The sequence below is a fragment of the Fundulus heteroclitus genome, chromosome 7 (assembly GCF_011125445.2).
Source record: "Fundulus heteroclitus isolate FHET01 chromosome 7, MU-UCD_Fhet_4.1, whole genome shotgun sequence".
NCBI lineage: Eukaryota > Metazoa > Chordata > Actinopteri > Cyprinodontiformes > Fundulidae > Fundulus > Fundulus heteroclitus.
Window position 1 is genome coordinate 23,035,485 of NC_046367.1, and position 117,847 is coordinate 23,153,331.

General features: G+C 39.4%; 5 protein-coding genes and 2 long non-coding RNA genes across 13 annotated transcripts; 4 read left to right on the plus strand and 3 right to left on the minus strand.

Annotated features, from left to right (window-relative positions):
* Window positions 1-7,095: 7,095 nt before the first annotated feature.
* slc5a3b (solute carrier family 5 member 3b) lies at window positions 7,096-15,853 on the plus strand. Its single transcript, XM_036139206.1, has 2 exons — window positions 7,096-7,332; window positions 11,778-15,853. The coding sequence occupies exon 2, from the start codon at window positions 12,043-12,045 to the stop codon at window positions 14,176-14,178; it is 2,136 nt and encodes a 711-aa protein (XP_035995099.1). The 5' UTR covers window positions 7,096-7,332; window positions 11,778-12,042; the 3' UTR covers window positions 14,179-15,853.
* A 6,791-nt stretch (window positions 15,854-22,644) lies between these two features.
* LOC105938259 (calsequestrin-2) lies at window positions 22,645-48,370 on the plus strand. Of its 4 annotated transcripts, none has more exons than XM_036139210.1 (12): window positions 22,645-22,746; window positions 33,726-34,182; window positions 37,631-37,715; window positions 37,835-37,935; window positions 38,036-38,147; window positions 46,311-46,384; window positions 46,460-46,590; window positions 46,690-46,735; window positions 46,814-46,868; window positions 47,496-47,596; window positions 47,695-47,769; window positions 47,848-48,370. In XM_036139210.1, exons 2-12 carry the CDS (start codon window positions 33,946-33,948, stop codon window positions 48,103-48,105), a joined length of 1,275 nt encoding a protein of 424 aa, XP_035995103.1. In that variant the 5' UTR covers window positions 22,645-22,746; window positions 33,726-33,945; the 3' UTR covers window positions 48,106-48,370. The 4 variants fall into 4 exon arrangements, with proteins under 4 accessions (XP_035995103.1, XP_035995104.1, XP_035995105.1 ...); XM_036139211.1 differs by lacking the exon at window positions 22,645-22,746 and having other exon boundaries at window positions 33,696-34,182; window positions 47,848-48,051; window positions 48,088-48,370; XM_036139212.1 differs by lacking the exon at window positions 22,645-22,746 and having other exon boundaries at window positions 33,696-34,182; window positions 47,848-48,048; window positions 48,088-48,370.
* Window positions 41,251-44,382, minus strand: LOC118563721. Of its 2 annotated transcripts, XR_004931388.1 has the most exons (4): window positions 44,013-44,382; window positions 43,192-43,229; window positions 42,910-43,049; window positions 41,251-41,551 (listed from the first exon to the last, which is right to left on the minus strand). It is a non-coding gene; the product is annotated as an uncharacterized LOC118563721 (long non-coding RNA). The 2 variants fall into 2 exon arrangements; XR_004931387.1 differs by lacking the exon at window positions 44,013-44,382 and having other exon boundaries at window positions 43,192-43,548.
* Window positions 48,371-50,531: 2,161 nt separating the features above from the next.
* Window positions 50,532-85,872, minus strand: LOC105938264 (vang-like protein 1). 2 transcript variants are annotated; one of them, XM_036139208.1, is made up of 10 exons: window positions 85,676-85,872; window positions 78,846-78,911; window positions 78,656-78,738; window positions 75,237-75,408; window positions 64,304-64,732; window positions 61,392-61,567; window positions 59,173-59,306; window positions 56,349-56,499; window positions 54,827-55,061; window positions 50,532-54,691 (listed from the first exon to the last, which is right to left on the minus strand). In XM_036139208.1, the coding sequence occupies exons 3-10, from the start codon at window positions 78,715-78,717 to the stop codon at window positions 54,431-54,433; spliced, it is 1,620 nt and encodes a 539-aa protein (XP_035995101.1). In that variant the 5' UTR covers window positions 78,718-78,738; window positions 78,846-78,911; window positions 85,676-85,872; the 3' UTR covers window positions 50,532-54,430. The 2 variants fall into 2 exon arrangements, with proteins under 2 accessions (XP_035995101.1, XP_012735399.1); XM_012879945.3 differs by having other exon boundaries at window positions 78,656-78,911; window positions 85,676-85,871.
* Window positions 85,873-97,213: 11,341 nt separating this feature from the next.
* Window positions 97,214-97,697, minus strand: LOC118563611. The gene is made up of 2 exons (XR_004931302.1): window positions 97,515-97,697; window positions 97,214-97,308 (listed from the first exon to the last, which is right to left on the minus strand). It is a non-coding gene; the product is annotated as an uncharacterized LOC118563611 (long non-coding RNA).
* A 5,345-nt stretch (window positions 97,698-103,042) lies between these two features.
* On the plus strand, window positions 103,043-104,326 carry LOC105938272 (ribosyldihydronicotinamide dehydrogenase [quinone]). 2 transcript variants are annotated; one of them, XM_036139214.1, is made up of 6 exons: window positions 103,043-103,092; window positions 103,190-103,354; window positions 103,421-103,551; window positions 103,621-103,734; window positions 103,802-103,903; window positions 103,981-104,326. In XM_036139214.1, the coding sequence occupies exons 1-6, from the start codon at window positions 103,089-103,091 to the stop codon at window positions 104,275-104,277; spliced, it is 813 nt and encodes a 270-aa protein (XP_035995107.1). In that variant the 5' UTR covers window positions 103,043-103,088; the 3' UTR covers window positions 104,278-104,326. The 2 variants fall into 2 exon arrangements, with proteins under 2 accessions (XP_035995107.1, XP_035995106.1); XM_036139213.1 differs by having other exon boundaries at window positions 103,421-103,734.
* A 4,601-nt stretch (window positions 104,327-108,927) lies between these two features.
* On the plus strand, window positions 108,928-110,058 carry LOC105938273 (ribosyldihydronicotinamide dehydrogenase [quinone]-like; the record flags this gene model as incomplete). The annotated part of the gene is given in 5 exon segments (NM_001309960.2): window positions 108,928-109,092; window positions 109,157-109,287; window positions 109,357-109,470; window positions 109,539-109,640; window positions 109,718-110,058. Coding segments are annotated over 5 exon segments (830 nt in total), but the record flags the coding sequence as incomplete, so codon positions are not given.
* Between the last annotated feature and the right edge of the window lie 7,789 nt (window positions 110,059-117,847).

A 117,847-nucleotide genomic window follows, 5' to 3' on the forward strand; every position in this document is an offset into this window, starting at 1 on the left:
AAAACAGCTTTTTGCATGTAATCGGATCATATTTTTATTTTTATATTTTTCACTTCACTTTACAGCTAGCCTAAATAAGGGTCAACAACGTTTATGCCAGAGACCTCATGATGCTTTGAGATGCAATGGAATAACTATACTCGTGTGTGTTTACAGTACACACAAGGAGTACTCTTGTCCTTCTAATAAACCACAACAAAATACAACAGGAAGGAGTCAGTGGAAACAATAGGTTTATTGTTATACGAGCAGTTTTCTTCCTTTGTGTCTGAGTTGGTGATGGAAACGCATCAGAATCGTCTGAACAGACCTTCTGCTGAAACATGGCAGCACAATCGGTCTCCTTTTCTCTTTTCATCTGGTTGCTGTGTTTTTTTTGTTTTTTTTTTGCATGTGGCTTACGTGACATAAACTGCAATGATGCTTGAGGGTGCTGTGCAGTGTCAACCAGATTTAGATGATAACTTCTTCTTTGTTTTGACAGTGGTTCCAAGAGTCTCTCCAGCAGCATGACGAATATCGTATTTTAAAGATTATGACATCCAGATGCCGTCAGCAACGCTACAATGTCATCCGAAAAAAATGTAGACAAACTCTTCAAATCAAAACGAAAATAAAGAAATTAGCTTTAGAAAATGATGTAAACAGTAAACTGTCGCATACAACCTGTTCACATAAACTCAACACTGGCGTGAATTTCACATTAATTTAATTATTTTGTTGAATCCTCTCAACGTACAACTTTGAAACCTTTTAAAAACAAGAATTTGTGCACAATGTTGCATTTATTGTGCTGTTTATCTAGTTCACACCATATCAAATTTATATCCAGCATGTGTATAAAATGCGCTTTAACAAGTTTTCTAAGAAACAATACACTTCTTGTGCCCATCAATAGGCTTCTGATATAATTCTGCCTGGATAACGTACCATTGGAAGGTAAAGTCCAAATGGTTTTCTGTCAATGATTTAGCTTTTTAGTGTATCCATATTTCAGGCGATTGAGGTAAGGGGTTGTTCCTTTAACTTAGTGTCTGCTCACTTAATTATCCAATTCAAAGCCATCAACAATGTTTGAAATCAAAGACCTGTTGGAACAACCAACCATCAACAAGAAGAATTTGGTGCTACATTTTTTTTTAAACCATTGTGAAACAAACCCTCAGTATGACGCTGCTACCAGTATGCGTTGCAGCCTCACCATGAGTCATTCTCCAGGTGGCCAGATCTATGTCTCTCCAACAGGCATGCAGTTTGTCCACGTAAAGGACTACAAATTGCAAACTTCTATTGGTGCTTGAAGATGTCCATTTTCGAGCAGGGGTTTTGGCTGTTTTCCTATTAGGTCCCCACCCTTCCAGTCCATGTTGATGCAAAAGCAGCTTTACTGTGGCCAGTGACACTGCTGTCTCACCAGTATCCGGTTTTTGATGCACGTTATCTTCGGAGAGTTCTGGGTTTTACCTGAACCCGTGAACCAGTTTTGTTTCGTCTTGGGGTGGCAGTTTGCGCCACATTGTCAAAACCTGAATGCAGATGGATGCTCCATCAGAAAAAATATGTCATTCGCTGATACTAGTAACAATCTCTGATGACATATATCACAGAAGACAGCAATATTCTAACATGTACACTTCTAAGGCTGGGTGATATAGAAAAAAAAGCACATTGATAAAACAGAAATCATATGGCCGATATCGATAATTATCAACAAATTCAAAACGTACATTTTAAGTGCAGCCGTGGCCATTTTATGCTGTTGCTTAGCGACCTATTTTTAGATACAGAACACACAAACGCTGAATTCAAACTCTACCCTTTATTCACCCAATTTTTTACCAAAACTGCAAGCTTTTAAAAAAATAAAAAAGAACACTTGCTCTCTGAACTCTTTGAAGGGGGCGGAGCTTGGTGACAGATCGCTCCTGCATCTGCGTTTGTGATTGGTTGAGAGGATGTAATGACTGTAATTTTAACCTACATGGCTAGACTGCAAAAGGAATTAAAAATGTTATTGTATTGAACATATTATTGATTCTTTTTTTTCTATCATCGATATACGTCTATGAATCAATATATAAATTGTTATTGAATTATCATCCTGCCCTATGCACCCCTCAATATTTCAAGCTTTCTCTACAAAAACCTTTAAGATTGATAGTGTTTAGAAATGTGACAATCTTTTTTTAATTTCTCTAAATTACTTTTTACTAAATACTGTCCTTTAACTAAATCTAAATCATTGTTCAGATCAGAAATCTAGAATCTTAAAGATGATCTCTCCTGGTCATATAATGAAAGCAAATAAATGCATAATAGAAGCTGGAAAACTGGAGTAACATTTTAGACTGTCAACATCTTTGGCAGCATGTTTCAGAGGTTCAGACTGACAAGTATCTTTTTTACACTGTTTATTCTATCAGGTGCAGCTTTTAATCCGGATTCATGCGCATGCTGTACTCCTTGTCAACAAGCAGCCGGTCCTTTAAATTTACCCCACAGAACCGGTTTAAAAAGAAGTTGTCCGGCTGGTCTTCAACTATGATGCACTTCCTACATAAGCATTGCTATCTGCTGTGACTCCATCCGTATGACTGCAGGCTAAAAGTTATAAAACCACTCCGAGTTTTCTGCAAATGACAAGGATGCTTTTAGTGGAAAACTGTCAATCTATAACAACTAAGCCACTGGACAGTTCTTGTTTTTGTGCGTGAGTGGATGTGCTGCTAAGTGCAATGAGCCTTTCTTTCTTGTGCTTGACTTTCTTGTAAAAACATTGCACTCATGTGACCAGGACTCAAAACTTTCCATTAACTCTACTCCTCAAACAAAACACACGCTTCCTTTTGATACTTGCACACTCTATATAATCTGCTTCTAATAGAAATAATTAAACTTTTGGAATATGCTCACCAGGCCTTTTAGTTTAATACCAAATGAATGAACGACTCAATCAGCTTGTGGTAGGGATTATAATATATCTGAACATCCATCTGCATTACTGTGATTAATTTTTGCCAAAAATAAAATAATGCCATGTGTGCGCAAGCCTTCTGAAGGCTCATTAAAACAAATTAATTTGTTTTGTTAAAGTCATAGATTGGTTTTGTATTGGATCCAAACACAGGCAAGTGTCAGCCAAGATAATCTTGAGTGTGGCTAAATAAAAATATAAAGAGGGACTTACAACAATCCTGCTGTAGGAGACAAGACAAACAACAACAGAAAATATAAAATAAAATAAAAGCACCTTTGGGTGGCAGCAGAGGGATTAAGAAATAATTGCAATGAACCGGGAGAATAAATAATGAGAGGAAGTTATTACTGGGACATGGTCTTAGACTCATGGGCTAGAAAATATACACCCAAAGTCAGGCTTGCACATATAAAACCTGCAACAAAAGGCAGCGTCAAACCGGGTTTTTCCCTATCATGAGTCTCTTTCACCCCCTGCCCCCCTCCCTCCCATAGGATTAATCACTAACTGGAAAATGTGTGACATTTACTGTAATCACGCAGACTAGCACAACAATAATCTTGCAACATGAGACACAAAGTATAATACACAGAGTTTAACCACTCCCTATAATTTCCGTTTACTGTTTTCATAATCGCTTTCTTGTCATTTGTTTTTTTTTCCAGGACATCGTCAAACGCTAAACCTTTGGAGCTTTATCTCAACCAAATAACCGCTGTCCGGTAAACAACACCTCACTTTCCTCAGCAGCACCGTGTCTACTGTGCGTCACATCTGGCAGCTCAAGACGCACAACCAGGAGCTGCTGGTCATCTTCTGCACGTCTGTCCTGTGTTCTTCCATCGCTGCGTGCTTTGGCTTGTCCATAGAACAAGGCAGGTTCCGACTGCAATGAACAATCAGTTCTGCAGAGCAGATTCTTGGAGCTGACCTCCCCTCCATCTAGGTCTTGTGCAGGTTTAGGGTCAGGGAAAAGGCAGCTAACATTTATGCAGACCCCACACCCTGCACACAAACTGTACCCCTTAGTTCAGCACTACAGATCGCCAAACTAAGCATTACAGTGGTATGTATACCATGTATCTACACATTGTAAGCGCTGCGACCAAAGTTACATTCTTTGATCGTTTTCTCATTACTACCTTTTTTTCCTGGCTACTTTCTCTTCCCTCTCGCTGGGCAAAGTGTATGGATGGTCCTCTATTTCAATCGAAAACAGCAAATAGAATGATCTACGGTCGTCATTGCTTGTTTTCTGCTCCTCCTCCACCGACATCATGTCTTCATATAGAAGACAGATAGGGAAAAAGCGTGCGGCTGACAAGTCTGTCCCCTTACGGCTACTGAAATCAGAAATGGCGACGCAACACGGAGTCTCCAAATGGGTGCTGTGACACCTATGTATTTGCAAACAACTAATTCTAAGCTATGAGAACGCTTTCATTTTTGATGCGATGTTATTAGACTTTGACGGAATATGTATTTATGAAAGCAACACTTGATTTTTTCTAATTAAAAGTGAAATTTGTTACACGGCGAAGAAACCAGTGATTTAGATGTATATATATATATATATATATATATATATATATATATATATATATATATATATATATATATATATATTGTAGCAGATAACTGGAATCCATTTTCATATCCCACCATGACTTATTTACAAATCTTATATGGATAAAGCCACAAATACGCTGCAAAAACGAAACCTAAAATAAGTAAAATGTTCTTAAAATGAGTGTGTTTGTCCTTGATTTGAGCAGGTAAATAACATGACTTGCCAATGGAATAAGATTTTTGCACTTAAAATAGGAACAATTCATCTCTATCATCTTATTTCAAGTGCAGGATGTCTAATTATCTTATTTTAGGGGTCAAAATACTCATTCCATTGGCAGATAATCTTATTTACCTGCTCAAATCAAGGACAAATACACTAACTTTAAGAACATTTTACTTATTGTTAGATCCGTTTTTGCAGTGTAAACACCATTTTCTACACAGCTTAGTTTATTTATACTGCAAAGTAGAGTCAAAAGAGACTTAATAGTTAGAGCTTAAAAAATTAAGTCAGTCACAATAGAATGAAATCCACAGTGAAATAAGCCTAAGGCTTTACGGGTAGGTTTACGTCAACAGAAAACACAATGAATGAAGTAATGAATGAATGAATGAATGAATGAATGAAAGAATCCACTTCCTGCTCATGTCACAGCATGCTTCTGTTTCTCCTCCTCCCGCCCCTTACAGACAGAGCTTAACAAATAACCAACGGCCTCTGTCGCACAAGGCATGCTGGGGGATGAAGTTTCACGCAAAATGGAAATTTACTAGATAGCTGTCCAGAGGAGTGAGTGGAAATTTACCCTGTCCCCTCCCCTTCCCCCCCTCAGTGATATTCAGAGCCATGTCTGCCTTTGCAGACTCTTTAAGTGAAAGTCAACTGTTATTTTATTTATCTGTTGAGACCAAAAGCAGATAATATTATCACAACACAACATATTAAGTGCCAGTGTTTTCTTATGTTTGCATCATGATTTTGCATGTAACGTTCTGTTTTATAATGAGAGTTAGAATGAATTGTAATTGTAGCAGCTGTGGTTGTAGGCCAAGGAGGCCAACAAGGAAGCCCTTAATGTAGATTTTTTTTGCGCAGTTTTGCAGTTTCATTGACAGTCTTCCTGACATGCACTTTAAAAGACACATACGCAGCAAAAAATACCTTGATGGCATTAAAAATAATAGAGACAATAGCAGTGAATAATGCAGAAAAGAGTATTTTACACCATGACACGTGCACACAATAAATAACAGGAACATCTTGTTTGGGGGATGTTACCTATTCAGCTTGTTCACCCAAGAACCAGAATACAAAATCCAACGCTTTTTAATCGTCAACTTGGAAAGCACAGTTTTTTTTTCTTTTTTGCAGAACCATACTCTAACTCACTGTGCTAATTATAAATTATGTACTGAAGGTAGGATGTGAGTGGCATTTTTTTTTTTTTTACGATTACAGCTATTTCCTTCAGATTACAAGCCTGGTAATACAAAGGATGGCAGCTAGCACAGTACAAAGAAACCTTAAAATAAAACAAAAAATAATATTTTCTGATTGGTAAGGGCAGGATTAATGTTACAGGCCAAACACAACTGTTTAACATGTCAAACTGAGACTTCTGTTAAACAACTCACCTATTAATTAAACATGCACCAATTGTGTGATTCTGGGTTTTTCCAGGTTACAAACACCAGCTCCAAATCTGATTAGGTGTCAGACTTCAGCCGCAGAAAGCAGCAGACGTTTCTGGTAGTTTCTCTAACTCGAAGCAGCTCAGAGATAGGCCTATTATTACGGTGTTATTCCAGGATAAGCAGCCACCTTTGTGTCTAAGTGAGTGGCTGTCTCTGTTTTGATAACGATTCAGTAGGTTTATGTGCTCCACAGTTTGTTTGAGGACCATTAAAAAAGTCGGACAGTCATATGCAGTTACAGGTAATTTATTTATATAAATGAATGACAATTATCAGTATCTGAAGCTCTGTATTTTAGAAACAGTTTTTATTTCAAATGAAGCTATTAAAAGTAGACTGACATACATACACACACACACACACACACACATATCTTTGGGTGTTATATATATATATATATATATATATATATATATATATATATATATATATATATATATATATATATATATATATATAAAAAAAATCTTGGTATAGGACATAAACCAAGATTAGGACAATAAAAAGAACATTTTATACAGAATTGGGGGCTTTATAAAAAATATCTTTGACACTTGTTATTATATTATTATATCTATATATATATATATACAGATAGATAGATAGATAGATAGATAGATAGATAGATAGATAGATAGATAGAGATCAGAAGACATGGGATAAGTGCCAATTAAAACGCACCTGCCCTGCTTCTTTAAACTTATATAAGCATGTGGGTTAATGCCGGTAATTAGCCAGAGCAACTTCTAGGCGTTTTTGTCGCTTCCCCATAACACGTCACGGGTTTGCTCCACGTGTGGGGCGTGGATTTGTATTGCTGCCTATAAGGAGTAGGAGGCTGATAGGGCATCATTGTCTGACGGAGCATCACAGAAGAACAAGCGGAAGTCTGCTCAAGGTGTGTGGGGGGGGCAAACCGACTTATCTGGGTCATAATATCTACATCTCCACGGCAAGAAAATCCGTCATAAAACAGAGATCGGTCGTCCTGGGCGGACGTAGTGTCTTCTGCTTCCTGTTCATCTACTTTAAGGGGCGTGGAGTGGCATGTTTCGGCGCGTCTGTTGAGTGTTTTGTCAGTGCAACCGGTGAGTATGTATGTATGTATGTATGTATGTGTAAACCCCTTCTTTAAGTTGTTCCCGTTTAAAATGTACCCGCTGAAACATCACTGGCAACCCGCCGAGGACGTTTAAAAAAGTAAGCTGTCTATCGGCGACTCGTTTTTAGCAGCTAAACCTCTCATCCGGCTATATCCCAGTGCTGACGTCAAACATTCATTTTAAAGAAAACACGCGTCTAACGCCGCACTTCGGCGTTGTCTGCGCAGGTGAGTGTCCCATCCACAACCAATGAATGGGGGGATATCATGTCACCGAGGATGCGCAGCGGGCTTTTCTTTTCCTCCGCGCGGATGAATGAGCGTTCTAGAATCTTCCTGCCACCTGATAGGTGCGTCCGTGTCTGCTCGTGCGCTGCCGCCGCCGCCGCTGTGTGTTCACGCGGCAGTCACTGGCTGTCATTCGCATCTGGACATCAATTAAAGCCCCAATTGTTCCCCGGTGGTCCCCCACTAGACCCGTTTTATGTTTTGCCACGGATGCAGCGTGGGGGGGGGGGGGGAAGCTTCGCCGGCCGGCGGGCAAACTTGGCCACTGCTCCCCTCGCTTTATTTGGGCTGCGGGGCTGATATGAATTAAATTATTATTAGTTACGACGTTGTGCTGATGGGGTTTAGGTTAATCTAAACGGCTGCTGTGTTGTAGCTCTCGTCTTGGCTTTCGACGACAGAAATTCATCCAAGAACTGGAAGTCAGTTGTTTAGTCTGGGGGGTTTAAACTGACAGGAAGAGGAAGAGCAGAGGTTAGACCTGTTGTTTGCTGTTATACCTGTTCTGTAACGCTACCCTGTCGTGCCCTTCTGTGCCAATGCCACTTCCGTTGATATTTAGGGAATACGTTCTTACTTTCGTCACATTCAAACACCAGTGTGATTATTCAAAGTGAGGTTTTTGAAAAAAAAAAAAAATTTTTTTTCAGTGCCTCTGCATCTTTTCGTCGTACAGGAATGCCCTTTTTTTTTTTTTTTTTTTTTTTTTTTTTTTCCCAAGACAACATGGGTCTGAAAGGGCACATATAAAAAAAAAAATTGTTTTGGCACCACCACTGCAGGCAGGATGGCTTGTAAGGACTTGTCTCCTTAACCAAAACAGAAACGATGCGTTTGGGAAGAATGCCCTTAAAGGGACAGTGCATATTTTTTTTTTTTATTGACCATAAGCCTTATCATGTTGATAGTTTATATTTTAGCTACAGTGGATCATTTTCTTGGCATCTTCATCTAAAATAAATCCAGATTATTTGATCCTGAAGGTACTTCCAGTCGCTGAAACATCATGGTAATTTCTTGAACTGCAGTTTGTGGACCATTGCAATATTTAAACAGTGTTGTACACAGGAAGTGGAGGTTGAGAGATTGCACTAGTAATGATCTGTGACACGCCTACTTAGTACTGTACTTGAAAAGGGTTTCTCTACTCAGAGTAAATGCATATATGTTAAAGGTGTGTAAAAAATAAAAGTATTACAACCGTTAAATTAAAACATTTATTCTCATTATTGCTTTTATACTGCCTTACTTGTCAAGTAGATGGGACTTGGACCAGTAGGTCCTTATTCCTTCATGTTGCTCACAGAGAAGTTACCGGTGGTGCGTCCTTTTTCAGCGTAAATAATCATCAGCTTCTTTGAAAAGAACCATCCAATGTAAACATGAGAGCAAAAGATTCATTGGACTTCGCTTCTCTCACTAGTTATCTTCACCTTCCAAGGCCAACTTGTCTGTATTTACACTATACTTAGATACTTAGACTGTTATTTCTGTGGGTAAAATACTTCCTGCTAAAAGACTATTAACAGAACCCCACAATAATAAATCCAGAGGTTTCCCTTTGAATATGCTCTGCAGTCTGTCAATGACATCCATATAGTTATGACCCGCCATGAGGGTAACAGCCAGATCACACACAAGGCGGGCGGGTGTTTGTGTCAGATGAAATACTGATATTGTTTTATCTGAAAATAAATTAACAACTTATTATGGACAACAAAGTTTCTCAATAGGAAAAAATAAACTATCAGGGGCCTGTTTATAAAAAGAAGGCACATTCAATATTCAGTTTAATATTTATTAGAAGAATAATCAAATGAGAACGGTTTCAATTAGATGTGACCTATTTAATGTGAAAAGCGCAGCTTTCAGTATGAACTGTTACTTTGGTTATTGAGGCTGAGTGAGTGGGTCATGGCTACTCTGGGGAAAATAGCGATTATGTTTTAATCCCGTATTGCATAACTTTACAAATATATAAAAAAAAAAAAAAATCAGTTTGTATTTACGGAGAAATGTAGCTGTGTTTCAGAGCCAGAGTCTCCTGGGCAGTTTATTGCAACCACATGGAGGGGCAGGCCTTGATGGTGACTTAGTAAAAAATGAAAACAAAGGCTTCTTTTATAGAGAGGGATGCTTTTGCATAGAGCATGGTTGTGAAGGAGAAGGCGTGGGGGTGATTGTCTGCCATGTTTGGCAGGGTGAGACCTCAGGGGAGCCCAAACATTTAAGAGGTTGTTTGTGCCCCCCTCCCCTTTTTTTTTTTTTTTTTTTTTTTGCTGACTCTGGAATTTACTTTGATCCATCTGATTGTCGGAAGCTGTATTGTTCATCAGATATACACTTGAGAGAAGAAAACCTACATCTGGCAGCTTTATCTATCAGTTTAGGACTGCTAGCTGCAGTCATTTTTGGAAGTCCTCCACCTTTTGGCTCTATTTCTGTCCAGTGTAAAGCACATGAGTGGGAGAGTCCTTTGTCATAACTCTATTTGTGCAACTTTTTAAGCTCTACGTTTAGAACGAAGAGACGAGCACCCGGTGGGGGAAGACACGTCACCTTTAGTGGAATCTGAACAGGATCGGGCTGCGCGTCTTCGAACTCTAAAATAAAACTAAATTATTTGATATTTCATCACAAAGCAAATCTTTTACAACAAATTGAGACAGCTATTCTGTTGGGTCATTCAACACCTTGGTGCAAATATTGATCAGTAGTTTAAACACAAACATTTAAAGAACAGTGGTTTGAAATGTAACAGATTTGTTTTGCTTGATCTTTTTTGTCACTTACATTTTTCAGATAATTAAACAAATGTTAATATCAGACTAAGATAATGCAAGTAAATACAAAACAAAGAGACAATTAAACCTTTTAGTTAAGCAGGTGTTCTGAAACAACTTGGCTCTTTGCATCATGCATTAACCCCATTTCACCATGCATTTTGTGCGGTTGAGTTCTGTTTCAGGACCCATACACTAGCCAGAGCAATGCAAACCTGTAGAATCAAGAAATCACTTAAATAGGACCTGTCTGACGACATGAAGTAGGCTATAAGATCTAAACAAGCATCACATGATGAGAAACAGAATCAACAGAGTCCCTGCTGTCTGTCACAATTACTTCAATAATGCACAATAAAGCAAAAGCCTAGTAGCTGCTCAGCAACCGTTTCAGATGCCCTCACGCCACAGTATTGTAAAAAACAAAACAAAAAAACGGTTACCCAGATAATACTGACCACAGCAGATAGAATGACCACCTCATGGTTATTTTTAATTGTTCGGACCAAAGGGCGACGTTTATCTCTGGAGACTGCCCACAAACCGGCTCATAAAAAGAAATGCAATGTAAATTAAATTCATGAGTTCACTTATACATTTCTGCAACTGATGGATATATAAGCACCGACTACTGAAAGTGAAAAAGTAAGCATTCATGTCAAAAATAATCGTTAGAGCTCTTTTTTTTCCCTTCACGGCGATCGTGTTTATTTTAGTTGCAGTTTAATGGAGTTTATTTTTATTGTTCACAGGATCACTTTGGGGCACTTGCCAATAATGAATACAAACAGGATGTTGTAGTTATATTCAGAATTTTCCTTTTTTTTGTCAAACTTTTATGTGATTTACAGGTTTCTAGAGGTATTTGGTTACCCAAGTGCAGGCATATTGTTTAAACCTAGTTGCATGATCCTTTAGATGCCAACAGCCTGCCTGTATATTGGGCCGTGTGGGAACAGCGAAGCTGTTGCCAACGGAGGTTTGTGCTTTCTCGACTTGTCTTACGTAATGTTTCTTTGAAGCTTCTACACTAGCATGCCTCTAGTTCACTTGTATTTGAACAGACTAGAAGGGAAATCTCAGGAAAGATAAATCCCAAATCCATGTGGCACTGGGAAAAAAAAAATGCAAAAGCAAATACCGGCCCTCTGAAGGTGTATATCTAGTTGTTTATTATATATTCACTGTTTATTTGGCTATTCTTTTTTATTTTTTTACCTGTTTTGTGAGGTGACCTTCATTGTGGTGTCAGTACACATCGCTCAGTGTTTCTGTGAATTCTAACATGTTTGTGTTCAGTGTTTTTTCCATGTAAAAGTCAAAATACTAATGAGATGTTTGTCTTTGCTTTTTTTTCCAGGAGTATTCAACCTTGGCTTTTCTAAACCAGTGGTCTGTGACACCCTCCGCTACCTAAAACCACCTCTGTGGCAGTGGACTACCTCCATTTAGTGTTTTTGACCTGACGGTGGATCATCCCCCAGCTTTTGTTTTGTCTAAAAACCAAAGTTTGTCATTTCTATTGCTGCTATATTTATATATTTTTTTTGAATTCTCACCTATAAGATTGAGGCGTTTGTGTATTTACTTCTTTTGCAAGCTTTAAAGCAGTCCGGCTGTAAAAAATGCAGACTAGGATGGAAGCCGTGGACATAGCAGTGGTGGCGCTGTATTTTGTCCTGGTGCTGGTCATCGGGCTCTTCGCCATGTGGAAAGCCAACCACAGCACTGTAAGCGGCTACTTCCTTGCCGGACGCTCCATGACGTGGGTAGTGATCGGGGCGTCCCTCTTCGTCAGCAACATCGGCAGCGAACATTTCATCGGCCTGGCGGGGTCGGGAGCAGCGAGCGGCTTTGCGGTGGGAGCCTGGGAATTCAACGCGATCCTGCTTCTGCAGCTCCTCGGCTGGGTGTTCATCCCCGTGTACATCCACTCCGGAGTTTACACCATGCCAGACTACCTGTCGAAACGCTACGGCGGGAACAGGCTGAAGGTTTACTTTGCCTGTCTGTCTGTGCTGCTCTACATATTCACCAAGCTCTCTGTGGACCTGTACGCCGGTGCTCTCTTTGTCCAGGAGTCCTTGGGTTGGAACCTCTATCTCTCCATTGGTCTGCTCATCAGCATGACTGCTCTGCTCACCATCACCGGTGGATTGGTTGCGGTGCTCTACACAGATGCTCTCCAGGCCGTGCTGATGATTGGTGGAGCCCTGACCTTGACCATCATGAGCCTAATCAAAGTCGGCGGACTAGAAGGGGTCAGAACTAAGTATATGCAGGCCATTCCCAATGTCACAGCTATAATGGCCGCCGGAAACTACACGTATTCACCGTCTTGTCGCATTGAACCAAAGCCAGACTCGCTACGCATCCTTCGAGGCCCTCTGGATGAGGATATTCCGTGGCCAGGTTTCCTTCTGGGGCAAACCCCGGCCTCCATTTGGTACTGGTGTGCAGACCAGGTCATCGTGCAGAGAGTGCTGGCCGCCAAGAACATTGCTCACGCTAAGGGCTCGACGATCATGGCCGGCTTTCTCAAGATCCTGCCCATGTTCCTGATAGTCATCCCAGGAATGATCTCCCGCATCCTGTTCGCAGACGAGATCGCCTGCATCGGGCCGGAGCACTGCCTGGCCGTGTGCGGTTCCAAGGCCGGCTGCTCGAACATCGCCTACCCGCGCCTGGTCATGGCGGTGATGCCCGTGGGACTCAGGGGTCTTATGATGGCCGTCATGATCGCTGCGTTGATGAGCGATCTCGACTCGATCTTCAACAGCGCAAGCACCATCTTCACCTTGGACATCTACCAGACCGCTCGGAAGGCGGCTTCCCAGCGCGAGCTGCTGATCGTAGGCCGCATGTTTGTTGTGTTCATGGTGCTAATCAGCATCGCGTGGGTCCCGGTGATCATTGAGATGCAGGGTGGACAGACATACCTGTACATCCAGGAAGTCGCTGGCTACCTCACCCCGCCGATCGCTGCCCTTTTCCTGCTCGGCGTTTTCTGGAGGAGGTGTAACGAGACGGGCGCCTTCTGGGGAGGCATGACGGGTTTCACGCTCGGTGCGATACGACTGATCCTGGCCTTCCTTTATCGCCAGCCGCTCTGCGACCAGCCAGACGACAGACCCTTCTTCATCCTTCACATTCACTACATGTACTTCGCAGCCGGACTCTTCTGGATTTCGGGGCTGGTCGCCGTGGTGGTCAGTCTCTGCACCGCCGCACCAGATGACGAGCAAGTTCGCACCACCACAATCTGGGGGCTCCGCAAGCTGGAAAAGGTTCCCCCGAAGGACAGAGACGAAATCTACAGACTCACAGAGAAGAACCAATGCAACGGCAGCGCAGGCTACTACAAAGACATTCCCGCCGACGTCAAAAGGGAGCGGTTCCTAGACGGGGCCGAGATCAAGCTCCTGGTCCCGTACACAGACCACGACCCGGCTACACCCAGCACGGAAACGTCCCCGGCATCCACGCCCGCCGAACAGCCCGCGTTCAAAAAGATGGACATGATCAGAGCAGAGCCGGGCTGTCACGGAAAGGAAGAGCGAGGCCTGTGCATGCGATTTGTTGACTTTTTCTGTGGGTACAAAGAAGAACCACAGGGCGGCCCGCAGAAAGCGGCACCGGCAGACGAGCGTTTGGTCGCAGAGCTGCTGTACGAGTCCCCCAGGGTCAAACTCATCCTCAACGTGGCCCTAATGGCTGTCTGCTCCGTGGGCGTTTTCCTCTTTGTTTATTTCTCACTTTAGTTGAGCCGTGCACTGAGATACCTGGAACTGTTGCTAGAAATGTTTCTTTTGAAGGTATTATATATATGCGAGTCATTTTTTTGGGGCTGTTACAGCTAGTAAAACATTTCCCAGATTTTAAATCTTGTCTGTAATATTTACAGTTTTTTTGTTTTTTGTTTTTTTTTTGTAACTCACTAACAGGGATCTAAGCTTGATTATGATTTTTAAATCAGTAAAGCTTCTCCACCTGAAAAAAGTAAAGCAAACCACATTGTGCTCCTAAATGACTTTGAATCCCGTTGTTTTTAATCTTACATATAAAAAAAAAAAATAGCTTCTGGGATTTTAAGAGTTGTTGTTCTGTAAGTGTATTTAATATTTGCCTTACTATATATGTTTTTTGTTTCTTGTGAGAATGGGTTAAAGTATAATTCAGACCTCTTTGTTCAAAGGGGTGCGAGAGAAGACGTCAAGAAGAATCGCTTGCTACACTTGGTAGTGTTGCGTACGTATGTTTGAAACTTTATTTTTTTACATAGCGATAATATCAATTATTGGTTTGAATTACTTGATGTGTTGCATCTAGAACCACTTAATACAGTTAGCATTTAGTATTAAGAAACGTGTACATGTTTTGCAGCTCATCGTTGTGAGAAAAAGAAGCACAACTTTAGAAATGAATCTTTTTTTCCAGTATTTTCTTTGTTAGAAAATATACGCAACACAGTTAATTGGTTGTTCTAAAAGAGTCGAAAATGACCAAATTCCAGTCATATCCGGAGCTCTATTGCTATTTTTATTGTGTTTTCCACTACTTAGTTTATGTTTGTGATTGTTTTTTTTTTGTGTGGGGATATATTCTGTTATAGTTCATAACTTACAGTTGTTTGAACGCTATTGCATTGTAACAGAAAGCACCAGTTCTTGATGTTCTGTATCGTTTTTTATTTTATTTTATCTCTTTTCATTGGTTTGCATCAGACATTTCAAGTCTTTTACAATATTAACATTGTCTGAAAACCTTTCAGGGCTTGTTTTGTTCAGACGCTGTCTTTTACACTAGGGCGTTTCTTGTGTGTCTAGTGTGTGTCCTTGCATTTTTAAACATTGTTTATTTATCTTTTTAAGTGCATTTTCTATAAACTTCCTACCAAATGTGTCTTACTGTGCAATGCGTAAGTGGGAAAAAAAGAAGAAAATTCATAAAGAACATGGAAATACAATGTTTGTTCAAAGCCATTACATGAACTAGCTTTTTTTTCATGTAGTATGTTGCTTTGGTTGTATAAAACGAAATTGAGAATGCAAAAGTTGAATGGCATCTAAGTGTCAGAATTAGCACTTTGTTGATGCATCGTACTTCTGACATGGTCAGTGGTCATTTGCATTGAAAAACAAAACTGCTGAGCCTCTGGATTGCGGTAACCCATGTCGTCGGCTTACACCCACAAAGGATGCAAACGATTAAAGGACCATTTGTCTCCAGTGTTGCCTGACCTCAGTCCAAAAAAGTCAGCGTGTGAATGTGACAGGCCAAGCCTTTTCTATGTCGACACCTGTTGGGACGGGAAGAGGCGATTGCCGCACGGGAAAGAGCTTTAAAAGTTTTTTCATGCTTTTCAAGAGAATATACATTGTTATATTTATGGACTTTATTTTTAGAGACAAAATAAAGTTTCTGTGGAGACCACAAGAATGGTGTGTTATCATTCTTTAGTTTCTGAAATAAACAATTGAATCCTCTCGAATGATAGTTTGCACAGGTAACCAACAGAGAGCCAGGTTTTGTCTGTTGTATTCATAATGCTAAGCGAACTAAAGTGGTTGAAATTTTAGTAGGAAATTTGTCTACCTTTGAAATTATACTAAGCACCTTTGAGTAGTTTTATTCATCAACTGATTCTGAAACGAACATTTCTTTTTAAATTGGCCTTGACACACACTGAAAAGGTTTAGAGGAAAACTGCACTGTGTTCAGATACGATAACAGTTACATAATAACATGTAGTTGCACTGGTAGGAAAACACCATCACTTCATATTACCTGCGATGTTGTGGCGTGATTAGTTTTGGATTTTATTCAGTGGTTTTCCCTGTAAATTTATTGTTATTTATTATTATGTGCATAGATATAAACTGTAATATGTAAATATTTCTGTTAGTCTTAGCCTTGCAGTGCTTCTGGTCATCTTGAGCAATAATAAAACAACAATGTGGAAAAAAATGATTAAAATGGTGTACCCCCCTGTAGTAATACTGCTGCTCCTACTAATAGTGGTTATCATTATTCATCACATGGGCTTTAATTTTGCCCCCTAATGCAATTTTACAACATAAAAAATAATAAAAATCTTCAAATTCAAATCTGATTACTCATGTAGATCTTCTTGTCTGGCCTTATTTCTGTTCCTTTTAGTTTATTTAACCTCATTTCACAACTACATGAGTTCAATATTAAAAGACTTCAAATGTCCTCTATTAAAGGATGTATGACGTGTTTTGAAAATCAAAGCGAATTCAGGACTAAATCATCAGTCATATCATTAATTTCTAAACTTCCCATGCATGGGCTCTGTGGCGCTATTGACCAGGGTTACATAAACCCCAGCGGAGCTTGATTAATCCCCTCTGAGTCTGATGGCGACTGCGTGATCCCAAGCTTCTTTAGGAGAGATTTAACCAATGAAAAAGCCAACATCAATAGTTATAAGTCCCCGTGTCCTGCCGTTTCACTCTACCAATCAAATCTCACATGTGCATAACTTTCCATATTTAATTAAAGTTACCTCGTGGAAACAGGCAATCTGCCTCCAGCTGTCTCTTTTAATTGGATCACAACTGAGACAACAAATCACCAAATCCTAAGTAAAGCAATGCAATAAGTATTGTTGCAAAATCCGTCGACTAATACGCTATATTTTACAAATAGATGTGATCAACGCTGTCGATCCCCCGTTGACTAAGAGGGTGACATTTGGAGGCCTATTTAGTCTGTGACTCACATCAGTGATATGCTGCAACTCACCATAGCAACGAGTGAGAAGTGGCACCGGGGAGGAGAGTGGAGGACGCAGTCAGGACTACATTACCGCATGCTGGTGGATTTTGTGCAGGTGTGACATTGAGGGTCAGTAAAACGAATCCAAATAAATCTGTTGTTATTGAAAACACAACAACATTAGGGGATCATTTAGAGAACATTATGTGACAGTGGCAATGGATAGCTGAACATGCTTAAAAAAACACCTCGTCTCAACCGGCAGGCATCTCTGCTATGAGAAAAAAAAATATTTCAGGATAAATGACAAACAATAAAGTAGATAATCATCAGCGTTAGTTATTCTGTTTCCACAAGTGTAAAGGCATTTTGCATCCTTCTCATATATTTAGATTTAAAATGTCTTAATTGAATGGTTGTTTGTCCTGTCTTGCCCTGTGATAGACTGGTGACCTTCCAGGGTGTACCCCGCCTCTCGCCCATTGACCAGCACCCCTTTTGACCCCAGCAGGGATAAGCATGTAGGAAAATGGATGGATGGATGTCTTAATTGAGGGCAAAGTGGAACCACTGTCAAATCACTTGTTTGTGTGCACAAATGTGGAGATTAGAGGCAATTCTGCTTCTAGCAGATCTTAAAAGAAACACATAATTTCCAGATCCATAGAAACAAGGGAAAAAATTCAAGAAACAAAGTAATAAACATTTATCATACTGGAGTCAAATTTTATTTTCAGGCTTTTGGAGTTGGGCTGCACAGTGGGTAGCACTGTTGTCTTGCAGCAAGAAGGTCCTGGGTTTGAGTCCTGCCCTTGCCCTGGGTCTTTCTGCCCTGGAGTTTGCATGTTCTCCCTGTGCATGCACGGGTTCTCTCTGGGTACTCCGGCTTCCTCCCACAGTCCAAAAACATGACTGTTAGGTTAATTGGCCTCTCTAAATTGTCCTTAGGTGTGAGTGTGTGTATGAATGGTTGTTTGTCCTGTTTGTCTCTGTGTTGTCCTGCGATAGACTGACAACCTGTCCAGGGTGTATCCAGCCTCTCTCCCATTGACAGCCGGAGATAGGCACCAGCATCCCTCACGACCCCAACAGGGATCGTGAGATTGTGTGTCGGAAAATGGATGGATGGCTTTTGGAGTCCAGTAAACCACAGTGAAAACTAATATGCAAATATTAGGAAAAATGGATCTGTGGTGAACCTTCCCAGGAGTGGTCATCCTACCAAAACTGCTCATCATTGAGGAAACAAAAGAAACCAAAACCACATGTTCTGCGTGTCCTTGCCTCAGTCAAGGTTAGTGTCTATGAGTCGACAGTAAGAAAGAGACCGGGCAAAAATGACATCCATGGAAGTGTTCAAATGGAAAAAACATCATAACATAAAGGCTGTTTCAAATTTGCCAAATCAGATCTTAATGGTTCTCAGGACATTTAGGTAAAATGCCCAATTCTCTTGACTGATGAGACGAATGTGGAACTTTTTGGAGGTTGTTTGCTCAATTAAAACTCGTGTAAAACTTACACAGCCTTTAAGAGCATCAAAATGGCAGCCACGTTTAGTAATGGCAGTATGATGATGTGGGGCTCTTTGCTGTTTCAGGACCAGTGATGACTAATTCATTATCAGTGGGGAAACTGATGCTATATGTATATGGCCTAAATGTTTCATGACTGAGCCTGTGCTATTTTGCAGGATGGGAAACATTTTTAGTTTCTAGATATACAAAGTTGTAAATGTATGTATGAATTTCTTATTCACTATTAAACTATGCACTCCTCTGAGTTGGTCCAATAAACAGATGTTTGCATTGTAAAATGAGAAAATTTGAAAAATGTTCAAAGGTTATCAATACAGTACCAATTCATCGCATATCAGTAATATGTTGCTGCTTGCAGTTTAAAAGATGCAAAAAAGAAATAAATGAATTAAAATACTACCCCGCCTCTCGCCCAGTGTACGCTGGAAATAGGCACCAGCACCCCGCGACCCCATGAGGGATAAAGCGGATCAGAAAATGGATGGATGGATGGAATTAAAATACTTTAACTCTAATAAAGGTTGGTGGCATCACAAACTGGCACCGTCGCTTCATGCATGCTCAGTATGAGGTATTGCTGCAAAGCCATGGACAATGCAGACGACTGTCCCTGTAGCTCTGCGCTCTTTCAGGGGGAGTGAATGCTGCTGGTCAAGACTTGATGCAATCGACTGGGTTTCCTTAGGTATGAAACTTTCTGACCAATCTATGATTTGATTGAATTAACTTTGTAAACTGCCTTGAGATCACATATGTTGTGAACTGGCGCTATACAAATACAATTGTCACAACAGTGTGACACATAGACTGAACATCAAACTTTTGTCCTGTGGCTGTGGACAACTTTTATTGAGTTTTGCCAGAAAAGCTGTTACTTGCAAACTCCGGTTTGGGATATCCAAAGTGTTTCTGGTATTTTATCTGACACAGTTACATTTATTAGACTAATTTAATTTCTCCCTGTTTCACTGATTTCAAACACATTTAGCCTACTCCTCCACAGGCCCCCGCCAGACTCATTCCCAGCCTCTTTCCCAGGAAGAAACTAATGATATTGTCCTTGTGGAAAAGTACTGGCATTTGGACCATGCTCTGCTTTGTTCATTGTCTGTAACGAACAGAGAAAACACGAACAACAGCCTTAGACGAATGCTTGAAAATGGATGGATTAGACTGGAGTAGTCAGGCAAAATGTATTATAATATTATAAGAGGTTTAAATATACAGTTTTTCTCCTGACAAAACACCACATGCTTATCCTGAGCTTTTTAGCCTTTATTCAGTTATCAGTTTCAGCGTTATTTGTGGTCGGGAGAAGATAGGATATTACGCCTTTATTATCCCCGGATCGAAAACTGTCATATAGAGAAGTTTGGAAGAGGGCAAATGGAGAGCAAACGGTCAGGAAGTGTTCAAATATTCACAAAAACAAAAGAAAAACTAAAACACTGCAAAATAAGAAAGTGAAAAAACTAAGAAAAACTGGCATAAATAGCTAACAACTCTTACAGGGAGGCAAAAAAGTCATGCCATTGTCACTACACACACATTGCCTTGCAAATGTGTGAGCTCGAAGCTCTTTCTTTTCACATTTTAAAACATTTCAATTAGTTTTATTGGGATTTATTTGAGACTCCGATACAAAGAAGTCGATCATTGTGAAGTGAAAGAAAAACTGGAAATGGTTTTAAAATCTTTATATGTATAACAATCTTTTTGAGGCAAGTTTTCAAGTCCGGCCACTCCCAGCTGGATCTGTAAATACATAGCAATGTAAAATGTCAGATTTATGAGAATGTTACACTAGCTCCAACCATAAACCCATCTACTCAGGCTATCGCCAGTGTTGCCTGATTGGGCGGGTTTCCACCCAGTTGGGCTTCTTTTAAACACGTTTCGCTGGAAAAAATAGCAATTTTATTTTAAGGCAAGTTGTTCAAATTTAGACTGCTTTTCACAACACTTGGCGGGCTTTTAGGAAGCATTCATAGGGGAAAATCTATCAAAATAATTGTTATTATGTGGCAGAAAAGTAAAAAAACATCTGAATAAATGCTCCCATCCAGAGACAATGAGAGCCCCACAAAGTGTGGAGGTCTTTAAAAAGACCTTAAGACATTCTTGTTTAAAGAAGCCTTTTAGAAACTTTACTATGATTTTATTTGTGTTATTCGGTTAATGGTGATTCTAAAATGCTGTTTTTAATTGTTGTATTATTGTTGTTTTTAGCCCTCTGCTTCTGTAGTACTCTGAGATTTATTTGAAATGTAAAGTGCATTATAAATACAATTTATTATTATTATTTATATTTATCAGGACAAGGCTTGTCTTGTAGATTTCTATCAATTCTTATAATTCTTGACAGGCTCCAGCAGGTACATGAAATGGGCTCTCAAAAAGATTTTTACTCATGGAAAAGGTTATTGCTGCCCAGTCCAATAAAAGCTGTGGTTGAATCCTAACAAAGCTAAAGGCATCAATTAAAACATGCTTGGTTGTAAAAAAAAAAAAAAAAAAAAAAAAAAAAAAACCCGGCCTGCATCAAGTGATCACACACTGTTGAGTCATGGGGTGTATTTAGTTTGTCCTCACACTACATTAGCAGCTTGCCTCAGGCTTTGTTGAGTTAACAGTGACAAGGCGGGAAGGACAGATGACGTTTGCCCCGTTGTCACCTCACAATGACAAGATATCTCGTTTGAATCCTGGCTGAGAGACTTTGCATGCGTGGGGTTTGTGACTTCCTCCCACAGTCCCAAACGGTGAACGCTGTGATAATCGGAGGGTGCATGACTCTTGGTGCGGATGCACCGTGTTCTCCTTGCCAGCGACCTTGTGGCTCTGGAAAAAAAGAGCAAAGTGGACAAGAATAAGGTACAACAATAGATGAAAAATAGATGACCTGGATTATGGTTATGATACATGATTTGTTGCTGTTCACATACTGGTGCACTCAGCTTCACATGGTGCAGACCTGATCGTTAATCCATCAGATTATATTTAATTATATATGCTGATACTCGCTTGTTTATCACGACTGCGACTGAAAGAGCAATAAAAAAGAATAAAATACCGATAAGCAAAAATTAAAAATCCTCCCCACTTCCCCAGGGAGGCTCTCAGGGTCAAAAGAAGGTCATTTATGGCTTTGATCCTCTGATGTGTTTTCAGATTCCTATTCAGCTGGGAGGATATTTAGTTTTGTTTTGGCTCCAATGCTTAGAAAAGCTTTACATTCGATCAGATAGAAGGGGAAAAAAACTTTTCATTGCCTTTGAGAAGGGCTGTTTTTACCCATGATGCAATGAGATTGATGAAAAGCACAGGAAAAGATAAAAAAATGATAGATATTCATAAAAAGCACAATGAATGTTTGCAAAAATGGCAGATGTGTCACTCAGTATGTTTCTGTTCCAACTTTGCAAAGTCTACTGGCTTCACGTTTGTTTTTCATCTTTAAATGTGTGCACGTTTTAATAATTATATCAGTCATAGACTAGGGCATTAATTTCTAACGCCTAATTTTTATGAATTGAAAGAAAGTCAGCAACATTTAGAATAATTTTTAAACAACACTGATGAGATTTTTGCACAAACTGAGGTATTTGCCATGTACGTTTTTCTCAAGTTTTGAATTAAACTTTTCCTTCATAGAATGTGGTACAGTCCTGGAAATCAAACTCTAAAACTGTTTTCAGAAATCTGGAACCCTGGAGTCTGGATGCAGTCATTAAAAGCACTTCCTGGGATTTGATGGGGAATATTATAACTTTGTCGCAGACCTAAACACCACTGTTACACTGACTAACCTAAATTCAGGGAAAACAGTGCCTTGCGAAACTAATCCTGAGCTAATCCTGTAGTTGTTTTGACGTCGCTGAGGACTCGAGTTGCAAATGGGTCGAGGCCGACGCACGATGAGGAAATGTTTTGATGAAGAAACTGAAAACTTACAGGGCACGAGGAAGCACACCGGAGCATCATGCGAGGAGGAAACGGAAACCAGGGACTTAAATACGGCGCAAATGGGATGAGCTACATGAAAACCGGGTAAGTGTGATAAAATAAAAGCCATGCAGCTGGAAGAGCAACATAAGTCCTAATAAATACTAGTAGACTAATAGATAAAGATAGAGGATCATCTTTATCAGAAAACAGAGGATCTAGGAACAAACAAGTGCTAACAATAACACAAACGGTTGTGGATCATGACAGATTCTTTATTAAAACTACCTTTTGTTTCAATCAAACCTCTACCATCCTCACACATGCAGGGAGTAAACTCATTTGGTCATTCTTCTTTCCATCTCATGTCGCGTCACTTTTCATATCTTTTCACAGATCCTCACATGGATTTAGGATTTGACCAGGCCTTTTTAACACATGCTTTTTGCAACACAATATTTTACACATGAAATGCATAAAAAAAAAAGAAAAAAATGCGCACAGATTTTTGTTTTAAACAGAAAGAGCTGAGGCGTTATATCGTTACCAGACGCCATGTTTACCCTGACAAAAAAACACGCCTCCGCCTTTGTTCTGTTATCACAGCTAACCAGACATGTGAAGGTTTAAAAAATGTCCCTGTTGTTCATTCCCATTGAGGTTATGGCGGAAGCAGCCACGTAGGGAATGCAGCCGGGACCTTTCAAACATACGGCAAACACATAGTCAATGCATTCCTGGCGTTCCCCATCCACGGTCCTGACTAGACTATGGCGGCGTGCCTGGGATTTTGGCATTAAATCGGTGAATGGGGCTTCAGCGGCGAAAGGAAATATTTACCTCCTGCAGGGAGAATAGTGTCTGGGGTCGCAACATAACAAGCACGAGTCAACGGAGCAAACATCAACGGGGCCTTTTTTTTTCTTTTCACGGTCAGGCTGACCACGGACAATAACAGTGACACGGTGCGAACCCCGATAAAGATCTGGCTGACGTGTAAACAGCGAGTTACTGATATGATAGAAGGCCAAAAATAGGCGACTTTGTACACGATGAAACCAACCTTATCGATACCTCTCATGCATTATGTCATAATGTGTGAGGTAAACCCCTGCCCTTATCAGGCATCTTCCAACTTACAGTATTATCACGTGACAGTGACCTCATTTTTCCCTTGCTTACACAAAAACAGACGAGGGGTGAATGGAAATCTTTGAGACTGTGTGTGATACTTCAGCCTTTTCGTTTTTTCTCTGGAGCGTCCCCTACAGAGCCGGATCTTAGGTGTCCTCGCATGTTTTACATCTCCTGGGCAGAGGGATTTCACCAGAGGAGTGTTGTAATATAAAAACACAAGAGTTTTCCGATATGGTTAAGCACTTATTCCAACAAAAGTTGTGGAAATTTTCAGTTTAGGCCTACGACACAAAGAGTGGGTTTACACACATGAAATTAGAAACATGCACACTTTTTAAGAGATCATGTCCCCAGATGCTCCAAATGTTGCCAAGGCGAGTTTTAATGAACACAGAATAAGAGTTTGACATTATTTGATTATTTTTAAGGTGTAAATCTTTGTTTTCAAGATTGCTTTGATACATTTTTTAGCACAGTCAAATTAAAAGTTAGCACATAGCAACACCATGGGCCCAGCCAGTGTCCTGATTTGAATCTAATAGAGAATCTGTGGAGGAATCTAAAGATTAGGGTGATGGCAGGGAGGTCTTCCACCCTCAAAGACTTGGAGCTCATCCCTGAAGATAAATCCTGAAAATATTAGAGGAAATGTGCAAAAGGCTGGTCAGTACCTACAAGAAAGATTTCATTGTTGTGATGGCAAAGATTTTTCCATAGTTTATTGAAAATGATTTGAATAATTTCACTGGGTCCAATGTGTCATCAACTTTGTAAAGTGCCTTGCTTTTGAAAAATGGTGCTGCTTTGTTATCTGCTGAGATTGGCTTTTCTCCTTCCCAAACTTTTTGATTGAATGAGAAATATTTAAAATCTAAAAATAAATTTGAGCTTACACCTGTACACCATAAAGTAAAGAAAATGTTTTTACTTTAATTTTATACAGGTACGGTCGTCTGTCCTGCCCTGTGATGGACTGGCGGCCTGTCCAGGGTGAAATAGGCACCAACCAGCCTTGCAGCCCTGCAGGGATAAGCAGGTATAGACAATGGATGGATGTATGGATGAGTTTTATATCGTCTAAGTCACAGGTCACCAACCTTTTTGAAACTGAGCGCTACTTCATCGGTACTTTGTCATGCAAACGGCTACTAGTATTGACCTTTGAACTAGAAGAGTCAGCGCTCACCAATAAACATATTTGTAATAATCTTTTTTTTCTAGATATTGCAATTTTTTAAATTTATATGAATGCAATTGTGATTACAAAAGTATAGTAACAGACTAAAATAACATTTTAGATGCAGCTCACTGGAGGGTTGTGCTAGTTTTAGAACGGGCTTGAGGGCGCCACATGTAGACATCCCACCACAGACATTTGTTCTACAATTCAAATAGAGGGTCGCTTTAGATCATTTCAACTCACTCATGAACATCATTTATTTTGTGCATGCTCCTTCATTCCACAGTAATTTATTTTTACACTACAAAACCTTATTTTGTTATCTGCAATAGCTAAAATATGCTTTGTAAAGATGTCCTAAAATGTCACTGAACTATTGACTCCATCTGCAGTACAGAACAACTGCACTCCAAAAAAATCATATCAAGCATTTTATTCCAACAAAAATGAAAAGACAAAACCACTGTTAGAACATCATAGACAAACATTTTAGGTAAATAAAGTAGGGATGGAAATTTTCAGGTCCCTTGTATATATTTATCTTTTTAGATTTGAGTTATAATTTAATGCTATAACAGTGGTGGAGAGCAAAATGACATCAGCCTTTTGCAAACACAAAGCCTTTGACAAGATGCTTTAGTAATTAATATTCCCTCAAATATGAGCTCCTCCTTAAGACTCCCCAGCCTGTCAAAAGTCAAAAACTTAGGATAAGATAAGACCTTTATTAATCCCGCAGGAAATTGTTGTGCCATGGTTTCAGTACAAAAGAGCATGCACAAGGAATCACAAACAAATATAAAAATAACATAATATATATAAAAAAGAGAGCACAAAGTATACAACATATGTTTAAATTTCTCCTGCTGAGAACTTGAGTCATTCACAAACTACGACCCAGTGCGTTAGACTGGAGCACTGCATGTCTAATTTAGATTTAAAACTATGTTCACTCAATCTGGAAGTTTATTTGTGCTAGAAAATAAGAAACGTTAAGATAATAAAACTAATATTAATATCCAATCAGAAAAAAAGCATTCTCAAGTCTTTCTGGTTGAAAGGCCTCCTTGCTGTCATCCTGACCTGTATTACCCTCCGCGGATTCTCTCTCGGCCTGTTAAGATTACCTCCTGTCAGAAGAAACATGCTGGCAAATTTAAGAAATTACTTTACACTGGAATCTAGGGTAGGACTTTCCCACAAACAGTTCACCATGTTGCCTTTCACTTGCTTGGCCTCCCCTCCACTCCACATGCTTGGGAAACTGGAAACAGGACTTCTTGTGGATTTCTTTCTGCAAAACGTTTGTTTTTCATAGATTCTATAAAGCAATATTCATGCAGTGGATAACGAATAGCAACCCCTGTCAATATTCCTTCACTTGAGCTTCATATTCCTGTAGCTCCTCCAGAGTTACTGTGGACCTAACGGCTGCTTCTCTGATCCTGCAATAGACTATATCTTCTTTAGTACCTTGGATCCAACATAAGAGCGGTCTGAGTAACCACTGACCATAGCCCAGCTGAAAATAACAATAGCTGCTTAAATAATTGCCTTTGGCACTTAATAATGGTCATTCAGTATGGAGGACCAGTAATTCAGAGCCAAAGCATTGCACAACGCCATTGATGCCCCCTTGTGGACGTTCACGTAAACAGCTCACAATGTCAGCAGATGGGAATATGACTCACAGGAGTGCGCATTATCAGGGCACCGTGTGATAACACTAGCGTCTAGTGTCACCTGAAGGAGAACAACATGACTTTTCACACTCCTGTACTCCATGATTTCAGCCTTTTGCCAAAATATACTGACTCCAGTAGTATCTCTCTTGGTAGTGATAATCAAATCCACCACATAGGCATATGTTCAGATGCTTGAATTCTTTCTCATTTGCTTTGGGAAAGCAAAAATCTGAGACTTGATATGACTTGAGGGTAAATCTCACTTTCTGACCCACCCTGGGTCAGAAAATGACTATTTCCTCAAAGAAAGGAGTAGCATTTTTAACACTTGAGGCACATCTGCTGCTACACAAGGTGCAGCAAAGCTATTGTTGCCCAACACTGTACTACGTGAGACGTTCAAAGCTTGGGATGAGTTTGTTGTTTTTTTTTAACCAATTTCTGTTTTAAAGTTTCCACCTGACTTGTCTGCCGTCTTCCTTGGTCTTCGCAATGATGTTTGTTCACTGAAGTTCTTTAACAAACCTCTGAGGCCTTCATAAAAACAGATGGAAAAATACTTTTTAGGCATCGAGTTACATTTTAATCACAAGATTATTTGGATCTAGTTTCTCCGAAGCACTGGCAAAACATTTCCATGACGTCTACCAGATTTGCTGACTGTGAAAACAATAAATAACGGGTCAAAGAGACGGTTAAGCTTAATTTGTTACAGCGCCGGTGTTCAGCTGCAGCTTTCAGGTCAGTGAGATTAAAGGAGCGATTCCGACCTGTGCCAAGGAGAGGGAGTGGTGACTAAAGAGAAATCTCACGAGCACGTATGGAAAAATACTGCTGCACCGCACTCAAGGACAGTCTCTCTCAAGGAGAGTAACTCCGTAATACGAGCAAGTTACAACAGGAGAGTGTTCGATTGAGCAAACAGTTAAACAAATTCCTTTTACGTTGAGGATTAGTCATTCATTTATCTTGTAAATGTGTATTTGAGATCAGTTAAATGCTTCTCCAGCAAAGTCATGCCACTCGTCTTTCACGATGGTTCACATGTATAATTATGTAATCAGGGTGGCTGAACCCTGTGAATCACAGAAAATCAGAACAAAATATGTAAAAAAAAAACAACCAAAAAAACAAAACAAAAACGTGTCAATGAGCGTGTGCAAAATCTGCGTTATGGAGTTTATGTAAGAGGTAAGCGCGGCTCGGGGTTTATGGTTCGCCGGCTCTTGAGGATCTTTTGCATATGTCACGCTCGCTGCGGGGATTCTTTGGCTGACCCCTGGTGTTTAATCCAGCCGAGCTCCGGATGAAGTCAGATGGCTTCTGGTCACAGCGGTCGTCGCTTTGCTCTCCGTGGTTTGTTTATGCCCAGGGTAAGAACGACTTCTCTAGCAGACTTGCCTTACATGCTTAGAAATGCATGAGTGAGCCTATCCAAAGAAAACACGTAGTTTGTCATGCATGGGCCTCTGGTTTTTGGAAATAGCTATATTGATTGTTGCCTATTCTAAAATCTGTTCAAAAACTATGATATAGGAAGATATAAGAACAGCTTTAAAAACATTTATTTATTGTCCTGCATTGAATACCATCGGCAAGTATGAGAAAGCAGTTACTATAAGACAGGGGTTTTACAAATATTGTAGATTAGAGAGGTGAGATTTTTAAATATGTTTATCATCTTAATTTTAGTGATTATTTCTTAGTGGAGCTAGAATGACAAAAATAGAGGTTTCTGTGTTTATATTCTTGAAAATTTTAATTATTTCAAGCCTATGATTCCCAAAAGTCTTCAAACATTTTCAAATGAACCATGTTTCTGACCTTATCTGCTGACACAGTAAAAATAGTTTCCTTCAAGTAAAAATCAAGTAGATTTTTCTCACTCTGCTGAGTTCTCCTACTGTTCTCCAATTTGTATCGTTTGTTGGTATTTCATCTTTTAACTTTTTATTCTCTGTCTGTTTTCTCTTCATAGTAGGTACACCTGGTCTGGCGTTTTGTTAGCTGCGACATTATCCAGGAGAGGCAGATCATCAGCTATTAATATATAACATAGAAAGGATTGTCATAGACTGGAGAAAAAAAATTATTTTTCTGTATTTTTGCCACTAATAGGTTGTCATATTAGTCTATGCTTTTGTGTTCAGATTCCTAGTTTATTCTTGTGTACTGTCATTTTGCGGTATTGGATTTATTTCTCTATATCTTTGTTTATCCCTTTCCCTTGGCTGATAGTTATCTTTTGTCTCAGCTCAGCTCTATTCGTGTTAATTAGTCTCTCTCCTCCAGCATTCTGCCTCAACCGCTCCACATTTCCTCTGATTAGCTCCTCTGGTTCTTCTATCAATCTCCACCCCTGCCTCATTCATTATATGAACTTATTCTCTTTGTTCTTTGTGGGATTCTACCGTTGACTGTCCATTATTCTACCTGCTATTCTGCCTATACTTCACATTCTGTTCTCGTTGTGCTGCTATCGCAAGTTCTCCTTTTTAAAAAAAATATTTTTATTATTATTGTGTGAAAACTGACTTTCACGCCAGTCAGTCTCTACATTTGGTCCTCCATAAGAGAAGCTTAGGCAGAGACAAACTTCCCCTTTGAGGGACTATAAAGGGAAATGTTTATTTATTTAATTTTTTATTAGCCGTAAACAGAAAATCACAATCAACAGAATACAAATTTTAATTGGTGTTTAATTAATCTATATAATGTGTGTTCACTTTGGTGAATTGAGTTACTGAAATAAATGAACATTGCAATAATATTCTAAATGGGTCTGTACGGTCCCTGCAGTAAAATATGGAGGGACTGTACAGACCCATTATCACCCTGCTTGAACCGACAGGCTGGGTGAGAACAGCATTAATCAGAGAAATACCCTCTGGTGACTTGAGATGAGCTGCAGAATTACACAGCTCAGGATAATTGTCAGTCCTGCACTCTATTTCTTTCTTGGAAACTACCAAGATTGTTACGTTGTTGAAAGAAAACCATAAAAAGTCCAGTTTAAATTTTTGCCGCAGATTATATGAGGGAGCCGACTATCACATGTATGACGGTGCTCACTTCAAATGAGACCCCTGTTAATTTTTTGGCCAACAGGCAAAACTAAATTCTGAAAAAATAAAAATAATAATAAAATTGTAAACACATCATCCCCACAGTGAAACAGGGAGGTGGTTGCCTCATACTGTGGAGGTGTTTTTCTTTTATTGGGCAAGGAAAGCTCAAATGAGATAAATCACTGATCAAGGAGACAAGATGGCATTCTAACTCTGGAGGAGATGCAAAGATTCACAGCTCAGGTGGGAAATGTATTGATAAAACAGCTGTTGGTTTTGTACTCCACAAACCTGGCCTTTAAGGAAGAGTGTCAAGAAGAAAGCTGCCATTGATAGAAATTGATTTATACTATTTATAGTTTTTTTAAATCCTGAAAAAAAAGTCTTCAAGCTGCATCTAATCCTTTTCTCCTATGAGCGCGTTTGTTACAGCTATAAGGTAGGAAAAATTATTGTTTTTTTTAGGTGTGACGTAGTATCTGCATCATTTACAGTAATAGGAAAAAAAAAAACAGATGAATCAGTCCCCACTTGGACTTCATTACAACACACGCTGTGTTGCAATGAGCTTTTTGTCCCACAGAGTCGGCTGAAAACTGACCAGGGATGAAAGAGAAACAGAGGAAAAACCCCGGGGTCATTGTGGAGTTTAGTGCACAGTGTGAATATTTTAGCACGGGAGATATTATTTGATCCCGCTGGGACAAGAAAGTTCCCATCCACCGGGAAACAAAATCTTGAAATCAGAAGGAAACACAATAAAGACGAACAGTTTGAACAGTTAATAATCTTGATGGACAATGGATCTTCAGAGCTCCTGGCTGCTGATCTTTAGATAATAATTCTTTCCCCAAAGTTCACCACATCTGCCCCCCCCCCCCCAAAAGAAACCAAAGGACACATTTTAAAACTTTTTTATTTTTTTCAGTAGGACCTGGAATGTCCACTTGATAATGAGGACTCATGTCTCTTCACTGAGGGAAATGTCTCATTTGGCTCATGTCGTACTGCCATCTAGTGGCTCCAGGGGGAAGAAGAGTCAGCTTGTCCCTTTAGTGGCGCTTCCTCATTGTTAACAGATGAACAAAGGTGGATCATTCATTCATACATTCAAAACTAGGCGTGAACCGGACTTCTTCTCAGATACATATTATCGTGAGCTCAAATATCATTTCTCTTAGTTTTAACCTCACCTTTCTTTTCCATCTGGCACAAACATAATTTTTTTTTTGTTGCTTTAACATAAAAAAAATCACAGAAAACCCAGGCAGGGGCTGGCTTTGTTCCTGTTTTAACAACATTAATAAATTCACTTGGAGCAAAGTCCTACTGGGAAAGTTCTGCTCGGCATTTCTCTCACTTAAATTGTTTGTCTTTTTTTTAAAGCAGGATTTTCTCTACAGAGAAGTAGACGAGCTAATCACCATGGATTTGGCAACTGTTGATTTAGTAATAATAGTAATAGTAATATCATCTTTATTGTCATTGAAACATACATTACAACAAAGTTTGTTCTCTGCTTTTAACCCATCACCCTTGGGGAGCAGTGGGCTGCCATGTGCGGCGCCCGGGGAGCAATCTGGGGTTAAGGGTCTTGCTCAGGGACCCAGAGTGCAGGCACTGGGATTGAACCGGGTACTTGCATCCTTCTCTTACTACAAGCTCCCTGCTCTAACCACCATTTATTCTCATATCCGTTATATTAATCATAATCCATCCTAAATAGCCAGGTATTAAAACTGTGCTTGATCTCTGATACTTGGCCCTACCCTCTTAAAACAAAAGTAAGCAAACTAAAACTCAGATAAATGACTTGTGCAATTCTATGAATCTACATTAACAATATGGTTTTACATTTTTGCATATTTGACCTCTACTATCTTTACTTTAGTTTTCTATTTTATTAGTATTGCTTATTTTTATGCGCATCTGTATGCTTCTATTTGCCTTTCATGCTGGTGATACTTTTGAACTACACTAGTAAGGGTAGTGCTGTTTTATAACAGAACATGTCCAGGATTCAAGTGCTGTCCATTAGTATTAAGAAAAGAGATTCTCTATTAGCCTGGTTGCCTTCTAATGGGCCGTAAATGTTCTCTAAGAGACTATAAAGACAAGGTTCCTCACAGATATCCGGTCAAATAGCAACCAGGATTGATCATTGGAACAAATGTTAGAAAATAAGCCAAAACCAGAGAAAACCAGGGACTCCAGTCTATAAAGGTTATTGTGTGCTGAAAACAAGTAATTGTTGTGATGTATATAAACAAATATTCATACAAGAACATTCATTAAGAGTCATATTTAGTATGAAAGGTGTAGATCAATTTTAAAGGTTATCAGGCTTTTGTTTTTTACCTTTTTTTGGAGTTATCAGGCTTGATTTGTTTTTCAGCCTGTTTTAACTGATAATTGTACATGGATGTTTACTGATTTTATTGTTGCTAAATTCATTATGTGATTGTTTCTGTGTGCATAGGGTATTGTCTATGTTTTCTTGTCCCACCTTGCTGTATGGAGAATTTCCCAAAGGGGACACAATAAAGTGATGGTTTGTCTGATAATGTGTAGCTTTAGCAGGCCATGTGTGTTTCATCCTGCAGAGGGCAGCACAAGCTCAAATATCAGCACCTGGAAAAATCTCCCACTTGACAAAACAGCAAATTTGAGAAAGGCTTTATAATATAACAATGGGTAATTTTCCTCTGTTTGGTTCATAATGTAGTCTATAGACAGTAAAGTCAGTCCAGTTTCTTTATGTCTAACAACAAATGCATTCTCAGGTCACCTTACAAGACAGGAGGATCCAGTTTATTGACACGTACACGGATTGCAAATCAGTCCAAATTCAATTCAGATCAATCAATCACTTTCAGATTGTCATTGGACGAGAGGCAAGGGACACCCTGGACAGGTCACAGGTCCATCACAGGGCAACGTAGAGACACACGGGACAAACAACCATGTAGGCACTCTCATTCCTGCCAGCAATTAATTAATTGAGAGAGTGTGAGAGAGAAAGAGAGAGAGAAAGAAAAAGAGAGAAAGAAAGAAAGAAAGAAAGAGAGAGAGAGAGAGAGAGAGAGAGAGAGAGAGAGAGAGAGAGAGAGAGAGAGAGAGAGAGAGAGAGAGAGAGAGAGAGAGAGAGAGAGAGAGAGAGAGAGAGAATCAGTCACCATAAATGTTTTTGCGCTGTGGAAGGAGGTCAGAGACCCAAGTGAACCGAGGACCTTCTTGCTGCCAGGAAACAATACTACTGTGGTGACAGTGGGAAGAAACAACATGGTTTTAACAGGAAAAGAAATCTAACAGGACCTGGATTAAGATGAGTGTCCATCTGCTGCGTTCAGTTAACAACTTGGTTTAAAATAATTTTTTTTATTTGTATGCACTTTTTTTTTTTTTAGTTAGCTGTACTTTTGGTCTAAAAGGGGAATAAATCATATCGGCTTTGAAAGATTCAATTAAGGTTTACCACCTTGACTCCAAAAAAAAAAACGAAAAAAAAAAACATCACTATAAAAAAGGTTAGTTAGGAGTTAGTTTGCATACCACAGATGGTAATAAACCAACCGGAGCACATGGAGACCAAACTCTTTGACCAGATTCCTCAAATTGATACCTGCTGGCAGATTGTCCCGTGAGCCACTTCAGACTCACCAACATTTTCTTCAGCTGCACCACAAACCCCCATAAACCCATAATTCTGACTCTTAAAACATCCCATTTTGGCTGAAACTTTGTCCGTCTTGGGATGAGCCGTTTCCCCTCTCATCACCGAGTCTGTGAAAGAAACATCAGATGGGGCGAGCACTCTTTTAATGAACCCCCGCTGTCATTCTTTGCTGTTTCCCTTTCTCACTTGCGTTTCTATTTTTAGCTGTCAAACAACTGGTCTCCTAAAAATGGGCCTGTCCAGCTCTGGTAGGGGAAGAGAGGCTCGACTATGTATGGTATCCACCCACAGTACATTGTAGGCCTGATTGCACTCCTCTCTGTGCTTTGTGTCTGCAGGGGGAATGACACAGGGGAGGGAGAAGTTGTTGGATTTCTTCTGGCATGCTAAAGACCTCTGCTGAAAGCCTTGTTTTTGCTTCCTAAGTCCTCCTGCGGGGATCATTTACATTCCTCCATCCCTTCCAAGGCGGCTTCTCTAACTTTTTCAGTCGTGCAGTTTCACCCACCGAAGCCAAGTCACGTCTGTGGAGGGTGGGCGGACGGTTAGCGCTGGATCATGCTCTCCTTGTGGTTGTTCCTGCTCCCTTGCCTGAGCCTTGTGAGCGTGACGCCGGCCGAAAAGGGCCTGGAGTTTCCGCGGTACGACGGGAAGGACCGTGTTCTCGACATCAGTGATAAGAATTACAAGAAGGCCTTGAAGAAGCACAGCATGCTCTGCCTGTTCTACCACCAGCCGGTGTCGGACAATAAGGAGCTGCAGAAACAGCACCAGATGACCGAGCTGGTGCTGGAGGTAAGCCATTACCGAGAGAATAATGTGACATAAGGGTCCATGTTTGTGCTCCAGGAGGCTGAAAACCAACAGAGAGGAGACAAACCCCAGAGTTTTTGTTTTAATAACATCTATATGAGGAAGACTCCTGAAGGTCAGCGTGTACTCTATGAAATCCCAGCTATCCAGTAAGATGTGTTGCTGTCACTTGAGGTTATTTCAGCCTCATTCACAGAAACTCCAGCCCGAAGAAGTATAGGAGCTCTGTTCACGCCGCGACAATCCCAGTTGGCAGATACAGGCCAAAAGATCTGCAGTATTTTAGAGCTGAAGGTGCAACATTCTTCCACTTTGCAACAGAGAGCTTAAAAGAAACAAACTGGCTATTTTTGGTCCCATCTGCAAACTAAATGCTAGATTAAACAGTTGTTGGCGCTCAAACACCAAAAATCACACAAAGCTGAAGCTGGACTCCTGGCTGAGCTGTTAGAGGTCATTTGAGATCCTGATAGCTTCCCTGCATAAGTGTGCAGATCTACCATTATCAGGCAATCACAAAATCTCATAAGAAATCTGTAGAAGTCATTAGTGACTCAGATGTGCAAATCGTGAAGGATAAGCAAACAAAAATATATATATTAAAAAAAGGAACAGCAGTTGAATGTCTCACAGTAAAAGGGGCCGATCCTAAGAAAAAAAAAAAGTACAAATAAGCAAACAATAAAACAAAAATGGGATGTCCTGATCCAAATTTATTTGTCCTCTCATAATAAAAAGGTCCCAGTGGACTGCTTTAAAAACAAACAAACAATACTATGCAAATGCTTTATAACTCAGTAGCTTTGAGGAACAGGGCTGTAAGCCCCTGCAAACGTCAGTATTACAAGGTTTACATCAGTATAGTGAATAGGAAATAAAATATGCAGTTCTTGTTTTTCTTCATAACATGAAGAAACGGCTTTACCTATTCATGCATCCGAATCTGTAGCAACTCAATGTGGTCTGACTCTGCAGCCAAGTCGGCCGCAACATTGACACAGCGTGAGCATTGCAGTTCTGAAACATCTTGCAGGCTCCTCACAGGCACCACTGGCAGCGAATCCAATGACCCAATAAATAATATTACTCATTCTCATATTAGGCTGTGTTGATGTTTCGTCTATACCGATGAAGACTCACTCGTCTTGGCATGCCAAGTGATTGGAGCTGCTCCACATGACGGTACAATGACCAAGTTACTGATTGAATCTGCTAATAATTATTTGGGATGGCTCCCTTGGGGTGCTGCTGGCTCAAAATTACAAACAGTGAAAGAACCACAGGAATCCTGTGTGAAAAAGTTTAAATTGATTTTTTTTTTATAAAAAAAGAAATATAACTTAATTTATCAGCTCCACAAATAAATGTAAAAAAGCGTTATTGGAAGTAATGATTGAATACAACTCACCAAAAAAAAGAAGAAAATGCTAAATTTGATATACTCTGATCGAAGGAATTAAGAAAACAACAACATAACATTAACAGACATGGACAGCAATGACAATGTGTTGTACTTAAACTGTGATCACACAGTAAAGTTTTCCCTGTCTCCCCATTAAATGGTCGGCAGCAGCTCTGAGGGTCTTCCTCCATCCAGCTGCAGGGAAGGATGGACCTGTGACAATTTGTACACAATCATTAATGTGTTAGCAGTATAGTACTTTTATTGTTAGGTAATAACATCTACTCAGATGTACAATGGCACGTTATACTTCTATATGGACATCAGGATTTACAAAAAAACTATTTTTTTTTTTTTTGCTTTTCACTCTTTTTGCCTAAAATATGCTCATGCCAGCCAAACATGTATACAAAAAATATAATATAGAATTTGTTTCTCCAGGGAAACATTTTCATCTTCAGTGGAGCTGAGTGACGGCCTTTTGAGTTTCTGATGTCACATTTAAATGTAAACACAAACAGTAATGTGCAAAAGCATGTTCATAGAAAACCAGAAAGACACTCACCTGTCAGCAAAACCAGAGTGTAGAGAAAAATGTGTAGCCAGACACTGTGTTGCGTTTGAAAGGTTTATATGGAAAAGAAACCTGAATGAAGGCAGGGAGCCTCTGTGGTAGCAAGATGAAACCACCCAGCAATGACAGAGCTGGCCGACACACTACTGAGGTGTCAGGGAGCACCGCAGAGGCTTGATCAGAGACCAGGAGACAGGTGGGGGTCATGCACGGGTATTCAGAACAGGGCGGACAAATCCAAAGGGTAGGCAAGACTTGTTGGTCGTGGCACAGAATCGTGGATGTTTCCCACAGATCAGACGCTTGGTAGAAGTCCAACAAGAGCAAAGCAAGGAAAGGCAGGGAAGGAAAATCCAGGAGTTGTGATCAAAAGTGTGATGTAGGACTTCTGGACATGTACAGGAAAAAGCATCCGGTAATCCGACATTGCCTTGGAGTCTGTGGAGAGCTTAAATAGTGCAGGAGAGCAAACTGAGCTTAATTGCAGCAGAGCAGTAGAGAAGATTACAGCGAAGCAAAGGGGCGTGGCGGGGTGCAGACAGCGGACTGGTAAACATCATGACACCTAACCAGGTTTTGTCTAGTCTTTTTGTCTTTATTAACATATGAATTTACATATCCAGTTTTTCTTGCTCTAGTTTTCTGATACCTCTGGCAATGCAATTCAGAAGAAGGAAAGCTAAATTAACTTCAATGGAGGAATGTTACTTTATCGTGTGATTTAGTTTCAAATATTAAATACATTTTGATGTATATATGTATATATATATATATATATATATATATATATATATATATATATATATATATATATATATATATATATATATATATATATATATATATATATATCCATCCATCTTCTGACCCGCTTAATCCCTCATGGGGTCGCGGGGCTGGTGCCTATCTCCAGCGTTCACCGGGCTGGAGGCAGGGTACACCCTGGACAGGTCGCCAGTCTGTATGTTTATATATATATATATATATATATATAAACATACAGACTGGCGACCTGTCCAGGGTGTACCCTGCCTCCCTGCAGCTGGATGGAGGAAGACCCTCAGAGCTGCTGCCGACCATTTAATGGGGAGACAGGGAAAACATTACCCTATTTACTGTGCGATCACAGTTTAAGTACAACACATTGTCAGGACGCCTTAAACTTCTTTAAACTTAACATTGTTCGATTTGTTGTTGCAGGAGAGGTCAAACACCAAAAGAGTCCCTCTACTATAGATAACAAATGCCAGAGTGATTGTATACTGTATGCTCTGACTGTGGTTATGTTTAGAACAAGGCTGACACTGATCACGTTACTATATATCTGAGCACCTGTTATGCTGCAAACCATCTTGTGTCATCTTGGATTTTTGCTCTGAAAAATTGTACCTTTCTAAAACTGTAGCTGTTGTCTTGCAGTTTAAGTCTTTATGACATTTCTTCCTTGGTTTCAGCTTGTAGCTCAAGTCATGGAGGAGAAGGAGATTGGGTTTGGAATGGTTGACTCGCTCAAAGATGCAAAAGTTGCAAAGAAACTGGGTGAGAAAAGACACATGTCTTCAATCATTTATCTTTTTTTTATAGATGGATGAATTAGATGAAAACTACCTAGCTTCCTTTTTTTTCTAAAATTAACAGCCATTTTCCTTTACTTGCAGGCTTGGAGGAAGAGGGAAGTGTATATGTTTTTAAAGATGACAGAATGATCGAGTTCGATGGCTTGCTGTCTGCTAACACTCTGGTGGAGTTCTTGTTGGACGTGAGTAGAGTTGCTGCAGAGCAGATTTCCAGCTTTGAGTCTTAGTTTCTGTGCCACGCCGGTCACTCTTCAATCCTTTTATTTCGGTGTCTCTCTGCAGCTTTTGGAGGAGCCAGTGGAGGTCATTGAAAATGCTCTGGAGCTCAAAGCCTTTGATAGGATGCAAGAGGATATTCGCATAATTGGTTACTTCAAGAGTGAAGACACTGAGCGTGAGTGATTTAGTTTGTAAAATGCACGGTCTTCTGCTGCCTGGACACCTGCCTCTTCTGGACGGCAGCACAGAGGAGTTTCCATGACCTTGATCAGAGCAAAAGTAGGCTTTAACCCCTCATCTCCACGGATTTACAGGTCCAATTTTACCTTTGCTGCCGGCACAGCTCTCACGGGGAGGAGGATTTCTCACAAGCTTTGGAGTTTCCGAAGCCTGTGAGAACAAACACAACAGCACATTACTTAATTGGAAAAACAGGAATATTATAGGAATATCGACATATTAGAATTAAACAATATTAAAATTCTAGCTCTATTTCAAAATTGCAAGAACAATTTAAAAGCAGTCATTTATATATTTTTGCATTACCAAGCTAGAAGACTACCTTTAGTTAAGGCATGACTAAAAAAATATTATTTATAATTTACTTCTCAAAGATATATATATATATATATATATATATATATATATATATATATATATATATATATATATATATATATATATATATATATTAGGGCTGGGCAAGTTAACGCGTTAATTTCGCGTTAATTCATTAGACTATTAACGGCGATATTTATTTTATCGCGCATTAACGCATGTTGCTCACATCATGCTTTCAGTCAGTGTCAGTCAGCACGCGCGCTGACTGCAGCGCGCTGTCACGGCAGCACTCTCCCCCTCCCCTCTCGTACATGGCTCAGCAGCGCCAGCCAATCAGCACGCAGGCTCAGCCTGGCCCGCGCACTCAGCTCTCACACAAACTTAATACACAAACAGCTGAGAGAGAACGCAGCAGCGAAAAAACATGAACAGAGGAAGTAGCACCGTTCGGCTTTATTTTAATACCGTAAATGAAATCAAGCTGTATGTTTTGTAAAAAGCCGGTTCATTTAAGTGGAAACACAACAAATTTATCTAAGCACGTGAAAAAACATGAAAACGTCGAGCCCCAGAAACGGAGAGAGGAGACGAAACTTCTCTCACTGCCCCGACAGACCCACAGACTGACGTCTCTGACTGAGGCGTTTCAGTCCTCCAGAACATCCAGGTAGATCAGTGGATGGATGGATGGATGGATGGATGGATGGATGGATGGATGTTACTGGAGCCCACACATAACATGTAATTAAGACCTTGAAAGAACCCAGTACATATATTAAAAAGTGTTATTTAAGATAAGATAACATTAGCTAATCCTTTTTTTATCCCACGACAGGGAAATTTATAGGATTAAAGCAACAGGCAGGTGCACACAACACAGACAAAATTATATAAGGATTGAAATATATAAGAGGTGGATTAGCGAAAAAACACTGAACATAACATTATTATTATTATTATTATTACACTGAAAAAAACGACTCATAAGATTTACTTAAAAAATATATTGTAAGTATTTGCACTCAAATTATTTAAGTAAAATTTAATGCTGCAATTTTAAGTAACGCTCACTTGCCAGTATCAAGTAAATTTTACTTTCCATTATACATAACAGTTGTGAAGATATTAAGTAACATTTACTTAATTACATCCAAGTTGTAAGTTAGATTTATTTAAAAAAATAAGTAAAGTGAACTTGCATTTTACTCAAAATTTTAAGTAAATTTTATATTCCTGTAGAATTTGCTGTTATGAAGTAATTAAGTAGATTTTATTATTTTCTTGTGCTTGACATTTACTTTGCTTCATTATGTTAATATTACTCACTAATATTAGGTAATCATTGCCAGTTTTATTTTGATAAATGTTACCAAATAAATTGAACCAATAGTCTATACAATAAACAGTTTATTTCTCAATTTTAAACAGTTTAACAAAGATGGCAAATACATTATTGTTTTAAATTGCAATCTGTCATGGGTCAGCAAGAAATTTGACAGTCTAACTGGAATAGTACTATTTAAATATGTAATAAAAGAAAAAAGTACAACCCTCTAAAACTGAGCATCAAGATTCATTACAGAAATATACTCGTATGTCACATCAAGAATGTTTAACTTAAACAAACATGCTTAAAATAACTTCTGGTCGAGGGTCAGAACAGAAACAACCACTTACACTTTGAGCAGTGGAGTATAGATTATGTACATAATTATGTACATGTACATTAAAAGTGCATTTTGTTGTACTGCATTAGAATTTGTGCCGAAAAAAAAAAGATAAGATTGGTACGACTTGTAAACAACAAATACACAGTATTACATATACACCACATCCAACACAGATCTGGTAATAGTCACTACTCAAATGTGCAATAAAAACCTTACAAACCTACACACTAAAAAGGTGCAATTTCAACACTAGTCGTCCAGACTAGTTGACTTTCAAGAATGCAGTTACAACATTAATGAAACAAAATCAACACAAAAAAAATTAACAGCTTCAACTGTCTAACCATTCTCAATGAATAATAAAATCTCCACTAGATATTTGAATAAAGGTATCTGTTATTTGGTTAAAAATATATACATACCTTATTTGGCAAAAAAATAAACATTAATGACAAGGCAATCTTCCACTAACACTAAATGGAACCCACTGCTAATTCTTGGCATTTGATGCCACATTTTCCTCCTCTAAGATGGCAAAGTCATAAATGCATGTAGGAAAGCAACTTAAACTTCAAGGTGTTTACTTTTGGGGACAGTTTAAATCCATCCAAATTTTTGGAAGACTTCAAAAGTGTAGTGCAAAGTGGGTGGGTATCACTAATCTCTATTCACTGGAGTGCTGATTTGCCTGAAAAACTGAAGTCACTGGCCGCCATCTTGCTCCTCCCTACTCTCACAGAATCTCACAGGATTTGGCTGCAACAACAAGCAGTTTTCTGGCTGAGTGAAAACGTTTCACAGGTAATTCTACAGTCAGTGGATGTACTAACATTACTAAGTACTGAGAAAGTCATGTGCTGAAATATATTGCATGTTATATATACGTGTGCGTGTATATAAATAACGTGCAATATATTTCAGCACATGACTTCCGCAGTACTTAATAGTTTTAGTACATAACATAAAAGTATATGGCATTTGACATTTTAAACGTTTTAAGCCTCCCCTGAACATGAGAAAATCCTCGTTATTTAATGCTGTAGAGTACATATTCCCTAGTTACTGGGGGAAAATAAGGAGTACCAATATGGCGGCTGGTGGCTTCACAGAGATGTGTACTAACAACGGCGAATCAGCAATCCAGTGAATAAATAGAGATCAGTGGAGGGTATGCCAAGTTCAGGGCATATTTCAGTCCCAGGAGGAGCGAGCAGGCTTTTGCAGTACTGTTGAATGCTGCCAAAATCTCCAGGCCTTCAAGGATGGAGACATCAACTGGATCCTCATCAGCACCGTGGAGAACATGTATTTTCAGGATATGTTTATTGACGTCACTCCAGCTGTCCTCCTGCATGTAATGCACAACAACAAAAAATAAAATATTCTTTTATTCGAGAAACAAATAAAAAAGCTGCATGAATAAAGTGACTTCTTTATCAGGGAAGAAAGAACACAAGAATACATCTGTTTGACTACTTTCTTCTTAATTTGAACGTTTAATGGGACATTGTGTAAAGGAGATAACATCTCCTGTTATCTATTAAAATCAAACATCCATCCCTCCTCTAACCCACTTAGTCCCTCATGCGGTTACACCCTGGACAGGTCACCAGTCTGTCGCAGGGCAACACAGAGACAAACAACCATTCACGCACAAACTCCCACCTAAGGACAATTTAGAGAAGCCAGTTAACCTAATAGTCATGTTTTTAGGACTGTGGGAGGAAGGGTTGGATTTGAACCCAGAACCTTCTTGCTGCAAGGCACCAGCGCTAACCACTGCACCACTGTGAAGCCCTTTAAAATCAAATAGTTAAAAAGTATTTTTTTATTAATCACTAAGTACACCTATCAACAGACTGAAGTGTTCTAATAAGCTCTGAATAATGATTTATACTGTATATACATGGATATACATGGAAAGCTCTGTGCTGGCTGCCATATCGTGTCGCCATGTTTATACGTTCAGTAATGATGTGTTACACTGATGCTGCATTTATGTGCAGCTGGGCCGATGGCTGTCGGTAACAAACCAGGTGTCATTTTAGTCACAGCAGTCGAAAGAAGGCTGGTAAACCTGAATCAGGAAAACAATACAACATCGCCATGTTTTGCCTTGTGCTGACGAACCACTTCTTTGCATAGAGGCTTGTTTATGCCGCTACATGCAGCGGCTGTTGTCCATCTGCTGTCTGCTAGGCCTGTACAATAATTCAATAACGATATACATCAATCTATAGACACATGTCGATGATGGAAAAAAAGGGTCAATTAAAGTTCAATAGAAAAACAATTTTCCCCCCTTTTGCATTTTAGACATGTGGGTTAATATTAATTCATTACATCCTAACAAATCACAACGCAGACCCAGGAACCGAGCTTTGCCACCTTCAAAGAGTTCAAAGAGAATGCGTACTTTTTTCTTTTTTTAAAACTTGCAGTTTTGGTAAAAAGGTGGTTGAATAAAAGGTTCAGTCTGTGTTTGTGTGTTTTTATCTAAAAATAGGTTGCTATGCAACAAAATTAAATGGCCAGGGCTTCTTTTTAAATATCTGTTTTGAATTTGTTAATAGTTATCGATATCAATCAATATGATTTCTATTATATCAAAATACAACCGCAACGGTAGATGTCAGTAATTCCTACACAATGTCCCTTTAGTCCGCCATAAAAATGTATTTTTAAATGATTAAAATTATGCCATACCAAGCAGTCTTCAATAAGTTCCTCCTCCTTCTCCCCGAGGTACAGTATAAGGCTGTGAATAACGGTTCCTCCTCTACCTCCTCTCCCTAGACCTCAAGTCCAACTGTCCACAAAGTCCACTGGCTCCTCCAAAGGACACCCTAAAAAAGAAAAGACACAATTTGTGGTATTAAAACAATGTTCAAAAATATTCAGTCACAATTTTAATATTACATTTTGATAGATGAATAAGGGCAAATATAAGACAATATTCTATCATGCATACATTATTTTCCCACCTACCTGAATAATGAGGATAATGTTTTTATGTGATTTGCTTCCTGTTGATAAATAGAAAAATATTTTAATAAGACACTGCCATGCAGTGTGCAGTACTGTCAGTCACTTTAATGCATTGGCAGGCATGCATATTGACAGGCATATTTACAGTAATAACAGATATATACAGAAAATATATTCAATTTATTATGAGTATTGATGGGTGGCACGAGGGGGTAGCGGTGGGCTTCGCACAGCACGACGCAGCGATGCTACTATGGAGTTATTTTGTGTCTTTGACTTGAACATGCACAAACCAATCCGAGCACGCAGTGAGAGGGGGGGGGGGAGGAATTGAAGAAAAAAAAGGAAAAAGAAATAAACAGTTGAATATTTTAGCCTAGAAAATTTAGGCTAAAATATTCAACTGTTTATTCTTTTTCTTCAATCCCACCGTTATGTTTAGTCATTTCTGCCAAAAGCTGCAGCATTTTGATTTTAACCATCCGATTGCAGTATTTACAAGCCATACTCTGATTAGATGGAAAGAAAACTGTGATTGGCTTGTCGAGTGGACAGTTTTCTAAGTGGCAAGCGGAGAGACCCCCCCCCCCCCCCCCGCCCCCCCTCCGCGAGTCGGTCCGGGCAAAACTTAACGTCTCGTCTCGCTCCCAGTCCAATTAAGCTAACGCTAGCTACTTCTATGTTGCCGCCAAAAGTTTTACAAAGAACAGAAACATGTTCTACGTCAGTTAATAAACTTATGAACAGTGACATATTTCGCCTGAAACTACACGCAAACTTAGCTATTATCACAAATTTAAAGCAAAGTAATAATAACTTACCTGAAGAATGACTGTCGTCGGGACCACCTCTTGCTCTGTGTGTGATCCTGTAACGTCTGGACTCGGAGCAGAAGCGGTCCTGCTGTGAGCTACAGTGCGCATGCGCTTGCGACCGTTTCGAAACGCAACATTTTTTGAGTAAAGTTTATGCAGTATTTGTAGGTTTATGTTCATACTACTATTAAGCATTTAAATAGTTTAAGGAAATCTAAGTAAAACTTACTCTTTCTCCAAAATTCATGTATTACTTAAAAAAAAGGTTTAATTTTACTTCAGAAATTCTAGTTCTTACAGAAACTTAAAAATACAAAGTAGAAATTAAGACGAATACTGTAATAGAGTTTACTACACCAAAAAGTCAGTTTTTTCAGTGTATTATTATTAAATTGTAATAATAAAATAAAAACCACAAAACCCAAAAGGTCAACAGTTTCATGATACATCAAGCTTAGGGACTGGCTAATATACAGCAGGTCAAAAAAGGCCATATTTTGGCTGCAGTGCTTGTTCTCTTATGAAGAAAAGATCAACTAGTGCACTAAATTCAATAGATGGGTTGAAAATATCCAGTATAAAATAAGTGCTACAAATGTTACAACACTTTTGTTCATATGGCAGCAGAACATTAAAATAAAAGTGCTCTTTACACTACTTTTAAATTCATTCTTGGAGTTTGTAAATACAATGCGATTAATCGCGATTAATCAGGGCGATTAATCGCGATTAAATATTTTAATCGTTGCCCAGCCCTAATATATATATATATATATATATAAATTGTACAAGACATTATAACATTTTAAAAAAAGTTATGTCATTGAAACATAAGGAGACCAGGGCCAAGAAAGAAAGAAAGAAAGAAAGAAGCTTTACACGCATAAAAGAACAATGGAGAATGAGCATGTTGGATTTACAGAAAGAGATAATAGCTTTGCTAACGTGTGAGAGTATTTCAGATGGGGCTTTAATGGTTCTGGTTTTGTGGAATTAACATAAAGGTATTCATGAGCTAGCCCGTCCTTTACCAGAGTGAAGCAGTGGATCAAGGTGGGAAATCAATGGAACTGGAGTGGTTTAAAAACTGTGCATGAGATCTCATTAGTGTAAAATACAGTAAAGAATTTTATTCAAGTACTGAATAAAACCTGCTAAGAGAAGTATATAAAATGAAAACAAGTATGGACCAAGTGTCAAATCAAGGACATTAGTCAGTTAAGTGTAAAGCTAGAAATACCAGCCAGATGTCTGAGCCTATTGAGTAAGATATTGTATTAAATGCTGCACTAAGGTTGAGCAGCACAAGGACCAAACATTTTCTTACATTTGCAGGCATCCAAAGATTGCATTATACCTGTTACAAAGGACAGTCTCAATGAAAGGCCAAAGAAATATTATTCAAAGGAACTACATTAATAAAACGTGAAAAAATGTTCCAACTGTCACAACATTAGAGTTTAATGCTATACAATTTAATCATTTCTTCATACGAAAATTAAGTAAACTCTAAGGTTCCAGTTGTCTAATAGTCGCTTGATAACAACCCACTCAACTGCAGCCCCATCAGAATGTGCAGCCTGAGCCAAATAACCTTTCTTGAGAGGAACAACACAATCCTCTAATTCGTTTTTGATGATGAGAACATGTATTTCACTAACAAACTAAGAAGAGAAGAATCAAATCATGAGCAGCTGTGTAATCTGCAGACATTTGAATTTTACAAAATGTTTTACAGTTAAAACATCCTGCTCAATAATCATAAATGTAGAGTGTAAACAACAAGAGTCCAAGAACAGATCCTTGCGGGACACCTGTAGACAGCTTCACAATGGATAATTCCCGGTTTTGTACTCATACCACTTATGACTGGACAGACAAGCAGAATCCCGCCCATTTAAGTGTTTGCAAAAATAAAATAAAAAATAAACTACTTAACATGCATGCAATAACTCTAGGGCTCACTATACTTTTATCAAGCTTTTCTGAGAGGTAAGAAATATAACCCCAATAACAACATCACTATCTACGTAAAACGTAATTATTTCTATAAAGTGTCATTTGGCTGAAACACTGGAAACTGAATTCGCTGTATACCCAGAGTTCTGCGTAGGAGCTTTATAACATCTGGCCGTCTGTGGGAGAAGTGCACCGAGGTCAAGGCCGAGCTATTTCCGCTCCCCGATGCGCAAAGGACAAACTGATTTGTGATAACAGAAGAAAAGGCTGCAATAAACTTGCTTCCTTTTAATACGACACAACAGCACCAAGCTGCACATAACTCATTTATCCTTTTGTTTTTAGATTATGAAGCGTTTAAAGAGGCTGCAGAGCACTTTCAGCCCTACATTAAATTCTTCGCCACATTTGAAAAATCAGTAAGTTTCAAAGAAAGTTAAAATGGCGTTGTGGGGAAAATGTTTTATGTGACTGACCTGTCTCTGGCGGCTCAGGTGGCCAAGGAACTGACTCTGAAGCTGAATGAGGTGGACTTTTATGAGCCCTTCATGGATGAGCCCGTCACCATCCCAGGAAGGCCTCACTCCGAGAAGCAGCTGGTGAAATTCATTACTGAACACAGACGGTAAACTAAGAACTATATAGTTAGTTCATATTTTAAACAATTTTTACTTTCAGATTGGTCTTAAAATACGAGCCGATCTTCTGTTTTCTGTGCCACCAGACCAACTCTGCGAAAGCTGCGTGCAGAAGACATGTTTGAAACCTGGGTCGGTGGTCAGCAAAGTCAACCGTTTAGTGTTTTTTTTTTTTTTTAGCGGTTTGATACTTTTCTCTCTTCTCTTCAGGAGGATGACATCGAGGGCATCCACATTGTGGCCTTTGCAGAGGAAGAAGACCCCGGTAAGGATATATAACAATGTAGAAGAGGCAGGTTGATTAGCTGCTCAGAAATCAGAGGCATGCACCTTTAAGAAGGTAAATGATTAAAACAGAACCGCCAATAAAACAAAAAACAAAACAAGGAATATTTACAGCAAGTTAGTGTATTCAGGATATCCATGTTGGGGATACTGTCAGCTGAACGTAATCAGGAAGGGTATTAACCAGCCATGTTAAATTTAGGTAGTTTTATCAAATCATAAATTTTTTCTTGCATTTCTCACATTTATTATAAATTTGGAGATTTGTGGTTATGTGATTCATTTAAATAGTTTGCGTGCTTATACCGTTACTAAGAACTCGAGCAATATTATGTGATGTTTGCATCACAAATCTTTAACAGGAGGGTTGTTAAAAATGTATTTCATTATCAAAGCTTAAAAATGGTGGAAAAGTACATTGCAACAAATATCTTTGAACAAACTACCTCTGCCTTCTATTACAACAACAATCACAATGATGTTAGATTTGATACTACTACTACTACTACTACTACTACTACTACTACTACTACTACTACTATTAATAACAACAAATAAGAAAACCAACATATAAAGAAACCCCAACAACAAAATTCCTGTTTTCCAGATGGTTATGAGTTCCTAGAGATCTTGAAGGAGGTAGCCAGAGACAACACTCACCTTCCTGACCTCAGCATCATCTGGATTGACCCTGATGACTTCCCCCTGGTGAGCCTTACCTCTCCTATATCAGAGTGAGAGTCAGAGAAACAGGCGAAATAATAAACAATAAAATGACCATATGCTCTTTTTCTGACGCCTTCCAGCTGATTCCTTACTGGGAGAAGACCTTTAAGGTGGATCTGTTCAGGCCGCAAATTGGAGTCGTCAATGTTACGGATGTAAGTTCCCAAACCTAGTGGCTGCACCTGATGAAACAACATTTTCTAAAACTGGTCAACCTTTTTGTGTGAGAGCAGGCGGACAGCATATGGTTGGAAATGGAGGACGAGGAGGACCTGCCCACGGCTCAGCAGCTGGAGGACTGGATCGAAGATGTTCTTTCAGGCAAAGTAAACACTGAAGATGATGATGATGATGATGATGATGATGAAGACACAGATGATGATGATGATGACGATGATGATGACAACGACATAGATGATGAGGATGATGATGATGATGACGACGATGAGGACGACGAGGAAGAGAACGAAGAGGATGATGATGATGAGTAATTAATTTTGTTGAAGTTGCCACTTCGTCCATCAGTTCTACACCAGAACAACTTTTGACTAAAAAAGGACTCTGTGTATCATCTGTGCCTGCTGATCTTTTTAACTGATTTTAATATTTAACATTCATGAACACAAAGTTTAATCATGTAAATACCTCTTTGGTGGGGTCAAAATGAAATGTGCTAATGTGGAATGTGGCAATATAGAAATGTTTAAACTGTATGAATTTGACTGTTCATAATAAATTATGTTAATGTTAGTTTTATTCTTCTGTTGCACACTACGGTTTTAATTCATGCTAATTCCATCCTTGTAGCAACTATTGCTGTAGTGGTTTAAATGACCAGTGACTTTCCAAGCTTTTAGAAAGATTTTAAACACGTCTATCCACTGGTGAAAAGTGTGGAAAATCTATGGAACTGGAGTGATTAAAAAGATCTATGTCATTACCATAAAATACAGTAAAGATTCAAGTACTGAATAAAATCTGCTAAGAGAAGTATATGAAATGAAAACATGAAAGGACCAAGTGTCAAATCAAAGACGTTTTTTTTACAGAAAATAACGAGTGAAGTGCTCTACTTGAACAGGAGGAAAATCGGTCAAGTGTAAAGCTAGAAATACCAGCCAGATGTCTGAGCCTATAGAGTAAGATATTGTATTAAATGCTGCTCTAAGGTTGATCAACACAAGGATCAAACAGTTTCCTGCATTTTCAGGCAGGAATGATCGCATTATATCTTTAAAAAAAGGCAGTCTTAGTGAAATGCCAAAGAAATATCATTCAAAGGAACTACATTAATAAAACTTAAAAAAGAAGTGGCCGATTCCAATTGTGACATTAGAGTTTAATGCTTTATTTAATAATTTCTTAAATGAGAATTAAGTAAACACTAACTTTCCAGTTGTCTAATACTGGATCCATTGGTGCATACAAGTAAAAAAATTTAATAAAAAACAAATCAACACTTTTTCCTCTTTTGTATGTTAGTCAAGATCAATCGTCACAGAAGGAGATGAATGACTGAAACTACTTTTCTGAAGCAGCTGATTGTTAACAAACAATATCAGAATATCAGTTTAGACGTGTCACCTGTTAAATTACCAAGCAGGTCAAATATTATACCAAGTGGAAACCAGAGATTTAAAAAACACTGTACAAAAAGACATAAACCCTCTTGTTACTGTCTGACAATAAATCAGACTAATCTTTTCATGTTTTAATTAAAATAGGATTAATAAAATCATTTTTTTTGCCAAATGCCAAAAAGAGAGAACATTTTAAATGCTACGACAATTTGTGAAAAAACAGATTGTGTTATGGCTTTGTAAGCGTCTTAAATCACATATGCATTTAATGCAAGTGCAGCTCTAAATAAATATGCATTTATGTGTATTTTAAGACAGAACTCAAAAGCACAGCTTTCTTGCATGACATAATGGACAAATTAAAAGAAATCATCAGGAAGAGAATCATAGCGCTCTATAAGTCTGGTTTCATAACAATAAAATTTTGACAAAAAAAAGACTCTTTTCACTGTGCTTCAGGCGGAAGTCACATCACACAAAAACAAAAAAGGCAAAGATAATGATAGCCTAAGAAATCAGTACAAATATTTCTTTATTATTATTATTATTTTTTTTTTTTACAAACTTTGCCACAGCGACTGTGTTTTTACATGTTTGTTGTATAAAAAAGGAATGACGGAAACTGGAGCTCATGACATGTACGTTGCATAAATATGGGACATCATTCTCTCTTTACTCAGGTTTTACCCTTGTTAACATACACACACTTGTACAGATTATAAAAACATATTATGTTACCGAGGCACGTGTGTAACACTCCTAAACAAATCAACACGGTCTCTGAACACAGCAACACTTCAAGATTTTACAACACCACCAGCCTCATAAATAAAAAAAACACATCCTCACGCATAACCATAACCAGTCATGCAGATACTCAGGATGCTCTTCCAGTCTTGGTAGGTAGGTGGCAGTAGTGCATCAGATGAAACAAAATCAATACTCACACTGTGCTCTGTCAAGTTTAAACTTATTCATTTACAGCAATTCTTTAAACAGTTGGCAGCCTAAGAGTACAATTGACCAATTTTTAGAAATAGATTTCCTAAATGTTTCAAATGTGTTACACTGACTTCCTAAATATTCAAAGTAAAAACAAAACAAAACAATACAAGGTTTTGGGTTAAGAGCATGGCCTGAATGGTTTTAATACTTTCTACTCACTGAAATAAGATAACCATAAGCAGACAGCCTTTAACTAAACTGTGTTCAAGCATTAAATATGAAAAGATTTGGAGCATTACAAAAGGGCAAATGTCATCTTATTTTAGAGCAGAATACTTAAAAATCTTGATACTAAGAAAAGAGACATAAATCCCAACCGGTCTTTCCGTTACTTTTTTTTAAGTGGGAACATTTTTTTAAAACCCTTTTTTTTTCTGACACAAAAGGAGCTTTTGCAGTCACACCTCTCTAAAAAGGAAATGGAGAACTATTAATTGATGGAGACATGTTTCAACACACAAGTTGTTAAAAGCATAAAAAGAACACAACATTTCTTGAATTTATAACAAGGATATGTTAAATGGATTTGTGGCTACTCTTTGGATATAAAAAAACGGAGCAAGCACTCTTACTTTCCTCAATAGTACTACCATGCAGGAAAAGGGAGTGAGATTATTCACCCAAAACAGGATCTCAGTTGGAATCCCCCCCCCCCAACCCAAAAAACAAAAAAACAAAACAAAACAAAATCACATTTTTTGTTTTGACTTGGGGATGTTTGAAATCTATTAGTTAATTTACTATAGTTTTTACGACTTTAGATAGAACACAACATTTGCTGATGTCTGGATAACAGAATTCAACAAATACCTTCTCTCAATACACATTCCTGATCCCTACAAAACTTCCATTTAAAAATTTCAGATGAAAAAAGAATTAATAAAACATTTCAGTTGTTTCCACACTCAGCTTTCTATAAATGTTTTATGAGATTTTATCATATCGCGGATATTTTAGTACAAAACATTCACCTAGTTGGGTTGTATTTGTTTTCTCTCTCCAAAAGATCTGGTAACAACACAGTGATAAAGATTCAGCAATGTGGTAAAAAGTCATTTACCACCTGAATGTTGTAAATTACTTTTTTTTTTTTTTTTTTTTTTTGCACCTGGACAAACTTAGATCAGTTTGAATTTATAGTTCTGAAAAATTACTGGGATTTTATTGATTAAACACAGACCCTATAATTCAGATTCAAGCACAAAAGCAAACAGATCTAGAGGGTAACCCCACCCCCCCTCACCCACCACTCCCATCCTGCAAAATTCAAATTTATTATTATTATTTTTTTATCTGTAAGTAACTTGAAAACCAAACTCACCAATAAGATGGACAAAAACTCAAGTTAAGATGTGACAAGCCAAACAATGATGATCATCTGAACAACTATGTAAAATGCTCTTTATTTTCTAGATTTTAAGGGTTCTATCATTTAGTAAATGGAATATCATCTAAACTCGGGAAATTCAAATTAAATTTTTTAATTCTCAATTTTCATATTATCATGCGTATCTAGTCCTGAAAAAGCAATTGAAGTCATGGGTCACAAGGAAATTCCAACCTTTGCAGACTGAAAGTATCAAGACTGCATAGGAAAACTGGATACTAGTTTTAGAAAACTTGGACATAGAGTGAGTGATGTGACATTTTCTTTGAAATAGTTTCTAAGTTGATATTACTGTAGTGCAGTTAAACAGAGTTATTATGTGTGTGACTTTCAGCTGCTTCCATTCACTGCCACTATGCCACTACAAAACATCTGCACAGCTTGTGAATAGAAAGCCAGCTATGCCTGACACAGCCGTGGAGAGAGAAATGACAGTACTGACACAAATCTAGTGCGTCAGAGTAACAATGCTGGTCAGAACTGGAGCAGAAATACTCTACCTGAATGCTTACCCTTTTTGTCACCAGCTATCTTTCCCCGTTTTGTCGAATTACAGGCAGACTATCTCTTCCTCACTGGACAAATCACTAAATAAATCTTCATCTTGCAAATTTTCATACAAGGTATGACACTTCTCTACCTTCATCTCAAGTGGCCTCTACGTAATGCATCGATACATTGCTCTTTGGCAACTTTCAGCTGTGCTCCTCGGCTGCCTTGTGCTCGCTTTCCTTCACACTTTTTTTTTTTAGCTATTTCTCAATTTCAGTCATGAAGTGCTGAAGAACTATCATGAGCTACAAGTTGAACACAACAAAAACGAGAAGTTGTTAAACTAATGATCTATGTTCTATCAGTCTGCAGGCTTCTTTAAGAGTGTACAGAGCAAGCATTGAGCTGGACAAACTCAACCAGAGTTGCCACGTGTGTTTTCCATAATCTGTGACTGGAGCATTTTCGCTGATATTTGCATGTCTTTAGTTAATTCCAAGTATCTTATCAAATGATGTATAAATGAACAGGGTAGAACAAAATTACAAACGTTAAAAATGTATCAAAACGATGCACAATTTTAGTAACAAAAAGCCAAATAGGACAAAACTGTATTTACATATAAATACTGTACATACATCTGTAATACAGGATGATTATAAATAATAATGGCTACTGTTAAAAAAAGGAGTAAAGTACTGTGCTAAAGTATTAAACTACCACAAATATTTTACATTTTCCTTTTAAGGGGTCAGATTTCCTTGTGCTCGTTTAAAGTCGTCTTGATCAACAGTTCTTTAAGCCTTCAGATGGATCATCTTACGTTCCCTTTGGACTTTAAAAAACAACTAAAATGAAAAGAACGTTGAAAATCACCGTAGAACAAGTGATCAAGACCACTTTAAGATATTACAAACAGTCCGGCTTCTTAGAAGTAAAATATATATAAAAAAACAAGAGACGACTCAAGACTTTCGGACAGTATAAAAATTCTGGTAAAAAGAGTTCATTTTATATTGAATAACCAAAGAAAGATCCCAAAGTACACCTCTATGAAAAAGCTGTAGACATGCTATAATCGGTCCTTTGTCCTAGTTCTGAAAACTTCCTGCAGCACATAGGCACACACTGAGAAATGCAAATATGATGAAGATACAGTGGCTTGAAAATATGTTCACACCCCTTGAACCTTTTCCCGTTTCGTCACTTTGCAACCACAAACTTCAACGTGTTATTTTTGGCGCGTGATTTGACAGACCAACAGAAAGCGGTAAAGAATTGTAAATTCAAAGGAAAATGAAAAATGGTTTTACATTTTTTCACTAGTAAAAATCCGAAAAGTGTGGCACACATTTATATTCAGCCCCTTCATTTAAGTGAAACCACTAAATAAAATCAAAAGAACCCACCAAATTGGTCACAGTAATTCAAGACGAGCTGCAGAGAGCCCCAGCGCAGCTCGGAGACCCAGTCAACAGGACAACTTTTAGTCATGCAATCCACAAATCTGGCCTTTATGGAAAGGTGGTAAAAATAAATCTATTGCTGACAGAAACTCCCATTTGTCAAAGGTAATGTAGGACACACAGTGAACATGTGGTTAGAAGAGAGCAAAATTTAACGTTTTTCCCTTCATGCAAAACACTGTGTGGTGGAAAACTAATAGTCTGCATCACCCTGTGAAACACCCCAAAGGAAGGTTTTGTCTGAGCAGATGGGAGGATGGCTGGAACTAAACGCGGAGTAATTTCTAAAGGCCTAAGACCTAAATCCAAAGTAAAATCTCTGTTAAAACTTTAAAATGCCTGTTCACAGAAGTTCTCCACCCAATCTGGCTGAACTTGAGCTAATTTGGAAAGAAGAGTAAGCATGAATTTCCCTAAATGTGCAAAGCTGGACTTTGCACCCGTAAATGCAGCTGAAGGTAATTTGCTGAAATCAAATGCATTATTCAGATTTTTAGGTAACAAAATGGAAAAGTTTGGCCTCTTACATGACGATTATTCAATATTTTCTCCATCACAAAAACACCCCCATAGAACACACTGAAATTTGTGGTTAAAACTTAAAAAAACATTTAAAAAAGTTCAAAGGGAATGCTTTTCCGAGGCACGGCAGGTGCTTGTGAGGGTCGTCCGTAGTGCATAGAGGAATAACTAAACCGAGCCCTCCAAACGTCTGCAAAAGGAAATGCTTTTCAAAACGTTATCATTGTTCCAGTCCCTCATGACGACAACAAGGTAGTCAATTTTTTAAAAACAACACGCATGAGTACAAAAACAGTACAAAAAGTCATTTTAGAAAAATTCAGTCAGGTAAGAGTTCTGTGTTTTACCGAGCGGCAGCGCCCTGCTAAACGGAGGTTTCTGATTGCAGCAGCAGGATAAACTTATGCGACTTGGGGTCGATGTACTCCTCAGTCAAGCGGATGTAAGGGACACCCTTGACTGTGACTGCTAAACTAAAATCAAGACACTTTAGCAGGAACTCTGTCCCCTCCTTAATGCCGCTGGTGACGGAGGCTTCGCTGATCAAAGTCCACTGATCGGCCATCCAGCGCTCTGGGCCGTACTGCAGGGTCGGACCGGGAGCGAGGTAGGCCTCAAGGAAGGCCTGGACACAGGAGAAGAAGTTTTAGCCAGACTCAACAAAATTAGCTCTATCACAACCAAAAGGTGGTTTATTTCTATATTTTTAATTAGAAGTTACAACAATCCTTTGCAATATGACAACACAAGCCACACTGACCTTAGGACTCATGTTATTGACTAGGCAAAAAGCCAGATGCTTCTGGATGCTCTCCATGCTGTGGCAGTGCTGCCTCCTGGTGGTGCGGAGGTATTTCTGCAGGGCACGAGCCATTGAGGGGAAAATAGCCAGAGCGGCTTCACGGACATCCATGATGTCAGACGGTGCTGCGTTCTCGTCTTCTTTCTTCATGCGCCGGACATGTGTGAAGGCCTCCTCCACGGCGACCACCAGCCTGATGAACCCACAAACATAGGCGTTAGCTTTGAGTTTGGCTCTTTGCATGTCAAAGCACCGATCTGACCTGGTACCAGAGACACAGTAGATGGGCCATAACCCAGTATACTCCAGAGAGAGTTACTAACAATAGCTCATAAAAAAGTAAAAAAATAAAATTAAAATAATGTATTAACATGTAATACATAAATAGGGTATCATATAATTAGCTGTTTACCAGTACTTGTCCACATTTACAGTCAATGCAAAAAAGGAAAAAAACAAAACAACGGGAGGTGTGACAAATGCATGACACCAGAAGCTCTTTCAAATACCAGGAAATGTTGAAAAAAAAAAATCGATTTTTTTTTTTTTTGGGGGTAACACACCTGGCCAAATAAACAAAGAAGTGAAGTGGTTGACCAGACATAAATATTAACTTTTTTCAATGGCAGTCACAGTCCCCTGCAGCTAAATCCTCCACAAAACCTGTGATTCTGCATTATCAAGACAGACTGAACGATCAAATATTCCTTCCTTCGTTTGCTTCGACATCGTGAAATGTTATAGGATGAAACTGTTCTATTTGCAGAGCTGGAACTAATTAATTATAGTACATTTATTTTAAGGCTTTATAACACATTTTTACCAGGGGTGCCAATAAGTGCAAATCTTGTTATTGATTTAATTTAAAACAAGCAAGAGAACATGCTTGACTTTAACCTGAATGACACCCATTACATACTATACTTACTTGAATTTAATTGCAGATATATGTAGCTTAACTGTGGCTTAGTTTAGATGAAAAGAATTTAGTCTCAAGGCTTTGACGATACATAAATCATAATGGTGTGTGTATCTTTTTCAGGAAACCTGCATTCTGATTGTTTCAACCAAATAGTAAAGATCGTCCTTCAACATTTTTTATTTTTATTTTTTTATAAAAGACACTGTCTCTGTTTCTATCTGTGTTTTATTGTGTGACCTCATTAAACAAAGGCTCTGACTTATCCCTTTTCCCCAAACCCTCCAAACATAAATCCTGTTGCTCTGGGGCGAAAAAGCAGCCCGGCTTCGGATGGATCCGTGACACTGGATTTGGAAATGGCTGTTAGAGAATCTGTGCCACCACTGGGACAGTGTCCTACGGCGTTTTAAAAAAAAAATTGGTTTCCGGGACTCTAATTATGTACTTTCCGATGGCAAATACAAACCATAACACCTACGTAATGAGGTCCGCATGTGAATTTAAAATGAATCCCCCCATCCATCATGTGTCCAAGCCTGTGCGGACGTTGAGACCCACCTGGCTCTGCGCTTGCGGACCCTCCTCTCGTAGTCGGCCTCCTCGTAGTACAGCTCGCTGTGCGCGTTGTCTTTGCGTTTGGTGGCAGGTGAAACCATGGACCGTGACTGATTTCCATTACTGGGCTGAGCTGCAGCCGTACTCCCCGGGGCTAAAGCCAGGAGAGAACAGAGGTAAACTGATTATATCAGTGTGACCTAAAGGAAAGCAGCTTCCTGACCCTGCGGCACCCCCCCCGCCAGTGATGAATGGGCATGGAGAAAAGAGCTCACCGCTGAGGACAAATCAGATCTAATCACAGGGGATGCAAAAACTCATGAAAAGGAATCTTTCTGCTCAGGATTGGGCTCATCTAGGTCGTCACTAAGTTTAGGAAAAAAACAAGCTTTCAGGATTAATCTGTGCTATAAATGTGGGACACCCTTCCAGTCCAATTGACAATTTGTTATATTTATAGCACAGGAAAAAAAGTAACCTTTATTTAAAGTGTTGCAGAAATCATCTCATTGGGTGTGGCTTGAAGGGAATAAACATAGTTTTTGCACATCAAAGGTTATAGTCCACGTCTGATGAAGGTCTTTAATGATTTGTGTAAAGGAGCTTGTGCAGCGGCATGTTCCAAGCTCATCAGGTTTTAATTTGGGTGCATTTGGATTTTTTAAGCATGTGGATCAGGAAAGTTAGGGGGAGGTGGTAGAGTTAACGCTGCAGGTAAGGTGAGGACATAAATGATTAATAATCCGATCTGCATTTGCACGTGTTTATGGATCTGCAAGTCAGAAAAAGACTCCAAATGCAGCAACGAGAATGGGTGAATCATCATATCATCGTCAGAAAAGCCAGCAGCCCCTTTACCTCCCGGCCTACATCTATGCGCTATAATAAGAGTTGCAACTGTGGATGAATGGAGCAGGGAAGAATAAGCCGTGAGTGGGGGTTGACAGGAAAGGAAAAAAAAGGGACAGAACAGGCGGAGCTGGAGACAGGCGTAGCGCGAGGAAGGAGAGATGTGGGAGAATGTGAGAAACGAGCATTTCTCTGATGAATTATTTAAGGCATGAAATTCCACGGCCCCCTAGAGGGCTTTCCGTTGCGCTGCGATAGGGATGGGGGAGAGGGTGCGCCGGATGAAGATTACTATGAGGGCACTGTATTTCATAGTATCCCTGCAACAAATCAAGAAAACCACAGTGTTACGCAGCGGGTGGAGGATTAATGGGCAGTGAGCAGAAGATCCTTTCAGATGCAGGAGAGTGCAAAATATGTGACTTTATAGAAAAGGCGCATGTGGTTGTGAGGAGGCAATATGTTAAGTGCACTGCGGTGCCATAGTTAGAGTGAGCCTAGCAGGCAATGAGATATAATATGGAGGTGAAATACAAAGACTGTAACGATGGAACATCTAAACCATCTAGTGAAGGGATTTCGTAAAAATTTTTAGTCGATTTCTATATTTGCTTTCTTGAATATTTTTTAAGTTGCCCTTCATCCATAGGGCTTTTTTAGTTCTTTTGCAAGTCCATCACAGGGCAACATAGAGACATACAGGACAAACAGCCATGCCCACACAGCTTCAGTCAATTTAAAGCAACACACCATGTATATTTTTTGATGTTGGGTGAAAGCTGTAGATTCAAACGCTGCAAGGAAGCAATGCCAACAATTTGACCACCAGGCAGGTGTAAATATGCAAAAGAAAGAATGAAATTTCTTTTATAATTCACCCTAAAACGTCATGGCGGCAGCATCATGCTTGTGGAAAACAGACGGCGCTAAACACAGGACGGTTTTTAAAGTAAATGTAAAACATACAGCTGGAGGCACAGTAGAACGGTTTAGATCAAATCATATTCACATTTATTGCCTGGTCAAAGTCAAACCTAAATCAAACTGAGAATCAGTGGCAAGACTTGAAAATGGCTGTTCAGACCCTCTGCACTGAATCCGTCCATTCTGCAAACGAGAATGAGCAACATTTTCAGTCTCTAGACACGAGACACAACACAAAAATCATGCAGCTGTAGTTGTAATTGTGTTTCTAGAATAATCTATTAAAGTAATTGCTCATCTGCTGTGGGTAAGTTTACTTCTTCTGTCATTTAGCTGTTTCTCCGTGTCCATTTCTTTTCAAGCTGTATGCAAACGAAATTTCGTTCTGTATGCACTTTGTGCATACAAAATGACTATCTATCTATCTATCTATCTATCTATCTATCTATCTATCTATCTATCTATCTATCTATCTATCTATCTATCTATCTATCTATCTATCTATCTATCTATCTATCTATCTATCTATCTATCTATCTATCTATCTATCTATTTTAAAGGATAAGCCACTTAATATGGTGTCATGGTCAGGTACAAGTCCTTGACTGAAAGTGAGTGAAAAGGAGGCAAAGTCCACAGAGAAATGTTGAAAGATCTTCAGAAAACTTGGAGAACTGCTGATCAAGACCCTTTAAGACGTGACAAGAAAGTCTGACAGTCTTTAAGTGATGTAGAAATATTGTTATATTGTTGTTTGGAGTGGGCATGCAATGGTCAGATTAAAATGACCGCATTTAGACAGCACTTTTCAGTGATATTCTGATCATAACAACGATTTAATGCAAAAGCCTGCTGGATCCACACTGCGAAGCTAGATAAGTTAGATTGCAGAGTTATTTGTAGATCTTTTACCGTATTTCATGTAAATATTACCTCGACCCACAAACACAGTAAGTGTGCGTCAACCTGCAGACCATCTATTAAGAGACTATGGATGACACAAGATTTATTGCCATTATTGTAGAAAGTTCCTGTCACACAGGAGGTCACTAACCGTCCACGTTGTAGACCTTTAACCCAGCCAGGTGCTTGGCAGTTCGGTGTTTAGAGGCGGAGAGAAGGGCCGGGTTGTGAAGCGGAAAGTCTCTGTAGTAATACTCCAGAATGGTCAAAGCAGCTCGCTGGACGCTGCGAAACAGAAGAGTGAAGAAATATAAATACAGTTTGCATTTGAGCGGATTAGTTAATATCTGCTGGGAGTACAACAGCACACCTTTCACTCCATTTGTCACGTTGCTTTGTGATGTTACAGTCAGTAAATTAGATAGCAACAATTTATTTTGGTTTTTGACCAGGACCTGAACCTGATATCTGACCAAAGATATTGTTCCATAAAATCTTTGTTTTTGCCATTTGTATCAACTACAGTAACAGCGCTTTGCAAAATTACAAATTTCCCTTGAACTGTGTTGCAAACACAAACTTTTCTGTACTCTAAAACTTTGATACCATCCCAACCCTAAAAATCGAGTAAAACCATTTGTCTTCAGACGATTTAAATTATTTAACACATTCCTCCTGCACTCAAAAAAAAAATAACCAGAGCTGTTTTGTACTTTATGTTAAAAAATGTTTTTTTTAGTAAACACATTAAAAGGTGTCTGTTGGGTTGATTTCTTTATCAAGTAAACGTCACATAATTGTTTTGTTTTATCCAACACACACCTTTTTACGTTTTAATGGAAATCAAATGTTAACATAAAGTGGACAAATGCCCATGATCACTTTTTGAATGTGCAAGTAATTGAACTGTATACTTTGTGAAGGCTGATAATGAGTACATGGAAACCAGGGAAGATAGCAGTCAGATCAGGGATAAAGTTGTAGAGAAGTTTAAATGCAGGGTTAGGTTATAAAACAACATTTAAATCATCATCCACAAAATGAAAGAGTCTGGGTCAACCATCAAAACTACCATGACATGGCTAAACAAGGCGTCTGCAACCTGCAGCTTCAGAGCAACATGTGGCTCCTACTGTAGCTCTAAAAGCAATGCTTTTAAATCGAAATGCCATTGGAAGGGCTGGTTTTAACAGTTTTTAGGAGCTGGGGGTAAAATGGCTCTCTGGATTAAAAAGGTTGCTGACTCTAATTCTATGTAGCTTCTAAAATTAAAGGCCAGGCAAGATGAGCATTAATCAGACTAGCAGCCCAGAGGCCCTTGGTAACTCTGGAAAAGCTTCATAGATCCACAGTTCAGCTGGGACAATCTGTTTATAAGGAAAACTGTTTGAGGTTCACTATTTCACAAGTCTGGCGTTTGTGAACAAGAGTCAAGAGGAAAGGTTCAGACCTAAATCACAATCCAATTTAAATAAACCTGAATTATTTTACAGTAAAGATAAGCACAACTCTTCACCCAAAGTTGGGGGAGATGAGCCAATGTTCTGAGTTTTCATTAAATTAAATTAACATTAATCATTCTCCTACAACTTTAAAGATCCACGCCCTTTCGTTTTGATCCATAACATAAAATCCATACAAAATGCACTTAGGGTGGTGGTTGTAACAAAGTGACGAAGAGAAAACGTTAATGGGGCATAAATAGTCTTGCGGGGCGATCTTAGCCGAGGAACTGGGTGTATTTGTTTAATAGAAAGGTTGGCGTTTCACTGGAAACCTCTGACCATTGTTTCAAGTAGTTAGGAGAGCTCTCAAAACTTTGTTCTAACTTGCAAACCACTTTTATTTGACTGCTGCAGTTTTACTTCCTACAACAATTGAGTGAACTTCGTTCAGTTAATGCCCCATTTCCTGTAAGCTACCACAAGCTTCCAACAAAGCATGGGATGAGGCCGCCAAGCTACTCCATCACTTTATGCCCTTCTTCAAAACCATTTAGAGTCAATTAGGCGCATTATAACCTGTCATGTTTATGAACCTGACGTCAATGGCAATCTCCTCGTCCGAGACAAAAGGCGATCACAAAGTGAGCACCGTGGCCCGCGCTCTCATCCCTCCTCCGAACTCCTTGATTACCTTCCTCTCTAAAGATACGCTTAAGTAACCAGACAGCAGCCTGTGCCAGTGTTCCCTGCAGACACGAGCATCCAATTGGACTCATACTTGAGCAAGAAGGCCGAGGCATGTGTCTCAGTGTGGACTGCACTGAGAGGTTCTATTCACAGAGGAAATCAGGCCGCAGAAATTAGCTTCAGATTCAGAGCAGGTCCTTTTTTTACAACTCTAACCATAGCCGTTCAGCGCGTGTACCTTAGCTGTCCGATGTTGTAGTGGCGCGTCTCTCCGTCCGTGGAGCGGATGACACACACGCTGTAGCAGGGCCGGAGGTGGCGGAGCTCCAGCAGTACGACGGCCAGGTAGTGAACAAACAGCTGGGAGTCCACCAGAGACACGGCAAACTGGACAATACCGTGGTAATCTTCATCCTGATTAAATCAAACAAAAAAGGTCCAATAAACTTAAATTAGGTTCTTGTTTCTGACTTTCTCAGGTTTTGGGGGCATAGATTGGAAAGTAGGCAAAGGTAAGAGTCATACACTTATTCACATGCTGAGTGCTTTCCAGGTGATTTAATCCTTTCCAGTTGTCTCCATGAATTTTACTTACAGTCCTGAGAATAAACAGAGCGTTCCATTTGAAGCTTAAACCAGAAAACAATCCACAGCTCAACCATGTAGCTGAAGACCTCAAAATGCGTTTTTTTTTTTAAGTTCATTATCCCGTCTCTCAGAAAGTGAAACGTAATAGTTGTTCCATATTTAGAAAGTAGGTCGAACTGCTGTCAGGTCGAATCACTTCAGGCCGTCATGCAGAAGTAAGTGAATTTTCATCGGTGCAAACAGAGTGTCTGCATAGCAAAGCCTGAGAATATCACTAAGATATTTGAATTAATTCTATGGCGGTGTGTACATATGGGGTATGTAATGTTTCTGGATTGTTTAAACTCAGAAACGGCATATTATTGCGGAGTACACAGGAAGCATTACATTATTGAAATGACGTTGAGAGCTGCAACTATTTGTCAGTAATACACCAATAATTATGTACTTGTTCCAATTCTGTTTTTATAATTCTTTAAATCAATTAAAGCATTCCTGTGCTGTGAAAAATTGTTTGCCTCAACAGATATCTGTTGTTTTTCCTTTGTTGTCATATTTGAATGTTTATGTTCATCAAATACATTCTAAAATCAGGCTTATTCAGCCTTTAGTAAATTAGTTCATAAATTTTAAGGAAAAAGACTCTTTAAACCAACCTGGCCAAATGTAAAAAAACAAAACAAAAACATTTCAACACCACTATATTCATGCCAGTAGAATAAAGAAATCACTTAATATGTCTGATAACATGAAGTAGGTAAAATATCACCAAAAGCAACAGACCTCCAGAACAGACGAGAAACAAAGTTATAAACAAAACAATTTCTAAAGCTTTGGGACTCCTGTGAGCAGCAGTAAGAGCCACAATCCACACACTGAACACATGAAACATGGAACAAAGAGTACATGATGTCTTAGAGGTCCAGGATGTCACAAAATAACCCAGAACAACACCCAAAGCACTGCAGACACCTCTCGTCTTAGTTAAGGTCTGAATAAACAATAAGAAAGAAACTAGGCTGAAATGCCATCACTGGGAGGGTTAGAAGGCAGAACCCACCACTGACCAAGAAGAGCACAAACATTTCCCAAAAAACATCTTGTGGGAAGTTAGACTGTGGATCAGTGAGACAAAAGTAGAATTGTTTGGTAGGCGTGTCCCTTTGCACATGGTATAAAACCATCACGGTATTTTGGGTGTGATTATCTAGGGCGGTGGTCCTTAATTCCAGTCCTCAAAGGCCGGTGTCCTGCAGCTTTTAGATGCGTCCCTGATCCAACACACCTAAATCAAATAGCTGAATTATCTCCTCAGTACACAGTTAAGTTTTCCAGAGTAACAAATTAAAGTTGCAGGCCCTTGAGACTGGAACTGAGGACCACTGATCAAGGTCTGCTTTACTGCTTCAGGACTTGGACAACTTGGTGTAATTATTGGATCTCTAAATTCTGCTCTCTATCAGGCTTCCTTTAGCAGAAAGTCCAGCTGTCAGTTCCTGACTTTAGGCTCAGACACACTTGGGTTAGGCAGGAGGACAATGATACATTTTCCAGCCATTAAGTGCACACGAGTTCACTAAATGGCTGGGAAAAGACATCTGTAATTCAATTGTGAAGCTGTGGTATGACCTTAAACACAACATTCATCCTCAAAACTCTCCGATGGAGGCTAAATCCACCTTAATCATTGAAAATAGTTTTTGTAATTCCCCTAGTTATGTCTTGCATTAATATTTATTATATTACCTAAAATATTTAATTGTGACCATATAAAAAAACCTGAAAAATCATTAAGGTGAAGATACTTTTTCCATATACTGTTTTGAACAAAAATATTATCAATAAGGCAAAAATGTTGAGTAATGTTCATTGTTGCATTATAATGCATTCTGCAAACAACCGTAGAGCTGTTTTATGGTGATGGAAGCACTAAATTAGTTAGAATGATGTAAAATGCACCAATTCATGATTAAGCAGAGCTCTGACTGTCATCATTACTATTATTAACTTTGCCTGTCAAAGTTTATGTCAGTAAAGCTCATTCATGCATCTGAAGTTGCAGATGGCGACGCTTCATCTTTGTGTTCATGCAGTCAATGGTGTCTGTGAATAATGCCAGTCTGCCTGTGCCAACAGTTCTGCCTGCCAGCAGCTGACTCCCACTTTCCCTGTTTACTCTGTCTCTTACTACGCTCAGCAGCCACCTCGCTCACCAGGAGGTCCTGGCAGGCTACCACGGCAGGAGGAGTGCCACATAATCGTAAAGCCCTAACCAGAAACCACCGGGGACTGATGAAGATTCTTTCTCTGCATCAAACACACAACCTCAGTTCCCAATTCTCAAGCTGCAGACTGGTAGCTTCAAAGCTGAAATCCCCAATTGCTCTGTACAATAATAAGAACATTTGAGGACCAAGATACCGTTCTGATTTTCCCTTATGAAACATACAAAGAGAAATAGTACTCTTCGATGTAACTTTTTCTTGAAACGTCCTTGTTTGAAGATAAAAAAAGTTGGAGGTGAATGCCACAAACATAATAACAGCTTTGTCTCAAGCCCACCTGTGCATCGAGGATCCGGACGCCGTAGAAAAGCCAGTACGACATGGTGAGCAGCAGCGTGAGAGTGGTGAGGAACGCCCGATACACACACACCCTCGGCAGGCAGGCTCGGCTCGGCCTCAGAAACAAGGCCCACACAGCAACGACGAGGATGAGGATTTTGAAGGAGATGGAGAGGAAGAGTCCCTCGCATGCGGCGCCACAAGCCTGCAGTCTGTCTGGCCACATCACTACAGGAAGGAGCAGGAAGACCAAGGGCGTGGCCAGCACCAGCAGACCCACGCAGGAGCCCACGGCCAGCGGGAGATAACGCCGGAAGCCCTGGGTTCGATCCTGTATCTCTTTCCCGAGGCCAACCACTTCCTCCTGGGAGATACTGAGCTCGGAAGTGCCGGTAACAGCAGTGGTGGTTTCCCCCCAGTTATCGTCCTGAAAGGAAAGTGGAGACGAGAGAACAAAGAAAGATCTTTTTTAAGGCACCTGTCGTACATTTGGGCTATGTATGATGGAACAGTTTACCCTCATTGCAAACTTTTGATACATCCAATTTCAAGGTACAATGGTGTGAAAAAGTGTTTTTGACCCCTTACAGATGTTTTGTGTGCTGTTTATCACACTTAAATGTTCCAGATTGTCAATGTAAATCGAATATATATATATATATATATATATATATATATATATATATATATATATATATATATATATATATATATATATATATATATATATATAAAATTTCTCCCTAAACCTTATTACCGGTTCTTGCCAACCTTGGTGGAAACAACTGCTATCAAGTGGTTGCAAACTAGCACAGTTTAGCCACAGTAGTTCAACTGAGTCACTGTCGCTTCTTGCATGCTCAGTATGAGGGATTGCTGCAAAGCCATGGACAATGCAGACGACTCTCCCTGTGGCTCTACGCTTCTTCAGGAGGAGTGAATGCTGCTTGTCAAGACTTGATGCAATCTACTGGGTTGTTTTAGATAGGATTTTATTTTAACCAATGTGTATAATCTGCCCCAATCTGTATAATCTGATTGAATTTGACTTTGGAAAGTGCCTTGAGATGACATGTTTCATGAATTGGCGCTATATGAATAGAATTGAAAATTGAATTGAATATCCGAGTCCAGACTTTCTAAGCGGTCACATCAAACCTTCTCAAGTTTTTGAGCCATTCCTGGACTTCCTGGTGAGCCAAACAGGTCCAAACCAGCCTTCACTGAGCAACACAAGGCCTGCAGTCCTTTAGGTGCTGTTCTGTGTTCTTCTGTGAGCTCCTGGATGATCTATCAACGTGCCCTTGCAGTGACTTTGGTAGATTGGCCACTCCTGCAAAGGTTCACCTTTATTTCACCTGCTCTCCATTTATGAATAATGGCGCTCGCTGTTCACCGGAGTCTCACAGCGTTACAAAGTTCTCTGAAACCCTTTTTCTGGGCTGTTAGACGTTAATAACTCTGTTTCTCATCTGTTCTTGACATTCCTTACATTGGAGCAAGGCGTGTTGCTTTTTGAGATCTTTCAGCCTACTTCATGCCATCAGACAGGTTATATTTAGGCAATTTCTTGATTCTGCCTGACAGTAAACAGGCCTGAATGAGGCCAGTGATTTTGAAGCAGAAATATGTAGTTAATCATGGTTAATTCATGACTCAAAAGGTGGGCTATTTTATTTTCAGATAATTTAAGGTTGGTTTGGTCGGCTTTTATTATTTGAAAACAGCTTTTTTGTCTACTCGGGTTGTATTTGTCTGATATTAGATTTTGTTTGATAATCTGAAATGTTTTATTTATTAAAAAAAACAAACACTGGATGTTTCTCTGTGACCTTCTTAAAGCAAGACTGTTTCTACCTAGCCTGGTTTCAGATTGGATCAGCTCTGACCTCTAACCCCGCTAATACAAACCCTTAAAATCTACATTATAATCTTTATATTGCCTATGGCTGCGTCCTTCAAACGCAGCTAAGAATTATTAATTTACATATAAGTATTTGGGGTGTTACAATACATTCACATCAATATATTGATTCACTAATCAGCGATCCAAATATAATGAAATTATATCGAAATGAAAATATCGATACACAGTGCAATTCTTAAGATACGCCTTTATTTTGAAAATCTGGCATAAGACTATAGTGAACAGGTGATGTATTATTATTATTATTATTATTATTATTATTATTATTATTATTATTATTATTATTATTATCATTATTAAATATTATTATTATTCCTATTCTCATTTTAAATTTAGAAGAACACCTTTTTATCTAAATGCCTGATACCCATATGAGCATAGAAATAAAATGGTCAAATCATATCTATTTTTTTGTGAGTTCTTATCAATGTAAATAATAGTGTTAGATGGGCAGATAATGTTGCGTCATATAGATCGCATTGTTCGGAAATCGTAACATATCATGACAAAGCTGGTGATTTACATCCCATAATAAGTATAATAGTAGTGCAGCCTTTTTTGTTCTTTATGTGAAGTATTCTGTCAGATAACATGATAAATAAATCAGGGTCTCACGGCAGTAAAGTACCCTGTATGTCTTGGAGGCGGCTGGTGTTGAAAACATAGCCTTTTAAAGGTGATTTTCAGTCATTATGCTCTATTTTCCAGCACTGAAAACCCGCTCTTAAGGATATAGTTGCTGTGTTTAGAGAAAATGGGCATCATTATATTCTGTTTATGGTCAAATTGTTCTTTAGTTGTCTGGGGAACACTGATGAAATACTAATTTCTGACATCTCTGAAATAAGCTGTATATAAAACACATTTACCAGCCGAATTCTATTAAATTGAGGCATCAAACCTGACAGGAGCAAATACATGTGGGTGCAAGAGTACCATAGGAGATGTTACAGAACCGTTTCACCAGCCGGCACTGAGCCTAACAGCGCTGCCAAGATTTAGAGAATAAAGATTTACACACCTGAGACCAGACTGGCTATGTCATTTTCATATTAAACTAAAAATGTATCAATAAACCCAATACTTTGAGTTTGTCATCATTAAAATGAAGTAAAATGCACTGGTGCACTTATAGACAGATGCAATTGTTCCTCACAAATGATCCAGAATTGCTTATATAACACATTATATTCATGCATTGTGTTTCTACTTGGAAGTCATGAATGCCAAGTGAGTAAAGTCAGCTGAAATACACCCTGCACCCCAACCTCAATAGTCAATATAGCTGCCAGGTAGGGCTGCACAATACATAGCAAAATATATTGTCATCACATTACCAGTGTCAGCTATGCGAAAATTGCAAGAGTCCTTTGGAATATAATCTTTGTTAGGTGATACATTTAAAGTGTCATGAATACAGGTCTTTGGACGGCAATAAGATATTCAGCACCTGACACAGATTACAATGTTCAACATGATAGAGTTCACAGAAACAGCTCTAAATACACAATAAAGGCAGGAGTGACAAAAATATAAATTAAATATAAGTGATATGGTATTGACCAGTGTTGACCCGACTGCCACACAAATGAAACATGCTGCAGCTTGTTGCAGTAGAAACTTGTTTATTTGCCTTTCTCAAGGTTCCCATCTTATTTACAAACTCACAAACATATTATGGTACTGATTTAGTAAAGTTCATGTGCCGCTCATGTTTGATTGTAATAAATTCTGAGAAAAAAAAGGTTGCTGTATGCTTGTACTGCTAACTATTTATTTTATTTTATTTATAAATCCCACTTTGGTATTTAAAGATCGTGACATACAATTGTTTCCCATTTTTTGTGCTAAAGATAAAAAGGACAATAAAAAGTAGTTTAAAATTCAACAATCCAGCATTTCCCAAAAACACAATAAATTATAGTTTATAATTTTAATGGCAAATTACAATTCTTAACAGAGTTATTATTTTTCAGCAGCAAACTAGATAATCATTGTTTATTCAATTCAATGTTATTCTAAGATCCAAAATCAGACTTAACCATAAAACCATAACACAAGTGCTGGTTAATTTTCTTATCTTTGCATTTTTGGTGCTTTCACACACAAACTTGCTAAAGTCTGAGACGGAACCATCTGGCGAAGGTTGTTTGTAACCCATCATGGATCAATCAGTGGCTGCCAGGGAAATTATTTTTACCCACATTAACAATAAATGATTACAAATATTTGTACATATTTTGCTCAAAATCTGTTAATGTAAGGAAATGTGGTTTCATGACTCTTTTTAATGACATATACCAACAGAAAGTTTCTTATGTCGGTTTGATAAAGGGACGTCATCAGTTATAGTTTACTCAAACTACCCGGCTAAAACATGGCTCTGAACCAAAATAAACCCAAATAAGGTCTAGTTTTCAGAAATTATTGTACAGGTTGATTAAATAATGTACAATATTTGAACATTTTCAACCCCACCATTAATGCAAATACTCAATTCCACAGAAAATGAGTCTGTATGAAATGATTAAATATAAGAGTCAAAAGTGGAAGGAGGAAGGGAGAAAAAGCTGCCTGGATGTAAGAAAGGAGGCATCAATTGGTAATGAGGCGAAATGACCTGAAGCCGTAGCTAATCTTGGTTGGCTGACTGAGCACAACAGTCAGCCAATCCCACTGGCTTTCCAACTTGGAACAAGAACTGAGGGAAGTTCAGAGATCTGACGTCTTGCATCAAAACACGAACCAAGCAGGTTGTTTGTGTCATTGTTGCAAAGCTTGCATCGTAAACATTAGTTTTTGTTCAACGCTGTGTTCCCTCTCGTAGCTCACACTGGAGTTTGTTTCTGTGTTTTGTGCCTCCTTAAAACCATTAGAAGAGTCGTATTGGGTTGAAAACCCCACCAACATCTCTGTGTTTCGGATCATCTTAGAAACCGTTTCTATTTCACGATAAAACGCCAGAGAGAAGCCGTGTTGCTTAAGGCTCATAGAGAACATTCCTTAGAATAATCCACAAGAAAAAAACAAAACAAAAACATTTCATTTTACATACTTACGCAACAGATTTTGTGCAGAATGCAAACGTCACATGCTTTGTGATACTTAAGAGTTTCTGAAGCTATTTTGCTTCACGTCGTTGTTTTTTAGGCTTTGAAAATATAGCTGAAGTAATTTAACACGACAGGACAGGATGTGCAGGAAGATCCAAGTGGCAGAATAACTCAGAAAGCAAACACACATACACACACACACACACACACACACACACACACACACACACACACACACACACACACACACACACACACACACACACACACACACACTATGAATCACAGCAACCAAAGCTGCAGCTCTACGTGTCCATCACTACAAATTATTGTTCCCTCCTTTTCGGAATAGCCGCGGCCTTTTTAAGCATAAATATATTTCCAACAACGACGCACAGGCAGGCAGAACAAACGAGCAAGAAGCGTTGCCTTTTTTTTTCTTTTTTGTTTTGTTTGCCTGTCATTAATTCAGGCAGCTAATTGTTGTCCCCAAGAGTGCTGGTGTGTTGTGCCAACTACAACCATTCACAGGAGCAGCAGCTGCAGAGACACGGTTGGGTGAGGGCTGGGAAAAATGACAAACCGAACAGAAGAGCCTTCGCATCATCACACACGTGCGCACTCGCACATACACCGAAGCCGAAACCAGACAACAGACGGTCACGTTAAGGCTCGTCTGTCTGGAGGGTGTTCGTAACACTGCGCGCTGATGGGTCATCTCTGGCCACATTAAGTGGTTTAAAAGAACAGCTACGAAGTAAGAAAGCATTGATGTTATTTTTTTTTTTTATAAGCTAAGGTTTTGAATTACAGCGGCAGAAAAGACACCAAATGAGCAGAGATGTGGTCCTCCACTGCAGTTAACAGCCAATTAACTCAGCCTCGCTGGAGGAGGGGATGCCAACGGGAGCTGGAAGATAAATGAGCATGAAGAAAAATGAAGAAACGCAGAGAAGGGGAAGTCGGAGAGGGGGATGGCGGTGGGTAAGGTGCAATGCAAGTGCAGAGGAGCAGAGAGAAGGAAAGGTTGAGAAGGAGTGGGGTGCAGATGTATTTAATCCTCTATGTGTCTGTAAGCTTAATAAATGAGCTTTTAGCCAAACACTCCTGCTTTACCGTCAGCTTCCTCTAGGGTCCAAATTACTTTCTATCCATTTGCAGTGGGACCCAATGTTTGTAATAGCATCATAAACATGTGACATTATTCTCTATGAGGAAGGCGACATAAATCCAACATGTAACCTGGATACACGGATGTAGGAGAGCCCTTTTAATTGGCTAAATCTGCAAAATGAATCATCTTCTCCAGATTCAAAAGACTGTTATGCTACAAATCAGCCTTTCGATGCAGTAGACCCGATACGTTAAATGTTTGTCTTTCGTGCATATTCAAACTTTAAACACTGCTCATGAACAATTCAGCAAAATCAAGAGTCAAGAAGCTTTATTGTGATTAGGTGTTACAATAATGAAATCTTTGGTGAGGCTGACACCAGCTAAGGGTGCACATAACTACATTTAACACGCAGACACAAAAAGACCTGATCTTTCCATTTTTTTTAAACAAGCAGTTGATTTCGCCGCCCAATGACAGAGCTCCCTGAGGAGCCTAAGCGAGCATATAGTCATTAGCAGCTAACAGACTCCGTTTGGAGTCAAACATCAGGCAGCAGACTGGAATACTGTGCCATAAATTTACTTGCAGAATTTTACAATTTGCATGGTTGTCTAAACAGACAGTCCCTGAGAGATGAACTGTCTGAAAACACACATGTGTAACCAGTAATGCGTTTGCAACATGCAACAGATTATGAACTGGGCTGATGGTTTGTTGAGTTTCAGCAAGGGGGAGGAGGGGGGGGGGGGGGCAAAACCTTTACAGGTTTGGGAAATAAGCTGTTTTTAAGTCTGCTAGTTCTTGATTTAATGGTAAAGAACAGTGGTAGCACTGACTAAGCCAACACACCACTACGAAAGATCAACTGACTTTCTCTTAAAGCCTGATGTACATCAGATGAGATATTCACCATGTCCTGCAAAAGTTTCTTTTTTTTTATTTATTTACATCTCATCTTGTTACAGCCAACACAGCAGTTTTTTTTCAATGTAACTTATCTGGATTTTACAGGATAGAATAAAATGCAACACATAATTTTGAAGTGGTATTCACAGCTTTTTAGGAAGTAAAATCTGAAAAGTGTGGAGTTTATTTGTTTTCAACCCTTTTTAGTCCCTAGCAACTGATTGCCTACAGCAGTACCGTAGTGCAAAGTCAACCAGAGTAAAATTTAATCTACTACAGCTGTTAAGAACTCTGAGGTTTACTTTAATGAACAAACAGCTTCATGAAGAACACTGAACAGCAGAGAGGTCAATATCAAAGCAGAGTCAGGCTTTAAAACTGTACCTCAAGTTAAGGGTGTCTCGATGAGGAGCGTCCTGAAAATCCTCTGAAAATAGATATAGATAATAAATAGAGTATGACAGAACTGCACTTTCCAAGACGTGTTTGTCCAAAAAGCAGTCATGCAGGGAATGGAGATCATTTATCAAAGAAGCAACCAAGAGGTCCGAGGTAATCCTGAAGGAGCTGCGAAGATCCACAGCTCAGGTGGGGGAATCTGTTAATGGGAGAGCCATTAGCTGTGCACTCCACCACTTCGGCCTTTGTGGAAGCGGGGCAAGAATAAAACGATTGTTGAAAGAAAGTCACATTTAAAAAGTTTCCCATGAGCCACGTAGAGGACACTGCAAACATCTAGAAAATGGTTCTCTGTCTGATGAGAACAAAGCTGGACTGTTTGACCAATCTGCAAAATGCCACATGAGCCCTAAAACCTATGCTGCACGTCGCCCTGAACATGTGATCCCTGCAGTGAAACATGGTGGTGGCAGTGTTATGCTGAGAGGATGTTTTTCTTCAACAACAAAAGAAATTGAGCAGAGTTGATGTGAAGCTGGATGAAGCCAAACATATGGCATTCCTGAAAGAAAACCTGTTGGAGGCTGCAAAAGACTTAAGGCCGGTGTAAGACGTTCACCTTCCAGCAGAAAGATGACCAGAAACAATCACAGGTACCAAACGGCGGCCCAGTTAATCTCAATCCTAGTTACCAGTGAAAATACATCTCTTATTTATGTTTACAGACAATCTGCATCCAATCTGAATGAGCTTGAGGCATTTTGCAAACAAGGATGGGCAACAACTTTTAATCTCTAGATATGTAAAGCTGGTAGAAACATTGCCCCTATAGATCTGCTGCAGTAACTGAAGCGAAAAGGTGGTTCAACAAAGTATTAACTCATTTGGATTATGTACAACAGCAGACCATACTTTCCAGATTTGTATCCTAGTTAAAAAAAATATTGAACAACGTGTAGACTATTTCTTCCACTTAACAATTGTGCACAACTCTGTGTTAGTCTATCACATAAAATCACGATTCAATCATATTTATGGCACAAAACAAAAGGCAAGTAGCAAGGCACTGTATTTATATTTAAGTAAGATAATCTAACAAGATTGTTTCTTGGCAAGGTTGTCGGATCGGGCCGAGGGTGAAGATGGATGATCGGCCCGGTTCCGCCAATAACGAAGCCCAACTGTCACGTTTGTAGGTGTGAACCCCAAATCCAGCCAACAAGCAGCATGCAGACACTGGAAACCTTCTTCAGTCTGGGCTGAACACAGGCAGAGTTTCCACATCCAGCAGGTTAAGCACACAGGACTATGAGCGTTACGATGACAGAGCACATGAGAGGAGACTATCTGGTAGTGAGTGAGGCAGGTATATGAAGGCTGGGGAACAGGTGAGCAGAGTAGGAACTGATTATTGGCAGCAGGTGGAGCTGGTCTGAGCTGATGACTGGTGACTGATACGTGGACTGAGCTGATTGGAGGGCTTCTGTGGCTGAGAGGTGACAGAGCTGCTTCTAGACAAGTCCGTAAAAGTCCAAAACAAACAAAAACCTAAATCATGCCACCAGCAGCACAGTACAAACACTCCGTCAGCTGCAAAGCCACCGGGGCTCAGCCCCGCACCGCTCCGGATGACGCGCACCATGTCGGTTGTTTGTGTTGGACGTGGTTCAGCGCCACAGAGTCTGAGTGCTGTTCTTTAAAATGACTGCTTTCCTTGTTTTGTGTGTGTGTGTGTGTGTGTTTTTTTTTCATACATCAAGTCACAAGCTGTCCGTGTCTTTAGGTCGTGAGTCGTTATTTGGACATCCACTCAGGCAAAAAGCAAAAAAAGAAGAGACGAGTAGTCAGAGTAACATATGCTTTGGTGTTGCTGGAATTAACAGTGCGAGGAAACTGAAGCTGCTTCCTCCTGGCACAAAGTCTCTCACAAAGCAGCATGGACAGGCTCAGTAGCAGACTCTCTGTGACTCACACACACACACACACACACACACACACACACACACACACACACACACACACACACACATACACACACACACACACACAAAACTCCTCTCTAAGAGCATATCCCTGTGTCGTGCATGTAATAAACACGGAGGATTATTCATATCAGTTTTCCCCAAAGTGGCGTTTGGCAGGATACTCAGGCTAATCACAGTCTCTCTCTCTCTCTCTCTCTCTCTCTCTCTCTCTCTCTCTCTCTCTCTCTCTCTCTCTCTCTCTCTTTCTCCCCCCACACCCCTTGGATAGCAGTTCGTATTTCCTCAGCTTGATGTCTGCTGCTCCAGAAAAACCCAGAACGGAGCGGGCATGGGCATTGGTGGACATAGCACTGCCGTTCGGACACATTTTTTTTTTCCTGGTGGGCAGGACGCAGCACAATGGCGCGGCTCACCTTACACCGCCGACAAAGAATACAAGCCGCAAGCGGACAATCACATGCCAGTGGGGAATGTGTGGAATTTCACTATGCCGCCAGAAGGGCACGCAGAGCGGGGAGAGACAGCCTGAATAGGTCAGACCTCTGCGCAGATGTCCGAAAAACGAGGCTGAAGAGAAACTTTTGGGGAAAGTGGAGCCGCTTGTGTACGAATTAAAGAGCTCCCCGGCAAACACATTAACAGAACCTACAAAATAAGAAAACGCTCTCCTCCTTTAAACTCCTCCCAAGTAGGTCAGAGACACTGCAAAGGCCGCCCTGGGCAAGATTCTCCATAAAGAGAGTGACTCTGCTTCTCTTTTTCCCAAGTATCTTTGCCCTTTCTGCAGCTTCTTTGGCTGCCGTGCACAACAGTCAGAAACACCTGTAGCCTGAAAACATCAGCCCGCCATCTTACAGTGGGCGACATTAGAGGGAGAGTAAAGCCAAAGGAAGTCATTATGTACGAACACAGATAAGCTGTTTCCAGTTTTTGTTCCAACCGCATGGTACAAAGAGGCCACATTAAGCTTCTTATCTAAAGCTCTGCCAACAAATGTAAAAATATTGAACACTTTCTTCACGCCATGCTCTTATTTAAATAATCTACAATCCTCAATTTCTAGAGTGATGTTAATGATGTGTTGTCTCTATTTGCGGTTAAAAAAAGCTAAATTCCTTAAAATGCTCCAGCCTCACCGAACCATTTCTGCTAGTTTTTATTATTTCCTTTTTTCAGAGCCATCCCACGCAGCATCAACAGCATGGCGCAGTGTAACGCCGCGCTCACTACAAATCCATCCACGCCTCCAAGAGCGATGCTAATCCGCTGACCTATTTGATCTTGTGTGACCATTGTTATTTTATGCGAGGCGGCGGACAGCCAGCTGTGTCGGCACCGCGAGTTTATAGGGTCAGTATACAAAGTTCATATGAGGATTACCGGATTTGTTGGGAAAAATAATGTGATTACCAACGAGACAATTTCAGAGAAAGACAAAAAAAAAACACCACTCCTTTGCCGTACTAGATTTTTTTGGTCGTTTCTCTTTAGTTTCAGCTGACTGCAGCATATGCACCCGGAAGATGGTGAATATGAACAAATACCTGGGCTTCATCTCCAGGATCCGCCGCGGCTGAGGGCTCCCCAGGCAGCGGCTCGTCGTTGTGAACGGGGGAGTCCTGGGACGGCGTGTCGGGCGGGTTGATGACCACCGATCTCTCAGAGCGGCTACTGTCTTTGCTGCTGCCGCCTTTGTGTCGCTCCCGGCTTCGATCTCTGAAGAAACAGGCAAACGAAGGAAAAAATACCAGACATAATGAAGAATGCTACATAATGACTACAAAGATTTAGAGGACACTGAATAGCATGGAAGTTATTTTTTTATGGTTCAATGCTGTCTAAAGCGATGTCTACATGTGCATATGTGCAACGGAGCAGAGAAAAGGATCGTGATCCTCCAGAAAGAGTGATCAAAAAATGCAATCAGTGCATTGAGCATAAAACATAATGTCACTGAAATCTTCTAGCTCACTAAAATACACAAAAGTCGTTTGTAGGTTACTGAATAAGTTGGGAATTAAAACTGATTTTAAGACAAAGAGATACATCAAAAGAAGCAAAGTTATTCAAAGGCTGTCATAATGGGGAGTAAATCCTATGTCCTTGCATTTCACAGATAAGACAAGGTACTTAAGATGTCTCGGTAACATAAATATTAGAGATGCAAACAGAAATGGGTCGGTGACTGGAATCCGCTGGTTTCATCTTATCAGTGTGACCGGTGACTGGAACGTCGGGGACGATAACATCCTTTTTCCGGTCAGTGAACACAACATATCTAGAGCTAACAGTGCAAACCACAACATGTCTTGGTGGAAACGATGTAACCGAGGAAAGAAGACCTCGAAGTTAGCTGAAGTGTTTAAACAACGTATGAATCTTTTTGAATGAAGTCTGTATTGACCACAAAAAAATGATTCCTCATTCAGGCTATTACTTTTGAACACAAAGTGAGAATTCGACAGACAACAGAAAGGCCTAAACACAGTATTGCTAAGTTTCACTAAATGTTTTTTTTTTTTAATCTCTTAACCTCTGTTCATTATGGTACATGCTGGTTTGGGACAAGTTGGCAACCTTTTGGATGATATTGGTCAAAGTTCTCTGCCGTTCACAGTTACTCGTGCAAGGTGCACCAATAAAATGTACTAAGGATAAAAAAACACTTATTTCCATCTTAGAACAACAGCTATACCCTGTTTTCGTGTGATTCCAGCATGGAATTTGCCACACAAAGCTTTTCAAACGTTATCTTTTAAAACGCAGTAAACATTTCCACCATGCTGTCCCTTTAATGAGATGCCAGAGAAAGTGCTGGATCGACAGCAGTTTTAAGCAACTTTAAGAAGCGATGAGTAACACCTCCTCCACCTGCTGCTGCACACTGCTGTCTGAAACAAGGCTACTCACTTAGGAGAGAGATAATCATGGACAAGTCATGGTGCCGCTCTGATTAAGGTCATTCTGTTTTGAAATTATAGGCAGCGAGCTACAAGCAGCATGCCTGTAAAGCTGATTGCAGGCTAGCCGCCTGAGCTAGTAACCAGCTAATATGAGCTTTCTATACTTATGTTAAAGATCAGAACTGCAAAAACAGACAATATTCTGAGCAAGGAGCTATTTAAAAAAAACTACTACTACGTTTAGAAGATGTACAATTGAATAAGCCAATGTATAAACATTTAAAGGGACCATATCATGCAAAATCCACTTTTTTAGCCCCAAAATGCTATTTGTTGTGTACATGGAGTCTCTAGGAATGCAGAACAGTTTAACGTAGTCTGTCCAGGTGCTGCGTAGATATAGCTATATTCTGTTTGGGGGATATTTTTCAATGCGTTCTGATTTCTTTGTTTTCTATTAAATAATGTGATATAAATAATTATATCAAATTATTTGCTGCGGAGCTGCTAAATAAGGTCCAGCTTAGCAACTTCACAACACTGCCATTTTTATTTCTCTGAGCTGTTTTGTTGTTCTAGCTCAAGGACGGTGAAGCTACGAACGGATAAGTGAAAATGTTCGGTTGTTGAGTGTATTAACCCACACAATTAATCACACCCTCCCCCAGCATACTGCAAAAATGGCCGAACAGGGTGGAGTGGAACGCTCTCTGAACTGGAGGACGGCGGAGTGCCTCATCTCCATTTAAAGAGACTGCACCACACAAGTTGCTCCCGGATGCACTTCAGAACCGGGGAAAAAGAGGGGCTGCACGTCTCATTTCAATGTTTGCAGCATTTATGCGCCGTGCGGCTTTTCCTCTGAAGTAGGACTATTCTCCTAGACTCTAGAGGGCAGCGTTGTGGTCCGACACCAAGCATACTGCACCCCACTACACGTAGAAGTAGAAAACAATGTTTCCAACATTTTTAAACCTCTTCCTTTCTTCCAAGAGTGGCAGCAATTTCTCTCCAAGAATTGTTAATAATTTGTGGATCACAGTGATCTTTATGGGGTGATTCGTAAAGATTTCTATATTTATGAAACTCTGTCAGAAGGAGCTCATGATGGTTTGCCACGTTCTGCAGCACTGGACTTTCCTTGTAGTTAGGATATTTAGGTGCGTGGAGCAGAAACGTTTGACCGTGTGGAGGGTGATGGTACCAAAAATGTCATAATATGGTGGTGCAGACCTCGCACAAGTGTCAAGCACAAACCAGGCTAAACGAGGAATTCGGATTAAAGCATTGCAGTTCCACTTCATACAGACCACCACTGAATGGTTTAAATGCTAAATAAGCATGATATGTACCCTTTAAAATCCTAATAAAAACATGTTGTAGATACCAATATTATAAGTGTAATAAACAGTATGCTGAACTGTCTTAGCAACACTATGAATACTTTATAATGTTTCGCTTTAAATAAAATACCATGAAACCATGGTATTTGTTCCTGCAGTCTTCAACAAACCAGAATTTCATCTCGATCCATACTCCCACCATAAATAGATAATTCAAAGCAGGAGGGCTAGGATACAATACTTTGCTGTTGATCACAATTATTCTACAGAAATGGGAATTCTATAAAAAAAAGATATGGGAACATCATCAGTCGCAAAAACTCTTGACTGCTGTGTCGCTAATAAATATTTCTCATTCGTGAAAAAGAAGCTGAGACAAAAATGCACGCAGAAGAAAGAAAACTTAACCCCAGGATTTAGTGGGAAAACTAATAGGGATGAAGAAGGCTTGTTTATTTATAAGCCGAATGAGTCAACTTAAATTGGTTTGGACCACTCAGCCTAATCCTCAAGCTTTGTCCATAAAGATTTCCAGCTTAGTTTATATCTATTTTAGTCCCTCGTCTCATCTACTGGGTGACAAGTGAAACAACACGCTAGTAAAAATGCCACAGCAAAAAAACAAAACAAAGCGAATTCATGCTAGATGGCAGAAAGACTTCCAGCAGAAGAAGCGGGTGGTGAGACGGAGAAGCAGACAAGGAAACATAAACATACCCGTGCCGGTTTGATCTCCCCGAGCGACTGGAGTAGCCAGAGTGGGTCGACTCGGTGTCCATCGTAGCAGAGTCCAGAGCCGGCTATTGGGGAGGAGGATGAGGAGGGACTTGTCGTGGGATAGTGACAGTTTTTTTTTTTTTTGCAGCAGCAGCAGGGTTGAGGAGGAACACAAAGTCTGGGCTCTTACAGAGACGGGCCTCAGGAATCCACCAGGACTGACAGATATCCCGAAGAGCTCAGATGCCACACGAACCTGCGAGACAAACAGAATGTAGTCTTAGGGACGCATCAAAACCTGCTTTCAGCATTTTACAAACACAGTAAATGTACATTCATACAGTTTGGCTTCATTTATGGCTATGGTTATTTGGAACTGTGCAACACTTTGCAATAAATGAATTTATTAAAATGTGTTCTTACTCCCTTTGTCCTTTTTGGTATATAATACAGTATGTGTACTTTCTGGAAAGTATAGGCGGTTTGTTCCTCTCTCACGCTGCACACTCAGCTCAGAGTCATTTATGAGACAAACTTTATGTGGAAAGACTTGTTAAAAACCAGACCTAAAAACAGACATTTCTAAATGTTCCACAACAAAGTCACAGCTTTGAACAGTCAACATGTCTTTTTAAGGCAATTCTTTTTCCATGCCAAAAGGCTGTTTTTCGGCTAAACCTTAGGATAAGAAATAAACAAAAGCACCTATAAAATGTTCCTAAAGCTTCCCAAAGCTTGGAAAAGCTAGAATCCTAAATTTAAAAATCTTTTATTGGGATTTTATGACGACAACGTAAATCAACACAAATATGTGAAGTGGAAGAATTTTTTTTTGTTTTCAGATTACAGATGCAGGTATTTTGGTTTATGTCTCCATCAGCATCATCTACAAAATCTATCATTTCATTCTTCTTTGCAAATTGGCTCAAGCAGTCAGTTCTATTGTAGCTCTGACTATTTGTGGTTTGTTGTCTTGCTGGAAGCTGAACCTCAGCTTTATGGTATGTTTACACCGAATGTGTTTTGAGTGTGAGGGGTGTCTGGTTTACATGTCTATGGTGGAGCGTCGAGCGATTCTATGGTGCTTTTCACCCATTGAGTGCAGCGCATTTTGAGCTTTCAAACGTCTGAACGTCCAAAGCGGCAGACGCTAGAGTTGGAAAATCTGAACTTTTCAGCTGAACGTGGAGCACCAACCAATCAGAGAGACCCCGCTATGTGACATGGTGGCAGATTTTCCAAGGGGAGGAAGGACCACGAAAAGTCAGGAAGTCGACTACACTGTTATGCTAACCAGATTCTTTTCCTTGCACAGGAATTTATTAAGTGGTTCTCAGATTAAAAGGAGTTACATAGAAATGCATGCTGCACTTTTTTAGATTTTCATCCCTAATAATCTGGAAAACCACGCATACTTTTCTTTCCACTTCATAATTTTGGGATACTTTGTTCATCTAACATATAAAACCCCCCTCAAAAATACATAAACACTTGTGGTTAAAAAATAACAAAATGTAGAATTGGCTGTGAACATTTTTGCAAGGGTATTTAAGATTGTTTATTATATTTTATAAAAACAGTGGTAAAACCAGACCAGCAGTTTTACATTCAGTGCATTTAGCTTCAAGTGACATCATAACATCTTAATAATATAGTATTTTCTTTTTAGATAATCCCAGCTAAAAAAATATATATCTGTACTTTTCATTTTTATTCAATTTTTTTATTTTATTTGTTTTCAGTTCTCTTTAAAGGCTTTTCCACATGCCCAGGATATCCAGTAACTCCTCTGATCTGTATCAAACTATTGATTATAGGCCTGAGACTTTTAATATATTATGGCTGAAACAACAGCTAGAAATGAAAATATTCCCCCTGCATACATTTATTACTAAAATTCCTGCTGGTTGTAAAAAGAAACTATTTAGTTTTTGCAAAAAACCTTTAAAAATAAATAAATAACAGCAAAGTCTTGTAACTCCAACATCAGATTAATTATAGAATACTATGTATTAAATTAAATGTTAATGCATTTTTTTCTTCTCACCATGCATATAAAATTGTCCTAAAACTGGGACTGCATCTGGCCCACTCCTGACCGGGAGCGGGAGCAGCGCGATCCATCCAGGCGGCTGCCTTACCGCCTCACCATGCATGACCATTCATTTAGACTGAGATCTACGCCCTGTCAGTCTCTCAGCTGTTGTCCTGACAACCAGCTGCCGGTACCCCTCCCCACTATCACCCCCGTCTACTAACTGCAATTATTCTGCACATCATTTACAGGCTATTTGTTGTCTCTCGAAGCCAATGATGCATGCCTTATATAAATTAGCGCATACAACAAAGCAGGGCGAGGACGCCGTGGTGGAGAGAAATTAGCAACTGGAGAAGGTTGATTTCTGCAAAGATAGGCTTAAATGTTTTATGCCTTTTTTTTTTGGGGGGGGGGGGGGTAAAATTTGCATTTGAAGATTGTCCTGTTGGGCATATAAACTGGCCTAAAGATTTTATTCTTCAAATCAGCACGGCCGTTTCTGTGATCACACGCATCCTTCTTCACGTTTTGTGTTCATTTTTCATCTACAAGCAGGGAGGACGGTGTCAGAGCTGCACATCCTCCAACGTGTCGAACTCGAAGACAGACCCTTATGAGGCGGCTGAAAATTTTAAGCACAAAATCTCAAATCAGATTTTCCTACGGACATCTGCAGCGTCCACTGTTGCCATGCCGACACGCAAGGCTGAAGGCCCCGTCTAAGGGCAACAATCAATCTCCCCTGCTGAGAGGAAATTTATGTGATATTATGTGTGTGCATGTGTGCGCGTGTGTGTGTGCCACCCCCCATTAAAATGGAACGGGGGGGGGGGGGGGGGGGGGGCAGAGGGACAGGGACCCAAACAGCAAACAATAGTCTTCCAGCCCATCTAGAACCCATATGGTTAAATGAATAAGCCTGAATCGAAGCTGTTAACCCCCTGAGTGCTGAACTCTGAGCGCGTGGCCGTCGTATGTGGGCCAAGAGGATACCGCCGAAAAGCCCACTCATGCACGAGACGATCCTGAGGAGGCATGTGAACCAGGCCATGTGGAAGAATCGAAGCCACGGGCTTAGAAAAACTATCAATTACAAATCAAGAACAACTATGAAACGTGCAAAAGGAAATGAGCAGGAAACCATTTCTTTTTCTAGCTGACCCTGTTTAAAATAACAAATAGTAGAACTGTGCTAATTGGTGTGTAGAAAAGATCTTCTGAAGCAAACGGCAGTCGCGTCGGTTGCACATCGTTCTGCTTGGCTTCACCGAGGGAGTCACAAGGGCAGAAACTGACACTAATGTAAAACAAACATTCATTAATGTGTTTGTTTAATGGACGGAGCCTGCTGCACAGCGGGAGCTAATATAATAACACGCGTGCAGGCAGATAGGAAGCTTACAGGCATCATTTCTCCTTTTATCTTAAGAACACCAAAAACAGACTTTACTCTTCATGCATAAGGACCCTTTGAAAAAGGGAAGCTGCAGCAGACCATTAAAATTATCCTTCAGGCAGCAAATGTAAGATTTTCTCCTTCAAGGATGACCTGCGAGCGAGCAGATGATTTCATCAAAGTATCCAGTGCAGGCTTGTCACCCTAAATGGCTCATATCAGCCGTGGTGCTCCTGCAGAGCTCATGCCGAAGCCTGGTTACCATAGCATCTGTGCCCTCCCTCTCACACCCATTAGCCATTGTGCCTCCCTTCCTTCCTTCATGCACACCCTGCTCTGGTGGTATTACTATGCCATAATCTGCCTGATGCAGCAGCTGACTGTCTCATGAATCCAAAGCAGTCGACAAAGTACAAACCTCCCAGTCTACAATTGACACAATTCACGACCTCTGCCTAGTCTGTTGGGTTTAGCCACCATTCATGTGTTGTTTTAGAGAAAAATGAAGCATCCCCCCCCGATTAAAAAAATAAAAAAAAAAAAAAACAGCAACAGAAAACAACACACACTAACAAACAACAACAGAATCCACACACACTCTGTGTATGAGGTGGGGGGTGGAGAGGGGACACATTAGCAGATTTTACTCCAACTGGAATTCAAACACATGAATTATTGTCCCTTGCTAAAGTATTAACACCCCTTGACCTTTCTTACACTTTGTCACTTTACTGCACTAAATATCAGTGTTTTTCATCAGGATTTTATGTTATAGACTGACATAAGTAGAAGTAGAAGGAAAATGACAATATGGTTTGTAAATCTTGCATTTTTATCGAGTCCCCTTGAGTCTATAGTTATTAGATCAGCCTTTTACTTTAATGACATGTTTTTGGAGTACGTATCCGCCAGCTTTGCGCATATAGAAACTGATACTGGTCGTGACAGATGGCCGTACACACTTAGCCTGGTTCTCCTGGAGGTTCCTTCACGTTAAAGGGAAAGTTTCCTTTCTGCTCTCGCAGCATGCATGCTCGGTATGAGGGACTGGCACAAAGTCTACGACACCAAGCAGGAGACTGCCCACTTTGGCTACACGCTCATCCAGGAGGAGTGAACGCTGCAAGTAAATGATTTGATGCAATCTTCTGTTTTTTTTTTTAGAAGGAAAATCTTTTGAACAATCTGAACAATAATCAATGATTGATTTTTATTCCAACTGGTCAGGAAGGGACTTTTTTTGGTCAAGTGACTTGAGACGACGTGTGAATTGATGCCATATAAAAAAACTGAACTGATATATTTGACTATTCTTAGCAAATTGTCTGGAGCCCCTACAGGCTAGATGGAGAGCATTGGTCAATATCAATTAGTAACTGTTGGCAAAAATTCTCATTGAAATTTAGGTCTTTGCCCCTCCAACACATAAGAACACACAAACCAGAGCTTAACACCTCTGAGAGTACAATTAAGGACATTGCCCTGCTGAAGGGTGAACCTCCACCCCCAGTTTAAAATATTTTAACAGGTTTTCTTCCAGGATCAACTGGTATTCAACTCCATCCATATTCCCAACCTTTCTGACCAGCTTTGCTGCCGCTGCTAAAGAAAAATATCCCCACATCATGAGGCTGCTATGTTTCATGGTGAGGATGGTGTGTTCAGGGTACACTGCTGTCTTAGTTAGTTGTAGCAAACAGCAAACAGTAATTCACGTGGTTCTCTTCTTGATACCTTTCCATAAATGTGATGTTTGTGGAGTGCAAGTCTGATAGCTGTCAATATTCTCCCACCTGGGCCTCTGCAGCTCCTCCAGAGTTACATTTTCTTCTTTTCTGATCAACGTGCTCCATGCATGGCCTGTCAGATAGGAGAAAGGCCATTTGCTAATGGTTTTGCTACTCTTTCCATTCCATTATGAGAAGCTGAAAGATTGAGATATTGTTTTGTATTTGTTATAACCTAACCTTGCTTTAAACTTCTCCACAAACGTATCTCTGGCCTGTTTGCTCTGTCCCTTCATGATATTTGCCCACAGGAATCTCTGACAAACCTCCGAGGGTTTCCTTGAATACCTGAATTTTCACTGAGAGTTACAACAGTTGGACTCATTTTCCAATTTGGATGACTTCTGAAGGCAAGTAGTTACAGAGGATTTTATCCAGGAGTTTTAGATAAGAGGGTGCTACAAAAAAAGACACTCCACATTTTTTTCGGATTTTGCTTTGACTTCACCACTATGTCATACTATGTGTTTGTCTTTCAGATAAATCCACTCCCAAATATTTTCTCCAATGTGTGGTTTTAATGTGAGAACATGCGATCTTCATGGGGAATGAATACCTTTGGCACTATAAATGTCAAAAACAAGCAGGCCTTCCTAAATCCCTACAAGATGCATACTACATAGCAACCAGTGCTTCACATTCTACTCCACCAGGTTGCAGAAATATTTCTTAGATTTGTGCAAAAAGCAAATCCTTGACCTCCACATGACTCGTGGCTTACCTCACTTTGCCCGCTCACCCCTCCTCCCTTCACAAACACGCCCACAGAGTAAAAGGAGAAAGCAAAGATCTGGCACATTTCTCAGGAATGCAAACTTCAGGTCCTTCTGAACCGTTCATGTGGAACAAAGTAAAAGTACAGTAGGAGCAAGAAGCAGGACGAGCTATTGCTGAAGAAGAGATGCCCCCCGTCCAACCCGGCTGTAAGTGCTTTCACATTTTTGTGTACTGTAAAGAACCTTGCATCACGCCCACCCGAACTTTAGCCTAAAGGTAGTGCTGTTTCTTCTTACATCCTGTCCGCCCAGCCAGAAACCGTGGCTTTAAAGGGGACAAAGGCAGAGCGACCGCCTTCTTTTGATCTCTCCTCGCAGGAGCTGCAAATGACTCATCTAATCAAGAGTTCCCCCAACCCCTCGCCGTCTCCAGACTCTCCTATCAGCACTGGCCGACAACAAATAACTGTAGCTCCTCCTGCTCCACATCAGTCCACGAGAGACAGTGCCAGAGAAGCAGTTTCACACACACACACACACACATGCACACAGTAGCACCTCATCCAGCTGTGCAGCCCTGCAGACAGCTGCTGATGATGGCGATGCCCTGCGGACGCTGCCTCATCTCAGAACAGCCTGTGTGTTACAGACACTGGCGGAGGGAAGGGTGTTACTGATCCGCTTCACAGCTGCAGCATCAGTCCCAACCTCAAATCACCTCCATTTAGTGGCATAAACGTATATATATATATATATATATATATATATATATATATATATATATATATATGGATGTGCCATCACGTCAGCATAGCCATTCATTTTTAACGCACTTGTTCTGATAAAACGCAGAAATAGGCTCCACTTTAAAATAATAATGATAAAAGAACGGATTAGGGCGCAGCATCTGTCTACTAAGAAGGAAAGCTTTTTTTTTTTTTTTTTTTCCTGTATCCTCCTCCACGTCGATCCGACAGCAGTGAACTTAATTCCTATGAGATCGTGTGTCTCCGGCCAAAGACAGCCTCCACCCCGGTCCCGGTGCCAATGATACCACAGTACGAATAAGATTCGTGAACCTACCTTTGTCTCAGAAATGCCTCATATTCCTGAATGCGGCTTTCTGGTCGGTCAGTGAATGCACCGCCGCTGCCGCTGCTGCTGCTTTGAGGCGCGTCTGTCTCAGCCGACCGAGAGGCGCAGCTCCTTCATGCGAGCCTGGCCATTGTAGTGAGCAGGACCAGAGAGGCAGGCAGAATGGATGTACAATGCTCTCACATGCACCACGGTGAGGTTGATTTCACTACAAGGCCACAAGGGGTCGTCCTTTGTGACGTAAGGAGCCACGAAACGGGAAAACTTTTAACATTTCACCTAAAGCGTCCAGTCAACCCAGAAACTGTATGTTTTCCTCATCGCCCATTCCCCTTTATGATCAAAGGACAAAATACTGTGGTGCTGCTAGACAAAATCTGAAAAAATATAGAATTACCCCCCCCCCACCCCAAAAAAAAAAAAAAAAAAAAAAAAAAACACACACACACTGTTTTTTTAAGGATAAATTTCTACTTCTTTAAAAAAAATCTAATTTCAGCATCTCTAAAATAAATGAGTAAGATTCGTTTATTTAATACATGGAATGCATATTGCAAAACATGGGGGTCGCAAGATGAAATGTCAGAGAACATCCTAATGTTAATATAGCAAATGTATGCCTTTAATTGTGGAGGCTGCTACGTTTTTTCTCTCGAATATTTATGACTTTTTGACATTACAGAACACCCAAGTTTTTTTCTTGCAAATGTGTGAAATTAATCTCAAAATATTTCAGTTTTTAGCAGAAATGTACTCCTCTGTGGCCCATGATTTATTTTTATTAAATTCACGATGGCCCTAATACGATTTTATTCGTGTGGAGATTATGAGAATAAAGTCATAATATTAGGTGTACGAGAATGAATAACAGTGCAAAAATAAAGCCTATTAGGAGAATAAGGTTGTAATATCACTAGAATTAAGTTGAAATATCATGAGAATAAAGTCACACAATTGTTTCACAGTCCTTATACTAATATTCATTTCATCCTGATGTGCTAAAAAGATTTAGTATTTTCTCATTTGTAAAACCGATACTAAAATATAATGTAACTTTACAAGACTGCACTTTGTTATAAGAGTTTTTCCTAAAATTAGGCTGAAAAGGGGGTCGCCAGCCTCTGGCACTGTTATTTCAGGGATGCAGGCTGAAGAGTTTGGGAACCCCTGTTATATAGAATTGTTAACTGTTTAACAATTATCAATTGTTAATGGATGAATTTCAAGTTTTTCTTTCTCTTAAATGAGATGATCATGGTCTTACAGAAAATGAAAACCCAAATTGCAGTTTCCCAGAAAATTTTATCTCTACAAAATACCATTTTTTTTAAAGACAGAAAGGTCTGTACAGTGTGCGTTCTTTATAATTGGTTGGGGCTACTTTTTGTAAGAATTGCTGCATTAATGCAGCGTGGCATGCATGCCATCAGCCTGATGTTCTGCTGAAGGGTTACTGAAGCCCAGGTTGCTTTAATAGTCACTTTCAACTTGTCTGAATTGTTCTGATGATTGTTTTCTTAAGAATCTTCAACATTTTGCTGAATTTAGACTTAGTAAACTCCAATGGAACCATACTAGTAGAAACCCTAACCCCTTTCAAAAACCCTGGAAAAACTTTATAAAAGAAGATTTGGTAATTTAATTGAAAGGCAGCAGTTACTCGTCAATATGGCTTTCTAAAAAAAAAAAAAAAAAAAAAAAAAAAAAAAAAAAAAAACTCTGCATCCCATGCATGAATTGAACTTATTGATAATACTACTAATAAAATAGATAAAAACATATGTTGTAGGAGTATTCCATGATCTTAAAAAAAACATTTGACACTATAAATCGTATCATTATCAAACTAGAATAATGTGGAATAGGAGGGATTTAGAGTAAAGTAGGTGAGTAGTTATTTGCAGAATGGGAAACAATTTGTTAAGATGGGAGAGTTTCAGTCCGGATCTTCATGGATTTGCCTCTTGCCCTTTTAAATTATCTTGTCGACATGTATGCACCCTCTCGAGCCCTCCTTCCCCCCCCCCCTGTATTTTAATCATGTAAAGCACTTTGCATTGTCTCTGTACTAAAATATGCTAAAAAAATAAATTTGCCTTGCCTTGCCTCCATTCTCAGGGAATTGGCTTTCTGATTGTGCCTAAGGTCAGGAAGAAGACTGTTGGTGAGCGAGCTTTTTTATTTTTCTCCCTCTGGATATCAGACAGGCATGCTCTGTAGATGTTTTAAAGCAGAACTAAAGAACTACTTGTTTTCCCTTTTTTATGTGTCATGAAATATATTTGATTAACTTTTCATCTTGTTATTTTTCTGTTTATCTATTTTCTAATCTTTTTAATCTCTGTTTTACCTAGCACTTTGATTAAAAGCGCTTTATAAATAAAGGTATTATTATTATTATTATTATTATTATTATTATTATTATTATTATTATTAATAATAATAATAATAATATTAATAATAATAATATGGTTATTAATTTAATTATAATAATACTACTACTAATATTAATAATAATAATAACACAAAAATATACTACTACTACTACTACTACTACTACTAATAATAATAATAATAATAAAAGCTGGTTTGATACAAACAAGTTATCATCTAATTTGTGCGAGAAATTTTTTTATGATATTCACTAACAACAAACAAAAGCCTCCAGACTGAATAAACATAGATGGTGTTAATATAGAAAGAACACATGAAACTAAATTTGTAGTAATAATAGATGAAAAATTCTGGAAACCTCCCATTCAATACATTTGTACCAATGTATCAAGAAGCATTTCTATTATGGCCAAAGTAAGAATTTTTTGGATTTTAGATCACTTCACATTATGCATTAATTCAATAATTTTTACCATATTTCAATTACTTCATGGAGGTGTGGTCCATTACATATAGAACGTCATTACATTCAATAAAAGTTGTCAGTTGTCAGATTAATTCACAATGCTGTATTTTTTACACACAAACATCCTCTGTTTGCTAAATTTAATATATTAAACTGCAGGATATCATGAAATACCAAACGACACAAATAATGTATAAAACTTGCAAAAATCTAGTACCAAGAAATCTTCAGGAATTATTTTGTCAAAGGGAATGTGGCTACAGCCTTTGGGGTAAACTGAGTTTCAAAATAAATTCTGAATAAATTACTAATGAATAGGAACAGCTATGAACAGATTTTGCATCACAGTAACTGGAGTCAAACACTATGGAAAACATGTAGTAAGAATATAACAGGATCCTCTTCTTAGTAATTGATTTCTGCATTATTGTTGTGATTAGTAGCATTAATATTCATTATTATTACTATTTAAACACTTAATTTACTGTAAAGCTAATGTATAACAATGTGATAACTAAATATATCAGAATACACACAATGAGACAAAAAGTCTGTACTGTAATTAATTTGACTTATTATGGTTGGTACTACAACTGTCATTGTTACTGCTATTATTATAATTTCATCTGGACTGTTTTTTAAATTTACCATTTATTGTTGTCATTTCACAAAACAGGAGTTTTTTCTGCTACTTTTCTCTCTTGTTCTATTGTTTTTTTTCTACACGTTTGAATGCGAGCACACACACACACACACACACACACACACACACACACACACACACACACACACACACACACACACACACACAAACTAAATTCCATGCCTCTCCATACTCTGGAAACTTCATTTCCAGAAGAAATTCAAGTTTTAATTTGTGAGAAAATGTAGTTTGTGTGCAACAGTCCATCCTTTTTTCCTCCTGCATGGATAACATGAGTCTGACGGTATTTCTTGTTCACAACTGATAGTACAGCTTTAGCCCATATCCTGGGTATGTCTGTGTGTGGTGGCTCTGGATGCAGTGGCTCCAGTAAAGGGCCACGTCTAATGAAAGTGTCTCTGAAACTCTTTATTGGTCTAAGTTTCATAATCCTCTCAGGTCTACTGTTATCACTGTTGCTTATTCAAATTTTCGATAATTTTTTTTCCTTCCTCCTTGGCTCCATATGAAAGCCTCTATTGGGTAACAGCTCTTTAGCCAAAGCGGAAGAGCGGAAGCTATAAGGAATCCCACAATCCTATGCGTGACATGGCATATAAGCACAGCCCACCTCACTGAAATTAACGAAAATGGCCTCCAGAGAAGAGATTGCACACTTTGCAGTTCAATTTCAAAAGGCCGGGGGCCCCGGATTTGACTCACATCATCCATGTGCGTTTCCGTCACGTAATGACGTCTGAGTTAAAGGCTGTCTGAAATCGACACAGCAGTCTGAAGCTCCTTTCCTCCCCACTATAGAGTGTTTACTATTTACCTCATGAAAGCCAAGGAACAGGAGCTAGGAGCTATAATTAAAGGTATTCCGATGGAGCCTTTGTATACAGAGCGAACAGCTGTCCGCTGGACACCTGTCAGGTTAGTCATCTTCCCCATGATTTTGTGGACATCCAAATAAAAGTGTGTGCTGAAGGCCACAAGGCAGCATTTCTGTATTAAAAATTATATATTAGAGCTCTTCATAATCATCCAAATTAACAGAAATAAATACTCAAAATACTCTTCATGTTTGAATCTAGGTAATACGTTTTATTTCTTATTAAAGCATTTATTTACAACAGAAGAATGAGAAAAATCCAAAAAGCTTTCTTGATCTCAAACATCACTTAATGCTTATCATTTTTTGTGAAATAATTTAAATTACATGTTCCTTGCTTTATGCCAACTCAATGTGAACATACTGACCGTGAGTTTAATATGGTGAAGGTCTTTATTCTACAACCACATCATTTACAGGAAATGTAGTTTAGAATAATCTGATGACTGTAATTACTTTGTCCTTCAGGTCCTTTTCTTTGTTGGAAGTTCTGACTATATAAACTTTTAAAAACCAATAAAGAAGAAATATTTCCACTTTTTTTTCATGGCAGCTCGTTTCTGATCTTTAGAAACTGTGTCAAAGGAAAGTCAATTAATAGCTTCCGAGATTAAGATTCAGATAAACTGTCATGTGGCTCCTCAGGGTGATGAAAATGCAAAGAAGGGACCCACTTTTTACAGTCATTGTAATTAGAGTAGTCACTTTAGCCTCCAGAAAAAAAACACACACACACAAGAATGTCTTGAGTGATGGCAAGAAAAATAAAATTAAAATAAAATTGCTTTCAGCGGTTCTTTTGGCATATTTTTAAATATAATTAAAAAACATAAATAAATGGAGTTCTGTATCAATTTGGCACCCACTGCTAATGACATTTATATTTTTTGTTCACAAATCTGTAGCAGAAAACAAAACAACAAAAAACAACAACAACAACAACAACAACAACAAAAATGTGCCATTGAACCTAAACGGTGTGATAAAGGCAGGTTGTCAAAGTTAAAACTAGCCCCCCTGTAATACTGATGTCCACACAAATTGGAAAAGAAAAACAATTCTTTAATGTGTCAATTAAGGAATTCAACAGCAAAATTAATTAAAAGCGAGCCGGGAAGGTCAGAAAACATTTAAAAAAATACAAAGACAGATGTTTTTTTATATAAACGAAATTTAAAAGCAATGATTATAATACAAAAGTGAAACAAAACGACTTTAAAATAATCGGGAGGGGGGGGGGGGGGGGGGGGGGGGGGGTTCATCTTGAAATTTTACTCAACTCCAGGAGAGGGCAGTGTTGCACAACTGTGAAGAGGATGGAAAGGATACATGCATTTCATGGGTGCGAAATTTTCTTTTAAATAAAAATGTGAAAGCGTAGTGTGCATTTTTGTTCAGCCCCTTTAGCTCTGATATCCCTATCTCTAGCAGTCCAAGCTAATCAAAAGATGTAAAAGAATATCAGAATAATATGAGTAAAGTAACTTCTCTGTTTTATTTTAACAAAAATGTGTTAACAATGATTTACATTCTACTTAATAATAAATAGAAAAGTCTTCATTGACAGCAGTCAAAGCCTTCTCATAGTTGCTACTCAGCTTCTTACAATGATGCGTTTACATATTTTACTATTTATCTTTTGCATATTTTGCTTCTTTGCCATCACAGCTATTTCTTAGTCCCCTCCACAGATTCACTGTTGTGAATCTACCTCTAAGTAGGCCACTCTGAAACATCACTAAACATCACTTCCAATGAGAAGAAACATGTGGGTAAAACAAAAAGACAACTGTAAATCTGAATCGGCCAGGGGTTTAAATAAATCTGGGCTTTATTGCAAATAAAGCTTGAAAATACTAGAAAAAAAAACTTTTCAATAAAAAAATGTCTAAATTTATTCTGTAAAACTTGCAAAAACTGATTGACTATATAATATAATAAAAAGCTGTAAATGTAAACTAAAAGACAGACTGAATAGGTCCGTCTTTAGTTTGTCATCTAAGCCGTCAGCTAAACTCTCATCTTGATGTGAGCTCGCTTCCTGGTCTGAAGTATAGCTTTAATGGACATAAGGTTTTTTAGGAAAAAAAAAAAACAGAAAGCAGTCATAAAAACGTTATGAAAACCTCAATTAAAGTCTCTGCACTGAACTGGGAGAGAAATATCTGGCACTCTGGCAAAATCCTTCAAATGACAAGATTATTTTGTGACCATTTCAAATGTTGACATCTTATTTTCATATTTGTGAGCAGACTTGTATTGTGGCAGAGCAACTAAAAACTGAATGTCTGGAATTCAAACAACTACTTCAGCAGTGTAAACCCACAAAGTTACCAAACACACTAAACACCAGTGAAATAAATCTATTTATCATTAGAAAACAAAAGTTCACCAAAGATGAACATGGCGGGCCAAAATTACCCTAATTATCACTACATAAATTACACAATTTAAATTTAAAATAACATTTATCAACATTAAGTTGATAAAGAAATATTTCTTCTGTGAATAAATAAAAATTCGAATTAGCATGTATGTCAAAGTTTTCAACATCTATAATTAATTCAACAAATGTGTAAGAATTCTTTCCATGCTTTCTCTGAGATGCAGCGCCAACAATAGACAATTGAAACTGTCACACTAGCTCGTCACACAAATTCTTGCATCTGATTGGTTAACTGAGACAAGCAAGCCCAATTCAGCCTTGTTTTATAGGCCAGAGCAGTGTTAACCCCGCCCTCTGAATTTAATTGATTTGGCTCACACAGAAAACAACTTCAGGATTTCATAAGCATGGAACATAATGTTTAGAATAAAATTGTGAAAATAAATCATATTTTTTTTCTATTTAATATTAATGAGACATTTTATTTAATTGCACATATAAGAGAATATCAATATGCTTACATTATATTATTAATGGTACCGTTACTTGTTTATTCAATGTACTTAATTGTGGAACCTTTGAATACTTTCCAACTCTAAGAAAATGCAGTGAGTACATTTTGTTTTCAAGCAAGTATGCAGAAAAGGTCCTTCTATAAGCCTCTAATCCTGCAGATTTTTCCTGAAACGGTCCAGCAGCTGCTCATGATGATGATGATAATATTAATACTACTACTACTACTACTACTACTACTACTACTAAAAATAATAATAATAATTAACAATAATAATAATAATAATAAATAATGTCAATGAAAATCCCCTACTGTGCATGCCACAGTGCAGGTCAGGGACCATCCTCGTAATGAATAGCCCTCAAACATCCAGCACATGGTTGAGGTAGGAGATGTAACAAACTGCGAGTCGAAGAATTTCAATTTTGGACATTCTTTTATCTGGTGGGAGGGTTGGTAGGAGTCTTCTAAGCTCCCCAAAGGCAACGTTAAAGGCCACGACACGGACGCGCTCCCTGCAGGCATGTGCAGATCGATATTTGGCAGTTGCGCGCCTCCTGCGCCTCCTCTCCTCTCTGGAGCGCGCATGTTCCTCTCTTTCCAATGGCATGGACTGATGCTGAGGCGTGTCCGTCTCCTTTCCTCTCCACGCCAAATCAGTTTTCTATTGGTCAGAGGTAAAGATTACATTTTCAGGATAAAATAACAACATAAGAAAGCTTTAGTACTATGAAGAAAAGAGGTACTGTTTTATTAAAGTAAAGCATATGAAATACAAAAAAAAAAAAAAAACATTCTTTGGTTTAAAAGTTTTGTAAATATATTCTGTACATGATTTATTTGTTAAACTAACAGAATGAACATTGTTTTTGTAAAGAATCTAGAAAATAAGGCTCCCGTCGCCCCTCAGTGGTGTAACTGGTTTGAGAGAGCGCCGCTGTCCGAGGTGCTGAAGGAATATCCGAGAGGCAAAACAAATAAAGTCCCGTACAGTAATTAGAAATTGTATTTATTTAATGACTTGAGTGGTGAATGGACTAAATTTATGGAACCCTTTTCTAGTCATACTGATCAATCAGTCATATTCACTAACTCGAACACATTCTGATAGACAGATGTAATGTTCTCCACTTTATTGCATCACAGGGTACACCCTGGACAGGTCTCTCTCTCTCTCTCTCTCTCTCTCTCTCTCTCTCTCTCTCTCACAGACACAGACACACACACACACACACACACACACACACACACACACACACACACACACACACACACACACACACACACACACAAGGGACATTTAGAGTACTCAGTAAACCTAAAAGTCATCTATTGTTTACTGTAGGAGGAAACCAGTCCACAATTATTATTATTATTATTATTATTATTATTATTATTATTATTATTATTATTATTATTATTATTATTATTATTGCTGTTGGTAATAATTAGACATTTTTGTAAGTCAAATTGACTAACCCCAAAGTTCGGAAAGGGTTTAAAATATGAAATGAAAACAAAGTGAAAGCTGAACTCACCTTGCACATTCAAGCATCCAGTTTTAAATAGCTGAAGAAAAGTAAAATATGAAGTCAGAAAACCCAGAATATATTTGCTCAGGGTTCATGGTCTCTGAAGGAAAAGGAAGGGATTAAGGTCTAACTGAGGACCTGGGAAGAATCCATCCTCATCTTGTTCCACCTCTCCTGAGAGCCAGTGCATGCTTTCATCTGCAGCCTCATCTTTCTCTGCCCACTAAGACACACCTATCTCTCCTCTGGAGCAAAGGAACACAGACAGAGGAATTCAACGAGGACGCAGGCAAGATGTGGGCAGAACCAATGGAGATTTATGGGATTGACTGGTTAAAGGTCAGTTGGCATGAAACCTTTAAATGCCACCGCTGATGAAAGTTTCCATTTCATTTTATTAGAATTAGAGAAGTAATCTACACCCTAAAAGTCACAAATGTTTTGAAAATAAAATATGAAACCTGCTGTCGATCTTTGCAACTTTATGGCTCTCGCTCTGTCGATCTGCTCCTCTCTGAAGGGGAAATGTCTGTCCTAATAATTACACACATAATCATCATCCTCAGACTTTGTAACAGGCTCTCTGAGAAATGACACCTTCATGTGCGGTCCCTGGCACAGTGTTGGCATATGTCAGAGACAGAAATAAGTGCCCTCTAAAGCCACTTGTTTCTGTCTTGTCAATTGATAATTGATGTGAAGAAGCTGCTTATAACTGTAAAAAAGATACGACCTATGAATTTGGTGAACGCTGTTTCTTAACGTGGACATTTATACTTCTCTGACTAAATGTATAAAAATCAAAGGTTGGATCTCTTGACATTTTTTCAGCATGAGATTCTGCTACTGCAATAAGAGATTGCATTAACAAAGCTTTTTACACAACTGTGGCAGGGGCACCAGCAGGCTTGCATTGTCTGGAGACTCCATATTTTCTCACTTGTGTTCACCATCTCTTTTCCCTATGGGATGTTGGGATAAGAGGGGGGGGCTCGTCATCTGCCTCAATCTAGACACCATCTGTTTGAAAAGACAGAGCCTCATATTTTCATCTCCTCTGTGCTTCAGGTGCGTATACACTAAGAATAAATCACGTGCATTAAGTTTCTATTAAGGTTTCTATGTTGGGTAACTGTCTGAATGGGTTCCCTAATGATTTTGTATCAAACCTTATTCTGTTACAGTTGAGTGTCACCAATAAGCCACTCTCTGTAAATACACCTGATACCATTTTTGTTTAATATAGTCCTGTATTTTGTTTTTTACTACTCACTCGGTCACATGTGTCTGGATAACATCTGCTGGTTGCTCTTTAAAAGGAAAGGTCTCCTGCTAGGGAGACTGAGATCTTTTGGATTGCAAGTGGCCGTCCTTGATACCTTTTTTTGGGGGGGAGGGGGGGGGTGGTTAAACCTTCTTCTGTTGTGGAGCCTGTTAGAGCAGCAGCTCATCTGAGAAGAAGAGGCATCAAAAAGCTCATCAGGAAGGCCAGTTGTTCAAGGATCCCCGTTGACCCATTGTAGATGGTAGGACACAAACATGGACAGTGGCTCCCACTCCATGCACGAAGCTGTTGCAGAGCAGGAGAGCTCATTCAGGGACAGACCACTGCATCCTCGGTGCACAGGGGAGTGTTATCACAGAACCTTCCTCCTCAGCAGGACGTTACAACCATCTCTGTTCCAAGCAAACTCAATAAGCTCTGTTAATTGCACAGTTTTTCTTTTCATTTTTTGTAGATATTTTGTTGCTGTTTTCAATGCACAGTTAAACATGTGCATCTGTGCACTATTGGGTTACCCTGTTCTCTTCTAGAAGCAGCGACCACTCAAAGTGCTTTGTACTAGAGCCACATTCACCCATTCACACTCATGTACCGCTACCAAGATTGGTAGGCAACTTGGGGTTAAGTGCACAACAGCATATAACAAGTCAAAGAAGGAATAAGACCCACAACCTTTTGACCTTCCGACTGCAAGCGGATGAGTCTACCCACTGGGTCACAGTTTCCCTCCACCACATCCCCAAGATTATACTATGTGTCCTGAGTAAAAACTTGACTTTTCTACATAAACCTTTTTTTTTATTTTACACAGGAATGTGTTTTTTTCTGTATTAAAGACCATAAATAACTCTGATCTCCCCCTGATACTGGGGCTGACTGAACCAAGAGGATAATTGTTCTTCTTCTTCTTCTTTTTTTCTATTATGGCGGATCACAAGCAACTTTAAGGTGCATACCGCCACCTACTGTACATGAGTGTGTATTAGCGTTACTTCACATCTATTAGATTCTATTTTTTAATTTTGTATTCTTAAGATAAATAAACAATGCTTTCCTAAATTTATGAATATCTGTTATGTTTCCTTCATTTCCTAATATACCTTTAAGATTCCATTCATGCCCTATACTTCTAACTATTCTCTTTAATTCTTCCCTTTCAAGTTTATATGACTTACAGTTCATCAGTATGTGTTCTACATTTTCTTTTTCTCCACATCTCTCACATTTATCACTATTTTCCTTCCTATTAAATAAAGCATGTCATTTAAGTAAGTATGACCTATTCTTAATCTACTAATTATTATTTCTTCTCTTCTGTTTCTTTCATTAATGCTTCGAATTTGAACTGACTTTTGCACTTCATATAATCTTCTTCCTTTCTTATCTTCATTTCATATTCTTCTTCTTCTCCTTTTTTTATGGCGGTTGGCAAGCAACTTTTAGATGTGCATTACCGCCATCTACTGGAATGGAGTGTGGATCGGGACGCTAACTTTAAACACCCCCCTCAAAGCAAAACAAAAAACAACTTATATCTTTTCTATCAATTTAGTTTTCTTGAGATAATTAATTAAATAACTTATATCTTTAGAAGTAGAAATTTTTCCTAAAATATCTTGTAAATTTAACTGTACTTTATTTTCTTGTAACCGACTAACTAATTTCCTTCTCTCAACAGAATATTTTGTACAGAACAACAAAACATGTTTTACCGTCTCTTCTTGACCACAAAAATCACAACTTCCATTTCGATGTTTTCCTATTTTAAATAAATTACTGTTTAACCTTGTATGTCCAAAACGCAACCTAGATATTACTGTTTCCTCCTTTCTATTTCGTCCTGTTCTCCTCATTGCACCAACTTTTCTTTGAATACTGTACAGCCATCTACCAGTTCTATCTTTTCATTTCATATTTTTTGCCATTCCTCCATTTCTTTACAGGATAATTGTTAATTGTCAGCACCTGACTGTGTTTAGGCTAAAGCCGTGTATAAAAAACAGCTGAGCACAGCCTGAAGGTAGGTAGTGGTGTGTTTCTGTTGTTTTGGGAGCAATTACATCTAAGTTCTTTGTTCAGAATGGGTAAGAGGTGGCTGTTATTTATATTGTTTGTTTTTTTTAAGTGCTAGTGCTACAATTATGAGATTGTGTCACAAACTGGTTTTCCTGTCATGGCAGCAAAGAAAGTGTTGATCGTGTACGCTCACCAGAGCTCTGGATCCTTCAATGCTGCAGCCAAAAATGCTGCTGTGGAGGTTCTGACTGCTCAGGGCTGCACAGTGGACGTCTCTGACCTGTATGCCATGGGCTTTAAAGCCACTGCTACAGCTGAGGACATCAAAGGTAGAAATGAGCTATTCAAATATTTAGCAGGATGAATGTTCATGTCTAACAAACCTTTGCTGCACAGGAGAAGTGAAGAATGCTGAGAACTTCTGTTATCTGGAGGAGAGCAAACTAGCATGGGAGCAGGGAAAACTGTCAGCTGACATCATGGAGGAGCAATCTAAGCTGACTGAGGCAGACCTCATCCTCTTTCAGGTACTGCTGGACATCAGTGACTTATTCTTAAGTGCTCCATGTTGTACTAACAGTAGTCCCCCTCTGCAGTTCCCCATGTACTGGTTCAGTGTTCCTGCCATCCTGAAGGGCTGGATTGACCGGGTGCTCACCAATGGCTTTGCCTTTTCTGAAGAGAAGCGCTACAGCCAGGGAATCTTCAAGGTAAGGGTTCAACGAGGTTTTAATGGTATCCAAGAATCTTGTGTTTTTTTTTTTTTAACCAGTTTATTTCTTTCAGGACAAGAAAGCCATGCTGTCCTTCACCACTGGGTCTCTAGAATCCATGTTCAGCCCAACTGGTATTAATGGAGACATGAACGTTACACTGTGGCCACTACAGGTAATGTAGAACCTCATCTGGATGCAGTAAATCAGACATGAACAGGAAATATTACAATGACTCCCTCTTCCCTGCAGAACGGCATCCTGCACTACTGTGGCTTCCAGGTTCTGGCCCCTCAGATCTTCTGGGCTCCTTCTTCTGCTGTGGCTGAAGATCGCAAGAGCATGCTGGAGAGCTTGCGCACACGACTGCAAGGCCTGCTGGAGGAAAAGCCCCTGTCCTTCATTTCCTTGGACTGCTTTGACGATAAGGCTTTCCAGTTGAAGCCTGAGGTCCAGGAGAAACATGCCAGCAAGGAGTTTGGGCTGACGGTGGGCATCCACCTGAACAAGCCACTGCCCCCTCACAGCCAGATGAAGGCTGGCTGACATGCTGCTCTTACCTTTTTGTGATCAATAAAAGCTGGCCTGTTCTGAAGCTGAAATTTCTTTCTTGGGAAAGACTAAGATCTGTATCTTTAAAATTTTAGCTTGGAAGGGCCCTGTCTGATATGCTAAAGTGAACATTGGCATAACTTTTTATATTGTAGATGTGTATCTACAATATGCTATGCTTGGGCATCCCTGCTCAGTTGAAGAGCCATGACATCTGAGAAAGGATACTCAACTTATTATTTTTACTTAAAGCCACATATCTTTGTATACTAATGAGCTGCACGGCAGCTTTGCCGCAGTATGACATGGGGATTACCTCCAAGTGCTCAGCCAATTCCAGAAAACACTGAAAAGTTAAAAAAAAGATGCATGTAGGTGTTCAGCTGTTATCAGTACATTCCTTTGCTGTGGCATCACATAGGCATGCACAAGGTTTCTCAGTCCTCGGCTCGATTAACAATGCAAAGGCAGTTTCTTTGTTAGCCACTGTCGCAGTTCAGTGACCATTTCTTAATGTTGCCTGCAGGGCTTTGGGCTCAAGAAAGCCTCATCAATGACGCACTGAGTAAATTATCATCCAGAGCGGTGAGGGTATGAGATCTAGTTTCGTACTGAAATTAGATGCTTTAAAAGCCGAGCCACAATTTAAGGTTACAAATGGCAGAAAACTAGTTAACAATCTTAACAGCAGTTCAAACAAAACTGTACTTTTTAATTTGTCTTCAGGAAAAAGCAAAAAGGTCTGGAATAAAATGGAAATTTATAAACTGAAACGTTTTGAAACTCTTAATGTGGGCAAATGATGCCAAAGTTTTTTGCTGCTCAACCTCAGTTTTACTACACCTTCCAAGCTGGTATCTTTAGTTCATTTTTTAATTTTTGTGTATAGTAATTTATCAAATACATCTGCAGCACTGATGTTTGACTCCTTGATAAATCTAAATGGATCCGATGTTTAAAACAAAGATCTTTTGATGTAAAAGATCTGGTAATAGTTTTGTAGTATTGTGCTTTGACATCAGAGAGATCAAGGAAATGTTTTTAACAAAGGTTGTTCCTTATAAAGACTTTAAAGGACAGAACAAGGGAGCAGACATTCATCTCAGTGCCATCTACAGTTTCAAAGATGTTATATGGTCATTGTAAAAAATGCTCTGGCATTAGACAACCTATTTCAAATTTATTTCAAGTCTAAAAAACTATGTACTCTTATTTATTTAAAAACAGAATTACTTTACATTTTCAACTTGTTACTTAATTCAGACTAGACACAAGTTGTCTTTAGATCAGAGCCTCTGAAAGACAAATTGTTTAGTTCAGTTGGTGTGTTGGCCTCCGGCAATAAAGCGGAGAACATCACATTCCTTCCCGCTAACGTTACATGCATGCTCAGTGTGAGGTATTGATACAAGTCAGTGACTTATTGCAATCAGCTGGGTTTCCTTAAATAGAAATCTTTTCCTTTCACCAACTTTGAATAGTATACTGAGCTGGGGCTGCATTCTTTAAGAACTAGGATTTAATTTGGACTTTATTACTGACCTTGGACACATAACATTTTTTATATGAGTGAAATCGTCTGAGATTTAGGTGAGAAAAAACCCACAATATTAATCGTTTTTGGAAAGCCACTGTGACGGCTAAACCAAGAATTCATGTTGGCCAAATTACAAAATTCAGTGGGCTGAAGCGTAGACAGTCTTTTCTTATTAGTTTTTGGCTCCTGCAATTGGGAATTGTATCCTCAATATGAGAGTAAAAATGCATTTTATTTTTAGGTGCCTTCAGGACACTGAAGGTCATCGCACAAAATCAAAGACATTAATCAGAGAAGAGTAACAAACCCTTGGAAATGGACATTAAAAGAGGTAATTCAAAAGAAATAAAAAAACTTTAAAGATAGTTAACATGGTTCCAATAAAGACAAAACAAACAGCTTTTGTACATTTTAAGTAGTGAAGGTGGAAATAAAGGTGAAGTCCAGTTACAGCTGGAAAACAAGGAACTAATGAAGCTTAACAACAAATAGACAATTAGATATTAGTCCGTCTTCACTCTTCTCCTGAGGAGTCTAACACCTGCCAGTTTGCATCGCTGCCAGGCGGCCCTGCTGACAGTGGGCCAAAAGGCTCGCAGTAAATCCTGCATCTCTGTTTACTTAACGGTCATTCCGGTGATTGGATCAGCCACATTAATCTTTTAAAGGTTGCTATTTGCATCTCTGCAGTGATTATTTCCCATCAGGGCGCAGCTCGAACTGACGTCTCAACATCTGGATGGCTATAACTCACTGTGAATGGAAGCAGTGATTAGGCCATAAACAGCATTAAATCAAGACCTTGGCATTAAACAGCACGTGTGCCTTTGCGCCATCTAATGGTAAGAACACGAAAAGGAAAACTGGACTTTAAAATGGCATTGTTGCCATGCACTTTTACATATATTTTCATATAATGCGGTCCCCGACTTTCTCCTTGGAAGTCCCTGTCCTGCGTGTCTTGGATGTTTCCCTGCTGCAAGGCGCACGATTCAAAGCTCACATCCTCAGCATGTCAGCAAGATTAGCAAGATGAGCCTGTTAATATACTATTTATTGAAAGCTCAGCAGAGCATTTTCTACTCCCAAGATCAGGAACTGGGGACAGGTGAAAAAAAACTACCAAACCAGTGGAAGAGCTCCAGCACCACCTCTGTAAATACTACACGTTCCAACAACCACCATCTAAATAAATAATAATAAAAAAAGATTGTAACCAGTTACAACAGCAACAACAACAAATCAAAAACACCATCTTTACAGAGATTTTTCAAACAATAGTAGCTGCAAGACCACTTAGACTTTCACTTTACCGTGCTACGTCAACTTTAACAAAATAAGGAGAAATTTAGCAAAAAATGAATAAATAAGACAACTAACAACTGTTCTCATGCATTTGGCACAGTGTGATTGGTTGAAGGAAGAAGTTTGATAATGGGTTCCAGTTCCAGTTTTATCCGGAAGCATCTTTAAATTTGAAATTGGCAAAAAGGCCCGTTGAGGTTGATATCCGGAGAGAAAAAGCTGGACGTTTGATCACCAAACCAAGAGTCAAATCAAATATGGCTGGATGTGTAACTTAGTGATTGCCGAAGGAAAAAATAAAAAAAGAGTTTATTCCTGCTTGGGATGATATACATCTTAATAAATCTTTCACAACCATAACAACCTCCAATGCTGAACATGATGCCACTGTCATTAAAAAGTGATAGATTGGCATATTGCTAACTTATTTTAATGACTGAATACAGAAATGAGGACATCCTACTGGTTTAAAAGGTTACAAATGGGTTCACGGTCCAGTTTGATGCAATTCACAGATCCAAATGTCGACTTATGAGGCAAATGGATACCATCATAAAGAGCCACCTGCAGTTGTTCCTTGCTCCTACAGTCTGTACCACCAGCCCAGGTTCCAACAATGGTACAGTTGGAGAACAGCAGACCTCAACAAGAACATAGCGTTGCAGGAACTAACTTCCCTTGTGGCCACGTGATGGCGCCATTGTTCACCTTTTACAACATTCCTGGTCACCATATATCGTATATTACATGCTTGCAGTCATAATCAGCTTAAATTGCTTTTCAAACGTATCTCTGCAACTATCTAATCTGTGCGCATAGTTGCACAATGTCTAGCTCATTGAAATATGATGAAAAAAACAAAAAACAATATTTAGGAGACATAATGTCAGTGGTTTAAGACAGAGAAATGCGTAAATAGACTGTAATGTTGTTCCGATATAGAGAAGTTACATCTTGTTCAGCTTTCAAATTCTATTGGAAATCTGAAATCTCCCTCTGATACTGGGGCTGACTGAACCAAGAGGATAATTGTTAATTGTCAGCACCTGACTGTGTTTAGGCTAAAGCCGTGTATAAAAAACAGCTGAGCACAGCCTAAAGGTGGGCAGTGGTGTGTTTCTGTTGTTTTGGGAGCGATTACATCTAAGTTCTTTTTTTTCAGAATGGGTAAGAGGTGGCTGTTATTTATATTGTTTTGTTTTTTTTAAGTGCTAGTGCTACAATTATGAGATGATGTCACAAACTGGTTTTCCTGTCTTGGCAGCAAAGAAAGTGTTGATCGTGTACGCTCACCAGAGCTCTGGATCCTTCAATGCTGCAGCCAAAAATGCTGCTGTGGAGGTTCTGACTGCTCAGGGCTGCACAGTGGATGTCTCTGACCTGTATGCCATGGGCTTTAAAGCCACTGCTACAGCTGAGGACATCAAAGGTAGAATGAGCTATTCAAATATTTAGCAGGATGATTGGTCATGTCTGACAAACCTTTGCTGCACAGGAGAAGTGAAGAATGCTGAGAACTTCTGTTATCTGGAGGAGAGCAAACTAGCATGGGAGCAGGGAAAACTGTCAGCTGACATCATGGAGGAGCAATCTAAGCTGACTGAGGCAGACCTCATCATCTTTCAGGTACTGCTGGACATCAGTGACTTATTCTTAAGTGCTCCATGTTGTACTAACAGTAGTCCCCCTCTGCAGTTCCCCATGTACTGGTTCAGTGTTCCTGCCATCCTGAAGGGCTGGATTGACCGGGTGCTCACCAATGGCTTTGCCTTTTCTCAAGAGAAGCGCTACAGCCAGGGGATCTTCAAGGTAAGAGTTCAACAAGGTTTTAATGGTATCCAAGAATCTTATGTTTTAACCAGTTTATTTCTTTCAGGACAAGAAAGCCATGCTGTCCTTCACCACTGGGTCTCTAGAATCCATGTTCAGCCCAACTGGTATTAATGGAGACATGAATGTTACACTGTGGCCACTACAGGTAATGTAGAACCTCATCTGGATGCAGTAAATCAGACATGAACAGGAAATATTACAATGACTCCCTCTTCCCTGCAGAACGGCATCCTGCACTACTGTGGCTTCCAGGTTCTGGCCCCTCAGATCTTCTGGGCTCCTTCTTCTGCTGTGGCTGAAGATCGCAAGAGCATGCTGGAGAGCTGGCGCACACGACTGCAAGGCCTGCTGGAGGAAAAGCCCCTGTCCTTCATTTCCTTGGACTGCTTTGACGATAAGGCTTTCCAGTTGAAGCCTGAGGTCCAGGAGAAACATGCCAGCAAGGAGTTTGGGCTGACTGTGGGCATCCACCTGAACAAGCCGCTGCCCCCTCACAGCCAGATGAAGGCTGGCTGCTGACATGCTGCTCTTACCTTTTTGTGATCAATAAAAGCTGGCCTGTTCTGAAGATGAATTTTCTTTCTTGGGAAAGACTAAGATCTGTATTTTTAAAAATGTTAGCTTGGAAGGACCCTGCCTGGTATGCTAAAGCGAACATTGGCATAACTTTTTATATTGTAGATGTATATCTACAATATGTTATGCTTATTGGCTGAAGTTTGCCTGTCAACCATGGAAATGGCCTGTAATGCTGACTAACTGTAAATAGTGGTAGCTCAGACTGTTTAGTTCATGATCATCAGTTTTACTAGATTTGGGGGGGGGGGGGGACTTGAGCCTGGATAACCTGAGGTGTGCCAAGAGCACCACTACAATATTTTTTTTTTTTTTTTTACACTTGAAAAAAGTAAAATTCTCAACCTGGAAGGAATATGCAAACCATACGTTTAAACTGGAGTGATTGTAGCTTTTCAAATCTTTCTGCTTGAGGGTTTAGCAAAGTGATGCCCCCCCCCCCCCAACTTAAACACTTGGTTATCTCTGAAATGGTGAATTCCTCACCTGTTGGCATAAATGTGTATTTTGGGTATTAGGATACCAGTTCTTCTTGGTGAAGGCAGATTCTTTTCTCTCTGTTGCATATCCCTATCAAATTCTTTTTGAGTGTCTTTTTACATAAATTATGGATCTGGTCAGCTGGACTTGATGCAATTGATCACATTTTCTCAAGAAGACTGGATGAAGGAGGGGCCCCTGTGCCCAGCTGGACACAGTGAGAGGAGCATTTTGTCAGTTGATGTTGAATATGTGTCCCAATTTGGATTTATGATTGCAGTTGGCGGGTTCGTGGAGTATCGTGAAAACATACGCAGCTGTTTTGGCCCATGTCAAGGCTGGCTGAACTATGTGAGGGATATGGCTGCTACCACCACTCGGACTGAAATGCTGTGTAAGCAGAACTGCAGGCCAGCTCTTTTTCTGAACTTGCTGGTAAAATGGGAACAATCTTGGAAGCTGGACCGTATTTGGCAGAATGACCACAATTGTGGCTGTTTTGGAACCACCATTGAGATGTACTAGTGAGACTTTAAGGCCGACAGAAAAACAATGTCTGCCTGTCCATAACAAATGCTATCCAAACTGGCTCCCCTGCAATCTTATTTTTTTGTGTGGATAAGATGAGAACTTTATTGACTTCACAATGGAGAACTTTACTTGTGACATCGGCTCTTATAAGCAACAGAAGGTGCACAAAGGAGGAAAAGGTGCATAGAGTATTTACAGTGCATCCATATATATACAGTGGATGGGGAAGGAATAAAGAGATTTAAGGTGATTTATATACATTCAAGCGGTGGCAGGTAAACAGTGTGGTTTCTTGAATAAATAAAATAAGTGAGATAACTCAAATAGGTAAAGGCTCTCATAGAATTATTGCACAGGTTATCAAATAGTTATTGCACAGTTATTGCAGTGTTATTACACCAGGTTATAGCGCAGTGGCATTGTATAATCTGGTAGCAGCAGGAATGAATGACTTGCGGTAGCACTCCTTTTTACACACAGGGTGTATGTTTGTCACTAAAGGAGCTGCTCAGCTCCTCTACAGTCTGGTGCAGGGGGTGAAAGGTGTTGTCCATGATGGATTTAAGCTTGGACAACATCCTCCACCGAGTCCAGAGTGCAGCCCAGGACAGAAGTGGCCTTCCTCACCAGCTTGTTCAGCCTCTTTCTGTCCCGCTCTGTGCTGCCTGGGGCCCAGCAGACGATAGCGTAGAGGAGGGCTGGGGCCACCACAGAGTCATAGAAGGTCTTAAGCAGGGGCCTGCTCACTCCAAAGGACCTCAGCCTCCTCAAGAGGTGGAGGCGGCTCTGGCCCTTCTTGTCCAGGGCTTCGGTGTTATGAGTCCAGTCGAATCTTATGTAAACAAGATGCTCTGTGACATCTGTGACCTTCAACAGAGCGCTCTGGACTGCCTGATAACATATCAGACTATGGCTGTTATCTGGGACGGTACACACATGATTACACTAAAACACACAGTCAGACATACACACACACCGCCTCTACTGTGCTTTCTTCCCTTACTATGCTGCTTTCTGTTTTAGCTGTAGTGTCAGATCAGAGACCTCAACCTTCACCTTTCTTAGAATACTTTGTGGTGAAGCTCGTTCCAGTGAAACAATGAAACAAAATAAGTTATTCCAGTTGTAGCTTTGGAAAGGGTGGACAAAATTACTTTAGATCAGAAATCCCCAAGAATATATTTGTTTATATTAATAAGAAACAAGCAAAGTCTTTCTGTATGTTAATGTGTGAAAGAAGTCTAGTCAAGGATTTATTTAGCTTATTCTTTTGTTTTTCATATTTCTGTAACGTTTTCCTGTTCATGTACAGCACTTTGAATCTGCTTGTTACTGAAAAGCGCTGTATAAATAAACTTACCTTAAGCTTTCTATCATTCAGTTCAGAATTTGGCATGAAACTTCCCATAACAGACAAAGCAAATTTCTTTTGGAAGTCACCTTTGACCCGATTTTTTTCCTGCCAATATGAGTGTCACAAGTCAAATGAAAAACTGTAGTATTTTGAACAAAACTGGGTTATGTTATGGCAAATGGTGCTGTTATGTAAGATAACAGGTTTTAAAACTCAGCATAATACAGAGTCTATTTCAATGAGTTTTAATGACATATTCAGGGCAAATGATTTGGGTGAATTTTGTTCTTGTTTTCCTTGCATGCCGTTGATACAGTGGACCACAATATTTTATTATCTTGTTTACAGACACAACTTGGTTTTAGTGGTGCTGTACTAAAATGGTTTAGGTTTTATTTGTCAGACAGAACCATGTATGTAAAAATAGCTGATTTTGAATCCTCATCCACTTCTCTGCATTATGGGGTTCCTCAGGGCTCAGTCCTTGGTCCATTGCACTTTCTCTTTATTTGCTTTGGGTTCAATACTTAGAAAACATCGGATCTCCTTTCATTTTTATGCTGACGACAGTCAAATATGCTTGCACTGAAAAAAAGGAGCCTTTTTTTTTCGAAAATTTTCGATCAAGCCCTTACTATTGTGTTTTGAAGACATTAAGGTGTGGATGGCTTTAAATTTTTTAACTTTAAATGACAAGAAAACAGAGGTGATGGTGTTTTGTCCCAGTAGCTGTTGTGAACCATCTTTTGTTGATTTGTGCCCCTTGGCACATTACTTAAGGCAGACCATTTCAAACTTGGGTTTTAAAATAGACAGTGATCTTAAACTAGATCGCCAGGTTGGAGCTGTGGTCAAGTCCCGTTTTTATGACCTTAAGTAGCTGGCAAAGATAAAGCCGATTCCCTTAAAACAACATTTCAAAACAGTAATTCATGCCTTTATTACAACTTGATTATTGTAATACTCTCTACAGAGGGAGCACATCGCCCCTATCCTGGCTTCCCTTCACTGGCTTCCTGTGCATTTTAGAGTTCTTTTTAAGATTATTTTATTTGTTTTTAAAAGTTTACATGGTCTTGCCCCATCTTACCTCTCTGAGCTGCTTCACCCATACTCTCCTGCTCGTTTCCTCAGGGCAGCTGATCAGCTGCTCCTGGAGGTACCGACCGAGATCTAGACTTAAGCTAAAAGGAGACAGAGCTTTTAGTGTTGCTGCTCCGTTATGGAACGCTTTGCTCTTCCATATTAGAAGTGCCCCTTTATTGTCTAGTTTTAAAACTCACCTTAAGACATATTTCTTATTCCTTGGCTTTTAACACGTGTTATTGCCTTTATATTTCCATTGTAATCTTTTTTTTTTTTTCCATTTTAAATGTTTATTAATTATTGTCTGTACAGCTCTTTGTCACAGCTACTGTGGTTTTAAAGAGCTTTATAAATAAAGTAGCAGTAGTAGTATGAAAGGAAAACCATAGACCTATTTGTGAGTCCTTTTTGGGCAAAATTGTAACATTTCTGATCTGCTTACGACAATTTAGCTTGCAATCAAAACATACACCAAGAAACATCAACTTATTTTACCCTCTCCCATGATCTACCCTCAACACTAAGGTTCACTCGAGGTAGAATATAGTGAACCTAGTGGTATTTATGTTTTCCAAAAAAGATCTAAACTCTTTTTATTTCTTCTTCTTCTTCTTCTTTGTGGAATTTTATTGGTGGTTGGCAAACAACCAAATGGTGCATTACCCCACCAACTGGTACTGAGTGCAAATAAAAATGACCAAACCAAATCAACATAATAAAACAAATCACATAAAAAAATAAATACAGAAAAAAGCCAACTCTTGATTTGTCCACAGTAAAAAATGTAAACTTTCTATAAACACAAGATGCATTTTCCCCTTATTTCCATCACCTGAGGGGGCCGATGATTGCTGATTAACAACACCTGGATCAGCCAGAGCCCAAAGAGTTCAGGTGTATAAAAGCAGCAGACAGGTTCTATGTATAATGAAGTTCTTCTGTTCCTGCTTTTTAAAAGTTGATTGTACATGATTGAGGGGCTGGTGCAAAGAAACAAAATGGGTAACATTGTTTCTGTTCTCTCTAAATGTACTTTAGAAAGTCAATTTTTAATCTCTGCTGGGCTCGTTTATCAAGCTTATGTAAATAATTTTAAATGTTGTCTGTTTTGGTGCTAAATCTGCTCTTTCCTGTCTTTGCAGCAAAGAAAGTGTTGATCGTGTACGCTCACCAGAGCTCTGGATCCTTCAATGCTGCAGCCAAAAATGCTGCTGTGGAGGTTCTGACTGCTCAGGGCTGCACAGTGGATGTCTCTGACCTGTATGCCATGGGCTTTAAAGCCACTGCTACAGCTGAGGACATCAAAGGTATAAAGCTATTCAAATATTTAGCAGGATGATTGCTCATGTCTGACAAACCTTTGCTGCACAGGAGAAGTGAAGAATGCTGAGAACTTCTGTTATCTGGAGGAGAGCAAACTAGCATGGGAGCAGGGAAAACTGTCAGCTGACATCATGGAGGAGCAATCTAAGCTGACTGAGGCAGACCTCATCATCTTTCAGGTACTGCTGGATATCAGTGACTTATTCTTAAGTGCTCCATGTTGTACTAACAGTAGTCCCCCTCTGCAGTTCCCCATGTACTGGTTCAGTGTTCCTGCCATCCTGAAGGGCTGGATTGACCGGGTGCTCACCAATGGCTTTGCCTTTTCTCAAGAGAAGCGCTACAGCCAGGGGATCTTCAAGGTAAGGGTTCAACGAGGTTTTAATGGTATCCAAGAATCTTGTCCTTTAAAGCAGTTTAATTCTTTCAGGACAAGAAAGCCATGCTGTCCTTCACCACTGGGTCTCTAGAATCCATGTTCAGCCCAACTGGTATTAATGGAGACATGAATGTTACACTGTGGCCACTACAGGTAATGTAGAACCTCATCTGGATGCAGTAAATCAGACATGAACAGGAAATATTACAATGACTCCCTCTTCCCTGCAGAACGGCATCCTGCACTACTGTGGCTTCCAGGTTCTGGCCCCTCAGATCTTCTGGGCTCCTTCTTCTGCTGTGGCTGAAGATCGCAAGAGCATGCTGGAGAGCTGGCGCACACGACTGCAAGGCCTGCTGGAGGAAAAGCCCCTGTCCTTCATTTCCTTGGACTGCTTTGACGATAAGGCTTTCCAGTTGAAGCCTGAGGTCCAGGAGAAACATGCCAGCAAGGAGTTTGGGCTGACGGTGGGCATCCACCTGAACAAGCCACTGCCCCCTCACAGCCAGATGAAGAATGGATGTGGCTGTTGCTCTGAGCTTTTGTGATCAATAAAAGCTGGTTATTCTGACTTCTGTGTATGTTGGGTTACTGACTGCACTTATCATGGTGACAGCTTACATATCCACTTTAGCTGTAGAGTCCTTAACCAGTAGAAGTATTCTATTGGTCGTGTAGTGGATTCCATGACTCTTGTCTAAATGAACCTTTAGCACAAACCCATCCTGGCACTGCAGAGGTGGCTTGGAGTCTGTTTGGCTGCTTTGTCTTAACAGCAAACATGGGTTTTATATATTATTGGTCAAGTTTAACTACTGCTACATGACCTTGCATTGACCAAAAATGCATTTGCTTAAAAGGGCTCTGCAAAGAAATAAGTGGATGAACTCTTTTCCCATAGAAGCAGCTTTTGTTTGGGTAAGGAGGAAATGATATGGGGGGGGTTTGAGTCCCACTTAAGGAAATGGCCTTGTGCTCTCATGTCCAGACTACAGCTTGTGACATGTAGGAACTGGAAGGTGTGCGTGCTGCTATTAAGGTTGTACAAGGTCAGTGTGTTAAATCAAGTCCATGTTGCACAATCACCTGTCTTTGTGACCAAAACCTTTTAAGATCCTGTCCCTCAATCTTCAAGTGAAAACTTGAGACATTTAATTGTAAACTATAAATGGCAATATATCCACTTGACACACAGGAATCTCCTTTTGAATAAATCCACTCAGACTTTAAGCCTTGTTAGAGTTAAACGTACTATATGCAGAACAGTCTAAGTAGCCTATAAGGTTTACACTGCACAATCTGATTCAGAGTCCTTCCTGTTCTCCCATTGTCCATCAAAAGTTTCCCACAGTGACTGGATGGAAGGCCATTTTTGGCTGGCTCTCAGGAAGGATGTCGGTACCATTTTATATAATGCATTAAAGTCTCTGGAAAGGCAGATTTGACCCAGAAGCATAAATGCAAATATATGATTTAAGCCCAAGGTATCTTCCCCATATGTACTTGAGATGTTTGAGAACTTCAATACAAATAAAATGTCCAACATACAGACCTTTATTTACAGAAATTTAGAATAGTCTCACCTTTAAACTTCAAACTCTGACAGATGCAACTGATTCTTCCTCATTGACTTGTGTTTTTATCAAGCAATGAGTTGGTGTCTGTGTTTGCACCAAATGTCATCGGGTTAATGACAGGACAGGCTATTAGACACCATCACCCCCAACAGGCAGCTGAGGAGGGAAAGAGGCCAACCTGAGAAATGAGGTAAATTATTTATATGATTCATCCTCTCGCTCTTTCAAAGGTTGCATTAAAATCCAATCAGTTATACCTTCATAACAAATGCAACCTGTTGAACTTTGCCTTAGTGCACGAATGAGTGAATGAATGTTTGCATTAAAGTGAGGAACACGAGGTCTGGCTCCACCAGGCTAGATTAAGATTGGCAGCAGGAAAGGTTTGTAATGAGGAGCTGCCAGCCTTAACTTTCATGGTTTCCAACTGCCTCCTTTACCTTTGCATCACAGAGTGTCCATTGTATGCCCCCCCCCCCCCCCAAATCATTACGGCACCAAAGGAATTCACTCTGACATCTGAGCATGATCATTCTCCACCTTTCACTGCAGCCTCTTGAAAGAAGCTTTTTCTTGCAGCATGTTGACAGGTTTCAAAAGGATAGCTGAAAAAAAAACTAACTTTCTGACAAATCAACATTTTACATTTATTAATTAATACTGAGTTATTCAAGAGAATATATTCTCTTGAGATTTTATCCCATAGGCCAACACAGAATTGTATATATTTGCAACTGAAATTAAAGACATGGCATAGTTTTAAAGTTTTGTTTTTACTTGGTGTCTAAATGTACTCTGGACTCTTTGGTCAATTCATTTCAGAACAAACATTTCAAGCAAATACAGATTGTCAAGGTTTGCCCTGTATTTAATTCTACCCATCAACTTGCTTCCCTGTCCCTACTGAAGATGCTTACCCCCATTTTAATGTGGGGACGGTGCGCTAAGGACCATGTGCAGCATTTAGTTTCCACCACATTTGGTGTTTTGCATGCAGGCAGTTACATTTTTATCTCATCTGACCAGAACACCTTATTTCACATGTTTGCTTTGTGTTTTACATAGCTTGTGTCAAACTTCAAACTGTGATTTAGGTGGACAGACGTTTCTTTGGAGGTTTGTAGTTGTCCCATTCTCTTTCTAATGTTGGATGAGAGATTGAACCTTTCTCCATGAGAAGTTTGAAGGTAGGGTCGACAATTTTTCCAGAAGTGTAAGTAAGAAACGCACAAGTTACTTTTTGAATAATAGATCGTCTTACCTGCTCTTCCGCTCCCTAGGGGGATCTTGTGAAAAAAAATCTCAAATCCACTCTGGTCTCATTTCTGTCTTGTGAGGCCTTCCTCTTCTTCTCATAAACTTGTAAGAAAGTTTACATTTTGCAACTCTCAGACATTTTCAAAGTCTATGGTTAGAGCAGCGTAGCTACAATGAACGGCTAACAACGAAGCTAACTGGATACATGAACACTAGAAGAGTGCATGCACAGCCAGCATGCAGAAACTAACAATGAATGTGCTAGTTTCCTGACCGATTGGTCAGAGATTTTACAGTCCAGCAGCTCTCACAAAGGTCTACTTTTTTCATTAACTACTCTCAGGATGGAAGGACCATTTCTGAACAGGATTACCAACTATAGCATTAAAGCTTGATATCTTAATATGTAACCTAAACCTCATTTAAAATTCTCCCCAACTGTGTTCATTGGTAATGCAGTTTGTTCACTAGTTTTGTCTAACAAATCAATGAGACTGAAATATAAACACACACATTGTAAACTGGTTAAAGTGGACCTATTATGAAATACATTTTTTTTGCACATTATTATACTTCCATTTGGGTCTCTTTTGACTTTGACTTTACTTGACTTTATTAGGTCCTGAAAGGGTCATTTGTTTGCAACAAGTAACAGTAGTAGCAGCCATCACACAACCACACAAACAATACAGACAACAGACGAGACAAAAGGATAAGAAGCGACTTATAAAAGTTAAAGAAGATCAATCAAAAACACACATTTTCAAGAGATAAAAGACTGGAACTAAGACTTGAAGTAAATATTAATGATAAAAGCTGAAGTTCTAGTAAAAATTAAAGAAAAAGGATAAAGTGCAGCAATTATATAGCAATTTTAAATCAGGATGTGATTTGAGGTCCTGACCCTACAGTTTGTTTAAAAAGACAGTGACTGTAGGGACAAAACAGTTTTTCAGTCTGTTGGTTCGACGCCTTGGTAGGTCGTATCTCCTACCTGAAAGGACGAGCTTAAACTCTTTGTACAGGTTGTGTGTGGGGTCTGCCAACACTTTTTTGGCTTTGGTCACTGATCTGGACTTGAATAGCTCTTCTGCTCTGGAGCAGTCAAAGCTCTGAAAAAACATCTAAACGTTTTATGGCAAGAAGTAAATGTTTTAAGACGCAGACAACCAACGGTTAGAATGATGCTAATTTGCAATGAATATCCCGTAGGGATGCTAGCCCTGTTATCGTCTTATTTTTTTCTCAGATTCCTCTGACCTAAAGCAACCAAAATGCCTCCTAGAAGTATCTTACACAAACCAACACTTTAGAAAAACATGACCCTTACAGACAGATGTTTCTGAGGAAACATGACTTTCAACATATCTCTGGACTCGCTCTAAGGCAGCCCTGTAGGAATAGTCTACTTACCATTCATAAACCACTTGCTGCATCTTTGCTGGTTGTGCAGGAGGCTCCACTTCTGCTTCTGGGTCCAACTCAGGGTCAAAGATATACGGTTGTACAATCGTGCATCTGTTCCAGATATTTTCACATGAATAAATTTCAAGCGTAAACATTGAGTTTGGGGGCTCAGCCAGCCACATTTGTTTGCATAAAAGTGACAACGCCCTAATACAGCTCATTTTCAAAGGTGCTAAAAATAAGTGAAACTGGGGAGGTGAAATCTCAATATCTGTGAATCTTTTTGTGCAAAAAAAAAAATCAACCTATTCTAAATGTTTAACAGGAAACATAATGGGTCACCTTTAAGCACATAAGTGTAAACGGGATGAATACAAATTCAAACCACACATTCTTATTTATGTTTGTATTTTTTTTTCAAAGCCATCAACATTTTTTCTTCTACTCCCCTTTATCACTGTGTCACCTTATGTATTTTGGTTAGATTTGGGGTTGTAATGTGACAAAATGCAACAATGTTTAAGGAGTGGGAAAGCTTTTTGAAGGCAGCGTATGATCCTAAAAGGCCTAAACCATTTGCATGGGTGTTTGTGTGTCCTCTCGGCCCTCACAACCTGTTGCTTGAGGTCACAGCTTGAACAGCTGTTTAGAAGAATTATAAAAAGTTGTTGACCACGACAGCTGTGGAGGAACAAGACCACAAACAGAGCCAAGGAGGCCTGAGCGAGGTCCAGCAAAGGAGGGAAAACACGGGTGAACAAATAATAACAAGGACCACCTCCTTCCTCTTTTTATGCACTTCTGCAGGATATGTCTTTCATCCCTTGTTCAATTTGTCCTCATCTCCGTCCTTCCTTTGTGTTTGTCGTCCCCTCTCACCGATGTGAAAATACACAGGAAACTTTTACCACAATGAGACTTTTCACACATCTTTTGCACCGCGGGGATTTGAACGCTCCTCGGAGACGTGCGTCTCGTGGGACTGGACTGTAGTTCACGCCACGCACATACACTTTCACAAACTGATCCTGACAGACACTTTACTCAGCTCGACTGGAAGTGATCGGGCCGGGGCGAGCCTGCGATTTGCAACTCTGGTGCTCTTACACGGAAGGCCTGCCGTCATTGCTTTGATGAATAGACGGGGGGGTGGGGGGGATCACGCTATTGGACTCCTCTCGAATGTTGATGCATGGAGCGGTCTGGTACTTGGAAGCTGACGTGAGGCACTGAAGCTGTTTCATATTTACAAGGTTGAGTGTGGCTGGGGGGGGGGGGTTTCTGAGGTTTTGGGGTGTCAGAGTGACGGGGTTAAGACTCCAGTCAGCCATTACCCTCATCTTTGAATCCTTCTACATGCTGTAATGAAAAGCAGACCTCCGCTACCTCCACCCCAGGATGCAGCAGGCACACAGAGCACAGCAGATCCTCCCCGACGCTGAGTTTTCTGTTTCTGTTTACTCGCTGTCTCTTGTTTCATGCGTCTACCGACTGTCACACATCTCTATAAACAATAAAAGACAACAAATGGTCTCATATGCTTTCTTTCTCCCCCCCAGTGTAACGGCTATAACCAAGACCAGGAGTATGGCTGAGGTATGAAGAGGGTCTGAAAAGAATGGGAGTGGCAGCGCCCCTTACTCTGAGCTCCAGGCGTACAGAACTCAACTCCAGATGCTGCACGGGATGCCACATCCTGAGCGTAATCCCCCCCTCTGCAGTATTGCATTCGCTTATAAGTTTGTGAAAGGTTGAATAAAAAACACCTGGGACAAAGAAAAAGAGCTTGAGGTTATTTTCCGTTGCATGTTCTTCTATTTATTCAAATTAATCATTTAGTGCAGCAGACAAAGTATTCTCATTTAGAGCTGAGTCAGACATGTACTCTCTGCCCCGTTTATCCACAATATTTATTCCATCATCTTGTTGGAGTCCTGTTGAGCTGTGTTTATACCCAGGGAAGTTTGCAGTGTTTAGTTTACTCCCGAAGCTCACGCTCTTCAAAAAGCCAGTGAAATGTCAAAAGGTCAAAGCTGGCATGATGACATACTTTAAAACTTACTTTTTTTTTTACAACTTGTCCTATCCTATTATGTTTAGGTTTGCAAAGCACAATAGGTAATTTACAAGTCTGCAATTGAGACATATGTAAAAATGCGAGTACAACGCTGCTGATTCGATGAGCTGAAGATCAATAAAGAGTGGAGACGTAACATCACAAACACCCGACTTGGGCTATAACTCATTACACAACCAGGACAAAAGTAGTGATAGAAAAGTCTCAGCCTCAAATTTGAATTTATAAAGTAAGGACTTACAGTTGAAACCAGACATGAACCTGTTATCTGTATAAAAAGACAGGTCGCCATTTTTTTTTTTTCTCACTGGAGGATGTCGAATCAGACAAAATGTGCTGCGTTTTAGGTCAGTAAGAATTACCTAAATTATTTCTGTTTGCTAAATTCTAAAATGATAAGAAAATATATTTTTGTGTTACTTTTCTCCAGTTAAGAAGTTTTCATACAATAAGTTTGCTATGTAAAAGTTTGTGAAAGCCCAGAGGATGATGTGAAGTGTGAGCTTCCCAGAGAATCCGAGTCACAAGGTGGCGCATGTGTAGATGCTCAAGTCTGCTCTTCAAACTCATCACTTCCTTAGTTGAGATCAAGGAAAAATCCAAAGTTCTCGGCTAAATTATCAAGAACAGAATTGCATAAACCCAAAAATCTGGTTTATCTGTTGGTATAATTTTCACATGCCTGAAGGTGCCCATTTCATCTCTCCAAGCAATTATGTTAAAATATACACATAATTGGAATATTCAACAATCAAAGCGTTTAGGTATGGGAGACATGCAGTTGCCTCACCAGTATTTCATTATGGTCACATGACAACAACGAAGACTTTTGATACACTTGATAAATAAGTGTATAAAGCAAAAGTTTTAGTTAAAGCTGCCCTGCAGCAATTAGGTAACTAAATGTCACTGAGCTCTTAAGTCTCCATCTAAGGTTAGTTTATTCACAACATGTCCTTTGAGCACTGAAAGGTCACTTCAAGCCAGTGCTGTTTTCTTTTGTCTAGAATTTCATATTGCTAACATAATCCAGAGGAAGACTTTTTGGGTTATGGAAAAATCCTCTTGACGTTTTTATATCTACAAACTCAACCTATGTTTCCTGCTTGCTATGTTCTCATTCTGTGTCACCATTGAGTGGCTACACAGCAATCCAATCCAACATATTCATGTTAGGTGTTTTTTTTGTCGTCAAGAAAACAATCCATTTTGGGTTTATTGTTGTAGAGAGTGACACGCTTCAAGACAGACGCTACATAATCATTTAAAGGAGGCCGTACTTTCCTGTTTCAGATTGCACAACTCAAAAGCATTTTTTTGTGTGTGACATTTAAACAAAAATACATATCCAACTTCAAAAACAACATGAAGGCAGATTGTAATACGTTTACGTCTGCTGGCCCTAAAATGCGACTTTTACCCTTTAACCTAAACCGTAAACTTGATCCCAGCGACACCTTGACAAAGAGACGGTCATTTACAGCCCTAGGACAGAAAGACTGACAGGTAAATGCTACCGGTTAAGCTTCTGTTTTGCTGCAGGCTTCTGCAAAGCTCAACTGCATTGCAGCAGCACTGAGGGTCCATTTTTCATTTAGCATGACGGGACAATGGGGGTGAAAGATACCTTGCATATCTGTTGAACCCGGTGCCATGTATTTAGCAAGGAAAGGTTCATTGTAAAGCTCACACTGGGTTTGTCAGGATAGGATTACAGGATTAGAGCTGCACACTGTGGGATCTGCAAAGAGATGGACATTTTCTTGTGAGTTTGCTGATATATTCTGTCATTCACTAATCCATACAGGATCCTCTAAGTGTCCCCTTGGGCAAGACCTTTTCTTCAGATATCATCGGTCCTCTGTATGTTTTCGATGACCTTGCTCTTTGTTTTTTCCATGTCTGCAAGGCTGGAAAAATGGTTGTACGCGTGTGGGGGTGAATAGTGCCGCTTCGGGAGAACATAACTTTTTGTCTGAGTTACCGTTACGTGCAGAGAGCGTAGACAAAGTCAATGGACTGTATGAGCAGCAGACAGTCTT

Bases quoted from the DNA above. Each gene is read 5' to 3' on its own strand.
- LOC105938264 (XM_036139208.1), bottom strand. From the start codon at position 78,717: ATGGACACCGAGTCGACCCACTCTGGCTACTCCAGTCGCTCGGGGAGA. The intron at 75,409-78,655 runs GTATGTTTATGT...CTGTTTCTTCAG, and splicing joins GGGAGATCAAACCGGCACGG to AGATCGAAGCCGGGAGCGAC. The intron at 55,062-56,348 runs GTGGGTCTCAAC...TGGGTTCATCAG, and splicing joins GTCCGCAAGCGCAGAGCCAG to GCTGGTGGTCGCCGTGGAGG.
- LOC105938259 (XM_036139210.1), top strand. From the start codon at position 33,946: ATGCTCTCCTTGTGGTTGTTCCTGCTCCCTTGCCTGAGCCTTGTGAGC. The intron at 34,183-37,630 runs GTAAGCCATTAC...CCTTGGTTTCAG, and splicing joins TGACCGAGCTGGTGCTGGAG to CTTGTAGCTCAAGTCATGGA. The intron at 46,385-46,459 runs GTAAGTTTCAAA...CTGGCGGCTCAG, and splicing joins TCGCCACATTTGAAAAATCA to GTGGCCAAGGAACTGACTCT.
- LOC105938272 (XM_036139213.1), top strand. The intron at 103,355-103,420 runs GTAGAATGAGCT...TTTGCTGCACAG, and splicing joins TACAGCTGAGGACATCAAAG to GAGAAGTGAAGAATGCTGAG. The intron at 103,904-103,980 runs GTAATGTAGAAC...TCTTCCCTGCAG, and splicing joins TTACACTGTGGCCACTACAG to AACGGCATCCTGCACTACTG.
- slc5a3b (XM_036139206.1), top strand. From the start codon at position 12,043: ATGCAGACTAGGATGGAAGCCGTGGACATAGCAGTGGTGGCGCTGTAT.